At 34.1% G+C, this 128,943-nt stretch overlaps 3 protein-coding genes, 2 long non-coding RNA genes and 1 pseudogene across 30 annotated transcripts; 3 read left to right on the forward strand and 3 right to left on the reverse strand.

The window, feature by feature from the left end:
• Nucleotides 1–2,039: 2,039 nt before the first annotated feature.
• Nucleotides 2,040–6,490, forward strand: LOC114187491 (7-deoxyloganetin glucosyltransferase-like). The gene is made up of 2 exons (XM_028075752.2): nucleotides 2,040–2,600; nucleotides 5,327–6,490. Exons 1-2 carry the CDS (start codon nucleotides 2,093–2,095, stop codon nucleotides 6,265–6,267), a joined length of 1,449 nt encoding a protein of 482 aa, XP_027931553.1. The 5' UTR covers nucleotides 2,040–2,092; the 3' UTR covers nucleotides 6,268–6,490.
• Nucleotides 6,491–35,165: 28,675 nt separating this feature from the next.
• On the reverse strand, nucleotides 35,166–42,047 carry LOC114165800 (protein GAMETE EXPRESSED 3-like). 21 transcript variants are annotated; one of them, XR_014995456.1, is made up of 8 exons: nucleotides 41,527–42,047; nucleotides 40,667–40,766; nucleotides 38,823–38,942; nucleotides 38,542–38,693; nucleotides 38,016–38,151; nucleotides 36,267–36,380; nucleotides 35,705–35,740; nucleotides 35,166–35,413 (listed from the first exon to the last, which is right to left on the reverse strand). XR_014995456.1 is itself a non-coding variant. In XM_085674168.1 (7 exons), exons 4-7 carry the CDS (start codon nucleotides 38,905–38,907, stop codon nucleotides 35,406–35,408), a joined length of 243 nt encoding a protein of 80 aa, XP_085530294.1. In that variant the 5' UTR covers nucleotides 38,908–38,947; nucleotides 40,271–40,548; nucleotides 40,667–40,808; nucleotides 41,527–42,047; the 3' UTR covers nucleotides 35,166–35,405. The 21 variants fall into 21 exon arrangements, 5 of the variants coding, with proteins under 5 accessions (XP_085530294.1, XP_085530291.1, XP_085530295.1 ...); XR_014995453.1 differs by having other exon boundaries at nucleotides 38,823–38,947; XR_014995451.1 differs by having other exon boundaries at nucleotides 38,823–38,992.
• Nucleotides 42,048–55,239: 13,192 nt separating this feature from the next.
• Nucleotides 55,240–67,039, forward strand: LOC114186736 (uncharacterized). 5 transcript variants are annotated; one of them, XR_014995969.1, is made up of 9 exons: nucleotides 55,240–55,707; nucleotides 59,857–60,056; nucleotides 60,665–60,856; nucleotides 61,344–61,404; nucleotides 61,703–61,736; nucleotides 61,849–62,141; nucleotides 62,416–62,526; nucleotides 63,808–63,916; nucleotides 64,012–64,189. It is a non-coding gene; the product is annotated as an uncharacterized LOC114186736 (long non-coding RNA). The 5 variants fall into 5 exon arrangements; XR_014995968.1 differs by lacking the exon at nucleotides 55,240–55,707 and adding an exon at nucleotides 59,626–59,758; XR_014995965.1 differs by lacking the exon at nucleotides 55,240–55,707 and having other exon boundaries at nucleotides 59,647–60,056.
• Nucleotides 55,262–56,720, reverse strand: LOC146885460 (uncharacterized). The gene is made up of 2 exons (XR_014995970.1): nucleotides 56,055–56,720; nucleotides 55,262–55,914 (listed from the first exon to the last, which is right to left on the reverse strand). It is a non-coding gene; the product is annotated as an uncharacterized LOC146885460 (long non-coding RNA).
• Nucleotides 67,040–67,972: 933 nt separating the features above from the next.
• Nucleotides 67,973–73,862, reverse strand: LOC146885461 (uncharacterized; annotated as a pseudogene).
• Nucleotides 73,863–90,728: 16,866 nt separating this feature from the next.
• Nucleotides 90,729–100,222, forward strand: LOC114186683 (linoleate 13S-lipoxygenase 2-1, chloroplastic-like). Of its 2 annotated transcripts, none has more exons than XM_085674878.1 (9): nucleotides 90,729–91,141; nucleotides 95,194–95,462; nucleotides 95,555–95,795; nucleotides 97,421–97,744; nucleotides 97,992–98,077; nucleotides 98,172–98,282; nucleotides 98,341–98,669; nucleotides 98,808–99,074; nucleotides 99,220–100,222. In XM_085674878.1, the coding sequence occupies exons 1-9, from the start codon at nucleotides 90,778–90,780 to the stop codon at nucleotides 99,977–99,979; spliced, it is 2,751 nt and encodes a 916-aa protein (XP_085531004.1). In that variant the 5' UTR covers nucleotides 90,729–90,777; the 3' UTR covers nucleotides 99,980–100,222. The 2 variants fall into 2 exon arrangements, with proteins under 2 accessions (XP_085531004.1, XP_085531005.1); XM_085674879.1 differs by having other exon boundaries at nucleotides 98,356–98,669.
• The last annotated feature ends 28,721 nt before the right edge of the window (nucleotides 100,223–128,943 follow it).

Genomic DNA, 128,943 nt, shown 5'->3' on the forward strand with positions numbered 1-128,943 from the left:
CGTAAGGCATAAATATTATTTTATATAATTCAAATTTGAATTAATAAACATATGAATTATGATTGTAATAGATAAATGTTTTAAATGTATTTAAATTTATAAAGAAATACAAGTTGTAATGTAATATTATTTTATATATCCTAAAATAAATAAACTTGAAAAATTCAATTAGAGATAAAAATAGAAATAGTGCATATTAAAGGAAAAACTTTAGAAGTGAATAACAGTTTATTAAAAAAAATGGAAAAACTTTTAAATATCATAAACGTCACATGATAGTTGCTGGAATTAATAATTGAGGGAACTTTTCAAAGTACCATTCAAATAATTCACAAAAAGGAGTAATACTTAGCTATCGACATATTGTTATACACTACTAAAAAATTTATATTTTCTTTTAATTTTATTTTGATTTTTTAAATTTTTATAAATTTTGTTACAAAAAAATTTACAGAAAATTGTTGCGATTTTTTTTCAAAGTATTTTGTATTCATAGAAAATTTTATAAAAAATATTTACAAATTTTATAATTTTTAAAAAATAATTATTTATGAAGGAATTACTTAAATTAAGATTTTTAGAAAAAATAGTAGAAAAAAGTATTTTCTTGCAAATGTTTTTGACAAACTTGCAAGAAAAATACCATGTAATATGAGAATTTTTAGTAGTAATAGTTATAAATAGTTAGGAATGTTAGAAAATTGAATTATTTAAAATGAAAATTTTGTTGAATTATTATATTAATTTCATTTTGAAAATTTTGGTATGCTTTTAGATAAATAGATAAATGTCCACCACAAGAAAACTACATATTATTCAAGGGCAGAATCCATAGGTAATAACAAACATTCACGGTAAATCGTGTTTACTAATAGACTAGCAAAAAGCATCAATTTGTCAGTAAAATGGTTGTCGGTAAAATTTACCGATCGATGCAGAAACGTACCAGTATATACTGACGATCACAAATTCATCAGTAAATATTAGTTGATAACATTTATCGTTATAATAAGCAATTGAGTCTCTTTGTTTATCCTCCACTTCCTCTTCTTTTTCCTTTATTTCTTAAGTTTTTCCTCATTATCGTTGTCAAGCCATCGTCCCACCACGGTCACCTCCAAATCATTTTCGTCATTTAGGGTCTCATCCTCATCCTATTTGTCTTCCTCTTTCCTCTTCCACTTCTTCTCCTCTGCTTCCTTCTCCAACTCTGACAACTATTGTCACTCTTATCGTGTCTGTCATCCTCCACCTACAAGTCACAACGATCATCAGCATCACCAGTGCGCATTAGTGACGAGAGTCACCAGTGAGTGAGCCTTCGTATCACCACTGAGTGACCATTGTCACTAAATTTTAAAAATGAATGGATATATTCTTTTTGACCTAATTATATATTAAATTGTTTTGACGTGTCAAACGTGTTTTCCAAAAGATATTGAAGTGGTACATATTAAATGGTGTAATCAATTCAAATATTAACATAAAACACATTTGAAACGTCAAGAAATCTAACATAATTGGATTAAAATGAATATATTTACTCATTTTTAAAGTTTGAGAACTAAAATGTATCAAAGTTTTCGGACAAAAACGAATTCTAATTTCACGTCAAAGTTTAGAAACTAAAAACATATTTAACTCTAAATCAAGATATGAAATTTGTTGAAAAGATCTGTTGATAAATTTAAATATAGCGACAAATTTGTTGTCGTCAGTAATTAATCAATTTTTTGTAATAATTTAAATTATGTTAAATATTGAAAAGTATATTTCAAAATAACATAAAATATGTATAACTAATGACCTTAGTAATTATATAATTAAAAAAATTTAGAATGATTCAATTGAATTTATTTTATTTTATTAAGACAGTCCTATGATTTATTATAATTCATTTAAACATGTAAACAAGTTAATTTTGTTTCCTTAAATCAATTTTAAAGTTTAATTTAAATTTACAATAATTCAACTCAATTCAATTCATATATGTTTCCCTCCTTTATAAATAAGGAAGCTTCAAGAAGTGATCACCACAACACAACCAAGTCTCACCTTCTCTACTTCCTCATACAAGAAAAAGAGAAGAAAAATGAGCATTTCACATTCTGAAAAGCGTCATGTGGTGTGCGTGCCATTCCCAGCACAGGGCCACGTGATTCCTTTCATGCAACTAAGCAAACTTCTTCTTTGCTCTGGTTTTCACATAACCTTTGTGAACACGGAGTTCAACCACAAGCGTTTGGTTAAGTCTCTGGGAGAAGATTTTGTTAAGGGACAACCTGGTTTTCAATTTGAGACCATACCCGATGGGTTGCCCCCATCTGAGAAAGATGCAACACAAAGCATTGCAGCACTGTGTGATGCAACAAGTAAACATTGTTTTGAGCCTCTGAAAGAACTTGTGAAGAAGCTTAATAGTTCAGATGAAGTTCCCTTGGTTACCTCTATTATGTATGATGGACTAATGGGGTTTGCTGGGAAGGTGGCAAGGGAATTGAATGTTGCTGAGCAACAGTTTTGGACTGCCTCAGCTTGTGGTTTGATTGGATACTTGCAGTTTGATGAGGTTGTCAGGAGGGGCATTATTCCTTTCCAAGGTTATTCTTTCTCTCTTTCTTTCTTCTCTTAACTAACAAACTATCAAATCATTCTATCACTACAACCCTAGATCTAGATTATATACAGGACAAGATATGAACATTAATTCTTAAAAAATAAAACATTATAATTTTTGTATTTTGTTATTAATAAATAAATTTTTATTTTTAATTGTTATCAAATCATTTTTTTAAATATTTAATTAGTATGTATTCATCAAATCATATTTTAAATGAATTAATAAGAAACAAGTCTTGTTGTTGTGTATATTTTACATGTTAGTAATAGAATGATTTAATAGGTAGATAACGAGAGAAAGAATCAGCTTGGAATATAATTAATGTTCATTCTGTATATTTATATCTTAAAATGTTTTATTATTAGTATTATTATAATTAAAATATCATTACTTTTTTAGTATTTGCAATATATATATATATATATATATATATATATATATATATACTTGAATTCTAAGCAATATAAATATATAAATTAAAGCAACAATAAATAGATATACTTGTATGATCACTTTTAAATACTTAATTAGTTTACTTATTCAACAGCTCGAGCTTGTTTTAATACCAAGAACACCTTAACTTTAATTTATAGTTGTAGTTTAAGACATGTTGTATGTACTTTCTCTTCGTATGCTTTGTGTCCCATGAAACAAAAAATCTTTGTTTTTTTATGAATTTTAAAATTTTTTCAAATTGCTATTATTGTCCTTGGGAGCGTGGTACTAATTTGAATGACATACCAACATCATGTCATAAAAGTTAGAGTTGTCAAAATGGTCGTCCGGTTCGGTCTGACCCGACCTACAACGGGTTGGTCATTTGGTAGACTAATTCAACCCGACTCATTTATAAGTGAGTCGAAAAATTTTGAATCCGATCTGGTCCAACATGGGTTGGTGGATTAAACGGGTTGGTTCACTAGCCCACTTAATTAAAATAAAATATAATTTTTTTCTTAAGTCATAAATTATAATTCAGATTAAAATTTAAATAAACTTCAATACAATCTAAGTACAATCCAAAATGATGTTAAACTCCAATACAAACCAAAATTAAAAAAAAAAATTACTATCTAAGATCAAAGCATTCTTGTTACTTATCCAACTATAATATTAAAGTCTTGAATGGATAAATCCACAACATTTTAACCTCTTGAAGCATATTCTTTATCCTCATCTATTTGGAGTTGAAACTAGGTTTCCATTTGCTAACCCACTAATGTGTTTGGTTAAAAAAACAACCCAACATTGTAAAGTCCAACATAATGTATGTGACCATACACCAACCCGGCTCACCACGGATAGTGAGCTGAGTTCTTGGTGAGTCCGGTCAAAAATTGACCTTACTGACATTTGTAAACAAATTTCAACCCAAACTTGTGTTGTGCCGGATTGACCCACAAATTCTGACCTACTTTTACGGCTCTAATAAAAGTCATCAACTGAGACATCAAAATGCATACTTTGACCTTAATAAAAAATGATAAAAAAAACAATACAATAAATTTGAATAATTTTGAAGTAACAAAAATATAATATATTGAAGTTAGAAAACATCTAGCGTTGCAATTAATATCACACTTTTTCAACACTGTCCGAGTAGTTTTAAGGTTTTGTAAACTCTAAAGAGTAATGATGCAAATATATATTTTAATTTAGTCTACACTTATTATTATTATTTTTATTACATTATATAATCTGTAAATTTATTATTTTTATTCTAAGTGTATATTAAATATTAATGCATTCTTTTGTTACATGAAGATTTTTTAACTATAAAAATACCATTAGTATTGGTTCGTTCGATGAATCTCAATTTAATAAAAATGAATTTTATGTATGATTTAATCCATGCATTGGTTGATCTGGATGTTAACCACTTGTAGAGGAGAAAAAAAAAAACTATTTTATAAACAAATTAATCTGTAAAATTTATCTTCTATATCTTTTTTATACTTTTGTTTTTATCTCATGAATACGTTAATTTTAACATATATAAAATTGTATTTTATTTTACTTTTTCTTACTTTAGATACGTTACAGAAAGGTTAGTTCATATATAAAACCCTAGCCCATGAATAGATTTTATTCTTTAAATATGCATTATCCATAATTTTGTTAAACAATTCTCTTATCATGTCAAAAAATCATTTTTGTTTGTCATATGTATGTAGTCATTAGAAATAGGTTACCTCCCAACCTACTCAAACTATTTTTGTTTGACTTCTCTATTGTGATAATTTTCTCCTAGGTGTTTCAGACGAAAGTTTCACTTCTGATGGGTCCTTGGATTAATACATTTTCATCTTACATATAAAAAAACTTACACCTAATAAATTTTTACAGAAACTTATTTATTATTTTATTCTTTAATCTCTTTCCAATGTCATCAAAAGTTAACTATTTTAATCATCAAAATATTTGTAAAAATATATGGTCAAAAGTTGTGTATTTAGGAATTTGAATTCTCTTGTTGGATTTTTTTATTTATATTGTCTTTTCAAAATATCTTAATAATCATTAATTTTAAAATATATTAAAAAAATATTTAATGTAGTACTCGTAAAGATAACATCAGGAAATTTAATAGAGAATTTAAACTCATGTATTTAATATGAAAAAAATATTTTTCATAAAATAAAAACTGAATTGTAGAGTTAAATGTTTGAGTTCTTTAATGTGATAATTCTCTTTCCAATGTTTCAGACAAAAGTTTCACCACAGATGGTTCTTTGGACAAAAATCTAGACTGGATATCTGGAATGAAAAATATGAGAATAAGAGATCTTCCAAGTTTCGTGAGAACCACAACTCTTGATGAAACCAATTTTATTTGCTTTGGATTAGAGGCAAAAACATGTATGAGGTCATCTTCAATCATAATTAACACATTCCAAGAATTGGAAGACGAAGTTCTTAATGCTCTAATGGCCATTAACCCAAACATATACAACATTGGTCCACTTCAGTTGTTAGGAAGGCATTTTCCTGATAAAGATAATGGTTTCAAGACCAGTGGGTCAAATCTGTGGAAAAACGACTTAGGATGTATCAAATGGTTGGATCAATGGCAACCTTCATCAGTGATTTATGTGAATTATGGAAGTATTACTGTAATGTCAGAGGATCACCTGAAAGAATTTGCTTGGGGACTAGCAAATAGTAATCTACCATTTTTATGGATCAAAAGACCAGATCTTGTAATGGGTGAGTGTACATCTTTGCCACAAGATTTCTTAGATGAGGTGAAAGGTAGAGGATACATAACAAGTTGGTGCCCACAAGATGAAGTGCTTTCTCATCCATCAGTTGGGGTTTTTCTAACTCATTGTGGCTGGAATTCTACAGTTGAAGGTATATGTGGGGGTGTGCCTATGATTGGTTGGCCATTCTTTGCTGAACAACAAACAAATTGCAGATACATATGCACAAATTGGGGAATAGGAATGGATGTTAAAGATGATGTGAAAAGAGAGGAGGTCACAACACTTGTGAAAGAAATGATAATGGGAGAAAAGGGGAAGAAGATGAGGCAAAAGTGTGTAGAGTGGAAAAAGAAAGCAGTACAAGCCACTGCTTTGGGAGGATCATCTTATAATGATTTCTACCGGTTACTGAAGGAAGTTCATCACCATGATGCTATCTGAGTGTTTCGACATGTTGGACAATGTTTTGAAGGAAGTTGTGCGATTTGATGGAAAACGTTAATATTGGTCAATATTGCAAATAATATTCTTGAATAAGGATTTGTGTGGATTTATTTAATGATTGTTTCTGCTATTTATATTATTGTGTAATTATGTACTTTCAATTGAATGTAAGTGTTTCACTGGAAAAATAATGGTATCTTGTGTTTGGAAGATTTTATTATTCTTTTGCATTCGTCCAATGTGTTATTTTTTCATATTTAACTAAAATATGAAAAAAAAGGTTTATGCTTTGATCGGGTTTTAAAATTTGCAAACACCGTTTATACTTATTTAATTTAGTCTTCTGTTAAAAAAATTAATAAAACTTTGACTATCATATAAATATGACAATATACTTTGATATTTTAGTATATAATAGAGTAATAGAATTAATGTAAGAATTAATTAAGTATAAACTTGATTTTCTTTTATATAACTCAAATGTATACTTATTTAGATCTTTTTATCCGCCGTATATTAGAAACCTAATAAATTATTGTGTTATTATAGCTTATAATATTAAGAATTTTTGTAGAGATATTAAAGATTTTCTTCATCACATTGGTCTTAATTTTTTTTCATATTAAAAACTTCAAAACGTGATGGTGGACTCTTTTTACTGGAGGAGGTCACTTGACCGAGTTGGATAGTAGTTAAGTCTCCTACGTTTTGGTACGTTTGACTTAAGTTTATAACTGAAGGCATTTAAGATGGGATGAACTGACACTTCAATGGATATATATATGAAAATCGGATGTTTTTAAGGTAAATGGCCATCAACCAAAGATTTTCCATGAAGCACATATGGATGACAAATGCAGGGAAGCATTGACAGATCCATACATTGAAGAATAGCTGCAGCAGCTGCCACTCCTTGGTTCTATTTTAGTGTTGTTTTTACTGTTAATTTTTTTTTTCTGTTCAATATAAATTGTTTTGTTTTATTTATTTCCTGATATTCATGTCTACTAGTTTAGTTTCATATTATATATAATGAGTAGAGTGTGTGTACATGACTACTTCGTATTTTGTTGTTGTTCTGGTTTTCATAATCTCTTTCTGGACCGGTTTTAACTCATTTTCTTTAGGTTCTATTGTAAGGCTCAATTATTTTCTGCTCTTATTTTTAAGGGCTGCTTCTAATCAATTGGGTCTAAAGGTTGGCCCATAAGGTGATTAACTTGGCGAATCTGCACAACGTCTTCCATGTTTCATAGCTGAGGAAGTACGTGGCAGATCCTAATCATGTGCTGGAGCAGGATGATGTTCAGGTGCACGAGGATCTGACTATAGGAGTTGGGCCAGTGAGAATCTTGGATTCTCAAGTGAATCACCTTAGAGGAAAGGAGATCAGAACGGTGAAGGTGCTGTGGGATGAAGCAATTCAGGAAATAACATGGGAGATGGAGGATGTCATGAGGAGGTCTTACCCTCAACTTTTCACTGGTAAGTTCTCTTTTTCGAGGACGAAAAATTTTAAAGGTGGGGGTAATGTAAGATCCGCGGAATTTAATTAATTAAATAAATAAATAAATAATAAATACGAGAGGCTTGTGCATTTATGACATTAAATTCTGTTATGTATGACGTGGAAAAGTGCTAGCTCATGTGGTTAAGAGTACTTTGATTGTGTGAGAAGACTTGGGTTTGAGTCCTATGTATATCAATTGTGTGTGTATTTGTTTTTATTGTTTTAATAATATGTTGGGCCACGTTTTGTATGAGATAATGCTGGAGTTGTGTGTGTTAGCAAGAAACATAAGTTGGCTTAGTGGTTTAGATTTGATTTGGCATTGGGAAGGTCATGGAATCGAACCTGGGTGAGTCAAAATTTAACTTTTTTTGCTAAAAGATGAATTGTGGGCTGAATAGGAAAGGATGGTAAAGACCAGAAAAGGGGTAGCTAAAGGGTTGAGAAATAATCAATTAAAGGCCCTCGAATAGCAATAAAACCCAAAGTTTAATCACATTCTCGTTTTTTTTACCTTACCAAGTATTAATACGGCGGTTTTGACTGCCATATTTTGCGCGTATGGCGGGTGCGGGTACCGCCATATATCCTGCCGCCACAATGAATAATATGGCGGTCTTGGACAAAACGACGCAATGCCCGCCATTAAATGTATTGCGTAAATAATGGCAGTTTGAACCGCCGTATTTTGTGCGCAAATAATGGCAGTTAAAACCGTCTTAATTTGTTTATTTTTAAAGAATTGTCATGCGAAATACAACACCTAGAAATGCCATTATTTGTACTGTACGAATGCATTATACGACGTTTCAACTGCCATAATTTGAATGTGATTTTTTTTATATTAATTTTATGTAACCTGCTTTCCATTATTATTGAACCTATTTTCCATAAAATTAAAAACATCACAGACAACATCTTGATCAATAATACTTTCATTCATATTTCATATTTAAAAAGTTGATATTAAAACACCATCCAAAAGTTTTCACATTGAAAACAAAAGCCAAAAAAAAATCTAAAACATTATTATAATACATTTTGCTAAATTTCTATAGTTATGTTCCTATAGCTATGTGCCTAACTTGTCTATTCTGTCCCGCTTGATCTTCTTATACCAATAGGTGATGGAGCACCACTTCCAACATCGGGTACCTGGAATAAAAAAAATTATAACTTATTCAAATTCACATGTGTATTATAATAAACTTGTGTAATTTGTTAAATAAACTATTAAGTTTTACCTCATTAACTAAAGTATGTACCAAATCAGCAGCCATAGCAGCAAAATGGTCAGGAACGTCATCTCTAGAAGCAATGTAGGCAACCAATGTTTGCATTTGGTTTTTGAGAGTTGTGAGCTCATTTTCCATCTTTAGAAACTTCTCATCCGTATTTGTTGATGTTGCACTACATGAAGCAAAATTCATACCATTTAATCTTGTAGTGGATTGCTTAAATGCAAGAGTGGGACAAGCTCCATGTGACAATCCTCTAACCTGACCTGGATGCTCCTTACCAAATATGAGACCAATCGGATCATTTGGAGATATATCTGATGCAATCTCTGGGTTATTCAACATTAGCTCATCTATTTTTTCCTGCATTAAATTGGAAGTGCAAAAGACCGCCAAACAAACAAATTATGATGACTTAAAATGATAAACTAGTACACCAACAATTAGTTCAAACACAAATAGATTATATTTATCACTTATCAGCATGCATTCATCACTTTTATTTTCATGTGACAGATATTGTGATCTATTGCAGACAGTTTCATTAGTTTTTAGAGAGTGCTTCCAGTGTTCAACTTATCTTGTAGAATAATAATTGCAGAATGGAGTCTAAAGAAGCATCAAGTGTTATTTTAAATTTGATGGGTCTTGATAAAGTGCCTAACCAACATCCTGTTAGAGATAAACAAAAAGTTCTCTCTAAGAATTATCAGCAGAAAGTTGCTTCCATTGGTGTCAAAAAGAAGTGCTCATCTCATCAAGGAATGAATACTAGTGAAAAGGACAAATCTGAGGATGGTTTAGAAGTGTCAAAGCACTCAGGCGAAGTAAGCATCATAACCCATAAAAAACAAATGGGAAAGATAATCTTAGTTCTAGTAAAAATTCTCATTTGGCTAATGGGCTGTTAACAGATATGGATCATACAAAATAAAATGAACAAAAGTAGACAATAAAGGTAAGTAGATAAAGTTTATAAATACAAAAGGAAACATTGACAATGTTTAATTAATAAAGTTTGATAGGGAGTAAATCCAATAAATTACCTGGATAATTGTCTTTGACGCAATAAATGATTTTTTTTTCAATCACAATAAAATCTGCATAAAAAATAGTCAAAAAAGTTTCACTGAGTATTGTTTCTAGTTGTACACTCTAAATTAAAAGTATAAACAATATAGAAAGCAAAAGAACACAAAAAGCAAGCTACTGTTAGCACCCATGAATACCATTTTATAAGATTGACAAAGGAAAGATTTAGTAAGGCACACACATTAAAACTTATCAATATAATATTAATCATGACAATCTCAACCAAAGTTATGATTTAAATAAAGGGTTAAATATGTTTTTGGTCCCTCAAGTTTGAGCGAAATTTGGGTTTAGTCCCTCATCAAAATTTTTGACCAATTTAGTCCTTCATCTTCCAAAATACGTGTATTTAGTCCTTTTAACCAAATTTTGTTAAGTTTATCTGACATTTCAAGCGCATTTCATGATAATATTTAAATTATTTATACTGTTTGACACATTTTTGCTTCAATGTTAACTTAAATACTATCATGAAATGCGCTCGAAACGTAAGATAAACTTAACAAAATTTGGTTAAAAGGACTAAATTCACGCATTTTGAAATATGAAGGACTAAATTGGTCAAAAGTTTTGATGAGGGACTAATTCCAAATTTCGCTAAAACTTGAGGGACCAAAAACATATTAAACTCTTAAATAAATAAAGGAATGATGCATTCACACACTGTTATGTTGGTTGGTACATACTCATGAAAAAAAAAATACTAGTTGACACTAACCAACGAAGTGATGTCGAGATGAAAAGCCTAGGATTAAAGATTAAAGGTAAAATCCATTTTTTAAATCACAATTATGAGTTTCTTGTTAAATCATAATCATTTTCACACACATATATATATATATATATATATATATATATATATATATATATATATATATATATATTGTCAATCTGTTGGAAACCTACTGTTAAGGTGTTAAAGTTGGCTTTAACACTTTTTATACCTTTTAATTAATATATATTTCTGGTGCAATTTCAGACAATTATTAAAATTCAATAGGCAGCAAACTCCCAATAAACTTAATCCAGCACAGCATTGAAAGAGCCAAACAACAAACGTACAATTACACATCCTTATTATCATTTCTACGGCGATGTTAACTAAACACCAAAAACACGATTCAACAACTATGAATAGAGGCAGATCCCTGATTTCGGCTCACACAAACACTTCAGTTGAGCTCTTTAACAATTCACTCACACGAAACAGACTACGTGGTGCGATAGCACAAAAGCAATTGACAATTCAGAGTGAAAAAAACCCAGGAAAAAAATGGTAGCAACAATTCAGAATACACATTAAGAGTTGAAAGATCTCGAGAAAATGAAGCTCGAAATCGAGATTGAACGTGTGCGCGTTGAATCGAAGGTTTTGCGAATCGAACCTGCAGCTGAAGGAATGAATCAGAAACGAACAATTCAGAGTGATGACGACGGAGAGATGGTGGAGGGCGCATGAGAAACAGACTATAGCCTACGAACAATCAAAATCACAACTTTTATGTTTCCCACTAATTAACCCAATAATCAGAGCAAATAATACGAGTCGCACGTTAGTCACTAATCAAAGTGCAAACCAACCAAAAACGAAATCGTAATAGAGGGAAAGAAGTGGAAGGACCTTGTCCGTGCCGAAAATGAGGAAATGCATTGCGAATGCTCTGTGGCGACTGTTAGTGTGCTCGATTGGTTGAGGGTTTGGGCAGTGGAGAAATGGCTCGCGACGAAACCCTGTTCGACATTGTCGTCGGAGTTGCTAGAGATGTTCGACGCTTTGCTGGTTCCCAATCAGTGTGGCGAAGGAAGTCCCGATCTTCGACGACTTGGTGCGAGGAGCGGAAACAGCAAGAACAGTGTGGTGGTGCGAGGTGCGAGTAGCGGAAACAGCGAGGTGCGAGGAGTGGGAAACTGCGTGGTGATCTCCTACGGCGAGGAGGGTAGAGTCAGCGAGGATTGGGAACTGCGAGGTGCGAGAGAACGAAACAGTTATTGGGGTTGATAGAGAGGATTTTGTAGGGTTTGTCTTACATGAGTCAGTTTTATGTTTTGTGTGTGCATTTGTCCCATTAAAATTCGATTTTATGTAATAAAAAAGATAGAATTAAATGAGAAGTAAATAAAAAAAGAGTGTTATGGAGGGAAAGATGGCGCCACTGGAAAACGAAAGTGTAATGGGAGCATAATGGCGTTTTCAAATGCCATATTTTGCACACAAAATGTGGCAGTTATAGAACTGTCGTATTATGAAGCAAATTATGGCAGTTTTCTATAACCGCCATATTAAAACCGTCATATTTACTTCAATTTTTTGTAGTGTATAAAAGGCAACTTTTGAGAAGAGAATAGGGTTTGGAAAGCTGTTTTCTGAGAGGTTTTAGAGGGAGGACGAAAATTGAGAGTGAAGGGAGAATTGAGAGTGAAGTAAAGAGGGAAAAAGGAAGTGGTGGTACGGTTAGTCCTTGGTGATCAAAGGAATCCTTCAAATTCAAGCTTTAAGCGGGGAAATTTCAGGTTAGGGGAGCTAAACCCGAATCTTAGCTTTACTGCACTGTTTTTGTTGATTTGTAATGAATTGTGGCCCTAAAATTCGTGCTATACTTGAGGGAATTTGGGGTTGTGGTTTTGCGGACTGTTGCATTAGGATTGGACCTAATAGTTTGCCTATAATGGGATGGTATGTGGTGTATTCTGTGATGTTGCCAAGTTGGCTGATTGTGGACTGTTTTCGTGTTCAAATAACGTGTATGTACCTATGTAAATTGTGCTTAAAGAATTGGTGTGGTTGAGATGTGTTTTGGGTCACTGGTGCAATGGGTGTGTGCGTGAATCAGCGTCAAAACCTGCAATTCTCACTCAGGCGAGTCAGACCCGCTTAGGCGAGATATGCAAGGACGCGAACCCTCTATCTGCTCGTGGCCATCGCTCGGGCGGAGGGTTTTGGGGTTTGGGCGAGGGCTCATCTCGCTTAGGCGAGAATTCGTGTTCCATTGTGTGGTTTGATTGACTATCTCGCGCAGGCGAGATTGATTGTTGTTTTGAGTGGAAGAACGTCTCGCCCATGCGAGACAATCTCGCCTAAGCGAAATTGCGAGGGAAGGTCTGTGGTTTTGAGGGACTCGTCGCCTAGTCGAGGCACTTTTATTCTGGGCGAACGAGAGTCTCGCCCAAGCGAGAATACGTAGGCTGCAGTGGTTCTGGAGGCTTGCACAGATTGAGGGCTTAGCCATAAGAGGTGGGATGTAATGGTTAAACAAAGGCTTTAGTTTAAGCAAGCAAGGGCGAAGAGGTACGTTTAAGGAAGATGTACCTGCTGTGTTTATAAGACGAGATGAAACTTATGAGAGGTGTTCTATATGGCTTTTAAAATATCTACTTGGTGGGTTTGCTGGTGTTCCATGGGTTGTGGCCCGGAACGTATCCTTGAGTTGTGGCTCAGGATAGGGGTTAAGCACGTGGCATTCTATGGGTTGTGGTCCGGAATGACTTCCCTCGAGTTGTGACTCGGGATAGCGGATGAACACGATGAACTTTGAGTTGTGGCTCAGGTTGGCGAGTGTGCCGGTGTGAGTGTGCTGATTGTGGCCAGTACGGATGGGTCCAATGGATTGCCCTCCTCAATGGTTGCTGACGAGTTTGGTAGTCCTGGGACGTTACGGACTATGTTCGTATTTAGGAACTCCACCTGGCGTTACGGTGTGTGATCCGTAGCATGATTTTCGCACATGCTCTATCGGTTGTGGCCGATAGGTGTGGCAGCAAGGCACTTTGAGATACTTACTAGAAGATGTAGAACCCTGTTAACATGGTTGTGGCCATGTGAAAGAAATGGAACGAGGTTCCCTGATGTACTTAATATACATGGTGGTGGCCATGTGGAGGGAAGGTAACGTGACTTCCATTAGGTGCATCGGTGTACATGGTGGTGGCCATGTGATGGAAATAGAGTAAGACTCTGTGGGAAAATAAAGGATACTCAATATGGTGGGGACCATGCAGTATAAAGAAAGAATTGGTGTTGTTGTTATATTATTTGTACTGGTTAAACATGTATATGTATATTGATATATATTCTTGTATGTTTTAACTGTTAGCTCACCTTATCTGCTTGTGTTTGGCGATGATCGTGCACCGATACACGTGAGCAGGTGATGATGCAGGTGGAGCTGGTGAGGCTTAGCTACGAAGAGGGGATAGCTTGGGGATTTTATTTTATGATTTTGAATCAGTTGTAAACATTTATGTTCTTGGACTTTTTTATTTTATAATTGACGAATACTTGTCCGAATTTTCATTATCGATATATGAAATAAAGACTTAAATTTCCCGCGTTTTGGGAAATGAGGTATTATTAAATGCGACGTTAGTATTTTTTTTTTAAATAAATGATGCTGATGTGTGATTACTTATCTATTTTATTAAATTCGTAATATCCGGACGGGATGTTACAATAAATGCAAGCATCCGCTGAATCCGACTAAATTATATGTATCCGGATGAGTCGTGTCTGAGTCTTAGTGTATTGTTTGCAAGTCATAAAATGATGGGTTGACATATGTATCTTAAACTATGAAATTGTATGTAACTTCATGACAAAGTATTTTTCAGCTCTAGCTTACCCTTCTGTTGTTTATTGTATGTTCAGTGTGTGTGGTTTTCTCTTTTTTCGATGATCATCAATTTATTGATGTGAGCAGATGCGAGGAACACCCGTTGTCAACAGGGAGTTGATGGTTTCGCTATGTAGCCCACTTGGGCTGGATTCTACTATTTTGGGCTTTCTGATAGGGCTATGGCCCATGTAATATTTTTGTCCTTTAGTACCCTAATAGCTACTGTCAAGTTCTTGTATTTTGTTTAGTCCTGGCATCTTGGTGTGCCTTGGATCTCTCTAAGTATTTTTGGATATTGTAAGGAGTCGTGGTTATACTCCAGGACCCATCTCTTATATTCTCTGTGTGACATATAATTTAATTAAAGTAATTATTGAAATGAGGTGTTACATCTATTAGGCAAATTTTAATTCCCTCATTATTTCTACATTCTGACTTGTTTTTCATCTTTCTTTTGTTAATTATAATTTGTCTAAGTAGGTTTATAATAATTTCTTATAGTAGTTTAATTCAATTTTATTTTTTTTGCAGTTTTAGCTTAGTCAGTGCTAGTTTTAAGTCCAAGGTAGCTATATTTTGAGTTGTAGCTAGTTTTGGTAGTTTAAAATGTTTTCTAGTCATATTTTGCCATTAGGAACTAATTAAGATTATTAGTTTACACTTCCATAGGCTAATTTCATACATGCATATGCATTTGGGTTAGTTTAGGTGACCAATCTTAGTTTTATGTAGTATTTTTAGAAACCCTTTAAGGAGGTAGGTTTTACGTTAGTTTTAGGTCTTCTTTGGTCATTTTAATCTTGTCTAGGAGGGTTCTTTACAGGTTTACTCATGTTTTAGTACAATCCTTAGTCTAGCTTAGTTTTAGGATGTTTTTAGAGGTTTTGAGTAGTGAAAACTTTTGTTTTAGGTAGAATTCTAGTTTTGCATTGTTCTTTAGGTTTCTTTTGTGATTTTCATCTTGTTGGGTAGCTTTTAGTTCTGCTTTTACCAATATTTGCAAATTTGCAATTTTTTCTCTCTTTTGTAGCCTAAGTCTTAAGTTATATGTGGTAGTAGAAGGTTTAGTTAGAGTGAATGAACATTTCAATCATCTCTTTTACTCCAATGCATTGATTCAAAGTGGTTCTTACATGAAAAGTTTGTAGCATGAACAATTTTGACATATTTGACCATGGAGAGTATTAAGCCTAAATTCATTCTTATGTGTGCATTTATTCATGAAAGTGGCATCCTAATTTTTCCTTTGTTTCTTTGCATAACTGGTCATGGAATGTGACTTGTTGATGTGATATAGGCCATTATTTATGCAACCACTTGCAAAATAAAGCCTACCCTGTAAAATCACCATTGCACCCTAAATTTCAACCATAATTGACGTCAATTCTGACAACAACTTTTTTCCTAAAAAACCAAGTTTACACCCTATCCTAGAGATGTGAAGTGAATTAGGATGAGTTATGTAAGGTCCAGTTTTATTTTTTGCCCTAATGTTTAAGGGCTGACCATAATCTATTGGGCCTAAGGGCTGGCCCATAGGGTGCTAAGGCCCCTAAAGCTGCTAGGGTTTCCTTTTCAACCTCATTCTTGCAAAACAGAACCTAAAATGCTGCCCCTCTTCCTTTTCAGAACGCTCTGCTAGGGTTAGCCATCAACTTCCCCAAGCGAACTCAAGCTCTTCCTCTCCATGTAAGTTGCTTCTGAACTCGTAGTGGTGTTCCTCTAGCTTCATTTTTGACATTTCCTTAAGGCTCATCTCAATAATCCGTTCTGCTTTGTCCCACTATTTCCTTCCAACCACTTATCTTTGTTCCTAAAGCTGCTGCGCTCTTTTGTTCGGTGTCGAGGTTGTGTAAGGATAGTCTACTAGCTTATTTTCAGGTAAGGGAAGTTAGGGTTTTTTCTAAATCTGTCATTTTTCGTGATTGCTTGATGATATTGCATGATTTGATTAGATGACATGCTACTGTGAGTTTATAAGATGTTATTGCATTGGTTTAGTGGTATTGTTGGACTGTTGCACGAGAGAACAGTGGTGGGCATGGTTTTCTCGCCCAAGCGAGCATGTCTCGCCTAGGCGAGATCAACAGAGACTCGCCCATGTTACTTTACGCGCGTAGTCACTCAGGCGACCTACGCTGTTTTGAGCGAGCGTGCGCCTCGCTCAGGCGAAGGGGCGAATGGGGCTCGCCTGAGCGAGAGTCTCTCGCTTGAGCGAGACCCTTCAGCCTGAGCGAGGAGCTGGGCGAGAGCAGTGTGATGTTTGATCGTTTCCTTAAATATTGAATGGTTAATACTTGCTTGGATTTATGTATTGTGTTAAAAGCATGAGACCAATGATTATGCATGAGTAATGTGATTCATGATTTGTGAATGATGGGTTTGGTATGAACTTAGCATGTGATTTTAATGAGATGGTTGGTATTAAAGTGGCATGGTAATGAGATGAGTTGGAATTCTCTATTCATGGATGGAGTATGATGAATTGGTATGGGTTGATATGGAACATGAAAAGGATTGGTTATAAAGGTTGATATAATGTGTGTGTGTGTGTGTGTATATATATATATATATATATATATATATATATATATGCATGATAGGTCTTTCTTGATTGATTGAACATGATTGGTCAATGGTCAGTGCGTAAATCCTTGAGATCTCTAGGTGAGATTTTAGGGTCGTGCTTCAGTGGACGGAACGTAATTCCATGGCCCCTATTAGTGGGTGTCCATGGTGGTGCCCCATCTATATAATTTGGAAAGGATTCAAGGTAAGAATTGTATCCTGACACTCTAAGGAGTCAATTAGTCTCACTTAGAGCGGACTAAATCTTGTGGTGAAAGTAGCAGGAGGCCTGAAACTCATTAAGGGCTAACCTTGTGTGGGGTGATTCATTCATTGTAACACTTGTAAAACATAGCTCGGGGGTGAGCAGCTCGGGGATGAGCAAAGGTATCCACCACAAGTGCAAGCATCCGCTGAATCCGACCAGATTATTTGTATCTGGATGAGTCGAATCGAATGTTAATGTATTGGTTTGAAAGTCATAACATGCTTGGGTGTTGTATGTATAGTTGACTGCGAAAGTGTTTCTGATTGCATGATGAAATTATTTTGTGCTCTAGCTTACCCTACTATTTGTTATTGTATGTTCTGTGGTGTGGTCTTTTCTTTTGCAATGATTATCAACTTGTTGATGTGAGTAGAGGTGAGAACTCCCCGAAATCATCAGGGTGATTAGGGGTGGGCATGGATTGGATATTTAATGATCCAATCCACATCCATTTTATATCCAAATAATTGGATTAGATTTTTGACCCAAATCAATTTTTTTAGCAAAAGTAGTTTGGATTTTTTTAGAATCCAGATCCAAATATTTGGATCAAGATTTAAATCCAATCCAAATATTTGGATCAAGTTTAAAATCCAGAATCCATTTTTAATAAAAGAAATTTAAATTGAATTTCTTAAAACTTGTGTCATTAAGGCCCGAATGACTCGGATGAGATCGACGATCTGGACGGACCCGACAACCCAGACGATCCAGACGGGCCCGACGACTCGAACGACCCAGACGGGTCCGATGACCCGAACGGGCTCGACAACCCGAACGGGCCTGAAAACACAAACAGGCTCGACGACGCGAACAGGCCGGACGACCCGAATGGGCCCAACGACCCAGACGGGCTAGACGACCAGGACGGAAAAGTCCAAATAGTCGGGCCCAATCGGGTAGTCGGGCACGTTCAAATCGTGGGGCCGTCTGGGTCGTCAGGTACGTCAAGGTCATCAGGCCCGTTTGAGTCGTCGGGCCCATCCGGGTCGTAGGGCCCGTCCGGGACGACGAGCCCGTCTAGGTCGTAGGGCCTGTCCGGGTCGTAGGGCTTGTTCGTGTCATCGTGCCATCCGGGTCATAAGGCCCGTGTAGGTCGTCAGGCTCATCCGGGTCGCCAGGCCCGTCAGGGTCGTCCAAGTTGTCATGTCCGTCCGGATCGTCGAGCCTATTCGGGTCGTCCGGCCCGTTCTTGTCGTCGTGCCCATCCGGGTCGTAAGGCCCGTTTAGGTCATCAGACCCATCCGGGTCGTCGGGCCCGTACGGGTCTTCGGGCCCGTCCAGGTCGTCGGGCTCTTTTGGGTAGTCAGGCCCATCCAGGTTGTCAGGCCCATCTGGGTCATCGGGCCCGTCCGGGTCGTCGGGCCCGTTTGGGTTGTCGGGCCCGTTCGGGTCGTCAGGCCCATCCGGGTCGTCAGACCCATCCGGGTCGTCGGGCCCGTTCGGGTTGCCAGGTCATCCGGCCCATTCGGGTCTTCGGGCCCGTTCGGGTTGTCAGGCCTGTTCAGGTTTTTGGGCCTGCCCGACTCGTTCGGGTCTTTGGGCTGCCTAACCTGTTTTCGTCATTGGTTCTGCCTGATCCGTTCGGGTTTTCGGGTCCGCGTGACTCATCAGGTCATTGGGCCTGATCGACTCGTTCGGTTTGTCGGGCCCGCCTATCTCGTTCATATCTTTAGGCCCGCCCAACCTCTTATGGTTGTCGGGCCTGTTTGATCCGTATAGGTCGTCGAGCAAGGCCCATCCAAATCTGAATTTAGCACAGTTCATCTCAACCTTTAGTCTAACCCAACTAAAAATTTAAATTGAAAATTTGGATTGGATTTTTTGGATTATCCATATTTAAAAATCTTGATTTATAAAATGGATATCCAATCCATAAGATATATAAAATGTAAATTAGATTGGAATCCATATCCATTAAATGGATTTTAAATGGATTAGATTTTTAATAAAATGGATTATAAATGGAGTGGATTGGAGCAAAAGTGGATTGGATCAAGAAAATTAAATTTTTTGCCCACCCCTAAGGGTGATGGAGGTTCCGCTACATAGTCCGCTTGGACTGGATCTATATCTTTATGGGCTTTTTTTCTAGGCTATGGCCCATGTACTAGTTGTCTTTTAATTTCCTTTTGGGTACTGTTGAATGCTGTAACTGATTTAGTTTTGGCATCGTGGTGTGCCTAGGATATTGTAGGGGTTGTGTTTAAGACCCCAAGACTACGCTGCTGTACTATCTTTGTGTGACGCTTCCTTTAATTACGTTTATTAATTAAATGGGACGTTACAAGTTATAGGATGGTGTTGAGTTCAAGTGTGGGGATGTGTGATCTTTAAAGGTTTAGAAATGAAAACAAAAATGGTTGGACTAGGTGAGACTCAAATAAAAATCATGAAAAAAGCTAGAACAAAGTTGAAAAATAAAACAAAAAATAAAAAGAAAAAGTGTGAAACAAAAGCAAGGAAATTTGAGTAAGAGTGTTGGAATAAATATTGAATATCCAAAAAGTTCTGCACTTGAACTCAACACTTTCCACACCCATTCCTTTCACATTTCCGGATTCAAGCCTTGCTTCCCTTACATATACCTTTAGCCTAACCTCATTATGTAAAATCCTAGAAAATCATATTTTAAAAGTAATAGTGGTTTAAAAATAGTGTAAGATCTGAGAAAATTAAATAATTAATTAAATAATTATTTAATAAATGCGGGTAGTAGGAGCCTTTATGGCATTTAATGCAAATTGTTGTGATGTGGAAAAGTACTAACTTAAATGGTTAAGAGTACTTAATTGTGTGAAAGGACTTGGGTTTTAGTCCTATGTATGCCAATTGTATGTTATTTTAAATTCTTTATTATTTTAATGTTATGTTTGAATGGGATTAGTGATAATGTAATCCTAAAATTATAAGAATTATCATGAAACATGAATTTGTTGAATTGGTTATGCACTTGTGATTGAATGGTTGCGGGTTCAAACCTTGCTTAGAATGAATTAAACATTCTTTTTGCCAAATTTTCGTTTAGCATGAATGAGAAGGGTCAGAAAACCCTAGCTGTTAGAGGAAGCAACCATAAGGTCTGGAAAACCATAAAGTTAATGAAGACTAATGGTTTAGAAACCTTACCATAATGATTTTTGTTTTTTTTAATTAAAGTAATTAAAATAGAAGTGAAGAAGAGAGAAAGAGAGGAAAATAGGCTAGAAAACTGCAGAGAGTGTTGGTGAGAAGTTCTGGTTCGTGGAGAAAACAAAGAATAGGAATTGTGATGGTTCTTAGAAGCAAAGGGAAGAAGGTGTGAGAAAGAAGAACAAGGATTCAAATTGAGCAAGAATTGTCTGGGTAAGGGGAGCTATTCTTATCCATTTTGATTTGTGAATAATGTGTTTAACATTACCATGACATATTGCATGAAATTCTCTCTTTTTTACCCTGTTTTTCGTAGTTTCTATGCTTCGGTCCAGAAACCGCCTGACGATCATGAGTGTGCCGCCAGGCGATGCATCTCTTTTCTGCCCAGTTTACTGGGTTTGGCTATGAACCGTCAGGCGGCTTGGGATACCCGCCAGGCAACACACATGTACTTTGTTTGGTTGTTTTTTATGTTGTTTGTGCGGGAGTCAGTGTGATTTCTGGAATTGGTTTGTGTAAATCATTTGGGTGATTTACTACTATGAAATTTATGATGATTGCGGGTGTGGTGACACTTTAGACAAGAATCGTGCATGATAAATCATGAACATATGTTCGGGTATTGGAGAGAAGTGATTTGGAGTTGATTTCCAAAGAGTAAGGGTCAATTAAAAATTAAGAACTGAATTGGGAAGGAAGTTCAATGAAGTATATGCGAATCAATGTGTTTTGGTTCATTTAGCAATGGGTTAAATTTTGGAAAGGGGCTGAGTTACTCGTAGGTATGGAAAAATTGAGGTTTCTGCTAGGTGCTAATACACCACCTGGCGGCGCCCCATTTGTCGCCTGGCGATGACAAGATGCAAGCCTAGTTTCGCGAACTTAAGCGGTTGGCAACGAGAAAGAGCTAGGGAAACGAATTGTGATAAGAAATAAGTGAGAAACGTGAATGAGTGATACATACATACATACATATATATATATATATATATATATATATATATATATATATATTAACTAAGAAAGAGGATATTTAAGAGGTATGATGGTATGCTTATGTCAAGTGCTTAATGTAAGAATGGTAATGAAAGAAAGGGACAATATTAGTTCTAATTAAAACTTCAGGTTCTGGAAAGAATAAGTTTCTTAGGTGTACATGTGATATGTGTGATTGTCATGCAATAGTGAGTTAAGGTATAAATCACAGATTGTGAAGCATGGGGTGAAAGTTAAATGGGGTTGCTCATGTGTTACTGTTGCAATGTGATTTATGCAGATTGTGTACTCTGGAATATTGCACCATGTGTCAATTTCCTAAGTTAGATTAAGTCATTGGATACGATAGAAAGCCTGAAGAATCCTAGGTATTGAATAAGGGAAGTGACAATTATGAATAATAGGCACTTGAACAATATGAGGACTGCAAGGTATCACGAATTTAACCGTAACTGAAGAGTATGTTAATACCTTAGGAGGTATTTTTAGAGTACAGGACAATCTAATGGGTGTCATAAACCAGAAAAGTCTGTGCTACTAGTGTGGCGCCTGGCGGCCTGCTAATCCCAGCCAGGCGATAGGACCAGCGAGGGGGTCCCTGCACCGTGTGGCGCTTGGCAGCAAGGTGTGTTCCGCTAGGCGATGAACCCTAAACATGGGGTCTGTGAGAGGCCTGGCGCCTGGTGTAACATCCTGACCGGATATTACGGGTTTAAATAATAAAATAAAATAAGAAAATAAAATCACATTTATTATAAATCCATTTCCCAAAAACGCGAGAAATTTCAAATAATTTATTTCATAATAAAGATAACTCTAAGTTCAAATCTTCTCAAAATTCAATAAAATACCAAAACAGTCTCATAATAGTTCACAAATTTATTCCAAAATCATAAATGATAAAACTCTATAAAACTGTTCCCATGAGTATTCCCCGCTCCGCTGTTAAGCCTCACCAGATCCACCTACAACATCATTTGCTCCCGTATACCGCGTACACAATCATCGCCAAACACAAGTATATATATCACACAAACACACCAAAGGAATTCCTTCCTTTGATTCCATACCACATGGCCACAACCATGTTATTCGTGTTCTACGTCTTCTTGTGAGTACCTCAAGATGTCTTGCAGCCATACGTATCAGTCACAACCGACAGAGCACGTGCGGGAAACCATGCTATGGATCATACACCGTAACGCCAAGTGGAGTTCCCAAATACGAACATAGTTCATAATGTCCCAAGACTACCAAACTCGTCAGCTAATTACTAAGGATGGCAATCTATCTGGACCCATCCGTACTGGCCACACCAACACACTCACACCGACAACACTCGCCAACCCGAGCTCAACTCAAGAGTTCCTCGTGTTCATCTGCCATCTTGAGCTCAACTCGAGGGATGTCATTCTGAGCCACAACTCAAGGAATGCCACGTGCTAAACCCCTATCCCGAGCTCAAGCATAACACTATTGCTTCACGGTATCGCCTGGCGCAGCACTCTCGGCGCCAGCTAGCGTGTAAGATCCGGGAAAATTAAATAGTTATTTAATTAATTATTTAATTAGGACGGATAATGAGAATATTTAAAGCAATAAATGCGGGGAGCTATGACATGGAAAGGTACTAGCTCAAGTGGTTGAGAGTACTTTATTGTGTGTGAGGACTTGGGTTCGAGTCCTATGTGTGCCGCTTGAATGTTATTTAAATTATGTGTTTTTGTGTGATTATATATTGAACTCGTTTGGATGATGATAAACCCTTAAAATTGGGGAAGTCATCATGAAATATGTGTTGGTTGAGTGGTTATGTATTTAAATTGTTAATTGGTTGGTTGTGGGTTCAATCCTTGCTAAGAACAAAACTAATTTTCTTTTTGACAATTTTGGGTTGCATGGTATTGAAGGGACGTGGAAAAACCTAGCTGCAGATGAAGGCAGCCCAATGGGTAGGAAATCATTCAATAGTGGTTCATGAGTGGTCATTAGCTAGGACACTTAAGGCATTTTCGTTTTTAGCACTTAGCACCTTTAATTTGGGTAATAAGTGAGAGTGATAGTGAGAGAGAGGGTTAAAAGAGAGGAAAAAATAGCATTTAGGGTCGTGGTTGTCATAAGAGAAATCTGTTTTCAGAGGATTGGGGGCTGATAGAGTGAGGCAGTAATGAAATTGAAAAGGTTGGAGTGGGAAGTCAAAGCTAGAGAAGGTTTGGTGAAGGTGTAAGCACACCTATTCGAATTTGGGCCAAGAATCCAGGTAAGGGGATTTGTTTTAATGTTTTTGATTCATAAATGATGTACTGCGCTGAAATCGATTGGATTGGATGAGTTTTCGTGATGAATTGTGCTGTTGTTTGCGAATTCTGGGAAATCTGCCCAGAAACCGCCTGGCGGGCATGTATGTGCCGCCAGGCGGTGCATCGGAGTTTACTCAATTCTGGGTGTTGGTGTTTGAGTTGCCTGGCGGTGAGTCCGACCCGTCAGGCGGTGCAGGCTGTATGATACTGTTTCCGATATATTTTCGTGTTTTTCGTGGTATGTTGACGTTTTCTTTCGAATGGTATGTTGGATACATTGTTGTATGTGATGATATGCTTGGTATTAAGTGTTTATGATTATATATAGTGAGTTGGGCACGGAGAATCCCTAATAGAATGGGTAATATCATTGTTTGATGGGTGTGTAAGTATTGAGGACTAGAAAATCTGGGAACGTGTTAGCACGAAATCCTATTGTATAAGAGAACTAAATTTGCGAGTGTGGAAAAGGGTTCACGAGTGCAGAAAGTTGGGTCTGTACCCATAGACTGATGCGCCGCCCGGCGGATTCTCATTGGCCGCCAGGCGGTACCAACGTCACAAGGATGTTGGGAGAATTGGCGAGGTTGTCGGAGGAAAGAACTAGACTGCGAATGAGTTGTGAATGAAATGGACATGAAAAGATAATTAAAATAGGAAGCTAGGGATGTGGGATCTATAATCATTGGTTGTGGTAAGAATATATGGGTTGATCAATTATAAGAGTCAAGATGATTGTGACTTAATGATATTTAGGGTATGAGTGGCGTTGAAGTGCGGGGGAAGCAGGCTAAGGGAAGACTGAATTATGCGTCTTTCACTAGAGTAGGTCGCTGGGAAAGATGGATTGGGAATTTAGAGGTACAAGTAGATGAGTAAGCTGAACTACCATGAATGAATGGAGCATAGTAGTGTGATGAAGTGGTAATAACAGTTTGGTGTTAAGGAATACCAGAGTGAGAGTACAGGATTAAGTGAAAAGAGTGTTAACTAAATAGACCCTAAGAGGAGGTGATATTAAAGTTGTTGAATGTCAAATCATGACTAGGGTGACTTAGGATGTGAACCATAGTAATGGATCAAGAGTGGGGTGCCACTAATTCTTCATTTGGAGTTGAATACTAAGGGAACATGCTTAACTTTGTGTTGTTAGTGGGGTAAGTTCGTGCACACTGACCTATGTAAGAATATTATCCAGTGTGTGGTCACTGGTATAGCGCCTGGCGACACGGGAGTGTGCGCCAGGCGATAGAAACCACTACAGAGGTCCCTGCATCGTGGGGCGCCTGGCGGTAAGGAAGTGCTCCGCCAGGCGGTGTATGGAATCCAGTGGCGCTGGAAGGGCGCTGGCGCCTGGCGGTTCACGTCTCACCGCTAGGCGGTCTGAACCTGTTTCGCCAGGCAGTACTGGTTGGTGCGCCAGGCGCTTGCGTGGCAGGTTATGAGCTGTGTGTGTTGTTTTGACTGACGATGATGCTTTGCTTGGATCGGGAGATGCTGCGCCATGAGCGGGTAGGTTCATGGATGGTGTGACATGTGATGATATGAGCGGGGAGGTTCATATCAAGTTACTCTCACGTGGGGATACGAGCGGGTAGGTTCGTATGTTCCGTGCTCACGTTGAGAGATGCCACGTGCGGGGAGGTACGGGGGCTGGTGGATCACATGTGTTGGACTACGGGCGAGTAGGTCCGTAGAGCAGGACTACGAGCGGGGAGGTTCGTAGAGGCAGGACCACGAGCAGGCAGGTTCGTGTGAGCATCAGATTCCCGAGTCCAAGGCTAACAAATTGTGAGACTTGAAGACTATTAAGTCTTGGGGGTTAGGGTCTTGGCCAAGATTTATAGATAATGATTAAGATGGGTAAATGATCTATCCTGTGATTACATGTTTATCATTTTATTTTCTCAGCTCACCCTTTCTGTTTGTGTGTGGCGATGATCGTGTAATTCGTTACACGGGAGCAGATGTTGATACAGGTGGTGCTGAGGATGCTCAGATGGCGGAGTGAGGGCTAGCATGGGAGTTGTGCTAGGATTTTAGTAAATTGTAATTTATGTTTTAAATGTAATTTTTTTGGGAACTTGTAACACTTTATGAATTGGTTATGAGTTTTGGCGCGCTAACTTAATGAAATAAAATTTTCCCGCGTTGGGATTTTTTTTTTATCGAGATGACTATTTAATGAAATTATTCATTTTAATATTTATTTTTTTAGTAATATTCCCTAGGGATGTTACATAGCGCATCAGGGCTACAACAAAATTTCCACCTCTATTACTATAACAATTCCCTGTACCCATGTACTACTTTCATATACATGTAAGGGTATCCCAAACTCCAACCATGTTATTTCAGTCCCTTTCCACAAAGTTATTCCCTTCTAAAGGCTCTAAACAGTTAGGTAACATCCATGTGTTCCCCACCTCAAACCCGTACACACACACACACACACACACACACACACACACACACATATATATATATATATATATATATATTCGTTTATGGTCCAACCAGCACTTTAATATTTACATTACTTATGATAGCTCCCTGTAGTACCTCTTAACGTTCCATAAACTATTTTATACGCACATATGATCAATTCGCTTACAAAATAAACTATGAAACCAGCAATCGTGGATAACATATATCTCTTGCTAATGACGTCCAAATAAAATCTCCATCGTTCAAAGTGAAGAAATACATGTTATGGACCACCTGTCAAAATTTCACCTAAATCAGACGGTTAACGAACCGAGAAATTCAGGTTTACGAAAACTGCACAAACAAGAAAAACATGGTGGCGCCTAGCGCCCAAAAATCAGGAACCTTGCGCCTGGCGGTACAAAGCCAGCGCCGGGCGGTTCCTGTTCCGTCAAAACTACAAAAAACAACATTTTTCGTGAATCAGAGCACCTTTCGCATCTCTGGTATGGCACCTGGCGGTAACCAATGTGCCACCAGGCGGTTCCTGCTATTCCAGAAACCCCAACATTCTTCTCTACACCTGCGAACCTCAACCCATTCAACTCCAACTATTCTTGTTTTAAACCAATTAACGATCCAATAAGCTTCACTCTCTTATTTAGGTTCATGATTTATTCCTAAATTTCCCAATACATACAATTTTCATAACAATTACTACTCAACTTTATGTAATTTGGGATAACCCCAAATCATCAACTCTAAATTCATGCTCATATCAGTTCATCCAATTTGACCACCAATTCCACAAATTTCAAAGGCGTATAATTTCTAATTATTCTCAAGCCATTAGAACTTGGTTTCTCCGCGATCAGAATCCTCCCAAAACAATAAAAACATAACAATTGAGTCAATTCGACCACCGGGCAGTTCATCTAATTTGACCATCGAGCAGTTCATTAAGAAACCCAGAAACTAGGTTGCAGGCTTGTGCCGCCATGCGGTACAGGGCTTCACCGCCAGGCGGTTCCTCAAAGGAACCTAAAAAACACTAAAACTGGGATGCGTCGCCTAGTAGCTACGAGTAGCCCGCCAGGCGGTTTCTGAAAATTTTCAGAAACACGAAAATTGATCATGGTAGAGGGGAATCATACATATATTCATTAAATACATCATGCATTTAATTAAAACATGTAAAATTAGCGTAGTCCAGCTCCCCTAACCTGGTTTCCTTAGCTCATTTTTGGACTTGTTGTGAGTTCCCTATTGATCACAAATGATCTTCCTTTGACTCTATCTCAATGCAACTCCTTTCTTCCCTCAATGCTCACCTAACACTCTCAATTTTCGTATTCCTATGGCTATGCCACAATAACAATCCTTAAAACCACTTTTTTTTCTCTTAATTGGTCACTAATTGTGGTCTTAATAAGAGATAAATGGTATAAAACGAAAATACCATTAAACTTGAGTTTAATTGTCATTCATTGGCCATTCTATAATGGTTTTCCAACCCCCTTGGCTGCTAGGGTTTCCTTGCCCTTTCACCTTCATGCCAAAACTAAACTTGACAAAAATAAAGCCTAATTTGATTCACCAAGCTTCAAACCCATAACCATGCCAATGTCACATCAATGCATAACCACTCAACAAATTCATCTTTTGTGATGGTTAATATAATTCTATGATTATATTATCACTTAACATGATCAAGCATATTATAAAAAAATAATAATAATTAAATAAGACACAAATGACTTACATAGAACTTGAACCCAAGCCCTCTCACATAACAAAGTACTCTCAACCAATTGAGCTAGTATTTCTCCACATCACATCAATTAATATTAAATGCCATAAAAGCTCTCACTACCCGTATTTATTAATTACTTATTTATTTAATTAATTAAATTCCACGGGTCTTACACCTGGCGGCAAGGGTGTCCCGCCAAGTGGTCTACACGTTCATTTCGCCTAGCGGTGCTTAGGTTGCGCCAAGTGATAGTGTTGCAGTTATTTGGCTTGTGTGTGTTGTTTGTACGCATTGATGCGGACTTGGATCAGGAGATGTTCTGCCATGAGCGGGTAGGTTCATGGATGGTGGTGGACACGTGATGATATGGGCGAGGAGGTTCATATCCAATTACTCTCGTGTGGGGATACGAGCGAGGTAGGTTCGTATGTTATGTGCTCATACTTGAGAGATGTTGTGTGCGAGGAGGTACGTAGCTAGTGGATCACGTGTGTTGGACTACGGACGGGTAGGTCCATAGAGTAGGACTACGAGCGGGGAGGTTTGTAGAGGTAGGACCACGAGCGAGCAGGTTCGTGTGAGCATCATAAATCCTGAGTCCATGGCTAACTATGTTGTGTATTGTTAAGGTTGAAAAGCCTTGGGGATTAAAGTCTTGACCAAGAACTAACTTGAATGAATCAGATGGGGTTGTATTACTTTTATTATGTTATATTATATGTTATTTAATTATTTACAAGTTCACCCTTTCTGTTTGTGCTTGGCGATGATCGTGTAATTTATTACACGGGAACAGATGATGCTACAGGTGATGCTGGTCATCCATAGAGACAGAGAGAGGGCTAGTTTGGGGGCTATTGATATAGGGATTTTATGATGTTATTTCATTATGTTGGATTTTAAGAACTTGTAAATAAGATTATTATTTAGTTATGTTTACATTATGGCCCGTTGGTAAAATAAAATAATTTGAATTTTCCTGCGTTTGGGAATAATAAAAATTATGTTGTTTGGTTTTCTAAATTTTTTTATTTATTTTAATTAAGTAATTTTCATTAGGGATGTTACAATAAATGTCGTCGCACAGCGACTGGAGCTTAATACCTAGCGAAAGCAAAACCAGAGACTTGGTCAATTTAAAGACACTCAAACATGCATAATTTAGCAAAGGTTCATCTATCATGTATAAAATTACAAAAAATCAAAGGTGCACATTCAAACAAAAACCACAATGCACCATCACACAACAACCAAAAGCGAAGCCTGCTACGCACTAGGCATCGCAGGCTTTGCCTAGCGATTCCAAACTGTCGCCCGACGGTGCACCAGAAGTTCATGTGCAGAACCTCATTTTCTCCACCTGCAAAATTACCCAAACCCCAAAGACGTGACCCACCCATTCAAAAGCATAAAAACTCAACCAGTTATGCTTCCAACATCCATACATACTCAATTGGCCCCATCAAAATACATACATACATTTTTTATGCAACACATGGACACCAAAAAATATGGTCATGAAGAAAACATAAATTAAATGGCTAAGAGACAACATACAATCATGGAAACACGAAAATACAGTTCCCCTTACCTTTTTTTCCCGTTGCTCCGCCCTTGCTCACACTAAAAATGGCCTCCTAGATGCTTCTCCTTGCTCGGAACAAGCTTCCACCTTCAACTCTAATCCCAAGGCCCTTCTTAACCCTCTAAGTTCTCCTTAGGTCTCCTTTTGGTGCTCTAAAAAATCCACACGAAAACTCCCTCCCCCCTTCACTAATTCCCTCTTTAACTTTTTTTTCAGCCCTAAAATAAATTGATAAAATAATTAAAACGAAAATAATGTTAATTTCCATTCAATTGGCATTATCATGGGGTCTACCCTTAAAATTCCATAACTCCCACTCCTCTAACTCCCTTAAAGACGAGTAGGGTTCATGGATGATCCACCAACGTAGCAAAAACTAATAATGAGTAAAAAAAACTATTTAGTGCAAGCCAAGGTTCAAACTCTCATCAACACAATTACCTAGCAAGTGCACAACCAACAAGCCATTACATGTTTCATGACATTTCATACACATACACAAATATAATACCCTATTGCACGACCATGCATAATATGCAAAAACAAAATAAAAAATTAAAGTATCATACTAATGGCATCCACAAGATTCAAACACAAAACCTTTCAACCCAACCAAGTACATTCCATCAAAAACACTCCACCAACTTGGTGTTATGTTTTTCTCTCTTTTCTTTTAATTTCATGGTGGGGCCCACGAAAATCCTTTTACTCTCTCTCCGTTTGGTCACTGTGTGGATGTAGCAGGAACAATTTCGTGGGTTCTTTACGGTGCTTATTGTATGATTTCTATATATAGATTTTTTAAGATAATATTTAGAAAAACGGAAAGAAATATAACGCCAAATATTAGGTTATTAATTTTAAAATATAAATAGAATAGGAATGATAGAAAGAAAAAAAAGGGTTTTGAATGTTAGGGTTTTAAGGGAGGACGGCTGCGGCTACTAGAGATATAGATGTTTTTCCTTGTATGGTTAGAGAGGAAAGGAGGAGAACAAAACGGTAAAGCAAAGGTTGAAGAGAACCCGAGGAGAGTGAAAGAAGAGGGGAGAAACACGTATAGGAGGAACTACACCAGGTAGGGGAAGTTAATTCTTTCGTTGTTCTTATACACGTTTGTTGGTTGATGCTTGAAACTTGCATGTGATACGAAATGAGTAGGAGTGTTGATTATGTCTTTGCTTGATTATGAATTACTAACCTAGTATTGTTTCATGCAAAAGTTTCGTTTTTTTTTTGTGTGGTTTGTTTTCTCTATGTTGTGTGTAAGACCTAGGAAATTCATATAAATAATAACTAATAAAGTACAAGTAATTATGGGTTGAGAATAACCTAAGAGAATTTCTTGACAAGTCTTAGACAACAAATAGTATTAGCTCATGTGGTTGAGAGCACTTAGTTGTGTTGAGAGGACTTGGGTTTGATTCTTGTATGCGCCACTAGTGTGATATTTTAATTGTGTTTTATTTTACCAATATATTATGACTGTGGAAGCATGATTTAAGCTTGTATGTATGTGTGAATTAACATGAATCATGTGATAGTTTGTTGGTGTACATGTGTTTAATGGATAGGAAGGATGTGTGTTCGAATCTTGGCTAGATTGAATATTATTCTTATGTTTTACTATTTTGCTAAGTGGTTAAATGATCTAGAAACTGTAGAAATTCTCTAGAAACCAGAAAGGTAGCAGTTTATATGTAGTGATGGCTATTAAAATTTACATTTAAGTTAATTTCGTTTTTATCATTTTTTTTATATTTATTTTAGGCTTAATTGGTGAGAGGGAGAAGAATGAGTGAGAAAACAAAGAGTCATAGTGTGTGGCAAGTGAGTGCTGAGAATTTGCAATCCAGAGAGGGAATTAGAGTGAAGGCAAGGAGGGGAGCTTTGGGAACAAGGAAGAATTCATTTGGAATTGTTTGGAGCTAGGACACCAAGTAAGGGGAGTTACACCTAATTGATTAATGCGTGAATAATGCATGTTTTGATTGTATGATTGAATGCATGAAAGTCTTTTCTTTCGTTTTTGATGTTGAAAATCACGTTTATGAGTTTTTGCCTAGAAAACCGCCTGGCAGTGTTCTTAAACCAGCAGACGACGCGAATTGAGTTTGGACAGTTCCGCATTTTGTTGGTTCTCATGGCACTTTTGGGACTTCCCTTGAACTTATATACTTTGTGGAATGTCTAATGTTATAAATTATTGGTATGAATGTCACAATTTTGATGATATTTTGTTGAATTGAGGAGTGCGATTACATGAGGGTAACTTTGGGATGAGAATGAATGAAAATCGTGAGATTCACGTATAACTGTGTGTTATCGGGTTCACGCGATTAAATTGCACACAAATGAAATTTGAAAGCATGATTGGGGTCTTTATGTGCAATTGGGGGATTGGGGTGTAATGTTATAAAGAAGTCAATAAACTAAAAATTGGCTAAGATAGATTAGGTGAGGGTTAATTCTTATTATTTTATTGATTATATTATTTTTCTTTCTCAACTCACCTTTTTTTGTTTGTGTTTGGTGATGATCGTGTGACTTGTCACGCGGAAATAGATGTGAATCCAAATGAGAACGCTGATGCATAGTGACAGAGTGGGGCAGACGATGGGGAATTTTTCTCTAGTTTTATTTTCATGCATTTTATAAATTTTATGATTCTTTTTCTCTATTATGAACATGTAATAAAGATGGATTAGTGTGATTGAACTACAACGAGATAAGTTTTAAATTTTCCCATGCTTGGGAACTTTATATAATGTTTTAATTCCAAAAGAAATTTTATGATATATGCTTTATCTAGTAATATCCATCTAGGGTGTTACATTATGTTGAACCCTCCGACCTTCATATGCTTTGCGCAAGGTGGAGAGTAGTGTGTTGTGTGCGGAGTATGTTGTTCTGTCTAGTTTGGCCATTCGTGTAAAGCCTGGTGCATGGGTTCTACTTTTAAATGAGTTTTATTGGATTTTTGGGGTTCTAGTAGGGGAAGCCAATCTTTTATGTTATTCTCTCTTATGCATGTATGTGTTTTGTGGAGGTTATATGTGATGAAACTTAACCTTGCCTCTTTGTCTATCTATATACTTGTGTTGTTTAAAGATTAAAACTATATATAGCATGTGTGTGTTATGGAATGCTATGGTTTCTTTCTCTGTGTGATAATCTTGTGAAGAACCCTTTCGTTCTTGTGTTTTAAACATCAGACTATCTTTTCGACGCTGTATAGAAGAACCTAGGTCTGTGTTGTTTTGTTCCTGTTCTCGTTCGCAATACTGGTGGAAAGACTTGCGGGTTGTAGATATAGTTTGTTGTTTCGAGTTTCGTGATGTTGATGGTGCATGCTCGTTGTTTTGTGGTTGAATAGTTTCACATTGCTTTGTGTTGCAGTGGCGTTGTTTCAATGTTAAATGTTTTTCCTTGCTATCACTTGTTAAGGGGTGGGTGCAGTACTTTTCTTTATTTTTATATATTGAAATGCCATGATTGGGTGGTAGGTTTTCTTTTTGGTTTTAGATCATGAGCTTTCATGCATTATAGAAGACCAGGGTGTGCATGGGATGTCTGTTCATCATGTTACAGGTTCTTCTACATGTTTTGGGGTGGAGTTCTTTTGGTTTCCACTACTTTATATGCTTTTGTTTAGGTGTTTTGGGGCAGTAGAACATGGTTGACATGCGACAACCAATACTTTCAGTCAGGGGGGTTCTCTTAGTTTTGGACTTTGGAATCCATATAGAATGCATCAATGGTTTGCACATGGCAGTGCATCTGTTCCTCTTTCTCCATATGTTTGGACCTTTTCTTCTTTAGACTTGTAATAGTGACGTATATTCATGGGTTGTGGGGTAGTGCATTGTTTTCATCAAATTGCCATATATTTGATGCATTTGTGGTGTTTGATGGAACATGTCCTTCGTTGCAGTAGTTGCTCTCTTGGCAACTTTTATTTTATGCTCTTAATATATTCAAATCACTTGCATGCATGAAATTAGTGGGACCCGTGCTACACTATTAGCTTTGTTCTTGTCATTTACTAGTCAAAATTGGGTTACATGAAGTTAAAGTGGATTTTAATATTTTTCCACTTGAATGTGGGTCCCTTTTTCTATTCAATTATAAAAATTGGTTCAAATAAGATACATGATAGGTGTTCTACGGAAAATTATCTTTTGACAAATTTTTTTAACAAACTTTTGACAAAGTTTCTATAAATAGAATTAAATAGATTATTTTTTTATTTTTTAATCAAAATAAAGTAATAATTGTAATACTTTTTTACTTCAAAAGGTAATTTGTCAAAAAGTTTGTCAAATTTTTTTGTTAAACTATCATCTTCCGGTGTTCTACGTAGCATCATTGTCAATTATAAGACAATTGATCAATAAAATCATAATTATATTATATTATATCTGTGTAAATAATGTTACATGGATTTCAATAAAAGAATGGAAGTTCATCTATTATTTTATTAATTTTATCTTGGTTATGTTTATATAAAACTAAAAATAAAGTGGAATATAGTAATAGGTGGTGGCATTGAACCTTTAATTTTTGGAAGAAAAAAATAATGTGTGAATAAATAATCGTAGTATGATTTCTGGAAAAATTAGAGTTTGGTTGTGGTTACTATGTTTAAATATATTATTTGGATGTGATGTTGGGTATTATTTGATATTTTTTTTGTAGAGTTTTTTTATATATCATTATTTATTGTTAGCTTACCCCTATTTGGTTGCTTGTGCGTTTGTTGTGTCTGCGATGATCATATAACGTGTGTGTTATACGAGAGCAAATGATAATGCAAATATTTCTAGAGTCACTACAAGGAAAAATATTTTTAACGGAGGTTTATTTTTACATTACCCAGGGTTAAAACCTCTACTAAGTTCTTTACTCGGGGTTTCAATTTCCCCCGCTAAACCATCCCTGGAGAATGTGTTAGCCAGGGTTTTTACGAACCCCGGGAAGCACCAATCAATAACGGAGGTTTTTTATCCTCTTGTATTTAACATAGGTTTTAAAACCTCAGTTAAGTTTTGTGGGTTTAAAATCCCCGGTTAATTACCATGAATTTTGAAACCTCCGTAAAATATCGTGGATTTTGAAACCTCCATAAAATACTATAGGTTTTAGAACCTCCATAAAATAACATAGGTTTCAAAACCCCCATAAAATACCATGGGTTTCAAAACCCCCTAAAATACCCTGGGCTTCAAAACCTCCGTAAAATACTATAGGTTTCAAAACCTCCGTAAAGTACCACAGATTTTTAAATTATTATTATATTTTTTTACTCATTTATATTTATGTATTCACATATATTTTTTCAATCACAATTATTTACATTTATTCTATTTTTTTAATCTATATTTAATGAAATTATACATAAATAGATATAAACTCATCAAATTGACAAATTATTTATGGATAACTAAATGTATATCAAAGTATAACAAATATACGAATTCAAATTCAAATTCAAGTACCATATTAGTCAGCAAAACCTATCATGAAGTACTGCAATGGTTCTCAAAACATAAAATGATTCAATTAACTTCCACATTATATTATATTCGTCAACTATCACATATGATTTTTCTCATGTCCAGAACTTGTTGTATTAGTTGGCACACTTCCTTGATCAGAAACCTACAATATAAATGTGAATCATAATTACAAATGTAAACTCTAAAAAATAAAAGAAGTTATACAGTCTTAAACATTATCGGTGCAGGATTGAACATACACTACAAAAAAAATGGACATTTGTGACGATTAAAATTACAAATTTTAGCGGTTAAAAATCGTCACAAATAAAATTTTTAGCGGTTTAAAAAATCATAAAAAATGTGAAAGACATTTTTTTTGTATTTTGTTCAATCTAAATAATAAAGTTATTTATCTGAAGGTAGGTGAAGAACAAATAAGGAAGATATGTACCTATAGTTCGGCATTGTAATGGGGTGCCAATCTCTGCTGTGAACATTAGGATCAATCCATTAGTAGTTCATTCAAACAAGCTATTTCATATAAAAAATAAAATTCCATGAGGTAAATACTCCATGGAAATTTTAGCTATGATCAACATTCTGCAAAAAGTGTTCAATTTCTCATCTGTTGATTTTATAAGAGCAACTTTAATGAAGTGGAAAAAGTTATTTAGTACCCTTATTCAATCTCATCAACAGCATTAACAAATTTTTCATGATTGATCCATGTTCACCATATTGATGAGTTTTACGTTGGATATAATTTCATTATTCAATACTATCAAAGAAAAAAAATGATTATATAAGAGAGAGCCCTCTTAATTGAGGCAGCAAGGAAAGCAAGAACAATCTCCTCATTCATAACAAAATGACTTAGATCACTCTCAGAAACTAAGGTAGAAACATGACCCGAATGATTCAACCGCACAGAAAAATAGTTAATTTTTTGCTTGTATGGAAACTTAAATTTTAATGCCAAGTGTTATGAGGAATGAGAAGTAAAAAATATGTACCAGGATATCTTTCAGACCAGTAGATTGATCCTGTGGCAGGAACCAACATGGTGAATAATGCCCCTTTTGGTCGAATTGCTGAAACAAGAGTGTATTCATCAATTGTGTGGCTAACTGCAGTAACATGTTTTGAGTGAACCCTTTAATCACTAGTAACCCTCTATCAGTAACCTATAAACAAAATTAATTATCAAATGCTTTAATGTAAGATCAGAAGGTTATCAAGTCTTGCATTTTAATGGCCAAGTGGGGTGATGCAAACACAATTACTTCTAAAAAATCTATCAAGTTAGGACACTCTTAGATAGTAGGACCACTTATAACTCAAGTTTTTGTCTTTCCTGCTCTATTAAAATTACCTTCACATCCGTATAAACTTGCGCATGTAGAATTTATTGTATTGCGCATTGGCTTTTGCTTCTCTCTGAATGATGAAATGGATAACCTTGTCAAGAGTCCATTTAACAACCATAATTGGTTTTCTAGTTACCAATATTTCATTGCAGGTCATTGCACCAACTCTAGAAATGTGGATCCTAATAATAGAAATCCTATAATGGATACTTTCTATTTGATTACTAGATAACTGCAACTGTTACAATTAAGTCAGTTTGGCAGGAATTGGTTTCCCCTTTCATTTCTTTCTTTGCTCTTGTAGTAATACAATGTTGATCGATCAGTTTGATTGAATATTCTTAGTTTGTTTACAAAGGTTATTTAGAATAGCAAAGTACTCACTCAGTCTAAAGACAATTTTATTGAACTCCAAGATAGATGTGTAGTCACAAAAGAAATGATAAGGTATGAAGAAAATGTATTGTATGACAAGATGTAGGTATGTATAGTTGTGATTGAGACAAAGATGACATAAAACTGGTTAACACTGTAAATTGCAACATGGTTTTGTCTGCACTATGAAAAGGGGAAGAGAAACCAAAAAGGATAATGAGAAGCATACCAAAAAGGATCACCACTACAAATTTTAGACCAAAACAGACCAATTACCTGGGTATAGGTATATCAGGATCATAAAAACTACAGTATCTATCTTCAAATACCTAAATATAAGAAGCATACCATAAGAATGGTAATAATAAAGATATAATAGATCACAAAAATAATAGTCATTTTTTTAAATCTTTAACTTGAAAGCTTGTAACACTAAAAGTTTTATTTTTTTCCTTTCTTGGCTAATTCTTGATGAGAGGAGGACTAAGGCTAAGGTGTACGAATTATTTTTACTTCACCTTCGGAGGTTTAACACCAATTTCAATATTGCGGTTATTTCCCTGCATGTCAACTTGTAGGTTAATTTTACCTGTTATCCTCTTAGTGTTAAAAAGGGTAAAAAAAAAAAGAAAGTTGCAGGACTATCAAGGTGAGTTTCTTGCCCATTCAGTAGTTAAATGAGAGTGAAACATATATGCATAAAAAATTTGACAATTAATTGAGTTTGTTTAAACAAATTTCTCCATAAACATAAGAAAGAAAAAGTTTTCTCATGAACTAAAATCAACTCACATTAGCAATCTCCTCAATTTCTCTAAAAAATAATTTATAATTAATGCATAAACTAATTTTAGTAAACGTAGATATCTATTTTATATTTTCTTCTCCTTGAATGTTTGGAGAAAACATTAACTAGACCAATCTTCTAACCACTTATTTTATACTTTGCAACACAATTTAATAAATAAAAGTTAACTTGTGTCTACAATCTGAATGTGAATTCATAAGAAACAGACCAACCGCTAATAACTTCAATGTGTGCAATGGCACAACACGATCATCATGATCAATTGTCAACAACATGGTTGATGGATACTGAATAGACTGATCAGTATGTTGTTCCCATGGTCTCTTGACATTATGGAGTGGAGAGTATCTACAACAGTGGATAATAGAAACAATCATTTTCAATACACAAGTTACATATCCAAACATTAGCAAATCACAAGAGTTCATTAAGCAATCTATTTTACCACATTTTTTTATTCTATCCCATTTTACAAAAAATAATATGTAGTATTTACCTTCTCTTCAAGGGTATAAAATACAGATAAGAATTGAAAATCCTCAACTTCAACAAACCAGGAAGAAACTATATATATATATATATATATATATATATATATATATATATATATATATATATATATATGATGCTTGAAATATTGGGAGTTAAAAACACACCAACAAAGAAAATAGGAATCCCCCAACAGAACTATTAATAATAAGAGAACTGTGGAAAAATGCACAGGTTTATGCTCTATACCTATCAAGACAACTTCAACTTCAGGACCAAAGAATAATATGTTGTACATATATATATATATATATATATATATATATATATATATATATATATATATATATATATATATATATATATATATATATTATATTTATAGAGTTCCTTATTCTTCCCTGTTATATTCATCAATGATAAGCGATCAAATGACAAAGGCAGTAATTAAAAATGTGAAAAAATATTCTAAAGAACTAATTTTCATAAATTTCAACAATTATTTTTCCATTAGGTGTTATCAACTTTACCAAGTGATCTAGTGTCCGTAGTCGTCAGCCACCACAAAGAAAAAAAAAAGAAAATGCTCTTTGACTCCACACGTGGGAAGGTCATATCAGTGCTTTATCTCTTTGGCACATCATAAATTTCTGCACTGTAAACCCATTATCATTCTGCAATGCTTGTTAGGTGGGTGATGCTGCAAGATATTTTAAATTTGTCCCAGGTGGCAAAACAAAATATTAAATGCACACAAAATAATAAAACTTAAAAGTCAAAAATAGGCCTAACATAACATAAACATTAATAACTCACAGAAACTAACATAACACAGTAAAAAACACTTAATTAAATGTCAGTACGTGTCACAATCCCTTGGAACTAATAAGAAAATTACTATATCAATTCGCAGAATCTCAAAATAAAAACAAAAGAAGAAGCAAAAGCAGGTTTAAAATGAAGACCCTCAACTAAAACACCATTGGATTTGAGTCCAAGAATCTCCTTGTTACTTTGCTTTGTCAAACTCCTCTCAAACCTTGCTCAAAACAGATTCAACCAATTGTTCTGTGCACAAGAAAAATATTAAAAACTAGATTTAAAGGAACTTTTTCTCTTAGGATTGTGAATGACTAAAACAAAGTGAAGCAGCATACTATGTTTAGGACATCTTTTATGGTCATCATTCCTATCTAATGAAGCCTATAAAACTTCACTAAGAAGACTGACATAATTACCTGCTCACTTAAAATTAAAAGTTGCTTTATAAGGAAGAGTTGTCCATTTGTGATGATCTTTTTGCTATTAATTTGCTTGCTTTTTGTGGCAGACAAAGGAAGCATAACAGAGAAGGTTTAGACTAATCACATTGTCAAATTTAAATACTTAGTAATCTTCTTGCTAGTAACAAAAAGGTCATTGATATACTGCAGAGAGCAAATTTTCTGCCAATTTAATATCCATCATGTATACTATCACAAGAAGTAACTCATCCACAACAAATAGCTTAGCAGGAGTATTACCAGTGTTAATACATGGCTACATAAGTGGTATTCCCAAGTACAACAAACATGAACATCAAAGGATTGAGTCCCTGCAAACAGGACCATTTCCACACATATATTTTACTGTGCTCCTATTCAATGAAACCTCAAATTTCCCTGAGCATCATTTCAATTCACCAAAGCTACCAAGGTCACAATTGACGGAGGTGGTCTACTATTCACTAACTAAAAAGTGAAGTAATTTACTGCACTATGACAAGAAAAAATCTCAGCACTAAGCACACAATGTAATGCGCTCCAATAGAATTTTAAGTATCATTATGGTGGATCATAACAAGTAAGAAGTAACATATAATCATCCATTAGAATTTTTTTTTTCAATGGAATTTCAACCAATATTAAAAAGTGGATTCAAAAGTTTTTTTTTCATTCTGAAAATATTTATGTAACACAGATGGGGTTGCTTTTACTACCTGAGTTGTTTCTCAGTGGTGTTAACAAAGTAACCATCTTGAAGGAGGTTCTTGATAATCCATGAACCAATAAAGCTTGTTCCTCTTGTTACACAAACTCTTCCTTTGCTTTATTCCATTTTCTTATGCTTTTTCTCTTCCTCTGATTACTATTTAATGTGCCATTAATGCATAAGCAATAACAATGTTTGATAACTACACTCTTAGTCTCCACCACACAGAATTTAAGAAATAAACAAAAGGTTGTCTACATCTAAATCTTGAACCTCTTGAGAAGCCTGTAACATATTTGCATCAGAAGCCCTCTAAAAGAATTTATAAAAGCAACAAAAGCATTGAAAACTTAATAAAAAACAACATAATAATTATTAAAGACAAAATATTGAAGAGAAAAACCTGTAACAGTGAAGCCCCCCATCTATATGCTCCTAGATTGATGCAGTCTTTTTGCTAAACCAAGCAGCCCCAAAGCAAGTCCATATTGTGCAGGCACACACTGTGGTGAAATCTCCAAAGCTTGTCAAAATTGTTAAACTACCTTCTCGTAGAAAGACTCAAAGTTTAACATATCATCAAAAACAGAAACAGTTGAGTAGTAATAGAACAACTTCATCAAACATTTGTTAGATACAATACACTTTAATATTTTTCAAGTATGGGTTTAGAGACAGAGTATTCTATCTTGTCTTTTGCATTTCCTAGGTGCTATAATTTGATAAATTATAAAACTAAACATAAGTACAACCATAACCACCAGAAAAAAAATGTATAGTAAGGAAATAGAAATCTACCAAATTCAAAGTCCAACCAGATAATACTAACTAAATGCTAACTATTACTTTGTATCAAAGGAAAAAATTTCACAAATGAGGAACTTTTGTTACAATGTCTATATATACTGCAAAATATCAATCTAGAGATAGTTGTAGTTGTCTAACCAATAACAGTTATAAACGATTTTAACAGAAAAAATTGACAAGTAAAAAGTACGTTTAACTATTTATAAATGAATTTGTAATTCTTCATGAAGATAAGTTCACCCTTGAGCAATGAATGATCATAGCAAGAATAATCTATAATCATATTTCTTAAACTCTAACATGAATTTATAATTCTTCATGAAGATAAGTTCATCCTTGAGCTGCTCCAAGTGCTACTTCAGCATATCACCACATTCAATCACTCAATTACTAACAAATTTCAACTTGTATAAATGACAAATTTCAAGTTAGGAGCAGAGAGGAACAATTAATTACCATAAGAATCAAAGTCGAAGGTAGGAGCACCGTTGTTGGGTTTGGGATGCTTGTCGTCAAGTAGAATTTGCTCCACGTGTTGCCAAGACTGATTTCATTGTCGATGAAGGAGGTAAAGGCGGCGGAAGAACAATCGACGTCGTCATTGCCGTTTGATGAAAGCGTTGGCGGCAAGATGAATGTCGATTTCATATTCTTCAGCGATGGCAGAGTCACCAAATTCCTTCACATGCTCATGGTAGACATACTTCTCGTGATCGGTGAACGCGACTTTGAAGTCGAAGGTCTCGTTCCAATCAAACCCTAGCTCGACGAAGGCATTTTTTCGTAACTGTCCTCGCGCGACGAGTCGAGGATCGACTCCACTACGCTGGCCGAGTACACGAATCATGTGGCGAGGAGGTCACCGAGCTTCGGATCCTCAAAGTTGATCTCCCAACAGTCCTAAAGACATAGGACTCAAAGTTGATCATTGTACTTGTAGCCACTGGAGGAGATGGAAAAAATTTGGTTAAATTATCCTGTCAAATTTCAAATGCTAACTTCCTGTAAATATAAATTTATAAAAAATGTTTCTACGAAAAGATACAAAATTGCTGCGAATTTAAATTTTGTATGAAAAACTTTATAAAATAAATAAATTTTTCAATAACTTTTATATCAAAATTCGACACAAATAAATTTAGTGAAATTTGTAAGAAATTTGAAATTTTTATAATATTTTCCTGCGAAATTTTAAAATTATTTAATATGTTATTTGCTGATATAAATTTGTAACAAAATTCGTAATAAATATAAAAAAAATTGTGAAATTTGCTAGAAATCAAAATTGGTAAGAAAAAATCATATAATAAGTAAATTCTTGGAAAATTTTGCAAGAAAATTTTATGAATTTTTTTCACAACAAATCTTGCAAATAAATCATAAATTTTTAGTAGTGTACAGAAGAGAAAACCTTTACAAAAGTTACAACCAAAACAATTAAATTTAAAATAATATAAAAAAAATTTGACGATTAAAAAAATTAACAGAAAACAAAAATGTTTTTAGCGGTGTTTTTTCACCGTTACAAAATAACCGTAAATAAAAAAATAATTTTATATAACAAAATTCAAGTGAATTAATTGTGGAAGGCTTTTTTTCTTAAGAAAATAATCTACATGTATTTTTTTAATAAATAAATTTTAAAGAACATTACATATATTTTCATAGAAATAAATTGGCAAAAAATAGTATAAGTAATAATTGTATACATTTTATGGAGTGTGAACATGGAGTTTGAAAGAAACCTAGACTATTTTCTAGAGTTTTAAAACTAAATCTTTGTAATTTAGCAAAGATTTTAAAAACCTATACTACTTTTTAGAGGTTTAACACTAAACCTTTGTAATTTAAGAGAGGTTTTAAAAACCTAAACTATTTTTTAGAGGTTTAAAGTTAAACCTTTGTAATTTAACGGAGGTTTTGAAAACCTACACTATTTTATAGAGGTTTAACACTAAACCTTTGTAATTTAAGGGAGGTTTTAAAAAAACCTAAACTATTTTTTAGAGGTGTAAAGTTAAACCTTTGTAATTTAACGGGGGTTTTGAAAACCTACACTATTTTATAGAGGTTTAACACTAAATCTTTGGAATTTAACGGAGATTTTAAAAACCTCAGTTAAGTTAATCTATTACTAAGGTTATATTAACCTTTGCTAAATAACCCCCGTTAAATGCAATTTTTTTTGTAGTGAGTGGGGCTGATTGACGAGAGGATAAGGGTGAATTCAGGATTTTATTAATTTTCATTAAGTTGTTTAAATTAAATATTAGAAATGTGTAATTTCTTTTATTTGTTGTTGACATTGGAAAGGTTTTTGACAATCGATGTTTTGAATTAAAATATTTAATAAATTAAATTCTAGGATTTTACATTAGTATGTTTTGTCGGTAATTTTTTTAATTTTATAACTTTTCGTGACATCCCAAAATTTGGGGTGTTACACACAACACTTGAGTGGTATAGATATCTTAAACAGAACAAATCAACTTCAAGAAATTAATTTTGGCTTGAAATCAACCAAGCTAAATCAGCCTGCCTTTGGTAGAACTCATAACTGGGTAAAGAAAAGCATATTTTGGGAATTGCCTTATTAATGTCTAGCAGTTTCTGCATCCTAAAATGGTGACCGAATTGATTCAATTAAATAGGTTTTTAGCGTTTAAAGATAGCCTAACTTTTTAACTAGCGAATTCAACCCCCCCCCCCTCCTTCTTGGCATTTCAAAAATTTCAAAACTAACATAATTGACATATGGAAGACAGAAGAGTGGAAAAAGAAATCTATTGCTGGTAAAAACAATAGGGCATCCAAGCCAGAAGCTATAGTGCACACTAGAGGGTCAATAAGCTTTGGACAACACTTGAAAAAGATGGTATTCATTTTCTCAATTTTTAGTAATATCTATAACTCTCTAATAATACTTGTGGATATCATTAGTGCATCAATCATATACATAAACATACTTATAAATTTTGATATACATTTGGATTTTGATAGTATTGATTCTATAGAATTACATAATATTTTACAGGAGACAAAACGTAATGGGTCTGTTTATATGGTGAACTATACAACAAAGATCATAAAAGAAAAGATAGTCAATATGTCTCCAATAAATCAAAAAATTTCATGGTAAGAATACATGTTTTAAAGATAATATTTATTTAGTTATTAAATCTTATCTTACAAAGTGATTAATTTATTATATAGGAATCATATGAAAGTGCTATGGTAGAAAAGTATGGAGAAGATGTATCAAAGCATCCTAAAGTTGATTATGAAGTATGGGTGAAGGTGGATGGAAATAAGAAAGGTAGAATTCACGGTATTGGTCATAGCTTGGATCTTGCCCTTATTAGTGTGAATGGTTCATCTTCATCAGTTGTAGGTCCTTCTACAAATTCAAATTATGCACCTCCAACAAAAGAAATCACTGTAATAACTACACAAATGTCTCAAATGCAGCAATAATTACATTTACAGACAGAATCTCAAAAGCAACTACAAATAGAGTTACAAACACAAACAGAGGCACATGCACAACAGGGCAAGCTCAATTGAAAGGACATGCATGCACAATTTCAAGCTCAATTCCAAGCACAAATATAAGCACAAATGTAGGCACAAATGCAAGCACAACTGGAAATGCAAACACTTTTACAATAACAAATGCAAACACAGATGGAGTTTTTCAAGACACAAATATTTCATTCATTAAAGATATCATCACCACCATCAGTTACGATACACAATTTTAATCATGTATGTTGACAATTGTTCTATTTGTGATGCTTAAAAACTTTCATTATGTTCTTGACTTTGACTATTTTAAATATGGTAAAATTTGACATGTTTCATATAAATTGGTTAGCAAGATTTATTATAGTTTTATATAATATTGACAATTAAATCAATTTTATAAGGTACAAAAATAATATGGGCATGAAATATTTTGGCTTGTATTACAATTGGTGAAGAATTATCGAGGGTTTAGCTAGGGATTTGCTACAAACATTTTGCTAAGGATTAGTGAGGGATTTGCTAGAATTAATTTGTTGGGGATTAGTTAGGGTTTTGCTACAAGTAGTTTGCTAGGGATTTGCTACAAACATTTTGCTAGGGATTAGCTAGGGATTTCCTACACATTTTGCTAGGGATTAACTAAGGATTTGCTACAACTAATTTCCTAGGGATTAATTAGGGATTTGCTACAAACATTTTGTTAGGGATTAACTAGGAATTTGCTACAACTAGTTTGCTAAGGATTAGCTAGCATTTTGTTACAAACATTTTGCTAGGGATTAGCTAGAGATTTGCTACAACTAGTTTGTTAGGGATTAGCTAGGGATTAGCTACAAAGTAGTTCCCTAGCTACTTAGCTACCTATAATTTAGCTATGCTTAAGTATTCTCGCTATTTCCTCGCTAATCCTTTGCTGAATGGGTTTGTGAGGGATCAGTGAGGGATTAGCTAGGGATTATTCCCTCACTAATCTCCAAATTTCTAATAGTGCTTCTTTGTTTCCACCATTGTTTTTCTACATAATCTTGGATAGAGCTTGGATCAGTGACTGCACAACCAAAATTAGATGAAGATATTTCCTAATTTACATTATTTTTAAGTTTTAGTTCAATTCTACCAATTATAGACATGTTTTCAAATTACTTCTGAATGAATCTTCGTTTTCATATTTTGTATTGAATGAATCTTCTATTTCTCATTTACCTTCTTTGATAAACTGATGCACGTATGAAATTGGTTATGTGAGCTTTTTGATTCATAATTTTAATGGATTCAACTTGGAAACAAGTTGAAATCCAAATGATGCACAATCATCTAATCTTTATCAAATGTCTCTTGATTAGAATCACACATGCTCAAGCCATCAATGGAGACAAGAAGAAGCCATCATGTGGTATCAGAGCCTTGGTTTTAGTGAGTTAAGTGCTTCTTCTCCATTTTTCTTTCAATTCCATGTTGTTCATCACTTCTTCTACTTGTCTTGTTGTTTTTGTTCATTTTATTTTGAGTATTAATGTCTTTTTACTTTGGTTCATCTTCATTTGCTTCATCTTGAACCATCCTTGTGTGCTTTAGGTGTTCTATTTGGTTTCTACCGTTTACTTTTCATTTTAATAGAGTATTTGTTGTTTTTGGTTCAGTTCATTCTCTTGTTCTTGAGTTTATTTTTATTTTAAGATCCATATATTTTGTCTAGAGTCATGTTTAGTCCATATATGTTATTAATTCCTTGTTTAGCTTTTCATTTTCTTTGAATTTGTTGGTGATGTGCTGCTGAATTCTGTTTCAGATTTGAGTGCAGTTTTAATCCTTAAAAATTAACACTCTCTTCTCTCTTTGAGCCTTGGAAATGAACCTTCACATCTAGATAACCTTAGTTATCTTAATGTCCAGTGGGAATTTTCCTTGTACTTGCTTAACATCACCATAAATCACACTAAATTTCCTTTCAATTGATTGTGCTTTGGTGCTTTTTCATTTCTATTTTTGAGTTCAGATTGTTATTTATATCTTAGCAATGTCTTAGAGTCAATTTCCATTGTGTTTCATTGTGTTTCATGATCTTCTTTTGATTCCTTTAAGTTTCCTTCTCCTTTGAGCTTTTTGTTTCCATTAAAATGCAAATGATCAAGCATAATGTGGTGGTGATTTTGTTTTGTGGTGGAAACTAGCTGTTGTAAGAGCTATAGAAAGAAAGAAAAAGAGCACAAAAAAAATACAAGCAAGTGCCAAAAAGAATCAAAAGAAAAGATCAAAAGAAAGTGGTAAAAGAAGTACACTAGAATCACTACCATCACTTGAATTTGAGAGCATTATTTTGTTGCATTTTACTGCTGTTCCAGTTTCTGTCTGACTGCACACTGTTTGTATTTGATTTATCATAAAATATTGGCTGGTGCAAATCCAAATCTAATTTTTGCCTCTTTTAGCTAAGACATAGACGAAAAAGTGAAAAAAGGAATCATTGAAAAATGTTGAGAAATGAAAAAATAAAAAATAGCTGAAGCAGAGGCCTGAATTAACGTTTTTGGACTAGCAGTGAGTGAAAAATCAAATTTCAGTGTAGTTTTCTAGCTTATTTTGGTTGTTTTTCATCTATTCTAGTGCCATTCATTACGTAATTCATTTGAGTGCTTATATTGTTTCTTTACCTTATTTCTAGTTTTTCATTTCTTTGGTAATGCTTTGAGTTTGTCATGGCATGATTCACTTTTGGTTTAGCAATTATAATTTTGTGCTTTTCTTGCTTTATTTCTTGACCTCTTTTGGTTTGGTTTCTATATTTGGTGCATACTTCTTTTTGGAGGTGATCTAATTTTCCTAAGGTAGCATCCTAGGAGGTGGAGTACCTAGTCCCAAAAGAGAATCCTCTTTGGTGAGATCAAGAGGAAGTGCAAGATTGAAACACTTGTGAGGACCAAGCCAAGAAGACAAAGCCAAGAAGACCTTTTACATTTTGTGCACTTTGATTATATTCAAATTGAGTTGTAAAATTGTAATGCTTTCCTTCTTGTGTTCATGGCCTAGTTAGGTGTCTTGGGGAGTCTTAGGTACTCTATACATTAGTGAAGCGCTTTTAGTGGTGAAGTTTGAAGGTTCCAAGTGCCTTCTACTTCTACCAAAACTTAGGCCGCATATAGCTTATAATCTTTCTTGTTTTTAATTTTCTTGTTTGATAGTTTAGTGTGTGTCAACTTAGTCTTTGAATTAATTTCATTTAAGAAGTTTTGTACAAAAGTTTCAAGTTCCCTTGGCTAGGAAAGACTTAGTATGTAAGCAATCCAAGTGATTCACCTCTCTTTCCTGGAGAAGAACTAAAAGCTTTTGCTATCTTTCTTCTTTGAAATTTTCTTTTAAAGACCAAAGTATTCTAAAAAAAAATGTCTCAACCTCATTCTCAATGTATGAGTGCTTCAAATGAAGAAGAAATAATTTTGAAACAAATTGCCTTTGATTTGAGAGCACTACTACGTTGGAAGGAAGATGAAATAATTGCAAGGGAAATGGAAAAACAAGAAAGAGATAGGTTTCATCAACTTTTAGATGAAGAGAGGAGGGGAACAAGAAATATGGAAAGGTTGCATGAGAGGATGAGTAATAGGAGTCAACATTTGTACTCCCACACTCCAACACTAGTCACACACTATGAAGAAGATAGTAGACTAGTTGACAACTTCTATCAACCTCCTCCTCCTCTAAGAAGAGAAAGAAGAGAGCCTAGGGAACCAAGAGCCATTAGAATACACCTCCCTCACTTTTATGGGAAAGATGATGTTGAAGCTTATCTTGATTGGGAAATGAAGGTTGAACAACTCTTTGCTTGCCATCAAATAAGTGAGGAGAGAAAAGTACCCTTAGCTACCCTTAGCTTTCAGGGCAATGCTATGTATTGGTGGACTGCCCTCGAAAGAGATAGGAGAATCAATCAAAGTCCCGAGGTCAAATATTGGAATGACCTCAAAGGAGCCCTTAGGAGAAGACATATTACCTCCTACTATCATAGAGAGCTAATGGATAAGCTCCAAAGACTCCATCAAAATAAAATGAAAGTGGAAGAATATAGACAAAAGATGGAGTTATATATGATGAGGGCTGGGATTAGGGAGTCCGAGGATACCACCATTGCAAGGTTTCTTAGTGGCTTAAGTCTTGAGATAAGAGATAGAGTAGAATTGTTGCCCTACCAAGACTTAAATGACTTGGTTCAACTTTGCATAAAGGTAGAGCAACAAATTCTAAGAAAAAATTTTCAAAATGACTACTCTAACTCTTATACCAAGAAAGAATTCAAGAGGTAGGGTAAGCAAGTCAAAGAGGAACCCTCCAAAATTTTCAAGAAAAAGGAGAAACCAAGGGAAGGCACATCTTCACACACTCGCACTAGTGAAATCAAATGTTTCAAGTGTCTTGGTAGAGGTCATGTTGCATCTCAATGCCCCACCCAAAAGACCATGATCTTAAGGGGTGTTGACCACTATAGTAGCCAAGATGAGCAAGAAAGTGAGAATGGGACTTCTAGTGAGGAGTCTAATGATGAGTCTAAGGAAATTGTCTATCCTTGTGAAGGAGACCTTCTAATGATTAGAAGACTTCTTAGCAACCAACCCATTCAAAAAGAGCCAACACAAAGAGAGAACATCTTTCATACAAGATGTAAAATTTTAGAAAACACTTGTTCTCTCATTATTGATAGTGGTTCATTTTGCAACTGTTGTAGTACAAGGTTGGTTGATAAGTTGGCTTTGATTATCATTCCCCATCCAAAACCTTACAAACTGCATTGGCTTAATGAAAGTGGGGATTTGACAGTCCAACATCAAGTGAAGGTCAAGTTATCCATAGGGAAATATGAAGATAGTGTGCTATGTGATGTAGTACCTATGGAAGCTTGCCATGTTTTATTGGGAAGACCTTGTCAATTTGACAAGAAAACCATGCATAATGGTCTTACCAATGAAATCACCTTCACTCACAAGGATAGAAAATTTGTCATGCATCCTTTATCACCATCCCAAGTGGTAGAGGATCAAATCCAAATGAGAAAGAAGTTGGAAAAGGAGAGAAAAGAGGATAAAAAAAAAGTCCTCCCTCTCTCCCAAAAAAGTAACTAAAGATGAATCTGAGGTGGGAGAGATTGGTGTTCCTTCTCCCAAGGTCATTCAACATGAGAACATTTTGACTATAAAATCTTTGAACCAAGTTCTCAATGATGAACAACCTTCATGCCTCTTGTTATGTAAAGGAACACTCACATGCACTGCCACATTTCTTGAATTTAAGAGTCTACCTCCTAAAATTGAAAATCTTATGAAAGAGTTTGAGGATATATCCCCTAAGGAAGGGCCAATTGGGCTTCCTCCTTTTAGAGGAATTGAGCATCAAATAGATTTAGTGCCTGGGGCAAGTCTTCCAAATAGACCAGCCTATAGGACAAATCCTCAAGAAAAAAAGGAGATAAAGTCTCAAGTGCAAAAATTGTTGGAGAAGGGTTAGGTTCAAAAGAGCCTAAGTCTTTGTGCTGTGCCTGTTTTGTTAGTGCCTTAAAAGGATGGAAAGTGGAGAATGTGTTGTGATTGTAGGGCTATAAATAACATCACCATCAAATATAGGCATCCAATCCCTAGGCTTGATGACATGTTTGATGAGTTGCATGGGTCCCTCATGTTTTCTAAAATTGATCTAAAGAGTGGTTATCACCAAATAAGAATCAAAGAAGGTGATGAGTGGAAAATCGCTTTTAAAACCAAATTTGGACTATATGAGTTGTTGGTGATGCCCTTTGGGCTTACTAATGCACCTAGCACATTCATGAGGCTAATGAATCACGTTCTTAGAGAGTGCATAGGAAAGTTTGTGGTTGTCTACTTTGATGACATTTTGATTTATAGCAAGTGCTTGCATGAGCACATAGACCATCTGAGGTTTGTCCTTACCATCCTTAAGGTAAATAGTTTGTTTGCAAATAAAGAGAAATGCACTTTTTGTGTAGATAGTGTTATTTTCTTAGGTTTTGTAGTAAATAAAAATAGGTTCCATGTTGACCCTACAAAAATAAAGGCCATCCAAGAATGACCTACTCCTAAAAATGTTGGAGAGGTTAGGAGCTTCCATGGTTTGGCAAGCTTTTATAAGAGGTTTGTTCCTAACTTCTCTACTTTGGCTTCACCCCTCAATGAACTTGTCAAGAAAGATGTATCTTTTAATTGGGGTGAAAAACAAGAGTCTGCTTTTCAGCAACTCAAGGAAAAGCTCACCAATGCACCCATTCTAGCTTTACCAAACTTTTCAAAAACCTTTGAGCTAGAGTGTGATGCATCCGGTGTAGGAATAGGTGTTGTGTTATTGCAAGGAGGGCACCCAATTGCTTATTTCAGTGAAAAACTTCATGGTGCCTCCCTCAACTATCCCACCTATGATAAGGAATTGTATGCCTTAGTTAGGGCCCTTCAAACTTGGGAATACTACCTTGTGTCCAAAGAGTTTGTCATTCATAGTGACCATGAGTCGCTAAAATATTTGAAGGGCCAACATAAGCTAAATAAAAGACATGCTAAGTGGATGGAATTCTTGGAACAATTTCCTTATGTGATAAAGTACAAAAAGGGCAAAAAATGTGGTGGCTGATGCCTTGTCTAGAAGGCACACCTTGTTTTCAAAATTGGGAACCCAAATTCTTGGATTTGATCACATTCCAGAAATGTATAATCAAGATTCTGAGTTTTCCTCTACTTATGTTGAATGCATGGAAAGACCTCAAGGAGGTTTCTATGTGAATGAGGGGTATTTGTTTAAAGAAGGAAAATTTTGTATTCCCCAAGGTTCACAAAGAAAACTCCATGTTCAAGAAACACATGAAGGGGGATTAATGAGTCATTTTGGGGTAGAAAAAATCCTAGGTCTTTTAAAAGAGAAATTCTTTTGGCCCCATATGAGGAAGGATGTCTAAAGGCATTGTAATAGATGTATTTCATGCTTACAATCTAAGTCTAAAACAATGCCTCATGGATTATACACCCCCTTTCCTATTGCTTCAGCCCCTTGGGAAGATATAAGTATGGAATTTGTCTTAGGACTCCCAAGAACACAAAGGGGTTTTGATTCCATTTTTGTGGTGGTAGATCGTTTTAGCAAAATGACACACTTTATACCCTGCCACAAAGTGGATGATGCTAGCAACATTGCTAGGCTTTTCTTTAGAGATGTGGTCAAGCTTCATGGTATACCCCGCACCATAGTTTCTGATAGAGACACCAAGTTCCTTAGCCACTTTTGGAAAACACTTTGGTCAAGGTTATGAACTAAGCTTAATTTCTCTACTTCATGTCACCCACAAACTGATGGGCAAACTGAAGTTGTTAATAGGTCTATGTCTACTATGTTAAGGGCAATTTTGAAAGGGAACCACAAATCTTGGGATGAATGCCTTCCCCATATTGAGTTTGCCTACAATATAGTAGTTCATAGGACTATTAAAATCTCTCCATTTGAAGTTGTTTATGGCTTTAATCCTCTCACTCCCATGGACTTTCTACCACTTCCTACATCTTTTGATTTTATTCATAAAGAAGGGGTGGTAAAATCTGATTTTGTTAAAACAATGCATGAAAAGATTAAAAGCCAAATCCAGTAACAAATAGAGAGGTATGCTAAGTACAACAATAAGGGAAAGAGGGAGATGATTTTTTGAAGAAGGGGATTGGGTGTGGCTACACCTTAGAAAAGATAGATTTCCTAAGCAAAGGAAGTCTAAACTTAGTCCTCGAGGCGATGGTCCCTTTAAAGTGCTGAAAAGAGTAAATGATAATGCGTATAGGCTAGAGTTGTTTGAAGGCTATGATGTGCATGCCACCTTTAATGTTGCTGACTTAATACCTTTTACAGGTGGTACAGATGATGAGGAAGAGACTAAAGATTTGAGGACAAATCCTTCTCAAGAGGGAGAGGATGATGAGATGCCTCGAGCCAAGGAACCTACAACAAGAGCCATGGCTAGGAGAATACAAGAGGAATGGGCCTTAAATGCGCATGCAAGGCCCAAGATGAACTTCACATGGGCCAAGGAAGATGTGAAGACCTAGCCTAGGACATTTTGCTTGTAAATACTAGATTAGGATTTTATTTTGGGCTTTGTATTTTGGGCCCAGTAGAATAGGGTTTTCTTTGGGCCATATATTGGGCCTTAGAGAAAATTGGGCTTTAGAAGTAATTTTGGACCAAAAAGGGGAATTAGGCCAAATGGGCCAAGAGTAGTGTGTCTACTCTAGAAAAGCCTAGAAGCTTCTCAAACTTGCTCTCCAAGGATGAGAGTTAGCTTCCCATGGCAAGACAAGTGTGACTTGCTTAGGTGGCAAGTCACACCTCCCACATGCTCCTTTTTGGCTCCAAAATTTAACTTTCTAGACTCCTTTTTCCCTCCACTTTTTGGAGACTCCTTGGTCTCATTTTAGCCTATAAATAGAAGGCTTAGGAGATGTATTTTTTAGCTTGAAATTGAGTAATGAATTGCTGTCCAAATTTGTGCACAAATCTCTTTTGAGCTCACCTTAAAGTAAACTCTTCTCTAGTTTACTCTAGTTTTCTTCCTTAGGAGTTGGCCTCACCTCTCTTATGAATCCTTTCACCTACACCAAACCAAACACCTTAAGCTTCTTTCCTTCATGCTTCCGCATCCAACACCATCCATGGAGTCTCCATTCTTCATGCAAGCTTCAATAGAGACAAGAAGAAGCCATCATTCAATTTCACGTTCGCGCATGTGTTTGTTAATTTTGCTAGCTAGGGTTCGTAAATTGGGATTCTACGTTCTACTTAATCATTTTGTGTAATTTCTATTTCTATGTTCAATAGATATCATTTCAAACCATTTCAGATCATTACATCTTAGTTTGCTTTGTTCTATAGTGATTCACGACATTGTCATGCCTTTTGCATTCGCACATATTCATACTCCTTCATTTAGGTTCTAAATTCATGCATATCATTCTTTAATCTTAGTTTCAGTAGCTTCATTCAATTTAATCCACGCATTAGGATCAAGTCACATGTTTGGATTGTGTGTAGGATATTCACATTGTATAGTTCACATACCTAGTTCATCTTGGCATTTTGACAAACACCTTACATGCATGTTAGTTTCCTTAGTCATTTCATCAAACACCTTGAATACATTCACTCTTATACCAATTTCAGTTAGTTTTAGCATTTGTTTTAGTATATTTTAGTAGATTTCCTCCAATTCATAAAGCTTGTTCAAGAATCATTTAAAGTTCAATTGCCTATCCTAGGATTGATCCTCGGTTAATCACTACACTACATTAGTTAGTGAGGAAATCAAGTTTGACTAAATCTTTACACAACTATAGGTTTATCAGAGTTACTTGTATAATCTCCCACATTTCACGCGCACTGGTGCAGACAAATATCCTATAAAACTCATCAAAGGTTAAAGTATATGAAATTATGTTTCTTTCCTTCACATCATATTAGGCTCTTTTGCTTTCATATGTAGTCCACTAAGCAAAGGGTTTATTTTCCTAAACATCATTAATAGTTATCGTATGAATAAAAGGACCATTTAAAACACCATCCCAAATACCATGATCAACAGATTCTAGAATAATTTGCATTCTTATTTTTCAAAAGAGATAGTTTTCACTAGAAAAAAGTGGATGTCTGTTGACGGAAGCACCCCCAACAAAAGTTTAGTTTTGTCCAACCATTTTCAAAAAAATTGTATTACTATCAAAGCAAGCTCTAATACCAATTGTTAGAACCGCGCAGCGAAATGATTAACAAGTGGACAAAAACTAAGAGGGAGGGTGAATTGGGCTCATAATAAAAATTGTACTTTTAAATCTTTTCCTTTCTAATATCAAAGTTCAATTAAAATTATTTCTTGTATTTTAATAATCACAATAAAATAGAGTATGGAAGAGAAAATTACATAAGGTATTTTATACTGGTTTAGATAAAAAGAACCTACGTGCAATTGTTAATCTCTCAAAAGAGGGATTAACTCAACCACTAAAAATAAACATATTACAAATATGAATAAGAATATTTTAAGATAGAAAACACATCTCTTGAAGCCACAACACCTCTTTTGAAATCCACAAGGGATGAACACCTTCTTTGAGTCCCACAAAGGATGAAGACTCTCTTGAATCACAAAAGAGATGAAGAAACACCTTCCTTGAAATCCACAAGGAATGAACACCTCCTTTGAATCATGGAAAATATGGATGGCTTCATGTCAACACCCAATTTCGTCCGGGTAAGAAATATTTTTTTGACTTTCATAATAATTAAGAGAAGAGAAAAATAGAAAAAAAAAGTGAATATTTAAGTGAGTATAAACATATATTTCTTTTTTACTTTTTATCTTTTTTTCTTTAATATTTTCTTGCTTTATTTTATTTTATTTTTATTTATTTATTTATCTTGTTTTATTTTTATTTTATTTTTACTTTATTTTATCTTATCCTTTTGTATTTTATCTTTTTTTTTATTATTATTATTTTCATTTTTTTTAATTGTGTCATCTTATTTTTTTCTCTTAAAAAAAAGAAAAACATATAAAAATGTATATAAGAAAATTAAAAAAAAAATGAAATGAGAGCCAATTGATTTGGCCGGTGGTTCTTTCCTTGTTCGTTGTTTCTCTCTATTTTGAGGGTCTTGGAAAAAAGGAGGAAATGTTGGGGTGGCTGTATCACTGCTGCAGCCGTGACAGTCGTAGCTGCAGACCTTAGCAACAGTGGTAGGGTGGCTAGAAGATAACTTGCGTCGTACCTTTCCATCATCAAGAAAAAAATTCAAACAGAAGGGGCATAAAAGGGAAACTAGCATGACAATAGGGGGCAGAGAGCCGTTGAAGAGGAGACGCAACTTACTGGCACGAGAGGATTTCACCGTTTCAAAAATGCAGCTGATAACACACCATAACGAGGGGAAAAAAAGAGGGGGAGAGCATAAGGAGATAACATAAGAGAGTTGGCAAAAGCAGCGAACTCGCGAAGGTGAAGAGAAAAAAAGGTGGAAACAACTCGGGCAAGGGGACAACAGACTGGAACGAGCAAACCCAAGATCACCCATCAAAAGAGCTTCTGAGAGGTAAGCATTGAGCCTTCAATACTTGAGTGAGCATGATGTAGGTGTGCTAGGGTAGATATGTTTCGTTCTAATCCCTGAATGCCATGAACAAAAATGAGTTTGTGTTTGCTGCATTTTTGTCGGTCGGACCGTGATTCAAAATGTATTTGAAATGTATCACACGTTCTTATTTTGGTAGTCTTCGTTCTTTCCCTCATCACCTTCCATCTGCAAGAAATTGTCAAACCAGAACCCAAACACACTTCACGAACAGTTATATTTTACAAAACAATCTTCATTGACAATAACACCAAACCAGTTTCCATGATCATCATACAATACTCACATACGCAAGCAAAAACACATACCAAATTTTGTTCCTCAAAATCAACATTATTTCATCATATTCCATTTGCCCCCCAAACAATTGGACCACCTCTGCATCTTGATGGGCCACCACTCTGGGCTTGATCCTCCTCTCCACCATAACTGCCCACACGTAACTACCATTTTCGTTCTCGGTTTTCTCCACCCCACCTACCACGAACCAACCAATCTTACACGGTCACCAACAAGTATCACCTTCAATCCACCCTTCTACCTACACCATCCTCCATTGTTAGCCACTACTCCAACGTTTTCACAGCACACCAAACATTCGCACCTTTCACGCGGGAGGAAGAAAAGGTATCTTGGCCACAGGTTCCAATGGTTTTCGTGCAACAGTGACGAGAGAGAAGGTCTCGATCACGAGCGTTGCATTTGCGACAACACCGGTCGTCCGGAGATGAACGGCGACGGCTCCGGTGTGGAACGGAGGTGGTGGCAGCAACGTTGGTTGGTCGTCAGAGCCGCGAGAATGAAGTCGTCGAGCGGCCGAGGAGGGTGTTGACGTCTCTGGCGTCGATGGGTGTCGTCGGCGAGCTAGCGGCCCGGTGTCGTGGTGGTGTGGTGAAGCAGAGACAGAGGCGAATGGTGACAGGGGTTGCAGTTGTGGTGGTGTTGAGAAGAAGAGGCTGCCATGTGAGGGAAGAAGCCTTAGCTTTGTTAGGGTTTTCTGAAAAAAAAAAGGGGCTGCAGGCCTTGAACCCTCCGTTACCACACGTACCCCTTTTTTTACCTCATCCACCCCCCATATGCTCCTTCTTTCTTTTCTTCGTGTACACCCCATTTTTAATCCCTGCACACCCCTTTATTTACTGCACGCACCCTACCTGTTACTTAATACACCTTCCACATGTGATACTCATGCACCCCATATCTTTGTCTATTGTTTTTGGGCTTCTTGTCGTATTTACTTTGTGCACCCCAATAATCACTCATGTACCTCATTTTTGTTTTCCACTTTCATCCTTCTTAATTAAATTGTTTTTTTTTTTTTATTATTATTTATTTGTTTTCGTTTTTTTATTTTTATTTTTCTTTTTATTCCTAGGAAACCAAATATTTGAAAATTATTAAAAATTACAAAAAAAAAATAGAAAAAATCTAAAAAATGAAAAGTATTCTCTTTCACTTTGTTGTGTCTGTCCGGTTGCTCACACCGCGTGACACTCATGTTTCAAAAATATTAAAAATAATTTTCTTTCTCTTCTAGTGTTTGTCTAATCGTTCGCGTCGTGTGACACACATTTTCAAATAATCTAAAAAACACAAAAAAATACAAAAATCTCAAAAATACAAAATATCAACATTTTCCAACAAGTATCTTTTTAAGAACTACGTGATCCTTGATTCTCCCCTGTGAGATACGTAGGAGCAAGGCCAATCCTTGTCAGGTTCACCTCCAAAAAATCAAATCATTTTCTCAATTGTTTTCCAAATCGTTTCTCCTAAAGAACTACGTAACCCTAATTTCGCATTTTTAACGAGAATACGTAGGACCAAGGTCAATCCTTGTCGGGCCCAAAAAATTAAAAAAATATTTTTGTTTCTTTTTAGTATTTTTGTCTTATTATTTTTGGGGAAAATAACATTTTAAAAAATCATATCGACTGAGATAATCGATTATCTTCAAAGATAATCATTTATTCCAGTGAGTTTTGCAAAAATTGAAACTCTCTCAATATTTTGCTGCTTGGGTTATGCCTTTTGACTCCTGACCTACAATACTTTAACAACTAAACTCTTAAGTCTTCAATGTATCTATTGAATCCAAACATTCTTTGAGTCTTCAACATTTTTCTATGCATCATCATTAAGTCTTCCATACTTCTTCATAAGTCGTCATCATCATTATCAAAATTCCTTATTGAAGCAAGATGTTCATTTTCCTCTTTTTGTCAATAGAGAAGACATCTAGTGAAGTTGTTCCCACTTTGGGGTTAAATGGGTTCCAAAAGGAAAAAAATTGTGTGCAAAATATGAGTCATGCTTAAAACATGATCACAAGACACACTAGTAGACCACAAACATCAAAAACAACATTACGAAAATATAACTAAATTAGAAATTAGGAAACAATAAATGGACTTTAAAGTACGTAAAGGCTTGAAACATAAAATGCAATCAAAACTTAAACAAGAAAAATTCATAAACTTACAAATGGATTTGGAACTTAATCATTGTATTTCACTCAAAATCAAAAAAAAAAATTCACGAGACCAAGAGAGTTCTACAAATTAAAACCATGTAAAGAATCTCACTCAACATAGCCCCGACCACTTTGTTCTCGTTGTTGAATCAAGTGAAGCTACTTAACATACTAGAGGAGACTCAATCCTGTGGGTTGCTTTGTGCTTGTCGGAATGTGAAAAACCTCCTTATAAAATGACTCTCTCTCTCTCCCTATCTCTCAAAACATCACTTGAATCCTTGAATCCCCTTTAAAAAAACTAACTCTCACCCTTAAAAAACGCTAAAGAAAAACTCAGAAATGCAAAAATGACCTAACATTTTCCTTCTCTTCCTAAATCTAGAATCGCAAACATGTAACCCCATTTGTTGCGCCCTTGATTTGGTTTGATCCTCTCCTTCATTCGTCCATCATGCCACGTCTCAATCTCGTCATCTCGATCTTCAGATCTTCTCTATCCATCACGAATCAATATCAGTCTCCCTCGGATAAGAATCTCGCACATCAGGCTTCCCTTCGAGATGGAGCACTCCTCGTTCATGATTCCTGTGGTCCGCATAAAAATGGATCAACCTTCTTTTAATGAAACATGCATTGGGGAAAATGGTGTCAAAGCTTTCCATTGACCAACCAAGGACTCATCTGTAATAAAAAATAATTGGAGTCAATAGCCAAAAAACGCAATTCAACTAAAAGGAAGAGCTTACTGGCAAACTGATTTATTATAAAATTTTAAAAAGAATAAAACTAACTTCAACAAAAGTTTACTAAAAGAACCTTTTTTTATCACATTTTTATGAAAACTCTATTTTTCTAAACAAAAATTAGTTAATTAAAGACAAACACGTATTTTTAAACTAAAATGATATTTTTAGAAAAGAAAAACATAGAAAAGTAGATGTTATCATCCCACCTTGGGCATTTGTTACGTTTTTTGATATTTTAATTGTGTGGTAGATATTATCATGCATATAATGTAGAAATAGGATATAATTTGGTAATTCATTTGGTATGGTTGTTGGTCTTGAAGTGTGGAGTGTGGGTTCAATGTCCATGTACAGTAGAATAGGAAAGGTGTAGGTACAGTTTGAAAGGTGCATTTAGCAAGATAAACTAAAAGGTGCGTAACGAATGTAGCATTGAATCTGAATATGTTCTCAAGTAAGTTAAAGTTACTTATAACGAGATTTATGAAAGTTTATTAGGTTAGTAATTGAAATTAAAATGATTTTATTTTCTAGTGTCCGAATTATTTTACTGAGAGGAATAAACACTGTCACTACAAAAATTTTGAATTTGATTTTTTAGGAGAGGTTAGTATAACCCCAAGCAATTTATATGCATAGTAGAGGTTTTTTAAACCCCTTCTAAGTGTCAGAAGTTTTTTAAATGAATCCCCGGAAATTTCATTTCTTTATAACTTTTCATAATTCCTCTTTTCTCGTACTTTTCAGAAGTTCAGTACATTCTGTTCTCGTGTTTGCGTGACCTAAGAGAGTGCATTTTCTTCTCTTCTTCTTTGCATCATCCCTCATTTTTGGTCTTTTAACCTCCCATCTTTTATATTTTTCACATTTGAGAGTTTATGTTTCTAGAGAGCCATCCTTGGATTTCGCACAGAGGAAGAAAATCGAAGAGGAGAGTAGAGGGTGTGGCGACTTCGTCTGAGTCGGAAGGGCTTCCCATAGTGGCCGGTGTTGCCGGCGACGACTTCGTCTGAGCAAGGAAGGTGTGACCACAGGCGAGGAGGGCTGGTGCTTCACGGGAGCGAGTGCTTCACTGGTTTTGCTGATTTGTAAGTTCGTAGTGATACGAAAAGCTTTAACTCCAGCTTCTTCAGCTATCAACCTTGTATGAATTATGATTGATTGTATGAATCAATCATAAATTACTCACTGCATAACTCATAATCTACTTTAGTTAACCTTGTATATACCGATTCAAATCTTGTTGTCAATGAAAATAGATTGTTATTCAATGATTTGTAAGTTTATCTATAAACGTTTTCTAAATCTTACATCTCTTGCAGTGAACATGGTTAAATTGTTATATACATGTAAATATACTATAATTAAGAAATTTCCTTACAGTTTTAATATATAAAATAAAACAATGAAGATGCATGTGTGAGTGTGAAGGGGAAAATGTGAGAAGAGAAAAATATGCACTACATAGTAGTCACAATTTCGGTTATTTTTTTAGCATATTCTTGAGGTAAGCCTACTTGCTTTGGGTAGAAAATGTAGAGTACAAGTCAAGGGAGAGTAATTTACTACCACAAAATTTCAATTAGTTGAGACACTTTACATTCTGAGGAACTTCTATTGTTTTCTTTCTTAATGTGTATAGTAACAAGAATTTGGTTTGCCTTGTAACTTGTTGCCATTTTCTGGAATATTGTAGGTATTCAAACATCCAGTGATGCAAACACTTTGCCATCTCTGCTAAAATACCTGAATTCACCAACAAGAACAAAACAGTGGTCCTCCAACATTCTGTAAAATTTGAAAAGGAGATTGAGTGTGGTGGAGGGTACATCAAGTTTCTCTATGGATTTGTTAATCAAAAGAAGTTTGGTGGGGATACACCTTATATGTATGTTCCTTATTCCATGTTTTCTAAATTTTTTTTATTCTTGGTTTATGTCAAATGAACGAATAGTAAATCTGCAACCTAAATAAGTTAACTTAATGATGCCTAGCTCATTACACAATCATACAAGCTGTTGAGATATAAAACATGTTTGCTAATGAGTGGACCTTTTTACATAGAAGACTCAACATCAGTATTTCATACTTTAATATTTTGATAATATTCTGTTTTTGTTTATTTTTATACTTAAAACTTTTTGCTATAGTTTTCAAAATATAGCATTGTTGAAGCTAGATTGACAGTGATATCAATCTAGTAGCCCTGTAAGTGCTGAAATATAAGTTTGGCCTGTATTTTAAATCTTCTAGGAAGTTGCTATTAAAAGAATTACAGCTACAAAAACTAAAGAATTTATGCCAGAGATAAAAGTTTTGTGCAAGGTTCATCATGCTACATTAACGAGGCTCATCTTGATGCATAATTGCTGCAGAATTATAATCCTGGAGTCAATTTCAGCAAAGAGAGTGGAATTGTTTTCATTCCAAGAAGAGGTATGCTCTTCTCTTACATCATGTTAGTAATGTATTTTGACATTGAAAACATTTAGATACAATTGTATACTTATACTGATGTTTTCCAATGTTTTGGAGTTTTATTTTGGTAAACTTTTATTGTTAACCTTCTGATGTAAATTACAAGACAAAAATTCAACAACTCTGATCAAATTATCTTTCTTTTGGTATTATCAGCATGTTGGGGGTAAAAATAATCACTTTGTTCTTGTTCAAAGCATTTTGGATAACCTTTTATGCATTTGCTTGACGTTTTAATTTTGTTTAAACTTGCCAGATCAATTTGGAGAGTATGTTCCCTTGCACCCTAGGTGGGTAACTTAGGTTGTCTCACCTTTCATGCTGAATTATGCACATACAGTTGAATATTGCTGCATGTTTGATTCTATCTTTTTAACTTTAATTTTCTTTTCCATCTTGCAGAAACACAGGTTTGGCTCTCAAACTTTATGGGGAGTTGGTTATAAGAAGATTATTTTCAGCTTAATGTTCACATAAATAGAGAACACAAAGAAAAAGTCAGTGTCTCAAAACTTAAATTCGCTTTTGTATATAAGCAGGTCTAGCTAAGGGTGATGTTGCTGGAATATCCATAGCAGGAATATGCAGTCTTCTATTATTAGTAATCTGCATATATGTTAAATTCTTTAAGAAGATGGAAGGAGAGAAACCTAAATTGCCAACAAAAAATTCTATGGCGTTTTCAACTCAAGATGGTACGGTTAAATTTTTGTATTCATACAACACATACCTTTCAAACAATTCACATAACACATATTCTTAGTAATGGGGGAATGTTAGTACTATACCCCTTATTTTTATTGACACATTCTTCTCTTAATCTTGCATCCCTTGTAAAAAAAATGCCTGCTATTTATCAACCTTTTCAGAGTTTACATGTAATCAACTCTGCATATTCCTAGAATTTTATATGTACTAGCTTAATGGCAATGATACTACTTATGATTTTTCTTCCTCTTCCGACTACAGCCTCTGAAAGTGCAGAATATGAAACTTCAGGATCCAGTGGGACTACTGTTGTTGGCATTACAAGAATTATGGTGGCAAAATCAATGGAGTTTGCAAACTAATCACCCAAGGGTAATCGAGCTTTACCCTAATCACCCATATATCGGAGAGATTGTGTAATGTGCCAAAATAATAATAAATGTACCAAAAAGTTTCAAACCAAGAAAATAATTGGAGTTTGCAAACTAGGACAATTATCATCTTTAGCCAGTAATGGGAGAGAAAATCTTAAATGGCTTCCAACACACTGTTTTATTCCTTTAATTTATTAACATTATCAACTTTTTTATTATCGTGTTATAATGATGCAAGATCATGCATCAACATCACTATCTTTTTTATTTTGGGCCATTCAGAATCAATTAGTTAAACTTTTATAAGGAAAAGAGCATTGTGTTTTACGATAATCATTCTCCCCTTTAGGCCTACAAGAATCAAGGTTATTTATCTTCTTTATTTTACCTTGGAATAACTTCTTTCAAATGATGCTTCTCTTATGCCATTTGTCATAATCCAATTCTTTTCTCCAAACATTATGAACAAAACTATTTATGCAAATCATCATATCAATGAAATATTTCTCCAAAGGACAAAAGTCTTCATCATTTCTTTGTGTGAGATTGAGGAGGTTGGTCACTTCTTTCCCGTATTGGTGATGATAACTTGGAGGAAGATGAATTTCTATTGGGGAGGTTATAACCCAAAGTGCTAGGCATCTCTATTACCTTATCTTGCTCTCTCATGTCCATTAAAGAAGGCCAAGATCTAAACTTAATCTCATTCCCCTCTATTTTTTTTTCTTATTTAAATAATTTAATCTAATCTAAGCTCTTCAAATGATCATAGAGTAGCAGCACCAGCACGGGGAAAGTGTAAACAAAGTAGTAAAAGTGCAATTTTTGTGAAAAAGAAATTTCTTAAAGACAGAGAGAGATGAAAAAATAAACTGATACACTGTTGGAAATTGAAGGAAGCTAGACGAGGCTATCAACTAGGGTCCTAGGGAGTGTGAGGTAAATAAGAAGAGTAGGAAACTTAATTGCACCAGCAAAACCTTAGGAAGAGAGAGAGAGAAAGAATCTGGAAAAGAAATTAAAAACTATATAAAATATAACAGGTTTTGACATAAAAACAATTGTGAGAGGGCATAGAAAAAGGTAATGTTTGGTAGCATTCATGAAGCAGTATAAAAATGAGCTAAAAAAAGAAACAGTGGGATTGTTTTGCACTCACGGAGAGTGATGACTACATTGCATTTTATTAGTATATATATATTAATATTAGTATATATACATCTATGTATCTATATATATAGTAGTTTGTGTCTGAGCTTGTGATATTGTCGTGCTTTAGGAGCCTCGCGAACCCAACATATCATGCATGACCTTAGGAGTGCACAAATATGTTCTATTTTTTGCTCGATTGCTTCTTGGCAAAGAGGTCAAGAGTAAAAAAAAGAAAGGTGTGTTTGTTGAAAGCAACTCGTGATTATTCTTCGTTGAAGTAAGTGTTATAAAGAATTGTTCTTAAACAATCTATCTTTACATATGTTTGCAGAAAAAGTTATGAACTTTGTTGAGCCACAAGGTATTTGGTCAAGGAAATGTTTGTAATATCAAGTACCGCATTAGAAGGATGTTATTTAATTTTTCATTATGTTTATTTTTCTTATTTAAAACAAATAACATTGTAATGACTTGTTAATTTTAACTTTTACACTTTGTCATATTGTAAACTTTGTTCATTGTCCCTTTTATAAATGTTATATGCATAAATTATAATTACCAAAAATTAAAATCTTTTCCTTTTATAATTTTTTTTATTTCAAGATTTATGTATTATTAAAAAATATAAAACAAACAAACAGACAATATTGGAGTTTTTAAATTGTAGGCATTAGCGGATGTTTTGAAAACCCCTGGCAGTAGCAGGGATTTTAGAAACCCCTGGCAGTAGTGGGGGTTTTAGAAACCCCTGGCAGTAGCGGGGGTTTTGATAACCTCTAGCAGTAGCGAAGGTTTTGTAAACCCTTGGCAGTAGCAGGGGTTTCGGAAACCCCAAGCAGTAATAGGGGTTTCGAAAACCCTAAGCAAGTTGTGTTTTTCCAGGGGTTGCTAAAAACCCCCGTAATCTAATAGCGACGCTGGTTCTTCCAGGAAAATTGCAAACCCCTGGTAAACCCATTAGTGGGGGTTAAAACCTCCGGAAATGTCAAATATAACCCCTACTAATTTTTTTTTTTGTAGTGTGTAGGTAGATGAATAGTGAGAAGAGGAATTTAAAAGGAGTAATAGTGTTGGGCAGAAAGTTATTTACAATACTTTTAGGATACACCGAATACAGGAGCATATAAGCTGAATTGAGATAGAGGAAGAACGGTTTAAAAGAATATCTGAATATTAGAAAATCTAGACAAGGGGAGTTAATTAAATTTTTTTTATAACAAATTTTTTTAATAGTTTTTATTTGGATTACATTATGCAGTTGTGTTTTATTTGGATAAATTTAAAAGGGGTTGTTAAGAATTCAAGTATGAGTCTAAGTCATATATTGGTTAGAAATGATAAAGTAGAGCACTATTTAAGAATCAAGACCCATGAACTCATTGTCTTAAGGTTTTGGATTGAGAGTGGTGTCAATGTCTTATATAGCTAGACTCAGGTCTCATTGGTGTTGTGTCTCCTCAATAAAACCCTCACTGTAAACAAGTGATAGAGCCAACGACGGTACAAGAAGGATACTCGAAAGCTTATGCGGGAGAGGAACTCACCCTTAAGGAGGAGTTTGTTAAGAATCCAAGTATGAGTCTAAGTCTCACATTGCCTAATATTTTTTATTTAGATTATTATGAGGTTGTGTTTTATTTGGATAAATTTAAACAGGTTTTAGCATTTGTTGGATGGTGTTTTTATTTATGTGGGTGTTTTATTGGGACAATGTTATAGATATAAAATATTTATATATAAGTTGTATATAGATTTGGATATTTTACGATTTTCATTATATTGATAATAATCTTAATTATGGATTTGGTATTATCACTAGTGCAAAAATGGAATATTAGATCAGGCATATTAGATTGGTTGTACAGGAATCGATCTAACAATTAACGCGGTGTCAATTTTGAAAATAACTTCATTTACATTAGATCGGTTGTGTGGGGAACCGATCTAACATGTATACATTAGATCGGTTTAGGGGAGAACCGATCTAACGTTCTTTTTTTTTTTAAATTAAAAAAAGGTGACACTTTTAAATATTAGATCAGTTAGAATTATAACCGATGTAATGTTTTCTGCACAAACCCGCGAAACCCTTTCCTCTCTCTCGCGCTTCACTATGCATGCGCTTCCACTGTTCATCTTCTCCGTTTTTCTCCATTGTGCATCATCGCGCCTCACGCACATTTGCTTTCTTCTTCGTTTGTCGCACCACGAAACCCTCTCTCTTTTACTCTACTAGCCTCCACGCCACGAACCACCACCTCCGCGCCACTAACCAACCCTCCACGCCACGAACTACTGTTGTCACCGCACCACAAGCCTCTGTTGTCGCCGCACCACGAACCGCCACTATCGCCGCACCACGAAACCCTCTCCGTTTTGCTCAACTAGCCTCAACGCCACCAACCACAACCTCTGCACCACTAACCACCACCTCCATGCCACGAACTGCCACTGTTGTTGAACCACGAGCCTCCGTTGTTGTCGCACCACGAACCAGCTCGACGACATTCTGAAAGACCACAAAGGACCTCGACGGAAATCCTTGTCTCGCATGGAAGTTGTCGCACCTTGATGTCGTCGCCGCCGTCGCACCTCCGTTGAAGCTGCTTGAACTTCTGTCAGCGCTGCTTGACGTCCTACCTCCATTTTGAAGTTGCTTGAGCTATTAGCGCCGCTGCTTTGTTTTTTCCATATTTTGCCGCCACTCTTACCTCCATTGGAGGATTACCATCACTTGCATTGATAAAGATCAATTCCTCCAAACTTCATTCATTACATTGAAATTGTTGGCTGCCTTTTTGGGATTCCAATCTTGGTGACTGCGTTAAATTGGTTCTTGGAATTTTAGTGCACATAAAATTGGTCAGTTCCTCAAAACAATTTACTTTGAAATTCAAAGCTTAAGAATGAATTTTTTGCTTGTGGTTGGTTTTATGAACTTAATCTTTTATCAAGTTCATTCATTTATCTATTTGCAGAAGCAGTTAAGAGTACCAGTTGAGTCACTAATTATAATAAAAGTATATCGTAATTAGAGTCACTAATGAGAGCACATGTTTGCAGAAGCAGTTAAGTCTTTATCACATCAATAATATTTATTTAAACCAATTTCTCATGTTGTGTAGTAATGGATCGAAGTTGGATGAATGCAATTCGAATCAGTGATGTCTATGAGAATGGCGTTGAAGAGTTCTTAAAATTTGCTGAACAACACGGGACTGCCTTGAATAGAAAATATTTTTGTCCCTGTAATAATTATATTATATATAATTGTGCATGACTTTCGGTTTATTTTTATTATTAGGCATTGGTATTTTAATTGGGACAAAGATAAAATAACGTGTGTAATTTTGGGTGTGTGGTTTTATCATTAGAATGTTTTATTGAATATGATTAATATGGTTTTGTAGGTTTGTTTCTTTTATGTATTGATATTTTAATTGGATAAAGTTGAAATTAGTTTTGGACATTTAGAGATTATTTTTATGCATCGATGTTTTAAGTAGTTAAAGTTAGAAAGATTGTTATTTTTTATATTTCCGTAATTGTGGTTATGTGGTTGGTATAATGATTTGAATCCAACCGGAAGAAGAAAAAAAGTGACATGATTTTTAATGAAGTCTCATTCTCATAATTTCAATTCTAAAAAAAGAATAAATACTTTTAATAAGGTGACGGTAAATATTTGTTTATACGGGAGTAGCTGACTTTGGTTGGAGTGGGTTTTTATTTTCTTCAATTTTTGTATTGTCAATACATTTTAATATGTTTCGCCAACAAAAAAGCTTTTATATATATATATATATATATATATATATATATATATATATATATATATATATATATATATAATTCAACCTCACAAAATCGATTTGTAGAATGAGGTTTGCATCACATCTCTTTTCTTTTCTTTTTACCCGTGCAACGCACGGGTTTTTTTAAATGTAATATTTTTGGTAATATCAAGTGGTTTTGTGATGTTTAATAACCTATATGATTATAATATAATGTCTTTAAAAATATAACAATAAAAGAAGACTAAATTACATACCTATAATGTCTTTTTTGTTAATCAACTTCATAACTTCCTTTTGTACACAACTTTTATTACTTCTTAATTCAGCCTTTGTTTTAGCATGATATTCCTTGTAAGCCTTGGACTTTAGGCAATAGATCCTGCATTGCACAACAGAACATAAATAATTTCATCTATATTTATAAAAACTTTCAAATTAAAACCAAATTATAAATTACATACCTATAATGTCTTCTTTGTCAAAGAGTTTCAAAATTTATTTGTACACAACGTTTTTAGTTGTGTTTGTGACATTTCCATCTTCATCCAATATAAGTATTTTCAATCCTCTCTTGGTTTTCACTCTAGAAATAGCAACATATAGTTGGCCATGTGTGAATACAAGTTGTGGAAGATAAAGGCCCACTCTAGAAAGTGTTTGTCCTTGACTTTTGTTAATCGTCATTGCAAAGCATAAGGAAATCGGGAACTGTCTTCTTTGAAATTTGAAAGGCAATCCTGAATTAGATGGCACTAAATCCATTCTTGGTATAAAGATCCTGTCACCAATGTTTTTTCCAGTAATTACAGTTGCAGAGATTACATTTTTTCCCAAATGGTTGACTTGCAATCTTGTGCCATTACAAAGACCTTTCGCTTGATCAATATTTCTCAAGAGCATAATTGGCACACCTGTTTTCAGCTTGAGTTTATGATTTGGTATCCCTGAACATTTGATATCATTTAAAAATTCAGATGTAAACCATTCAGATTGAACTTCATCTTATTCATCAGATTGGCAAGGTGTATCTGAACTTAAATAAGTCACTTCTTCACCACCTAATAAAGACAACATGAAATCATTTACTTGCTCTACAGAATCATTAGTTGGGCACAAGATTGCTCCATCATCAAAATAATTAGGCTTTATCATGTTAACCACAAATTGAGGATAGACAAATTCAACCAATGACAATAAAGGTAAATCTGTATTTATAATCAGCAGCTCTTTTGGAATTTCAACCACGCACTCACCATTCTCATTTACATCCATTTTTTCATCTCCAATCTTCAATATCCAATCAGCAAATTCTTTGATATCATTGGCTGTTTGATTGTTTGTTGTAGTACTTAATCTCATGTTCTTGGACAGTTTTAGCACTTTACAACAATTCCATAACTCTGAGTAGTTGATTGCTGATTTGATGATATCAAACCTAGATCCTTTCTTGATAATGGGTAGAATTTGTCTGAAGTCACCTCCCAAGACAACTGCTTTGCCACCAAATGGTTTGTCATTATTGGCATCATCAACTTTTTGCATAATATCTCTTAGTGTTCTATCAAATGCCTCAAAGCACATTCTATTCATCATTGGTGCTTCATCCCAGATAATTAAATTGGTTGCCATCAGAAGTTTAGCACAGAGACTACCTTGCGCTATGTTGCAAGTTGATTCATCATTAATTAACAGTGGGATGCAAAAGGTAGAGTGTGCTGTTTTTCCACCAGGAAGTAGTAAAGAAGCAATTCCATTTGATGCTACGTTCAAAACAATCATGCCCTTACTTCTTAGAGCAGCTGACAATGTCTTCCACATAAAAGTTTCCCTGCACCACCATAGCCATATAAAAAGAAGAATCCTCCCTTCTTTGAAACAACTGCTGTCATGATATCCTGATATACATGAATTTGTTCATCATTGAGTGCTTTAAACAAAATGTCATGTTCTTTTGCCATCTCTTCTTTATTGTATTGTAGCTCATCAATAATAAATCTATTATTGAATGTATGTACATCTGAAATATCAAGTTGAGGTAATGAAGGATAATCTTTCAAACATCTACCATTTGACATTAGCATTTCTTGTATTTGAATGAGACATATTTTTTGTAATTCAACAGTCTCAATTTCAAGACCTGCATGAACAAAATAATGCAATTAAAAGTTATATTTATATTGAATTAAATAAATCACAATATAAATTACCTGGTAAGTTCATCTCCTTTCTTTTTTGGTACAAAATTCCATCACATAAGATACTCCATGTAGAATTCCAAACTATATCTGGTTTAGAAATTGTATTCATGGACAACAAAGTAACAAATAATCTTTTAAGTTGATACCCAGAAGCAAATTCACTTACTTCTTTTATTGCATCAATATATTCTTTATCGTTAACCAAATCCCAAAACATAACAAGCATCTTGGTATGTTTCATAAAGTTTCCCATCAATGGTCTTAATGCTTTCATAATCAATACAACCTTTTTGAATGGTGAGTAATATCCTCAAATAATAAAGTTCTCCAGAGCCCAGAGGAATATAAATAAGTCTACCAATGCTGTTGCCATTCTTCCTTGGTTTCCATTCTTTTTCTTTAGCAAACCACACAAATTTGCTTGGAAATTCAGAATAAGTCAATTCTTTTCCTTGTGTATAAACTTTGTTAGCCTCAAACCAAGCTAGAAACATTGTGTTAGCATTTTCGTATCTGTTGAAGATCACATTAATATCATCATCATCTTTAAACAAAGTTGATTGTTGGCCAGGAAGATGGAATGTCAATCTCTGAACAAGAGGTCATCTGTGATGGATGTCAAAAGCAAATATTCGCCAAGCGACTTCACATGGTGATAGATACCTACAATCATAATACCTCTTGATCTCATCAATAATGGTTTCTTTGTCACATTGTGCAGAGTTGTTGCTTATTTTAAGAGTAGCTCTGTCAGGACCCTTGTTGACATATTTGAACAAATATTTTATTGAATTGGTCTTGTTGCAATACTTTTTATTGACGTGAGCTTGATACCTCATTAGAAGTCGTGGATTGTAAGGAACAACACTTCTATTGTTCAGCTTAATTCCATTCTTCTCAACAAATCTATCATTATCAAGTCTTCTATAGCATGGATATCCATCTTCATCAATAGAAGTTGAAGATGTGAATTTTTTAGGATAAAATTTGGAACATCGTCCTTCCTTCATGCATGGTGAATTATATCTCGCAGGTCTGCATGGTCCATGAATCATGTAACTTGCTACCACTTTTTCCAATTTGGGATACAAATCCGCATTGGGCAATTTAGCTGATATTACTTTATCAATATCAGTTGATTTTTTCAATTTGCTTTCTCCATCCAACCATAAAAGTATATGTGCATGAGGTAAACCTCTCTTTTGGAATTCTACTGTGTACATTCTTGCATATATAACAAAACAAATAAAATAGTTTTAAAAAACTAATTTAATAAATATTGATATAATCTATAATACTTCCTATAGAACATACCTGCAATGGTTTTCCCAAAAAAGTCATTTTTTTTAAATCTGTCATCATTTCATCCAGTTTCATTTTGAAGACTCTACATACAATATTAGGTCTATCTGAAGGTGATAACCCTTTTGGTAAAACAAAGTCTCTTATTTCGCTCCAATTGACATTGCATGTTATAGTAATGAACAAATCAGGATATCCAAATTTTTTACAAATTGCCATAACATCTTGACAATTGTTGAACATGTATCTTGTACCACCAGTGAATGAAGCAAGTAGTACAATACGTCTTCCAATTAAAGAAGGATCTGTCTCTCCTCTATTAACAGCCTCTTGTAATCCATTAAGAATATCACAACGAATTAACTTTTGATTAGCTCTAATGAAAGACAATCGTTGTGCTTCCACCATTGTATAGCAATCAACCAAAAATTGTTGGAATAATCGGCATGCATTCACAATATTTCCAGGTTCTATAGATCTTTGTTGTATTCTAAATGAAATAAATTCTCGCAACGAAATTCTAATTCTCACCCTGGATTTACTTCTTGAATGACATTCTCTTATTGGAATATCTTTTTGATAACCATCTTTTCCATATGGAAACATGAGAGGATATTGCAGTGGAATGAAAGCTGTGTGAGTTTCATGCAGTCTTGTTAATTCACCAGAACATTTTTTGACAATTATATCTCTGCCTACATCCATATTGCCAAAATCACCAACTATTAGAGCAACTATTTCATCACATGAAGATGTGTTGTAGACTCTAGGGTCTTTGTTTCTGCCTCTAAATAATCTTAGTGTGAAATCTGATTCCATATGTTGCAGTGACAATTCTCTTACTCCTCTAAAAGATTTCACAAGAACATTGTGAGTGTCAATCATTTGAATCAAATCAGCAACCAATGATTGATCTATATCAGATTCCTTGTTGTTAGATTTAAAACATAATAAAGAAAAGAAATGTGAACAAATGTATTTAAATATTTCATTTAAGCAAATTACTTGATCTGTTAACTAACCTGAAATGCTTCAGTTTGTTATTGATTTCATTTTCGGTATCATATATGTAAAGTTGTGCAAACTTTGGCTTTGATCCATGTTCTGGCAATAAACTTTCAATACGATGGTAATTCTGACCATTAAGAATAAATTGTGGTGGAGCAGAACCATTGTTCATTGAAGTATCTATATTACCACCAATTGAAGTAAATGAAAACATGTTATTGTATACTCTTATATTCTGTAAAAATAATTTGCTTCTAGGATCTACACCATTTAACAAACCTTCAAGCAGATTAGGTGGTTTTTTTAATAGTGGAATTTGCACTTTTCCCTTTTGACAACATAATGAGAATTGAACTTCCTTTGATGTGTTACTTTTTTCTGCTCTTTCTTCATACCACAGTTGAGCTTTACAGTATTGGCATTTCAAGCAAGGCTCTCCAATATTGAGTAGTTCTGAACTTCAGCATAAAGCATTAGCCTGAAATGCATATTTTATCTCTGAATTTCTGTACAATTGTGTGTCACATTACCTTGTAACTCCCCTTTGCAATACAATTCGTTTGTAATTGTAGTACTTGTACTATCTCCTACAATATTAGTAAAATGAGAAGTAAGTAATCATTTAAAAAAGCAATTTATTGACATAAATAAGTTAGCAATTCAATATCTTAATTACCTTCATTTGTTATTGTTGGTGAATCATCATTTGTTGTGTCTGAACAATGTTGTTCTGTTGTTGTTTCATCATCAAGATTGAATCTGTTCTGAAGTGATTGTATGACTTCAAAAGGATATTTGACAACTTTATTGTTAGAGACAGAATATGAATCATTTACAACTTGAGATGTGCCACCTATGGAAAAGAATTATTAAAACAATTATGTTACATTCATTGGCATTTTGAGTATGAACATTTGTATATATGAATAAGAACCTACTTACCTGCACTGCAATTGTAATTATTTTGTCCATAATTTCTCTGAATGTTATTGCTAACAACTGAAATCATTAAAAAAAATTAATAGAATTTTAGAAATCGTCATCTTCATCCAATTACAATAAAGCTGAATGTAGAAATTTACCGCAAGGAGTATTGTATGTTATAGTAGAAGCTGCGGATTGTGAAGTCATTAAGTTTATTTTGATTGGATCTTCAACTAAAGCAATGGAAGAATTTGATATATTGTTTTCAGGCACTGCATTGAAATAAAGATTTGTTTATAATTTATTTAAATGATATTGCATTAATAATATTGAAAATCAAAAAAGATAACTTACCAACTGTTGTCTGAAATATTGAATTAATATTTTGAAGGTTGTTCTTGTTGTTTTGCAGATCTGAAAAATTATTATTATCGTAGCATTGAATGTCCAACAATAAACAACCATACTTCAGTCATTCATGTAAGAACAATGTGTAAAGAAATAGGTAAAAAGAAGAATACTTACTAAGATTCAACTCTTGTAATGGCTTCCTTTGGATAGTGTTCTGGAATAAGTTTTCAGATTGAGTTCTTTTATCTGTCATTAACACAACAAAGATATTTGATTATCAATCTATGTTGTCAAGTTCAAATCCAAATAAAGATTTCCAAATATAATTATAATAACAAAACCTGATATTTTGATACTTTGAGAAGAATGGTTGGCAATTTTTGATTTTTTCCTTGCATTCTCTTCTTTGTAATCTGCAAAGAAGATATAAACATAGAAATGCAGAATTTGTAAATAAATGTTTGATGAACAAATTTTATAGTAAAATGATTGAAGGTATATGTTAGAAACTTACATGAATGTTGATTACTTATTGCATTCAACCTTTGTTGTAGCACCAACTTCCTTCTCAAACTTGCATTTTTACAATCGTTTTCCTCCATTTCAGCAAAAAACATATGGAATACTTCGAAAGATGTCAATAGAATAAGCAAAAACAAAGATAAGTTGACTCAATGGATGAAAAAGTGTTCTCTGTTTTATTACTATATTGGTGAATGATTTTCTTAAACTTTTTTTTAGAGATTGTACCTCTAATCACCATTTTGGAAAGAAAAATATTTGTAATTGTGATAGTAAGCATTTGTAAGACTACAAAAAGCTTTTAGCAGTAGACAAAGATTAAAAATAGAAAGAGCATGCAGTGCTGAGTGGTAATAGATCAGAATCATTCATATATATAGTACTTCTTTCATAGTTGATTTGTTCTTGGAGGTAACCAAACATTTGCTTTTTATGTAGGTGCTACAACACGTCTTTTTTATGCAGTACTATATATAGTACAACAAAGAGTACATTTTCATAGCAAGTATCTGCAATTTTTATTTCATTATGTCTGGAAATTATAACATAGAATCAGCGTCTGCACATAGTAAACCAACATACATCCATACATGTATGTTTACTTATAACATATTTCATTATGTTTAATTATAACATATTTCATTATTTTACATTCAATTATAATCTGTCTCAATTAAACTAGATGAATTAAAGTTTTAGAATAAATCCCAACTCAATGAAATAAAGGAAATGGTTAATTTTTTGGTGCAAAATTATCAAGGAGAGTTGCCTCGTGATTTTACTATGCATCATGCACCAACGGTAATATTTAAATCTTGATTAAATTAATATATGTTTGAAATTATCATTTGGAAAGTTATTAATTATCATTATTTTTTATATGTTAGGTATCTGATCAAGGAAGTGTTCCTAATGAAGAAACAAATGATCAACATCCAACACCGCATTAAACGATATTATTCGTTTACTTTTAAAATTTTTCACCAAATATGCTTCTAGGAAACTTTTGGTTAATTATGCTAATAGGGAAAAACTCTAATTTGCTTTTACATTTTGGCTCATTGTAGGGAGCTAGTGCTCTTGCTTATTATGTCACTATCATTCAAATGTTACATCTCCAACACTTATTATATTAAGAGCATTATGACTGCTAGTCCACTAGTGCTACCATATGAATATATATTTGTATTGATTGCTTATTTTGAAGTAACCTTGGAGTTTTTGCTTTTTATTTAATGAGATGTGTTACGAAAATTAATGCTTTTATATAAATTTAGCCTCTAAGAGTATTCAATTTATCTATATTAGGGTACGGTCATACGAAATGGTCAAGTTACTTTTCTTTTTGTTTTAGTTGTATTGTCAAATGTCATCCTCCAAAATAATAATGAAAACCAAAATATTAAGCATAAAATAGGAAATTTCATAGAATAAGGTTCCTCTCATACTCGAAAGAATTAACTAAACAAATCAATTATCACGAAAGTACCACTTTAGCATTTTAGCAATGCCATAATAATATAAACACTAATTTTTTGGTATTAACGGGGGTTTTCGAGGAATTAACGGGGGTTTTGGAACCTCAAACATTAACGGGTTTTTCAAAACCCCAAGCATTAACAGGGTTTTCAAAACCCCAAGCATTAACGAGGGCTTTTGGAATTTAGGCATTAACGAGAGTTTGTGGAACCCAAGCATTAATGGGGATTTTCGAAACCCCATGCATTAACGGGATTTTTGGAACTCGGGGTATTAACGGGGTTTTTGAAACCCTCAATAAGTTGTGCTAGTTCTAGGGGTTGTTAAATCAGAGGAATTGGAAACCCCTGATAAAACCATTAGGGGGTCAAAACTCCTAGAAACGCCAAATATAAACCCCACTAAAAATAATTATTTATGTAGTGGTAGTAGATTTGGAATTTGAAATTTAATGATGACAATTAAGGATGGTTACGATGCAGGGACGAAGTTATCTATCTCATGTGTGACTTCAGAGAAAAAAAAATGCATCTTCATCTTTATATCTAAATTCAATATGTATCAAATTTTTGCTTCATCTATATTCTCACTAAATAACGGGTATATACCCATACTCATACCCGTACCCACTTTCTTACGGTTTTATTATCAAATTATCAATTAATTACTTTTTTTAAAGAATAAATAATTACGGTAAAAGAAACATAATATTATCAAATATTCAATGTTAGAAGGAAGTAGAGTTATTTTGTAAGCCCCATTTTTCAGTCTTATGCGTGTTGGGCCTGGCCTCTTCGTAGGCCCAAGACCAGCCCTTCCAAGGGACCCAATACCCTTGCTAGCCCTTAAACCTTTGTTGCATGTCCCATTTGCAGAAACCAGCCTTCTGTTCCTCATACGTTCTCCAGCTAGAGCTCCACTAGGGCACACTGTCTTCTCCTATTTCCAAGCTGACCAAAAACATCTCGTACCTTCTGGTAAGTCGAACTTTAGAGCTTTAGTCTGTTTCTTCACCCCTTTTCACGTTTTGAGCATGTCGGTCAGTTAGGGTTCCATTTATTTACCCACTTCGTCTTGGTTTGCACGATTTCATCTCATTACTCGAGTTCCTGGAGCTGTGATATCCCTTAGTTAAGGTCTTTTCCTTTCTGTACCCAAAACAAAGGTAAGGGAAGCTAGTTTTTGCCTCTTTCTATCGTTTAAAATATTTTCTCCTGTTGTTTTTGGGTTGTTGAATACTTTTGGAATGATGAATGAGGTTTTTGGTGATATGAGACTGTCTTGGTTGCTTTTGGGTATGTTCATTTGTGTGTGTGTTCCTGCTGCATGCGTGAAACAGTGGTGAGTGCTGTCAATCTCGCCTAAGCGAGCTCGTCTCGCCTAGGCGAGAGTGTCTAAGACTTGCCCAGGTTCTACTCGAGCAACTCGCCCAGGCGGAGGATTCTTGCTTTGAGCGACCTACTGTCTCACTCAGGCGAGAGTGACTCGCCCAAGCGAGTTCTCGAAGAAGAACCTGATGTGCTCTGCTCGCGTCCTCGTCCAGGCGAAGGATTTGATTTTGGGCGAAGGGTGATCTCGCCCAGGCGAGCTGGTTTCGCCCAAGCGAGATGCTCGCAGAGTGCCACTGTTCCAGGTCTCGCCTAGGCGAGAAGGCCTAGCTTAAGTGAGACAGTCGCTACAGCTTAGGCGAGGGCTTCTAGCCCAGGCGAGAATAGTGTAGTTATATGTTTTTGGATTCTTGTTTACCTTGGGTGTGGCTATTTATCTCGAACATGCAAGATTATGGTGTGATTTCATGAGTTGTATGAGTTGTATGCACTGAAATCTGTGTGTTAGCACGAGTAATATATGAAATTTTGTTTGGTTTGTTGAGAATGTGCATGAGAAATGAATGTTGGGATAACAAGTGGTGGTTATGAGATACGAAACATGAGATTGGTGTGAAATAGGCGTAATTCCATGAGCCTCGTGGGGAGACTTTATGGTGGCGTGTAGTGTGTATATTGAGATATGGATTCAAGTAAGGACCGCATCCCGAAACTCTAAAGGGTTAGTGAGTCTCATGTAGAGCAAACTGACCCAAGTGGTGAGAGTAGCGGGAGGCCCTAGTCTATGGCAGGATAATGGCCTTAGACGCTTAAAGGCTAACCTTGTGTGTGGTAGGGTGAAACCCATTGTCAATGGCTCTGTAGAGCAGTAGAGGCCACCACAAGTGCAAGCGTCCAGTGAATCCGATCCTAATATATTTATCCGGATAATTGAGTCATAGTGTCCTGCTTGTTTGCTATAACATGATGCCCTGTGCTTGTTGTGTTGCATGTTAAGGAATGTTTAAGTACTTGTTCGTTGTATCATGATAAGATTAAATTGCACTAGCTTACCCTTGCATTTCTGTTTATGTTCCTGTTGTGTTTTTCTCTTTTGCGATGATCACCCTTGGTGGGAGCAGATGGCGGAAACTCTAGGAGTAGGCCCGGTGGTAGCAGTGGTGCAGCTTAGGGGAATCTGTTGTGTGACTCTCAGGAGCAGTCTATGGCCCTAGTGCCCCTTGTAATCCCTAGCTCTAGGAACTTGTCTTTTGCATGACTGTTAATTTTCTCTTATGTTGTTTATGGCATAGTGGTATGCCCAAATTTGTTTTCACAGTACACTTCTGGATGACTGTAACAGTTACCTTTCCTACGTTGTATGTTCATCTGAGTGCTTCTCGTTGTTATAACTGTGTGATACTTTATTTAGTAGTGTAATCTACTAAAAATGGGATGTCACATATTTCATCAATATCAAATATTTAGGAAGAAATTATAATTGTATACATTTCAAATTAGAATACCAAATAAAATTTCATGAGAAGCAAAAAATTTATTAAATTTTCAAACGTTAATGAAACGTAGTTGATAAAATCTAAAAATATTTTTTAAAAAAATATAAGGAAAAAAAATATTCAAATTAAAGAATATTTTAAATGTTTGTTTACTTCAATTGTTTAAATACTAATGAAATGTCTTTTTTTATATACTAATAAAAGTTATAATACATTGATCAAAATAATAGAATTTTAACATACATCTTTCATCTTTTGAACTTCAATATGTTATATCATGATAAAAATATTCATGACAAGTGGCTGATCTTGACCAAAATTTTTGGGGGAGCCAAAATAATATACGGTCATTAATTCAACAAAAATAAATACATGATTTTATAACTATAAAATAGTTATACATATCTAAAAAATTATTCATCATTTTTTATATTTTTGAACTCATCAATAATTGAATCATAACTAAATTTTTTAGCTATTTTATTTTCAATGTACATAACCATATTATTTGCAAAATATTATCTTCCATTTTATTAGTATGCAAAGATTCATTCAAAAGTCTTTACAAGCTTTCATTTCATCGATATGTGATGAGAGACCATATTGTTCTGTTTTCATCTTACCGATAGTTTCTCTTTCATTAGTTTTAAAAAATGAATTTATTCTTTTATTTTACATTAATATACCTATTTTAAAAAGAAGATTTAGACTATAACAAATAATTTATCATAATCTAATAAAAAATTTAGAGACATAATTACTAAACAAACTATAATAATCAAGTCACAATTAAAAATTAGCTATGAAAAACCACATAATACATCACTTCTTATTATATATTCATAAAAAATGAATATACAAAAAGGTCATGAAATAAGAAATAGTGATAAATATTAAATAAACATTTCACTATCATATGAGATAAGATAGTTACTTCTTTTTTATTAAAGAATAAAAGAGAAACTATGAAAAATGAAGACAAGTCCAACTTTTTTTCCATTAACAAAAGAAAACATGTAAGCATGAAAGATGAGTATAACATGTGAGAAACTCAAGAATATAATGAGAAAGAGAAAAAATTTTAATAATTTTTTCTTTATTATATTTGATATTATGTTTTATTATTTATTAACATTAAATGTTGTTTTTTATGAAAGATATAAAAAATAATTTATTTAATTTTTATTCATTTTCAATATATTACTACCTATTTTAAAAAAAAATACATATAATTTAAATAAAAAAACATAAAATTTTAAAAAACATTCAAAAAGTTTGAGGGGGCCTTGGCCCCCTCCCACCCCTTAAATGTTCCATCATTGATGACAAATACATTAAATTATTATATTATAGTTAATAAAAATTATTTATACAATTTTAGTGATAAAATTACACGTATGATAATGATTAGAAAATAAAAATATTTAAATAAAAGATATCAAAATGGTATTGTACATGATATCAGGCCCATTCATATTAATTATTTTCTGCCTGCCCTAAATTAAAGGGGCTGCCCTTGTAAGTGGGCCTAAGGGTTGGCCCAGTATATAAAATCTTACTACGTTGCCCTAAGTCCCACTTTCCACTCTTTTCACAGAACCTTGAGTTGCAGCCGTCAATGTGACGCCCCGACTACTATACTAAATAATTATTATTTGATAAAAAGATATGGAATCAATTTTTTTTTTTTTACGATTATCCTTGAGAGAACATTAATAATAACATAACTTCATATTCATATATGTAGTTTGCATCTATGTAATTGTTACAAAAATATATATTTGTTAATATTAAGAGTCCTACATCAGAATAGAAGATTTTCTATATTTTTAACATCTCCTAAAGATATTAATAGAAATTATCCATGAGTCAATCTTCAGAGGATCCACCAATAATATCCCGAACAACTCTCACTGAGCAGGTTCCTCTTCTGCTCATGCAACAGGTACATATGAAAGAAAAATATGAAAGGAGTGAGGTCTTTATAAGCCTTAAATATCAATCTTAATAAACTCAACAAACAATGCAGACACCGGGGGCCTAGATTTGGACCTACAACCACAAAACTTAATCTTGTTTTACCAGACATATGGATCCATATTTCACTTCTGATGATCCAATCTGAACATCAAAAGTTACTTTGGGAAGTGATTAGGTAGTTGAGTATTTCTCATAAAACATTGGTACAATCATAATTATTTCTTTCTCGAGAATATTAGCCATTCATCGGCTCACAAAAGAGATATATACTCACTACCTAACCTTGGCGATGCCGAGCAGGTATCGGATAGTCCCAAGTTTGGCCTATGAATATCCTAGTCCAGGGCGCTATTCTGAACTATCCAGATATTCACCTACTTGGTAAAACTTCCTTAGACCCCACCATGGTCCCTGCCTTTCATCCCGCAGTGTACCAAACTGTGACTTCCCAAATACAAACACTTTGACACTGGTTTAATCTTAACTTATTGAAACCAGACTTAACTCTTACTTAACTGACATACTCTTGGATATTTTCAAAGGTCATTAAATGTGATGACTATCAATTCATGTCATTGTATAAACAATATACAAAGAATATAAAACAACGATAAAATGGATATGCAATTTTCTTCTATCCAAGCTCACTAAATAAAATAATATTTGCTTTCACTTCACATTTATTTTTATTTTTAATTATAAAATAATGATAAAATAAGAATCAAAGCAAGAACTTTAAGTAAATAATTAGATAAGGATTAGAACATTATAATTAAATATAAAAATATAAATTAAACGGGACCAGTGCATAACTTGAGATATATTAATTGAAATAAATAAACAGGACCAGTGCATAACTGGAGATAAAAATAAAATAAATAAATAGGACCAGTGCGTAACTGGAGGTAAATAAAATAAAATAAATAAATAGGACCAGTGCGTAACTGGAGGTAAATAAAATAAAATAAATAAATAAATAGGACCAGTGCGTAACTGGAGGCAAATAAAATAAAGTAAATAAATAGGACCAGTGCGTAACTGGAGGTAAATAAAATAAAATAAATAAATAGGACCAGTGCGTAACTGGAGGTAAATAAAATAAAATAAATAAATAGGACTAGTGCGTAACTGGAGATAAATAAAATAAAATAAATAAATAGGACCAGTGCGTAACTGGAGGTAAATAAAATAAAGTAAATAAATAGGACCAGTGCGTAACTGGAGATAAATAAAATAAAATAAATAAATAGATAGGACCAGTGCGTAACTGGAGGTAAATAAAATAAAATAAATAAATAGGACCAGTGCGTAACTGGAGGTAAATAAAATAAAATAAATAAATAGGACCAGTGCGTAACTGGAGGTAAATAAAATAAAATAAATAAATAGGACCAGCGCGTTACTAAAGATTAAATAAAATAAATAAACAGGATCAATACATATTTGGAGATTAAATAAAATAAATAAATAAACAGGATCAGTATATAATTGGAGATTAAATAAAATAAATATAAGAGGATAATAAATGAAAATAAGTTAAATGAAAGTAAATAGAATAATATATGAGTCAAAATAAATAAAAGATTAATATAAAACCCATGAGCTTATCAAGATTAATATATAAGAGCTTAACCTCACTCCCCCCTTACCTTATTGATTGAAGGGCACAATAATATTTGAAGAGGACTAGGATCTCTTTGAATCTTTGCTCTAAACTTTCTTACCCTATTTTTCTCTTTCCCTCTCTACTTTCTCTTTCTCTTTCTCTTTCTTCTTTCTCTTTCTCTCTCTTCTTTCTCTCTCTCCTTCCTTTCTCTTTCTCTTTTTCTTTCTCCTTCTTTCTCCTTTCTCTTTCACTTTCCCGTAACTTCATTTCATATGTGTATATATATATAAGCCAAGCCACCATGCATGTGCTAAAGTCATCATTAGTGTCATTAATTAAGAGATAATGTTTATCTCTTCTTATCCTTTTTTTTTTCTTCTTTCTTATCTTTTCTCATGTTCTTCTTATCTTCTTCTTCTTCTTCTTTTTTTCTCCTTATCTACTTATCTCTTTTGAAGTTTTTTTTTTTTTTTTAATACACACACCTATTTAATAATATTTTAATTAATATATTTTTACCTAATATATTTTTTTAAATATATATATTTTTTATTAGTTTTGTTTTTTTTTTCTTGTTGTTATTTTCAATAAGTAAAAACATGATAAAATATATTTTTTACTTTTTAAACTACATTATAATAATATATGAAACATTAGTAAAACATAAGATTTTCTAGTTGCTTTATTTAAATAAATAATACAATTTATTAAAAAAAAAAGGATGTTACAGTCAACCCCTCTGCTAGGGTTCTGCCTCCGCTGTTACGTTGAGCTAGGAAGTTCCGTTACTCCATGTAAGTGACCTTCGAGTTCATGCTAGTTCCCTTTTTATAACCTTTTCGTAATCTGTTGTAAGAGCCTTGGTTAACCCCATTTGTCTGGTTCTGTTCCACTCTCACCTCAGCCCTGTAGTTCATCCTTGGAGCTGTCGTACTCGTGGTCGTACAGTCGGGGTCTTTGCTAGACTTTTCCAGGTATGGGGAAGTTAGAGTCTGAGTCCTGATTGTTTTATGGCTAGGTTGGATTTTATTAGATGTTGTATGCACTATATGATTGTGTTGAATGTGTGAACTACCATGTACTATCCTTTTGGGTGCGAACAGGTGACTGTTACAGGAGAACAGTGGCGAGACCTGTTAATCTCGCCCAAGCGAGCCAGTCTCGCCTAGGCGAGATGAACAGGGAGCTCGCCCAGGACTTTTGCGCGAAAGGTCACCCAGGCGACCAGCTCGGCTTTTTGAGCGAGTGAGCATCTCGCCCAGGCGAGAGGGGTCTCGCCTAAGCGAGATCCCGCGGGTGCTCCTGCTGTCTTTTTCGAGCCCTCGCCTAGGCGAAGGGGGCTCGCCTGGGCGAGATTGCCTCGCCTGAGCGAGACCCTCCAGCCTGAGCGAGGTGCTAGGAGAGACAGTGCAGTGTGAGATTGTTTTCTTGGCTTTGTATGGATAATGCTTGCTTGGTTTTGAGTATTGTGCTAAAGGTTTGATATGAATGAGCATGATTGAGTGATGCAAGTCATGAGTCATGAATAATGGGTTGGCATGAGTTTCGCATGAGATTGTAATGAAATGGTTGGTATGAAAGAGGCATGATAACAATATGATTTGGAAATCCTTGGTACATGGATGGTTTATGATGAGATGAAATGAGTTGGGCCTGAAACATGAAAGGCATTGGCTTTAAAGGTTGGTACAAATAACGTATACATGCATGGTGAATATTATTTGGCTACGTGATTATGTTTGTATGTGTCAGTGCATAATTCCTTGGGGTCTCTAGGTGAGACTTTCGGGGTCGCGCTTCAGTGGTTGGGACGTAATTCCATGGCCCCTGTTAGTGGGTGTCCATGGTGGTGCCCCATCTGTATAACTAGGTAAGGATTCAAGGTAAGGTTGCATCCTGACGATCTAAGGAGTCAGTTAGTCTCACCTAGAGCGGACTGACTCCCGTGGTGAGAGTAGTAGGAGGCCTGAAACTCATTAAGGACTAACCTTGTGGTGAGGAAAATTGATTCATTGTAACACTTGTGACATATAGCTCAGGGGTGAGCAGCTCGGGGGTGAGCAGAGGTATCCACCACAAGTGCGAGCATCCGCTGAATCCGACCAAGTTATACGTATCCGGATGAGTCGAGTCGAGTCGTAGTGTATTGATTGGAAGTCATAACATGCTTAGTTGTTGTATGGACATTGAATGATGGAAATATATTTGATTGTATGATGAGAATATTGTTGGCTTTAGCTTACCCTGTTTATTGTATGGTTGTATTGTATGTGGCTGTTCTTTCTTGCGATGATCATCAATTGGATTGATGGGAGCAGATGGGCGAGATTCTCGTGGTCAGCAAGGAAATGGTGATTTCGCTGCTTAGCCATTTGGGCTGGATTTATCTTCTTCATGATTTCTTTAGGGCTATGGCCCATGTATCGCTTTAGGCATTGCTACTCTACTCTCTTTGTTAGACTTGTATTTGGTTTCCCATTGGCAATCATGGTGTGCCCAGGTTGTAGGGGTTGTGTTAAGGACCCCGGACTACTCCATATTACTATTTTGTGTGATGTGTCTTTTAATTTCGCTTAATAATTAAATGGGACGTTACACATGATAAAAATAAACAGTATATAAAAATATTAAAAAAATGATCAAATGTGTGTCTTAGAAACAATTTGAGATATCATTTTGAAATAGCATAAAGGAAAACAAAAGTATAATTAAGAGTATGATAAAATGAAACATACCTTAGAGATTTAAAAAAACTTTTCAAATATCAACTTAATCGATGGTTGAAAGATAAAGAAAATTGTTTTGGCGAAACAAAAGAGCTTTTCAAATGAAAATAATAATGATAATAATAGAATAAAGAAGATAAATATTTTATATTACCTAGTAAATGAAATATTTATGCTATTGAACACTTAAATTGAAAGCGTTAAACATTCTGATATGAAAAGAAAATATACAATAAATAAAAATATTAAAAAATAGTAGAAATATTCAAATGTGAGACAAAAAATATTTGATTGATATACATTATTTGAACATAATTGCAAAAAGGTTAATTTTGTATAATAGTATTTTTGTAAAGCTAAATTATGAAAATAAAAGAAATATTTATAAAATTTGGAAATTTATTTACTGTAAAATAAGAGTGCATTATTGACTACGTGATAAATTTACATATATTTATTTCGAATAGTGAATGTGTATGGTGACTTAGCAAAAGGTGAGGCACTTTGAGCTTGAGTGTTGACTTTATTCGTAAGATTCTCTAGGAAATCAGTGAGAAGAATAACTTTGCGTTGTTGTACTAAAGGTGGATTCATCGCGGAGGCTCTTAAGGGTGGTGGGAAGCGACACTTGTTTACATTGCACGTAAGGCTTTAGAGGAGTAGGGGAAGTGGACCCTATCTGTAAGGCTTGTGAGAAGCAGGAGGGGAGGACTTTGCTCGTAAAGCTCTTGGGAAGCAGGGAAGTGGAACCATGTCCGTAAGGCTTGTGAGAAGCATGAAGGGTGATTGCTCAGTGATAAACAGTTGTTGGTAAGCTATGTGTGAGAATTACAGTGGAACTATTGTCCTTAATGCTAAGTTCATTGGTGGAATATTATTTGCATTGATGATGATGCTATGAATTGTTGTGTTAAATAGTAATTTTTGTGAGTGGTTGGGTGAGACAACCAGTAGGTTGCATGACATTTAGAGATATTTTGATCATGTATCGTTGGGTGAGTGGTTCTATTGCATTATTGATGTATGTTTGTGATTATAATGTTTGTTTTCTTCTATTAGCTCATTCTTGCATTGTTTGTGTTTTCAATAGGTGATCGTATTTTTATAGCGGAGTAGATGATTGTACAAATGTCAATGAAGTTTCCTTGATGAGGTGTTATATCCAATTTGATTGTCTATGCAACATTAGTTCCTTCTTATTTTAAAATACCTTGTTTTAGTTCAAAATAACCATCAGATAGATCAAATTGGATAGTCCTAGCCAATTATACTGGTTTCACAAACAATAATACCAAAACAACCCAAAAACAACCGTGTAAGCAATAAAATCACAATTAAATTCAATCAGTAAACTCAATTCACCATTTTTAAAAGAAGAACCATTCAATTATTATAAATAAACTATCTTCCCTTACCTAGATCGATGCTCCTAGACTTAAAAGGTGTTACCCACAGACTCTACCTCATATATGTTGCTCTACCGGCATATAGAAAACTCCGATCAACAATTAGAACACACCCTAACGATTTCAAAGATTCATCTTAAGCATTTAAATACCACATGCAAGCCCATGCAGCATATTTCTTTAAAGACCATAAACAAGGACAAAAGATGGCGTATTTCTATCTTCAAACAGAGAAAGGATGAAGTCATAAATTTAAAGAGAATGTGGAGAAATGGTTTAAAAGTAGTTTTAGAGAGATGGTGGTTCTTTTAAAATGAAACTCAATTAATAAAAAATTATATCTATAGTCTAACTTTTAGTAATAAAATAGTCTAGTATAATCTTTTAAGATCACTATTACTCTTAGTTATTTCTAGATCCCTACAAAACAACATAACAAAAAGTAAATAAATAAATAAATTATATATCATAAATTCAATTTAAAAATATAAAAATTTTAAACAAAAAATGTTCTTACAAATCTAAAATATACTCTTCCAAGACTTGACAAGAAGCTCTTGCTTACACTCTTCAACCTCCAATTTGTTATGTTCCATGTTTGCTCCTAGGTGGTTCAAGATGTGTCTAGGATTCAATGTTGTCAACGTCCAAAACTTGTAGAAGACAATCTCATGATCAAGTCAGGTATTTGCGTCAAACAATAATAAATGTAATATTGAATACGTAATAGTTACCTTGTGAACAGTATTATTTATAGTAAATTCATGAGTTTTTACTTAGTTGAGCCTAGTCTGCTTTAATGGTTTACCTTTCTTAAGTCATTTATAATCTACCTTGTGTCCTAGTCTCCTCATCAAATTACGCTCGATCATCATTAGATCTAGTCGATATGTCCTCTCGATAGATATAGCATCATATTTTGTTGTCCCAAGTGATTTGAAAAAATTTAAGAAAAAATACCAAAAATAAAATATCCAAAAATTTAAAAAGCTTAAAATTTAATTAGCTAAAAAGTAACAACTAAGTATTATTTAGTTTATTGGTACCAAACTGTATTTCCAACCTGTAATATTAATAAGGAAAAGTACAAAGTAGAACTCAAATAATTACAATTTAATGTCTATAATAACAAGTAGATGAGCTACATTACAACTAGATTTACTATCTCAACAATTTATTAACTTAATTAATTCCATACACTTCCTTTCGACCCTACACACCATCTCCCCAACCAGATCCCTTCCATGGATCCTGCCCAGGATTTTCAGACATCTAACTAACCGTGAACGATGATATATATATCACTGTTCAAAACATGTGTCATAGTTTCCTCTCTTGAAAATTAAAATTTGTATTAACTTCGTCCCGAAATGTTTGGTGATTCAATAAATAATTTTTTCGTAATGAAGAGTTATATTGTTGCAGAGGATTGGGATCACACGAAAAGGTTTTATCTTTACTTGTCGACGATTAATGGGAAGTTCTGTCTCTTTGTGGCATAACAGTAATTAACGTACTTTTATCAGCACAACCCTAATTAATGTGTGTAGGTCCCACTTTTTTATTGGTGAATGTGGATTAACATCTTGTCTACGTATTCCGGTAGTTCAACAACTCCAAATGCACCTTGAAAAAAATAGTAATGTGTCTACGTATTGCTATCTTTCGTTTAACTTCAAAAGTAAGTCAGGAACTTTTGCCTTTCCTTTCTTGTTTTTAAATTTTTATAGAAGATAACGATGATTTCTAATGTAATGATATTATATAAAGTTTAATTATGATACTTTTTCCAATATTTTTTCTAACTATAAGACTTAACTTTTTTCAATATAACTCTAAAAATATTCCAATGATAAATAATATTAAAAGTATTAAATATTTTTTCATAAGTAAAAATTGAAATTAGTTTTTCTTCAAAATTTTAATTAAATTTTGTTAAGTTTATTTAATCTTTTAAATGAATTTTATGATAATATTTGAGTTATTTACACAGTTTTACAGATTTTCGCTTTAACGTTATCTACAAAATTATCATAAAACATGTTTAAAACGTTACATAAACTTAACAAAATTTTGTTAAAAGAACTAAATTCATGCGATTTTAAAGTTTGAGTACTAAATTGGACTAAAATTTTGTAAAGAAACTAATTTTAATTTTTACTAAAAATTAAAAGTAAAAAAACATATTTAACCATATTAAATATAACTGATTAATAAATTTAGGATAAATGTTAATATTATTTTAAAATTTATATCGAGAGGTAATAGAAAACCCTAAAAACTGACGTGTGTTATTAAAATTGTCTTTACTTGTGTATTGTTTTAAACGTGAGTTACTAATAAATGTGTGAATTGGTTGTTTTTTGATAGAAAGTAGAGAATTAAATCAGTGGACGTCATGCGAACGTGATGTGTAAGTAACATCTTTTGAAAAAACAATGTGTCCACATAGATGCACAATTTGATTATGTCAAAATAATACGTTCCAGAATGTTAAATTGTCACCGCGTGACTTTCCATATACAGTACAACACGAGTAGGTCCTACTGCAAGTGTTTGCAAGTAAACTACCAATTAAAAGATAACAAGAAAAAGAGTTTATTTTAACGACAATCTATTTTTCTACGTAAAAACACTATTGAAAAAAGAAGTTAACGCAAGCAATCTTATGAAAAAGAATAAAAAATAAAATAACAAATACTCTATAAACTAAAAACTTGGGTTAAATTATTTTTTTTATCCCTCTATTTCTCATGAAATTTCAGTTTGGTCCTTAAGTTTTTAGTTGTCTCAATTTGGTCCTCATTTTCTTAAAAATGACTCAATTTGGTCCGTTAACTTTGATCAGACAGTGTTAAAGTTAACACCACATGTCAATTTCTGGTTTTTTTAAATTTTTTTAATTTTTTTAAATTTTTTTTTTAATTTTTGACACATGTCACTTTATAGTTGTGTCACATGTCAAAGTGACATAATTTGGTCCCTATATTTGTTTTTACTTTTAATTTAAACCCAATTTTTGTAAAAATGAAGTAATATTGTCTTTCCTTAAATTGACACTAAATTTTACTGTTTTATAAATTGTATGGTGATATTCTTACTAAAATTAACGTTTTTATTAAATATTTCTATAAATATTTTAAATTAACTTTAAATTCTACACAAAACATTAGACTTTGGTGTTGTTTTGAACTTGAAATTTAGTTTCTAAACTTATGTGTGACAAGTTATTTGATTTTTAATCTTTACTAAATTTGTATAATATGATACATTTGATGCCTTTATATGTGATGACAAAATTGTTAATTTTTGAAATTAAGTTTGGGGTTTAACTTTGTTTAATAATAAAACTAAAAAAAAGTTTATTTAAAGATATTTCTACAAATATTTATTAAAAACGTCAATTTTATTAAGAATATCATCATAAGTTGTATACAAATAATAAATTGAGTATCAATATAAGGAGGGACAATATTGCTTCATTTTTATAAAAAAATGGGACTAAATTGAAATTAAAAACAAATATAGGAACCAAATTGAGTCACTTTGACAAGTGACACAATTGTGAAATGACACGTGTCAAAAATAAATAAAAAAATCCAAAAAATTCAGAAATTGACACGTGACGTTGCCTTTAACACCGTCTGGTCAAAGTTAACGGTGAGGACCAAATTGAGTCACTTTGACATGTGACACAACTGTGAAATGACACGTGTCAAAAATAAAAAAAATAAAAAAAAAATCTAAAAAATCCAGAAATTGACACGTGGCGTTGCATTTAACACCGTCTGGTCAAAGTTAACGGTGAGGAACAAATTGAGTCACTTTGACACGTGACACAATTGTGAAATGACACGTGTCAAAAATAAAAAAATAAAAAAAATTCAAAAAATTTAAAAAATCCAGAAATTGACACGTGGTGTTGCCTTTAACACCGTCTGGTCAAAGTTAACGGTGAGGAACAAATTGAGTCATTTTTAAGAAAATGAGGACCAAATTGAGACAAAGAAAAACTTGAGGACTAACTGAAATTTTATGACAAATAGAGGAAACAAAAGAGTAATTTAACCAAAAATTTAAGCACGAGTCAAAAATAAAAATATAAAACAAGTTATATAAATTGACTTATGTTATAGTTTATACCGAAGAAAATTTCAAATTTTTTCTTTAAAATATTTATAAAAAAGCTTCCTTCCAAAACTTCAACAAATTTTCCTCAAGCAACCTGCATAGCCGCCCCTAGTTGGGAAAATTTCAAACAAATAGTCTGAGATGTGAATCCTTTACCAGTCAAGATCAATGTCTCTCATAATAAATCTAAAATGTGTTAAAAATAAAAATAACACCAATTTATTTAAATAAGTTCGTATTAAACATCATTATAAACTTTGACATATTAACTATTATGATATTTCAAAATTTATAAAAAAATTGATTTAAAGAACTTGGTTGTCAATGTTCGAATATAAAACCAATTTATAATATACTTACTAAGTTAATAAAAACATATTTATTAAAAATAAAGTGAAATATATCAGAAAAAATGAGAGAATAACTATTGATAAATAGAAAAAAAGAGAAGAGCATAGATAGACGATTTTATAAAAAAGTTTATAAAAATAACGGTTAATTTTCAAAAATATAATAAATAATTATATTTTAAAAGGTAAAATTGATATTTTGAAATATGGACACAAAAAAGGGAATCCTCTTTATATGTTGTTATGGATAAAACATTTTTTATGATTTTTTATCTTGTAAGCATTTTTGTAAAATTAAATTAATTGAAAGTTTATAATCAAAATCTATGTTTATAAATGGTTGTATAAACTTATAAGGATTCGTTATTTGAAAAATCAATAAACTTTCACAATTTAAGCCACGTGGATCATTTGCTCCGATATAAAGAACCCCAAACCAAACCCTAGACAATAGTTCTAAACCCAAAACTTAGGTTGGAAAATAAGATTAACCATGTTGACCTTGAGAAATTCACATGTGCACCGAATAAGTATCCTCAATAGTTCATCTTTCCCTTTATATATACATGGGGAAGATACTCAGAATAATAGGAATAGAAATTGGTGGTTCTTGAAGCAGCGCAAACTCTCTTTTCCTACACAGAGAAAGGTTCATAGGTGCAAGAAAGTTGTAATGGCAAGCAGTTCCAGAAACAGCAACACCATCACTGCTTCTCAAACTGTGAAGGCCCTTGTCACTGTGAAGCAAAGAAGTGGTGGACTTCTTGGGAATCTCGTTAATGGAGGTCTTGATGGGATCAAGGACTTGGTTGGAAAAACACTTGTTTTGGAGCTTGTCAGCGATGACCTCGATCCAAGTAAGTTCTGTTTCTTAACATCTATATTTTCTCACATCTTTTCTTCCTTTTCTTTCATAATGTATTATGCAGATTACTTTAAATTTATACAACTTTGGTCTTAGGTTTCATGACAAAATTATCCATATACATTTGCATATTGTTTTTTATATCTATTTATGTATTATTATAAGACCTATAGTCAATTATTGTATATAAAACATTTACCAAACTATATATAGTAAATCCTTCTCTCGTAAATTCCACACAGTAAAATAAAATTAAAATGTTGAGAATAAATTTGAAGAAAATTTCTAATTACCATTTATCTATTGTCGTGAATGTAGTCACCATCACAATTGTATTTTTGCCAATTGTAATGTGCCACTTGTCCAAATGATAGATAATGTGGGGTTCTTGTTTCCCTTACTGGATATCACCTTATCCAGAGGAAAGAAAAGTCAAATTCTTCTATTAAAATGCAATTATAAAATAAATATATAATTTAATATTTGGATTTTATGCTGTAAAAATTATTATAATGATTTTAAATCATGTTATAGACGAAATATATTTTAACTTATTATAACAGTTTAAACTAAATTAAATAGTATCTTTCTTCTTTCTTATATTACATATATTCAAATTTAAATTAACAAATGTACATGACTTACACTAAATGACTTGTTACTATATTCCTGGACAACATTGTATCTTTTTATTTTTAAAAATTTAAATGTTTACATTTTAAATTTTAAAATCTAATTCAGATGTTCACATAAAAAGATATTTTTCAACTACTGAGGAAATATTAATTATTTGCCAGCAAAGGTTTGAAGATATTATTGAATGAATTTATTCCATTCGTACATAAATATACAGTTCTAAACACGATCTGAATGGATTTCAATACGCTGGCTCCAAATTAATTGGAGTACGGTTTGATATAAATTGAGAAAATGAAAAAGAAAATGTTTCTTCCACATCAAGAGTAAATTTTAAGTAATATAGGAATAATGGTTGAGTTAGTCGTAAGAAAATCTATAACTATACATGAAAGGATTTCTTTTTTGTGTCCACATTTCATAATTCCAACTTTACTTTTTACAATTTAATTATTTATTAAATTTTAAAAAATTAATGGTTACTTTTACAAATATTTATAAAACTATTTACTTATCTCCTTCTTCTTTCTTCTCTTACTATTCATCAATAGTTATTTTTCTCATATTTTCTCCATACATTTCTCTTTATTTTTTATAAATATATTTTTATTTTGTTTATTAACTTAATAACATTACAATATCATCAATTATTAATATAATTTAAAAAATGCGTACACACAGACGCTATCGCGCCTATGTTTACGCTAGTAATTCCATAAAAATTATATATTAAAAGTTAAATATATTTTTAATCTTTGCTAAGTTAAGATTTTTTTTATTTCCCTAAAATTATATGATTCTTTTTTATTCATAATATTGTAAATTATATGAAAATATTAATTTAATTTTAGGTTGGAAAAACTGTTAAATAGTTACTCTAAATAACACGTTATAATATTAACATGTATCATCTTAAAAACATTTAAAATGTGTACAAAATGTTATGGATTTAGAGATTTTGTTTTTGGTATATACATTTTATATTTTTATTTTATGCTTACTTATATTGTAAAAGTAAAAAAATGTATAACATTATATAAAAATATACATTTAATATTTTTTTATTTTTCTCTTAATTATAATTTAAAATTAAAAATAAATTATCTGAATACAGTAAATATTTGCTTAAATCCGCACTCATTTAAGTCTGCATTTCGCGTAAATTCGCATTTGGAAAGGAAAAATTCTCGGATCAATAATTTTATGACTTTAATTTTAGAAAAGTTCACGTAAAGTCATGTGACAATTATTTTCAATTCATTCACATGTGATTGTCGATTGACTATTGTGTAAGATGCGACGAAGGGCGAAGAACACACACCATTAGCATGATTTAACTAATCTGACGATAAATAAGGGGAATCTTTCAACTCACTAACATATCTCTTATATATAATATCTCTCATATTTTCACAATCCCTACAAATTTCTGACATTCATAATATTTGATATTGTAATCATATGACATCTAATATTCCATATTGTAATATGACTCATAAAACTTTATAAGTCTACATCCCAATAAAGTCTGTATCAAATTTTCAAAATCAAAATGCGGACTTAAACGAATGTTTACTATACTTAGAGAGTACTTTAGAGTTTACTAATTTTGTTATGTAATTATTAATTTATTATTTATATTATTATAATTATTGTTTTTTTTATTATTTTTCTTAAAATATGTGTCTACATGTAGAAATTAGAAAAATAGAATGAATATTAGAAATTAAAAATATAAATTTAACTAAATCTACATGTTGGTTTAATGTGTAAGGTAAGATGTGTTTTGTTTCCTTTTAAAATTTCAAATATATTAAAAACATCTATCAAAATTCCATTGTATTATTTTCGTCCCTTATACATAAATTTTAGGTCTTTTTTATTGATAACGATATAAATAAAAGAAAACTTTTATATTCACCATAAGAAAATTCATAAACAACAATGAAGTTTAGTGACAAAAAATATGTGCAGATATTAATTCTTTTTGTACTGAAAATCTCGATACGTTATGCTAGTGACTAATTTAAAAAACAATTTATAATAGAAACTATTTTAGTTACCAATTTAAAGATTAATTATAATTTTTTATTCATAATAGACACTATTTTACTTGACAATAATTTTTAGTTTATAATTTTACTGTCTAAATTGGTCACTGTAGTTATTAATTATTGGTTAAAATACTCTCTTGGTTCATGTTTTTGTTGAAAAATCTCAAATAGGTCCTGAGATTTTTTTTAGTCTCAATTAGGTCAATATTTTTGAAAATGTGTAACAATTAGGTCCATTCCATCAGTATAGAGTTAACAATGTTAAGGATGTGCCACGTGTCAGCTCCATATTTTTTTTAATTTTTTTTTGAAAATTATTCATGCCACGTGTCACGTCAGTATTGCGCCACGTGTCAAGTCAGTAAGGTGACACGTGTCAAATCATTGTCTGAATCTCAATTTGGTCCATATATTTGTTATTTTTATTACATTTCAGTCCATTTTTTTAAAATTTTTTAAATATATTTATTTTAACTTTTTACAAAATTGTTTTAAAATTTTATATTTAAATTTATAAAATTTTTATTTTTAAACCAACTCTAACATTTGTATATAAATTATTTAAAACAATTTTGTAACAAGTTAAAATAAATATTTTAAAATTTTAAAACAAAATATAAAATAAACTTAATATATTATTAGAATGTTTAATAAAAATATCATTATAAAATTTATATAAAAATTAAATTTGATCTCAATTTGGAAAGGATGAAATTGAAAATTAAAAAAAAGGACTGAAATATAATTAAAATAACAAATATATGGATCAAATTGAGATTCAAACAATGACTTGACATGTGTCACCTTACTGACTTGACACGTGGCATAATATTGATGTGACACGTGGCATGAATAATTTTCAAAAAAAAATTAAAAAATTCAAAAAAATGAGAAGCTGACACATGGCATATCCTTAACACCGTTAACACCATAGTAACGGAATGGGCCTAATTGTTACACATTTTAAAAAATATGGACCTAATTGAGATTAAAAAAAATCTTAGGACATATTTGAGATTTTTCAACAAAAACATGGACCAAGGGAGTATTTTAACCTTAATTATTTTTTATCACTAAAATTAATCATTATTTAGAAAAAAAATTAGTGATACATATCAATTAAAAGTGATTCTTATTAGATACATAATTGAAATCGTCATTTTCTTAAGTTATTTATTATTATTAACGAGTTAGAAAATAATTTGAAATTTTAAGATGTAATGTTGAAATTTTAGAGAAATGAAAATAATATGTTTAAGAAAATGAATATATTTTATACATGAATTAATTAAAATTTAGAATCCATGTGTGATATATTTGTTAATGTGGTTATTAAACTTTTGAATAAATGAAGAAACGAAGAGGGAGAGAAAGACAAGAGAGAGTAATGTGCATAAGAGCGGGTCAACAGATGATGAGGTAGAATATGAAGTGACAATAGAGTTACCAGCAAGTTTTGGGAATGTGGGTGCGGTTTTGGTACAGAATCAGGACCACAATGAGCTCTTCCTGAAGACCATAGCTCTTCATGGCCTCCCTAGTGGTCCTGTGCACTTTGCCTGCGATTCATGGATTCAACCAAACACTCAATCTTCTCAAAAGAGAGTCTTCTTCGCTAACAAGGTCCTACTTACTAAAACCTTTTAATATATATATATATATATATATTTCATTTTTAAGTAATGCTCATATATATATTTGAATGCATGGAACAGTTGTACTTGCCATCAGAAACACCAAGTGGATTGAGAAAGTTGAGGGAAGAGGAATTGGTGGCAATAAGAGGAAATGGAGAAGGGGAACGCAAAAGCAGTGATAGAATTTACGACTATGATGTTTACAATGATTTGGGAGATCCTGACACCGACATTGACCTCAAAAGGCCTGTTCTCGGTGGCTCCCACCAATATCCATACCCAAGACGCTGTCGCACAGGTCGAAACCCATCAAAAGCAGGTTCTTTACTAATTTCTCTGTCACTTTTTTATTTTTTTTTCTTTTCTTTTTATAACAAAAATAGATTATGTAGTTAATTAAGTTTTAAATGGGTTATAAACTTAAATGTTTTTTAATGAGTTTATTAAACAGGCTTAGTTTATTAAGTACTCAAACAAATTATATTTTCCAATTATGTTATTTTTAACTACAATATTAATAACAAAAAAATTTAATAAACTTTATCTTCATAAAAGATTTAAAATTTAATTAAATAATATTTTTTATTATTATCTCTCCATTAAAAAAAAATATTATCGTTTTTTTTGTAAGATATTGACCACGTTACCCTCCACCAAATGAATCATTATGTCTTCCTTGCTACTTTACCAAATACAATATATCACTTTTACATTTATTGTCTCTATGTATAGTTGTTTGAATACCTGCTAAAAAAACATGGTGTGAGAAGTGACAAGAAAACATAATATTCTGGATAGACAAAGTTTTTTTTTTTTAATCCATAAAAGGAATGAATAAAATATAAATATAAGAACATTTGGGTGATTTATTCCATAAAAATGAATAATACAATTGAATAAAAGAGTTTGATAGACTAAATCTATATTCGCCAGTTCCATATCTTACTAAAATTTCATATGTGAATTTCTTTCGACTCTCACGATTAGATATTTTTCTTTATATAGAGTCTAATATTACCAAGATAATCTCATTACGATTTTTGTTATTAATATATTTCATACATCACGACACAATAATATTTCTACCCTATTTTAACATAAAATTTTATAGTTCAACGAAGTGTAAGCTATTCTAGGTAGAGAGTACTATGACTAAATTTTTTAAAAAATTGGTCCGAAGGAAATCTTTTCTTGCTCAATGAATTATGCACATGCCTTGCTCTCAAATTTCCGATATTTCATTTTTGCTCGGCCGCTTTTTTAGTCGCTCAAGAACATACCTTCTTGTACTATTTTTGACAAGCTCATCCAATGAGTGTTACTTCATCTAGGAACTCTTCGAAATACAAATTTTGTATTTTTGCTTTGCGAGCCTCATGCTCATCCCACGAATCTGCATAATTTTGCAATTTTGCAGTTGTGAGAAATGTACTCCTAACCAATTTATTTAAGCATTCCTTCCACCCACTTATGAGGTAAAAACACACATATTATAATAGTACACCACCAAAATCACAACTAATGAGAGTCACTATAAATGCGAAAAGAACTTAGAATATATGAACATATTTCACTTCTTCAAATTATCACTGGTTGACAATTTGTTATAAATCACACATTTTTCTTCCTAAAATGTTAACTGTATTCCGCCATTTCTTATAACTCTGGCTATATACATATTTTCTCCCAATTACTTTTTTTTTTCCCTTTTTTCTTTGTCTACAATATATAAATTTTAATTAACTAGAAAATAACTTGTTTAAAGAAGAGAGTTGCAGGTTTTCTCTCCTCTGAAAATTTGTTTCCATTGCTGCAATACTGCTTAACTTTTTAAGGACTATTACTAACTGTTACTTTCCCTTTCTTGACATATTTTCATCGTGTATAAGTTTGTAACAGATTTTCCTCTAATTTTATTTTTGGTTTTTGATTGTTCTTACATAGATCCATTGTCTGAAAAGAAAGGATTAAACTTCTATGTTCCTCGCGATGAGGTGTTTTCTGACATAAAACAAACACAGTTCACAACAACTACAATATCCTCAGGAATAAGTTTAGTTTTGGAGTCCTTAGATGCAATTCTGTCTGACCAAGATCTTGGATTTGTGAGCTTCGAAGACATAGACACGCTCTATAAAGAGGGATTCCACTTGCCACAGCTTCAAGCCAATGGATTGAATGTGCTTCAAAGGGCAATTCCGAAGTTACTCAGTGTTGTCAATGATCAACAGAACCTTCTACGTTTTGATACCCCAGAAGCATTTAAGAGTAAGTTCACTTGAATTTCATAACAAGAAACAAAGCTTGTCACATCATTACGTGCTTTAAAATTATTTTTCTGCAATATACTACATCGATTTGATATTCCAGATGGTGAATTTAATATGACACAATGTACTTATAATCTTTAGTGGGAAATCATGTTAGCTAAGTTTCCAACACAATTCAACATGTAAAAGATAAAGAAACAATTGGGTTTTCTACATTTATATGATTGTGTGCTTGGAAATTGCAGGGGATAGATTCTTTTGGTTATCAGATGAACAATTTGCCAGGGAAACTTTGGCAGGAGTCAACCCATATAGCATCCAAGTGGTCAAGGCAAGAGTAGCACAAAATATTTGGTTTTTGCTTCTGGTATCATACACACTGAAATGTTCTTCAATAATTTGTTCTCATTTTATTCATTCTGCAGGAGTGGCCCTTGAAAAGTAAATTAGATCCCCAAATCTATGGGTCACCAGAATCAGCAATCACTAGCGAAGTCATTGAGCCACAAATAATTAGTTATTGCACAATTGAAGAGGTACCAAAGCATTGACTTTACTAAATTAGACTGTGTTATGATTAAAAGTAATACTTAGTTTGGATACAAGCAGGCTATTGAACAGAAGAAGTTGTTTATGTTAGACTACCATGATTTGTTCTTACCATATGTAAGAAAAGTAAGAGAGATTAAGGGAACAACATTATATGGATCACGGACTCTATTCTTCCTCACTGAACAAGGAACATTGAAACCATTAGCTATTGAGCTCACAAGACCAGCTATGGAAGGCAAGCCACAATGGAAGCAGGTCTTCAAACCAGCTTCTCATTCCTCTTCTTATCCAACCAATCTCTGGCTTTGGAGGCTGGCCAAAGCTCATGTTCTTGCCCATGATTCAGGTTATCATGAACTTGTAAGCCATTGGTGAGTGCAGTTATGTTATGTTATTCTCTTTTGCCATTCATAATATAATGACACAACGATCAAACAAATTAGTTGTTTGGTATGGGAAGTTTGAAGGGTCTCTCTAACTTTGTATGCAAAAATTGTTCAATTTCGTAGGTTAAGAACTCATTGTGCTGTAGAACCCTTCATCATTGCAACGCATAGGCAACTTAGCACCATGCATCCAATCTATAGATTACTGCATCCACACATGAGATATACCATGGAGATCAATTCCCTCGCTCGTGAGGTGCTTATCAGTGCAAATGGGGTCATTGAAACTTCTTTCACTCCAAGAAAATATTCTATGGAAATAAGCTCTGTGGCATATGATCAACTTTGGCAATTTGATTTGCAAGCACTTCCCAACGATCTTATTTCCAGGTAAAGTTCATAGAAAATGCTATTCATTTCAGAGCCAACTTTCTTCATTTATAGAACAAAGTATTAGTTTCAATATGTTTACGTCATTTTGCAAAACCACATTATTCACCTATTGATGTTAATTGTTTCTTTTATTATCTGTCAGAGGAATGGCTGTGGCTGATCCAAACGCACCACATGGCTTGAAGCTAACAATTGAAGACTACCCTTTTGCCAATGATGGTCTTCTTATATGGGATGCCATAAAAGAATGGGTAACTGAGTATGTTAACCATTACTATCCAAGCCCAAGCACAGTGGAGTCTGATGAAGAGCTCCAAGCATGGTGGACAGAAATTCGAACAGTGGGTCATGGAGACAAAGCCAAAGAACCATGGTGGCCAAATCTCAAAACACCAAAAGACCTTACTGAGATCATTACAACTATAGCATGGGTAGCTTCTGCGCATCATGCTGCTGTTAACTTTGCCCAATATGCTTATGGAGGCTATTTCCCTAACCGACCTACAATAGCTAGAAAGAACATTCCTACAGAAGACCCTTCTAAGGAAGAGTTGGAAAAACTTATAAACAACCCTGAGAAAACCTTTCTGGAATGTTTACCATCACAAATTCAATCAACCTTGGTGATGGTGGTTTTGAATTTGTTATCAGACCATTCTCCAGATGAAGAGTATATTGGACAATACGTGGAGCAATCATGGGCTGAGGATCCAACTATAAAGTCGGCCTTTGAAAGGTTTAGTACGAAGTTGAAGGAGATTGAAGGTATCATAGACTCAAGAAATGCAGATACTAATCTGAAGAACAGGAATGGTGCTGGGGTGGTGCCATATGAGCTAATGAAGCCATTCTCAGGGCCTGGAGTTACTGGAAAGGGAGTTCCATATAGCATATCAATTTGAAGATTGTGCTTCTTAGATATATACATAATTTCCTATACTAGCTTTCTTCTTTCACAAATAACAACTTAATAAGCATTTGGGTGTTTGAACTCCTGTACAAAGCACAACTTTATACTTGGAGCAGCTGTATTACATATATACATAGGTTAATAATCATCTAAACTTTTTATCTAAAATAATATAATGTCATAATTTTGTGTTATTTGGAATCTATAATAAAATATTCACTCTGGTTTTTCATGTCCTACATTTTGCATAATTAAGAAATTGTTTGTTAGATACTTTGTCAATTTCTTCTTCTTTTAGAATAATTCTTGAAAGGTTATTATGAAATAAGGGTGCTCATGGATTCATCAAGCCCGAACTAAATTTTGATTTTTTAAATTCAATTTAAAATTTTCAATTAGATTAAATCAAATGAGATAAATTAAATATACATAACTATTATGTCTATCAAACATGGACTGAACTGATTCGACCTGACTTAGATCCAAGTTGACTCATGTCGACCTTGGTCTGGTTCACTTGGCTTGACTAAGGTTTGGATCATCTCACCTCAATATCGACCAGAGATGACTTGAGTTTCTTGTTCCATACTTAGATTTCACTAGGTTTCTTCCCTTGCGTAGCTTCTTGTTTTCACTACTTTGATTCGAGAATTGTGATATATTGAACATGAAATAGTAATGGTTCTGTTTTGAATTAAAAGTGCTGCTAGAAAATAGATAAAAAAAAGTAGAACATAAAACATTGTAAGAGAACAAAAGAAAATAGCAAAAAGAGTTATTCAAAAATAGCAAAAGAAATTGAAAAGAAAACGTGCACTAGAATCACTATTATTATTCATTTGTTGTTGTTTATGTGCTTTGAATTTTGAAATTTTTGAATCTCGAAAACAACACATATATGTTTCGGTTTGTGGCCCATTGAGGGACTTTATGTAAGACCCGGGAAAATTAAATAGTTATTTAATTAATTATTTAATTAGGACGGGTAATGAGAATATTTAAAGCAATAAATGTGGAGAACTATGATGTGGAAAAGTACTAGCTCAAGTGGTTGAGAGTACTTTGGTTGTGTGTGAGGACTTGGGTTCGAGTCTTATGTGTGTCATTTGGATGCTATTAAATTATGCATTTTTAGGTAATTATGTATTGAATGCGTGGTGTTATGATAAACTCTTAGAATTGTGGGAATTATCATGAAATATGAATTGGTTGAATGGTTTGGCCTTGGTGTGGTATGTGCAGGAGTGTGGGTTCAAACGTTAGTGAGAACTAAATAATTCCTTTTTGCCAAATTTTTCTTGTGCATGAATGTGGAAGGGTTAGAAACTTAGCAGCCAAGGGAGAGGTAACCTAAGGGCTGGAAAACAGCATTTGGTTAGCCTTTGTATCATTTGGTTAAAATTTTTATTTTCCCGAGAATTGGGACTGATAAAGTAAGGTAGTGAGGCTGAAAACGCAAAGGTTGGAGTGGAAAGCAAGGGCTAGGGAGGTTTGGTGAAGGGATAAGCACACCTACTCGAATTTAGCAAGGAATCCAGGTTAGGGGAGTTGCTTGTTGTGTTTTATTTCGTGTTTGATTGGTTATGTGTCGTTTTGTAAGAATGCATGAGTTTCCCTTTCTCTCGGACGCTGTTCCACGAAAAATTCTGGGAATTTGCCCAGAAACCGCCTAGCGGGCATGCAGGTGCCGCCAGGCGGCACATCAGTTTGACCTAAATTTGTTGTTTCTGCTATGAACTGCCTGGCGGTGGGATTGAGCCGCCAGGTGATGTACGCTGTATTGACACTGTTTGATTGAACTGTGTTGTATGTTGTTTTGTGTTGATTGCAATTAATGGCTATAGTTGCGAGGTTGTAAAAGACCCTGATGTTTCTGGTATTGGCACGCGTTAAATTGTCATTGGTGTAGGAATCGTGGGATAAAGGAGGGAATTCGCTGATTATTGAATTGGGTATGTAATGCTGTGTCTTGAAATCTAATGGGATGTGATGAGTGATATGAGGGAGAGCGGGTGTAATAAAATTATGCGAAACTGATGATCATTGTTAGAAGCAAAAGCGGAAATCAGATTCTGGAATTTTGGTGTTGAGCGCATGTGCAGAAATCTGGGTATGATACCCATGATCTGATGCACCGCCTGGCGGTGGATGATTGGCCGCCAGGCGACAGTGTCCTATAAGAGTGGTGTGAGAAATCTGGAGTGTGTTGGGTGGAAAATAAAACATGAGAGAAGTATAAAGGAAATGTAGGGTAGGTTGATGATCGAATAGGGGAAAATGTGAGCAAGGGTGAGGATTAGGAAATGTTAGGTATTGGAATGTTAGTCAAGGATGAAGGGAAGATGGAAGAAGGCAAAAAGAGGGAAGGAGCATATGATTTGGGTATGAGAGAAGTAAGGGACTAGGGAGTTGACAAGAGCATGCGGTATATTTAGGGGTGTGATGAAAGGTAATTGTAATGCTAGCAGTTTCCTAGGATGGATGAAGTGGTAATTTTATGTCTAAGATCTTGTTAAATTAAAGAGGACTTAAGTGAGTGGATTGATAGGGGTAAAAGCACATGTATTTGGTTACATATGATTAGTTGTAAATTAACCTATGCGAGGGCTTGATATTGGGGTTCTCCTGTGAACTTTGTGAGTGAGTTAAATGGTAGATTGGATTAACGGGGTGTCATAAACCAGAAAAGTACTGTTCTGGTATGGTGCCTAGCGGTACACTGATACCCGCCAGGCGATGGATTTAACAGGAGAGTGCACTATACTGAGGTGCACCTGGCGGCACGTCGAGCTCCGCCAGGCGGTGACGAGGAAATAGTGGGTCTGGGAGGACGCTGGCGCCTGGCGGTGAGTGCATACCTCCAGGCGGTCTGGAACTGTTTTGCCTGGCGGCGTGTGGGCCGGGCCAGGCGGAAATACTGTTGTTCTTTGCTTTTCTGGTGTGTTGTTTTAACTGACAATGATGCTTTGCTTGGATCGGGAGATGCTGTGCCATGAGCGGGTAGGTTCATGGATGGTGTTTGACATGTGATGGTATGAACGGGGAGGTTCATATCCAGTTACTCTCACGTGGGGATACGAGCGAGGTAGGTTCGTATGTTTCGTGCTCACGTTGAGAGATGCCACGTGCGGGGAGGTACGGGGGCTGGTGGATCACATGTGTTGGACTACAGGCGGGCAGGTCCGTAGAGTAGGACTACAAGCGGGGAGGTTCGTAGAGTAGGACTACGAGCGGGGAGGTTCGTAGAGGCAAGACCACGAGCTGGCAGGTTCGTGTGAGCATCAGATTCCCGAGTCTAAGGCTAACCAATTGTATGATTTGAAGACTGATAAGTCTTGGGGTTAAGGTCTTGGCCAAGAATTATATATAATGAATAAAATGGGTATATGATTTATCTCGTGTTTTATATACATGTTATTTTATATTCTCAGCTCACCCTTTCTGTTTGTGTGTGGCGATGATCGTGTAATTCGTTACACGAGAGCAGATGTTGATACAGGTGGTGCTGAGGATGTTCAGATGGCGGAGTGAGGGCTAGCCTGGGATTAGAGCTAGGATTTTTCTCTTACATGTATTATTTTAAGTTTTATTATGAACACGAATAATGGGAACTTGTAACCATTGACTAATTATGATATAAATTTTGGCGCGTGTTTTCATGAAATTGAATATTCCCGCGTTGGGATTTTTATCGAGACGACTGTTAATATAATTAATTTCTTTTAATATTTATTTTTAAGTAATTTTCCCTAGGGATGTTACACTTTATGCACCAATAGTCACGACCTTAAGGAGACAAGAAGCAACCGTTTTTGCCTTAGTTTTTTGCTTGTCAATTCTTTGGATATGTTTGAGTATCTCACGGTTTTATTCTCCTTGAGTTTAGCATCCTTAATTTTGTGCTTTTCTTGCTTTATTTTCTTGGCCTCTTTTTGATTTTGTTATCATATTTGGTGAAGTTTTCTTTTTGGAGGTGATCTAAGTTCTTAAGGTAGCATCCTAGGAAGTGGAGTACCTAGCCTTAAAGGAGACTCCTCTTTGGTGAAATCAACAAGAGGAAGTGCAAGAATGATAGACCTTGTGAGGAACAAAACCGAAAGCTAAAACGAGAAAGTGTCATGAAGCAATTTACATTTGTGCACTTTGATTATATTTCAATTTGAGTTGTAAAATGGTATTGCTTTTTCTTTGTTTTTCACGGCCTAATTGGGTTTCTTGAGGGAGTCTTTGGTATCAATCTCATCTCCTAATTAGAACCTCTTTTTACTATAGTAAAATGTTCTTCTTTGTCAATTTCTTCTTTGTTTAGAATAATTCTTGTGAGGTTTTTATGAAATAAGGGTGCTCACGGATTATTCCCAGACTAAACTAAATTTGAATTTTTTGAATCCAAATTAAATTTGTCAATTAGATTAAATGAAATGAGATCAATCTAATATAAATGTCTAATACGTCTAATAGACATGGACCAAGCTTATTTGACCTGACTTAGACCCAAGTTGACTTATGTCGACCTAGGTCTAGTTGACTTGGCTCAACTAAGGTTCAGGCTATCTTATCTCAATATCTGTCAGAGCTGACTTGAGTCAACATCAACTGTAACTAACTTGCCTTGACCTAAGCCAATACTGACCTGTCTCAATCTTTGACCTAAGCTGACTCGTCTTGACCTCCAATCCTAACTAAATTGTCTCGATCTATGGCCTAAGTTGATTAGGCTCAACCTCTGGCTTTAGATGAATTGGCTTGAGCTTCGGTCCAGGCCATATTGCGTTTTTAGTAATCGTATTGCGTTTTTAGTTTTAGTATAACATTTAAATTCTATATGCTATTTGGCATTCTGGTTTCACAATAGAATAATGTTGTCACATTTCCAGTGGTTGATATAGGTTCTGAATTTTGGTTTTCTCTTTTTGTTGCATTAATTTATAGTATTATTCATCTTTCCCTATCTTTCCTAGATTGAGCATAACATATAGTTCTTTTGATATGAAGTGAATTGCATCTGAATATAAGTGGAACTGATTTGTTGTTGTAACTTGAATATCAAAATTTGTCATGGGGTTGGATAGGGTAGATTTTCACACACGTCTTTCATTATTGCATTTGTTCCGCATTTTAACTTCATTCCACTGCATGCTAAATAAACTTAGGATATGTTTTACCATTGCTGAAACAAGTTTTGTATGTGCTAGAATAGTTCATTTCTCGTTTTCACTACATTGGCTCACACCCAATATCATAGCTTCATGCCATCTGCATTTTGCACTCATATTTGTAAGTTGTTCATGTTGTCACAATCTAAAATCTTTATTGGCATATAATTTATGGTTTGTATAACATCACATTCACATTCTAGTTTGGGTGCAACACATTCTGCCACTAAGGTTTGAGGCATTTTTTATAGGTTTGATTTTGCATTGCATAATTTTGGAGCATTATTCAGTTTTGCTTTCAATTTCTTTACTTGGATATAATATTCAACTTTGCCTCACATCTACGTTCAAAGCATTTTATTCAATATGTTGTCATGGCTACGTTTGAAAGTGATTTCCAATCCTGAATGGATGTCACATGGTTTGAGCTCATTTTGTATTGTATCCCATTATTCTATAAGTGTTGAAACTTTATATCCACATTCCATTCTCAAATTTGTCCAGCTTAGGTTCTCTTGCATGTCTTTTATTTCTTGCATTGTTCTTTGAACTTTAAGTTCATATCTCATTTTAATAGGTCATAGTATACTTTTCACTTGCATTTAAACTTTAAAGTTTGCACTATTAATATCATTTTGCATCATTCACATTATTTCCCATTTACATCCCATGCATTTAGTTTCATTTAAATAATTAGATACTTTCTTAATATTATTTTAATTCCCCCTTTTTTGTATTGTTTATTTTCTCTCGAGCAAGATTAAATTACACAAGTTAGACTTAATAGGCATCATTCCCTTGGATTTGATACCCAAGGTTTCCCTACATTGTATTAGGGGGACTTTGGAATTGTTTGCTAAATTCTAGTGTGACAAAAGAAGTTTAACAAAGGCCTAAAAAGGTGCATCCAGTGGTAATTTTCAAAATTTAACTAGCTTTTAGGCCTTAATTTTAAAGAACCGAAGCATATAGTAACATTCTGCCTTGATTCTGTGGGAACCGAGGACATTACTCGATTAAAGTAATTTGAAAAACGTGGTAATTTTGTAAATTTAACGAACTTATAGGCACCAGGTCTATAAAAACTTAAACATAAAAGCCTTTATACTTCAGTTTCAAAGCAATTGAAACCTAAACGTCTACTTTCCTATTAAAAAAATTCAAAATAACAAGAATTTTGAATTTTTTTAGAGTTATTAGGCTTCGGTTCTTTAGGAACTGAAGCAGAAAGCTCTTTATGCTTTGGTTTTTTGGACAACCAAAGCATAAAAGTTCCCTTAAATTTCAAAATTGCCACAACGCGCTTATATGCTTCATTTCCGCTAGAACCAAGGCATATAAGGTGATTTTGAATCCCAAATCTACATTAATGGATGTGCATATGGTGAATGTGGTATGGTGTTTTGAGTGTTCTCAAGAGAGTTTAGGCCAACTCAAGAGGAAGGTGACTAGAGGAAACCAAAAAGGGATGCTCAAGCTATGACTTTGGAGAGAAGTAAATGACTCAATATTTTGGTAGCATTTCATTACTAATCTCAAAGTGGTTTTTACATGGGGAGGGAACCTCTATTTATAACCAAGAAAACCCTATAGGTGTCTCACAAAGAGGAGAGCAAAACTCCAATGTACTTTAGCTTAAAGGCCAAAATAGAATCATGTGCTGAGGAGACTTGCCAAGTGGCAAAATCATGCTTCTCATGCACCAAAGGGGCAAAAGACCAACATGTCCTAACCCTTGGAATGCAAGTTAGGCATATAACACTGGTTGAATATAACTCAACCCTAAAGGCACCCCCTTTAGCCCATCATCATAAGCTTAAGTAAAAGGCCAAAAAACACCCTACACTACTTGACCATTACACAAGGCCTAAAGAAAATCCTACACTACTTGACCATTACACAAGGCCCAAAAGAAACCTATACTTTACTAATTACAATCACTACACTACAAGAAAAATAGGAATTATCGACGAATAATTTTTGACAGATTATGATCCATCGGTAAATTACCATTATTGATAGATTTACTGACGGATTCCCTCGATGACATTACTGACGGATATATCCGTCGGTAATGTCAAGGAAAAATTGTCAGCCATGGACCGACGAAATAATATGTCGGTAATGTCCATATTAAATTAGTCCATTATTTACCGACGAAAGTTGACACCTTACCGATGGATAAAATGCTTTTGTAAATAAATAACTAATATCAAAATCACATTTCACTTTCTTCCTCCCCCAATTTCACTTTCCCTTAAAATGCGAAAACACTACAAGCATCAATCTAACTACGCCAACCACCCTCCCCCAATTTCACCTTGCTACTACAGTGACGTTGCCGCTGCCATTCATTATGTCATCACCCATCCTCTTGTTCGTGGGTTGAGGGAACATAGTGGTTTGTGTAGGTCTTCCCAATCGGTGCATTCTTTGATAATCTCACTGTGGTTGTGGTAAGTCTCACTATCCATGGTCACTCTGGTTCTGTTATTGTTCATCCTTCCACTTTGTTTCTCACTATGGTTCTTTGATTGGTAGGTTGGATTGTGTTTCCGAGTCCTGTGGAAGCTGCATTGGTGTTGGGCTTTTTCCAGAGACTGCAAGCATTACTAGGTGTGAGTATTTTCCCCCTTCTCTCTCAAAACCCAGTTCATTGATTGCTTATGTTTTTGCTTGGATTAAATTGATCGATGCGTTTGTTGGAATTGTCCATGGTTCGAAGAATGTAAGGCATTCTGCAAAGTTTTAAGGCTTCAATTGTAAGGAATCTACCCACGAATTATTGTTCTAGACTAATGGTGGGTTTCCATGGTTCAAAGAATGTCCAATCTATGAAGCATATAACAAAGTTTGTAACTAGAATGTGATACCTTCTATGTCACTCTCTAACTTTTGCAATACTCGAGCAATGTGTCCAATCTATTTCACTCCAATTCAGACTTTAGGCCTTAAATTCTTGCATCGTATTAGCTTAAAACAAATTGCTCATGGCCAGCTCCTATTTTAGTGGCATTCTGCATATGTAAACTTTATTCAGCACCACTACACTAAACCACCACTGAAGATTGATCTAGTTGGAAGTATAAAAAAAGACTTCAATTCTCCCTTTCAGATTTTGAATGTTAATACATGTGAAGTCATTGCATATTTTTTCATCTATTTAAAACTTTATTGACATTGGTTTGTCCAATTGAATGTTGATTCTACTGAATTAGTGTAGTTAATGACATTAAAATTTTAGAGGGGCCTTAAACAAATTTTCTAAAGTATCCAACTTATCTTACAAAGCTACATATTATCCTTTTTGATTCAGGATTATCTCATTTCATCAGCTCTAATTTGGAAGGATCCAGCAAAGTCAGCGTTGTTACTTGGCCGTACAAGGTACCCACCACTCTTCCCGAACATTTTTCAAACGTTTTACTCTTTCCTCTACTTTGTTTGCTTGAGTTGTTGTTGCTGCATCTTTAGCTTGTAGTCTAGCTAATGACTTCTTGCATGAATCGTAGGCAGCAACTAATATATGTATCCTATATTAGCTCCCATTCATACAAACAAATATAATCTATTTTCTAAAGTGTGCATAATTTGGCAGAAGACTGCTGTTTAGATGTTAGAAGCAACATGAAAACTGCATAATACCAGTTTTCTGCTTCAAACATGTTGTCATGTGCCACCTTTGAACTCTTTCTTGTGCTATGAAAGTTTCTTCTCCCTGCTGCTAGAACATGCCACATCTTATTTAATTCACCTACTTATAACTTAGTATTATATATATATATATATATATATATATATATATATATATATATATATATATATATATAGTTCTGAGTAGAGTAAGATAACATATTAGGGACTATGACAGCCCATGAATAAACTTGTCTTCCTCACCAAATGATTGTAATAGAAATCATACAAACTTAGCATTCTGCAAAGTATAATTAGTTGAAATTCATTTCAGATAAATGAGTTTAGGAACTTTAGTGGCCTTGAGGAAATCTGAAATGTCTTCTCTTGAAGTCACAAGCCCAATGACTATGGCACCCACTATATCTGGAATAATACAAGTAATACCCTATAATAATGATGAAAGTGAATATATAAACATTTATAATGGCCTTGGCCTTGTAGGAACTAAGGTTGATTGGAATTCTTCTTGTAATTAGAGGAACTATAATGACTAAAATTTTACACGTAGGCTACCTAAAAAACAAACTCATTATCTAAGCAAAGTCTAATTGATAAAAGAATGTTGAAAACTGGGATAACCACTTCAATTAAAAAGAAGTGCAAAATTTCACCTAATCAAACCTAGAATGCATTTCATAATAAGCTAAAAATAAAGTTGTAATAAACTAATGAAAGAAAATATGAACAAAGTATCTAAATAAGTGTAAAAAGGTAAGAGAAGATGCAGGAAAATTAATGGTACTATAAACAAGTACTCAAATTAATATGCAAATGATGATGAAATGCTATAATATCTACCATGAACCTATAGAACTCTGAAGAGACATGAATGGAAGAGGTTTTAGACCTCAATTCTACCTAAAATGTCTACTTAATAAAAAATAGAAAATTGTTAGGTGAAATGCAGTGTTATAGCTCCAATTTCTCAAAATCATGTGTTGAACCAAACTTGGCAGCACATGCAAGAAAACTGGGACAAATTTACAGCATAAGAAATTTGGTGCAGATTTTGTGTTCTGAATAAATGTCATGCTTCCATCATGGTTTAACCATTTTAAGATGTAAAGTATGATGCAAATTGAATGTAAACACAAGTAATTGTATTAAATATTAAGGAAGTCGAAAATACCTAATTATATAAAAACATATGAATCTAAAAACTAGTTAATGATTCAAAACTTCCAAAATGCATGAAATGGAGGCATAAATGATTCAAGCAGATCTTATACACTAAAACAACATACTAAATTGCAAAGAATCATACAAATTCATAGAAAAGCAAAATCAAAGATGAAAACAAATTTAAGAACTAAAACCGAGAAAAAGTAACTATATTATCTAACTTTTGAGAATTTGGGAATTATGAGTTCTAATATGAAATCTAACATAGAGCATGTATAAAGTCATGATAATACATAAAAAATAGTGAGAAAGAATTGAAACTAGAATTAAAACTAAAAATCATCACTTGTCTTTGTTTTTTTTTTGGCCTTTTTCCATTTATGAGCTTTTAAGTCATAAATTATGAGTTCTAACCCAAAGTCATCTCCCAACGAACACGAAATTTATTTTTAATAAATTAGTTCTTATAAAAACTACACAAAATGGTTAATCAAATAAAATAGTATTTGAAAGAAAGAAATAAAAAATGGAAAAAGATAAAATAAGATAAAAATAATAAAAAAGAAATAGATTGATTCCACTACTTTTTTAAAATAGATTCATTATTGGTTATCTAAAGATTATTGCTCAATTAATTATTGTTGTAGATTTTCAAATTAATCAATGTAAATTCTCAATTAATTTGTTGGCGTTCTCACTATTAACCAAAGTAAATTCTTAATCAAAAGCAAGAACTTTGTAAATTAATTATAGTAAATTTAACCAAAGTACATTCTGAATTAAATATTACTATCCTTAATCATGTCCATTCTTTTACCTCTAAAATCAAGCAAAAAGCTAATTAACCAAAGTACATTTTTGATTAATTCTAGTTAAAGTTTTCACCTCTAATCAAAGTACATTCTTAATCATTGGCAAAAACTCATTCAATCACATGAAAGTTTCTAAATTTAATCATAGTACATTCTCAATTAAAATTAAAATACCTTAAGTTCATATGATTGATATGCATATAGATTAAAACACCTCACTAATTAACTATAATGTAAAAACCATTACTTTTCACGTGATTCAAAGATAAAAGACACAGATGAATTAAAACCTCAACAATAATGAAAAGAATAGAGAAATTATTTCATTCTAACCTCAGAATCCATAATGAAATTACAATGGAATCAATCCAAGAAGCTTAACCCTCCATGGGATGAAAAAGTAAAATAAAATAAAAGAAGAAAGTAGGGATGGAGGATGAAATTAGGAAATGTATAATGCATAATATTCATCCCATTGTTTTTTTCATGCCACCTTGCATAGTACATACCATACATAAACCCACATGAATGTGTATAGGTAGTTTCCAAATTTGTAGCATCTTGCATTTGATGTCACTTTGCATAACACATAACATGCATCAACACTACATCTTGAAAAAAGTTTCACTATAATAAATTCAAAATTAATTGTTTCCCTTTTTTTTGTTAATAAATTCATAGAATCTTGTGAAAAGTGAAAAAAAATAAGAAGAGCAAATAAATTATTCTTTGGTCAAATCAGTTACTTGAATAAATAGTTTTTTTTTTGTATGAAAAGTGGCATGCTTTTGAAACATTCCTCTAACGTGCGTACATGGAATTGCTCAAATTCATTTCCTTTCCCATCCCATTTTCCATCACCTTGCCCTCATAAATCTTTCTTTTGTATTCCATGGAGATCATCATAAAGGGGGCATGTGCCTTAGAATGAATTTAAATTGAAGTGAGTCTTTGAACACAGAAAAAAAAGAAGAAAAAAAAAATGAAGAAAAGTCTGCTAGACTGAAAACCCAAGAAGGCGGTCTAGGAAAAAATTAAGACAAAAAAAAATAGAAATAATACAAAAAAATGTAAGGGCAAACAAGGGACAACCTCTAATGTGATTGATTTTTTTCCCATTTGGATTAAAGCTTTTGAAATTAAAACAATCATGAGTTGAAATGATGTGTGACCATGTTTCTTTATCAAGAAAAAATTATCTTCCTTCATTACCCATTTTGAGCCTATACAAAATCAAAATTTCTTTCTAATTACCCTAAACAAGGGTCACCTTCCCACTGAAGTTAACATAATGTTTGCATCTATTTCATTTGACTTGTAATTCACCAATAAAAATAATAAAAAAGTTTGGAAAGACAAAAAAAAAATTGGTTATGCAAAAAGAAAAAGAAAAAGAGAAACAAGAGTAAGAAGGTGAAAAAAAAAGTGGTGAACAAAGGTAGTCAGATGAATTTTAGGTGCAACGTTAGATAAAGAACCTTGTTTTAAATAACCTTTATACAATTTATTTTGAGCCTTCATTATCCATTTTTTCATATCCTTTAGCCTTGCCACAATACAAACCTAATAAAGTCCACACAAATCAATGATTAGTTGTTGTTTTTCGAAAACTTTAATTTAGAGGAAAATATTTTGTCATGTTGAGAGATTTGTCCAAAACAAATAAGATTGAAAAAGTGTTCAAAGATTTGCTTTCAAACACTAGGGCAATTTATTTTTGGTTGACATGTTTCCATAGAGATCAAAATTAGCACGAGTAGTCAAGTTAAATCAAGGCTATGTCCTCTCATTCTTTCATTCTTCATGAGTTTCTTATCATATTTTCTTCTTTGAGCCTAATCTTTGATCTACCTTTCTCCTACCATTATTCATTATTCTCACTTTGAAACTAAATTGGGGGAGATGATTCACTTGTTGTTCATACATTATAATCAGTAATCTTGAATTTGGGCAATTATTGACTTTGATTATCCGACTTAAATCGGGGCAACTAGTGTGAAGTCTCCCATCATTTTCAACAATCTCATGCTATCAACAACTAGGGGCAAGCGAAAACACATTTTGCACCCTAAGACCAAACCATATCCTCAAATTAGGGCAAATTTTGAAGTCTCCATCTCTTTTTTATCAATAATTGGGACAAGCCCAAACACACCTCATGTCCTGAAGTTAACTCTTAACTATCAAATTGGGGCAACTCCTTAGTCAATTACCTTATCTAATCCCTTCCAAGAGATTTGGCAATTTCATGTATGTCAATAAACTGATTAGACCAAAGAATATTTTTCAAGGAAAAAATCAAAACAGAGGGATTCCATAAATCTAAAAGTAACAACAAATTAGGGATCAATTGAAATAAGTTTGATACAATGTAAAAGGTGAAAAATACACAAGGGTATGCTTCATGCATAGATTCATATCTAATCATACATACATCATTCACTTTTGTGAAAAAAAAAACAAACAAAGGAACTTTCATCATGCATTCATACATCAATTCATACATCAAAGTTTTAAATTTTGTTCATGTAAAAAAAAATCATAACATGTGCATCATAAACTAATATTGTTAGTGTTCAAAAAGAAAATCCACAAGTCATGCGAACATTATCATTCACCATGCATGCTCGAAATAAACATAACATCATTATCGCACATTATAATCAATTTTAAAAGAAAATCATACATAGCATGTGTCAACATTTTTATGCACATATAATGTAAATGTTAAAAAGAAAAGTCATAATAGGCATCAATATACTCATGCATTCATAAAAATCAAATTCATACAAGGTGTTAGCATCTGCATGCATTCATACACATGACATCAATTATCAAACAAAAAAAATCCAAACATGTGTTTCTATGTGAGTCAAGGTTTTCACACCTTGCCAAGGTTCCCACACCTTGTTTCTATGTAAGTCAAGGTTCCCACACCTTGTTTCTATGTGAGTCAAGGTTTCCACACCTTGCCAAGGTTCCCACACCATGTTTCTATATAAGTCAAGGTTCACACACCTTGTTTCTATGTAAGTCAAGGTTCCCACACCTTCCCAAGGTTCCTACACCTTGTTTCTATGTGAGTCAAGGTTCCCACACCTTGCCAAGGTTTCTACACCTTGTTTCTATATGAGTCAAGGTTTCCACACCTTGCCAAGGTTCCTACACCTTGTTTCTATATGAGTTAAGGTTTTCACACCTTACTAAGGTTCCCACACCTTGTTTCTATGTGAGTCAAGGTTTCCACACCTTGCAAAGGCTCCCACACCTTGTTTCTATGTGAGTCAAGGTTTCCACACCTTGCCAAGGTTCCCACACCTTGTTTCTATGTAAGTCAAGGTTCCCACACCTTGCCAAGGTTCCTACACCTTGTTTCTATATGAGTCAAGGTTCCCACACCTTGCTAAGGTTTCTACACCTTGTTTCTATATGAGTCAAGGTTTCCACACCTTTCCAAGGTTCCCACACTTTGTTTCTATATGAGTCTAGGTTTCCACACCTTGCCAAGGTTCCTACACCTTGTTTCTATATAAGTCAAGGTTTCCACACCTTGCCAAGGTTCCTACACCTTGTTTCTATGTGAGCGAAGGTTCCCACACCTTGCCAAGGTTCCCACACGTTGTTTCTATATGAGTCTAGGTTTCCACACCTTGCCAAGGTTCGTACACCTTGTTTCTATATAAGTCAAGGTTTCAACACCTTTCCAAGGTTCCTACACCTTGTTTCTATGCGAGTCAAGGTTCCCACACCTTGCCAAGGTTCCTACACCTTGTTTCTATATGAGTCAAGGTTCCCACACCTTGCCAAGGTTCCTACACCTTGTTTCTATATGAGTCAAGGTTTCCACACCTTGCCAAGGTTCCCACACCTTGTTTTTATGTGAGTCTAGGTTTCCACCCCTTGCCAAGGTTCCTCCACCTTGTTTATATATAAGTCAAGGTTTCCACACCTTGCGAAGGTTCCCACACCTTGTTTCTATGTAAGTCAAGGTTTCCACAACTTGTCGAGGTTCCCACACCTTGTAGTTGTGTTAGTCAAGGTTTCTACACCTTGCCAAGGTTCCCACACCTTGTAGTTACATTAGTCAAGGTTTCTACACCTTGCCAAGGTTTCTACACCTTGTTTCTAAGTCAGCCAAGGTTTCCACACATTGGCAATGTTTCTACATTTTTTTCTATGCTAGTCAAAGTTTTCGCACATTGCCATCGTTGTTTATACACATTTTTATTTCCCAAACCAATTCATTTGATTTATCTATTTTGCTTCATGTATATAACATGGGGCAACTTTTTGGGTTTCATATTATTTGTCCATCTAGAGATTCAAGTATACACTTATCACATGATTTGTCAAGAACAAATATGATTCTTATTCATTCATGCATTCACAAAATTAATTCGACTTTCACATATTAGAACCCTCTTCACAGAATGATTACAAACTTTCATTTCAATATCGGCCCTCTGCGAGGCAATGTTCGAGCCCAGGTTTTCTTTTGATATATTGGCCCTCTGCGAGGCAATGGTTGAGTTCAGGTTTTTTGTTGGTATCTCGGCCCTCTACGAGGCAATGGTCGAGTGTAGGTTTTCTGTGGGCCATTGTCGAGCTCTTTTTTTTCATTTTTGAAACCCGAACGAAATTATTGTTTTTATCTTTACTTATCTCTTACTGTGATAATATGAAAATTTCACTTTCATATTATCTAGTCAAATCTAAGTAAAGATGGGCAGCTGCAACACCCAATTTCGTCCGACTAAATGCATTTGTTTGGTAAAAAAAATAATAATAATAAAAATAATATAATATAATAATAATAATAAATTAAAAAATATGTTTTGATTGATGGTAGGTTTTTTTAACTAATTTTACCATGGGAAAAAAGAAAAAAAAAGGAAAAAAGAAAACACCAAGAGAAGGAGAATCTAATTTATTTTTAATTATCACACTCCTTTCACGAGCCCAAATGTTTTACATATTTTCACCCCTACTGTTTGCTATTTACACTCTCCACATGACATGTCAGAAAAAGAACGTTTCATAATTTTTGTTTTCAGAGAAGGGTATAATATTAGGAGCAATATTTTTTTATAATAATTTGAATAAATATCTTGCATTTACACTTATGTGTCTTTTTGCGTTGTCAATCTAAAAAGGTATTATTTTAATTAGAAGCAAATATTTCCGATAATAATGCTTTTAGAGAATGGTACGACTTTAATATTTAGAAGAAAATATTCCTGGTAATAATTAGAATCAATTATATGAATAATATGTTATGATTTGATCACGATCTTGCCAAGGTTCCCACACGTTGTGTCTATGTGAGTCAAGGTTTCCACACCTTGCCAAGGTTCCCACACCTTATTTCTATGTAAGTCAAGGTTCCCACACCTTGTTTCTGTGTGAGTCAAGGTTTCCACACCTTGCCAAGGTTCCCACACCTTGTTTCTGTGTGAGTCAAGGTTTCCACACCTTGCCAAGGTTCCCATACCTTATTTCTATGTAAGTCAAGGTTCCCACACCTTGTTTCTATGTAAGTCAAGGTTCCCACACCTTGCCAAGGTTCCTACACCTTGTTTCTATGTGAGTCAAGGTTCCCACACCTTGCCAAGGTTTCTACACCTTGTTTCTATATGAGTCAAGGTTTCCACACCTTGCCAAGGTTCCCACACGTTGTTTCTATATGAGTCAAGGTTTCCACACCTTGCCAAGGTTCCTACACCTTGTTTCTATATGAATTAAGGTTTTCACACCTTACTAAGGTTCCCACACCTTGTTTCTATGAGAGTCAAGGTTTCCACACCTTGCCAAGGTTCCCACACCTTATTTTTATATGAGTCAAGGTTTCCACACCTTGCCAAGGTTCCCACACCTTGTTTCTATGTAAGTCAAGGTTCCCACACCTTGTCAAGGTTCCTACACCTTGTTTCTATGTGAGTCAAGATTATTTTTAACAATAAAAATTATAAAATATAAAATTATAAAATTATTTTTAATATCATGTCAAATCTCGAATTTGCTTGGTAACTAAATCTTTTATCATGTAGAATTTCGGGTTCTCTTGATATTAATATATATATATATATATAAATCTAAAATTTAAAAAAAAATAATATCAAGTAACAAATATTTGTACAAAGAACTATGTTATCCCTGATTTTCCAAATGAAAATACGTAGCAGTGAGGTACAATCGTCGTCAGGCCCAAAAAATAAAAAAATAATTTTGTTTTAATCTTTAATATTTTGTATGTGTTTTTTTTATTTTTTTATTTTGTTTGATTTTTTTGGGAATAACAAATATTTTAAACATCAAATTCTACTTTGTACACTTAATTAAAGAGGGAACCGTCTTTAGACGGACGTTGTGGGGTGCTAATACCTTCCCCACACGTAACGACTCCCGAATCCAAATTTGGTTTCGAAGACCATTCTTTTAAGGTTTTTCTATAGTTTTCCATAATAAACTATGGTGACGTCTCCTCTATCTTTTTTAAATTATTTTTGCCGTCCCTCCGCGATCTCGATTGCGACAGGTTTCCATTTATTTTTAGTTTATCATCTTGTGTTTTGTCTTAAGTCATGTTTAAGTGCTTTCTTTCATCTCCCTTTTCGTTTCATTTGCTACAGAGCAATGAACATCAAAGTGATGCTTGTGGATGTGTAAGACATGTTCTCACTATTTTAGATCCATTTCACTGATTGGATTCTTGCTTTTATGTTTTCTAGATGTTCTTCTATGATTCATGCTTGATTCTAGATCATAATCAAGTTCATTCTACGTGAATTTCATAGAACATCTTCTCAATTTTCGTGAGCAACTATGCTCTAGTCTTTGTTTTCAGTTTTCACTACACGCACACCTACTGTTTGTGATTTATCCTTAACACATGGTTCGACCAAAATTTTTTCTAATTTTTGCCTCTTAAAGATAAGAGATAGACGAAAATAACAAAAAAAAAAAAGAATCACTAAACAATGTTGAGTACAAAAAATATGAAAAATCTGTGAATTTGAGGCATCAATCAGCGTTTTCTAGACTACCAGTTTCTCGAAAATTCATTTTTAGTGCTGTTTTGTGTGCGTTTTGCTGTGTTTTAATTGCTCTTTGTTGATATAATTCTTGGCTTAGGTGTGTGCTCTATATTGCCTTGAGTTGCCTTAATTTCAAGTGGATTCTTCCCTTCATTTGACACTCTTGCAATGAGTACTATAAGCTTCATGTTTGAACACTTCTTTTTTTCAGATTTTCTCTTCAATTCTAGTGTATTTCTAGGTTCCTTTTGCTTGTTCTAGCCTTTCATTCTTACTTTAATTTCTTGCTTGTCATTCCTTCATTACTCTTTCAGTCATGTTACATGTTCATTCACTTTGGTTTAACAGTTCTAATTAGCTTTTCTTGCTTTATTCTTTGCTTTTTTTCAAGTGCATTGACTCTCGAGTTTGGGATTTGATTCGGTGTTTGGTATGAATTTTAGCTTGGTTGCTATTCTAGTGGTAGCATCTTAGGTGGTGGATATGAAGTAAACTTTTAGCTTTGTGCTTTCATTATAATTTCTTCCTCTTCCTTACCTTTGAGAGTTTTGATCCCACAATCTTTGAGAGTGTGTGTGCTAACCATTTTATTTTTGCATAGTTTTCTTGTTGTTCTATTCCCCGTTTTGCAGTTTTTAGGCGTTGTTTTAATGATCTTTGAATGTCCAAATAATTGTGTGTGGTGCCTCCAAGTTGCCACAATTGGTGCTATAAGTTTAACTAAGGTCTTAAACCTTCCATCAAGCTCTCGGACATTAGTGTTTTGGTAGCACCATTCAACCTTTATTTTGCTTTGTTTCCATTGTAGTTTTGTGCTTTATTTTCTTTTCAACTTTTGGTCACTCATTTGGTTCAAATTGAAGTATCTTTGTGTGCAAAATGTTTCGGTAAAATGGCCTAAAAAATTGTGAGTTTCTAAACTTGTTTTTGGCCATTCTTTTGGCATTCATTGTGCTTGCGGGATACTTCATTTTAGCACCTACTTTATATTCTAAATTTTAGTGTTTTTTTCATTGTAATTGTGGCCTACTTAGGTGTCTTGGGGAACCACAAAGTGTTCAATCTCATCTCCTAAGTAGAACCTTTCTGACCTATAGTCAATCATTTTTAGTGGTAAGAGTGTTGAAAGTTCTAAGTGCTTTCTCACCTTGCCTTAGGCCGCATAGTTTATATTCATGTTTTCACGTTGCATAGTGGCTTGATTTGTGAGACCAAAGTCTCTAAAATTTTGCCAATAAGGGGTCCGTTTGTAGTGTTAAATTTTCTTTGTTTTGTTTGTTTACGTGCTTTGTTTCAAGTGATTCTATCTACTTATTACTTGAACATTTGTGTGAACTTTGAGTACTTTTGCAAGTGTAACCTTGGCAAGGATTAGCCTTTGTACTTAAGAAGTCCGTGAGACTCACCTCGCTTACCTGGAGGTACACTTGTGCTAGTCCTCTTCTTTCACCATTTTATCCAAGTGCATACGTTCATTCAATCACCATGGGTACATATTCTCCAAATAGTCCTAGTTTGCATAAGCATGGTAGTCATTACTTGCATCATACATTTCATAGTGACATTCCATTCTTTGGGGAGGATATAGGTCCAATATCATTCATAGACTGGATGTGGGATACAGAGAAGTTGGTGCAACCATTATTTAATAGATATAGTCAGTCTGATATTCTTAGGCATGTTATTTCTGGGTTTGTAGGACGTGCATATGAGTGGTGGAAAAAGAGACAACTTAGAGTGGAAAAGAGAAGAAAATCATGCATTAATACATTTTATGAATTGAAAGCATGAATGTCGAAACATTTTGTTCCCTCTTCATTTAGGATTACTAGAGAGCAGCAATCTAGGCTAGAAAACTTCATTGATATAGGAGATGCATTCAATAAAAATCTAAAGAAGTTTTCTCGTCAAGAAAGAGATTTCAAAGATAAACTTGACTTGCTCTTGAGTAAAAAAAGAGAAAAAGAAAAGCTTGAAAAGCTTCGATCATTTGAAATGCAAAAGGCATTTGAAAAGAAAAGAGCATTTGAAATGCAAAAGGCATTTGAAAAGCAACGAGAAATTGAAAAGTAAAGAGCAATTAAAAAGCAAAGAAAGCACGTGAAAAAAGATAGAAGAGCGCAGGAGAAAGGAGAAAAATTTAAGAAAGAATTAAGGGAAGAAGAGGAACGAAATATAGAGGAGAAGTTAAGCATAGAGAAGGAGGAAAAAGAGAGAGTAAGTGATGAAGGATTGACCCCACCCAAGGATGGAGGCACATGCTTAAGAAGACTAAGCATGTTTAGAAAGGAAGTTCACTAATCCTTCATCCCTTTCATTTGTGTTTGTTATTTTTGATTCCCTAAGTTGACTTAGTTGAATCAACTTTAGTTGACTTGTTGACCTTTGACTAGGTTTGACTTGTTGACTATAGTTGACTTGACTTAAGCCAACATGCTAATCTATGTTTATTTGCTTTGTAGGTTAATTAGGAGTAAGAAAGCAATGCTAGGTGGCGCATGGTGATTGGGGAGCATAAATGATGTGGATGAGAGAGTAAAGCAAAGGCATAAAGCATAAAGTAAAAGGCATAAAACAAGTGTACCTATGTACCTTTGGTCTCCTTTGTTTTTAGCACACTTTGGCCACATTTTGGAGACATATGAGACACATTCTTTGTCTCCTTTTGTGCTAGAACGAAATTAGCCTTGCACACACCATAGTTAGCTCTTTTGTCTCTCATTTTTTGTAACCTTATTTGACCTAGTTTCTAGAAGCTAGGGTTAGGTTTTTGTAGAGACATCCTTAAGTATCTTTTATTTGCTTAGAGGCCCCTAAACTCTTCTATATAAGGGGTGCTCCTAGACATGTAAAAGGGTTGAAGATTTTGAAGTAAAAACACTCTTGTGTCTCAACCATTTGTGAGAGTTTCCTCCCTAGGGAGTGAATACTTTTAAGCCTTATCTTGCATAGCAAGTGGCGGCACACATCCACTCATCTTCAAGGTTGTCATGGCTTCTAGCCTAGCCTTGTAGTGGCGTGCTTCTCACATTTTTACCATTTCTTTCCTTTTCATTTTATGTTTTCTTCTTTCTTTAATTGTTCTTGGTTTTCTATGGTTTATTTGCTTTTCATTTCCTTTTCATTTTGAATCAATCCATCATCTTCTTCTCTTAAAGCTTTGAGCAAGGAACCTTCACATCTAGATAGCTTGCTATCTTAATGTCCAGTGGGGATTTCACTTAGCTTTCTTAATCAAGTCACACCATATTCAATAATGTTAAAAAAGAACAAGATAATCCTTCATCATTTGGTATCTAGAGCTTTGGTTGTCCTTGAATATGGTGTTTTCATGTTCTAACCTTGTCTTGTGTAGCTATCTTTGAATGGTCCACATAAAAACAGTGTTGGCAGCAACGTGTGCGTTTTTGAAAAAAATACTGCAGCTAGCTCAGTGGTCCAAAAGTAACGTTCTTTATATCAAACGAAAGATCTGTGAGTCTAGTTTCCAACAAAAAAATAATTAACGAGTTTGGACTTTTGTGGAGAGAGTTAAGATGAAATGAGTGAGCAAAGGTCAGAGCTGCCGAGAATACGAAAAACAATGTTTTTAGGTTATGTTGTGGCAATTTTGGCTTCGGTTTTGTGACTCTTTTGCTCCTAAATGTGGTTGGATAACATGTCTTTTGATGCTTAGTCTTTGAGCCTCAAATCCATGAGTTTAAATGCATGATAGCTACATGTTTGTGTCTTTGTGTATGTCATGTTGAGTCTTTAAATGTGTCTAACTTTTGTTTGAGTCTCTTGTCATATGCTTCTTTGAATTTTATTGTTCTTGTTTCTAAGTTTTTGAACTATTGCATGAGATCTATGCCTTGTGTTGTTGTATGCTCCTTGAAATTGATTTTGACCTAATTTTAAGGAACTAAGTGTTCAAGACACCCTAAAACATCCTTCTCATCATTTTAAGTACCTAGTTTTGAAAAGAAAAAGTGTTTTCAAGACCAAAAACAGTTTGGCTGAAAGCTTTTACAATGCTTGGTGAATACATTTGGCAATTTTTACTAGGTGTTATGCTACCAAATTTTATACTTGGATTTTGGATGATATTGGCAAATTAGTTCCATGTTTTGACATGGTTATGATCTTTCATGGTGTATGCATGATTTGAGGTATAATCTTGGCTTGTTCAAATGCTTTCCATAGAGTCCTTAAAAGTGCTTTTCATTGTTTTAGTCTTGTTAAAAGTTTTGTCTTAACCTTTTCTTCTTTAGAGTTTAGCTTTCCTTGTTTTTGTGCTTTTCTTGCTTGTCACTAGGTGTTCTTTGTTTTGTCTTAGTAGTTTTCTTTTCTTGAAACTCTTGGGATGTTGTGACCGAATCACTTGTATTGCATTTGAAAGGTTTTGAACAAGTTTTGAAAAGTGTTTGCTTCACTCCTTTGGTGGATTTTGAGTGCTAGCCTTGCCTTGTTACTTTGGGAGAGTGATCTAAACACTTGGGTTATATTTTGGGTTGGATTTGGTCTCGGTTTTCATGTTGTCTAACCTCTAATCCATTTATTTTGTCTCAGATTTGAGTGTTTTTGTTGTAGGAATCATGGCAAGTCCATCAAATGCACCTACACCAAACAAAAACAATACATTGATGAGATTGCTTCGGGATTTGGAGTTGTCTAGGAAGGAGGCCTTTGAACAATTGAGAAAAGATAAGGAGCAAAGTGACCTAAGAATCCAAGAGCACATTCAAAGGCTTGAAGCTAGGGAGAAAGAAAGAGATCCTAGGAAAAGAGGGCATTCTAGGCGCAACCCATCACAAGAGAAGCAAACTCCAAAGATTCCTAAGTTCTATGGTGGAAGTGATCCCAAAATCTTCCTTGATTGGGAAGCTAAAGTTGATCAAATTTTCATTGAAAATCATGTAAAGGATCAAGCACAAGTTGATCTAGTAGTTTTAGGATTTTTGGAGTATGCTAATACTTGGAGGCAAAAAGTTTGTAAGAATTATGACCAAAATAATGTTTAATGACTATTGCAAATATATTTTTTATCCTGGTGGAACCTAACTTTAGTTGCTGTGAGCCTTAAACAACCCTCTTGATCATGAGGACAAATCATCTTCAAGAGCGAGGGGATGATGTGATCCCAACAAGGCTTATAGCTTGGGCCAACGCCTAGGCCCAAATCATGCTCAAGGCCCAATCCATGGCCCACATGCATCTCAAGCTCAAAGCCCACCAAGAGGTCCAATAACAAGGAGCATTCTAAAGAAGATCCAAATGGGCTTGCCTCAATATTGACAAACTTTTCATGAGCTTCAATTACTCTTTTCATGGGCCAAAGAAGATGTGAAGATATGAAGAGATTGCATGATTGAGCATTAGAATAGCCTTTTAAATTGGGTCCATTGTTTAGGTCTTGCTTTCATAAATAGTAGGCTAAATAAACTTGTTCCTTAAATTTTAATAGGGCTAATCCTTACCACATGAAAGGAGTAGCTTCTAGCTTGCAAAGAGTGTCATGTCACTTGTCACACATCCAACCCATCATGCGCATACAAGTGCCAAGAAAGAGACTTCTTCTCTAAGCTTGCATCTCATTTCAAATTTAATTTAATGTGCATGTGCATTAGTGACCTTCACTTCTATAAAAGAGAGTCCTCACCAGTGCAGTAAGGGCTTTCTGCCCCGGTTATTTTCCACATTTTGCCTCGGGTCTGGAACCGAGGCATATTGGGGCGAGGCTAAAAGGTACCCCTTTGGGCCTTGGTTATCACCCGAAGCCATATACCCAGTTTTATGCCTCGGTTGTTTCAAAACCGGTGCCATATACCTAGTTTTCTGCCTCGGGTCAGATATGACCGAAGCCATAAGTTAATTTTTTTTTTAATTAAAATTTTCGCAGACTTTTTGGCCTCGGTTATGGTAAGAACCGAGGCCATATGTGAATTTTTTGCCTCGGTCTTGGTAGCAACCGAGGCATATTCTACTACTTTTTTTTAAATAAATTTTCTATTTTATATTGATTCCCACATTTAAACCTGCATATATTTTTCACACAGCAGCGCAACCATAACAGAATATTTTCTCAAACATCCATAATCCAAAAACATTTAAAAGATAATTGAAATGTACACAATCGAAATACATATATCCTAATCAATACTATTGTACATTTGAATTATGAATTTTGCACATGCTATCCTACCAAACTTTATGGACTTCGCGAGAATTGGCAAAGGACTCTTGAATGTCTGCAAAATAAGACATTAACTTAGTATATAGAAAGACAACTTTAGTATACCAAACTTTAGAATATTGCAAAGTAAATGTTTTAATTCAAAAATATATTATCGTTTCCCAATTAGTTGTAATACGAGCACGCGCAATTGTTGTCATTCATTGCATTATATAATAACCGCACTCATATGAGCCAGTTTGTCTATTACACTACATTATATCAACAACATTAAAATCAATTAATGAAGAAAATCAAATCAAACAATTATAAATATATGGATAGAAATATCAAACCTGGAGGGAACACCATGCAAGACATTTTGCCTTAGCCGTTGATCTCCCTGACAACATGTTATGTCCAATAATTGAACTATGATAAAGGGAATAAGTTAAGATACTTTTATATAACATGTCATTTTCATAAGATTGAGATTAGGTTTCTTACAAATCTATCACTTGTCTAAGATGGTTGGGGGGAGGGCGGTGCAAAGAGCAAAACCACACAACAAGGTTCTCCCTTAGGGAAACCACAAGTAATTGCCAATGATGTCTGAGAAGAAAATAAATTTATTGTTATGCATTAAAATGATAGATTATATTCATAAGTTAACAAAAATGACTTACCCAGCAATATAAGGGACAAAATAAATTTCTTTTCCGCATTGAAAGTATCCAGTCACATATGATTGGATGTCATCAAACTTGTTGCCTTCATGAGTGAGTTGGGGGTCTACAAACCCATATACATCATTCAGTCCCATAGTTTCAGTGACACCAAACAAATACCTAAACATAAAATTGATTTGATATAAGTAAATAGATAAATATATCATATAACTATATATAATGATTGAAAGACTTACATCATCCATAACTGAATAATGGTAATATTCAGTTCCTCTTGTCCCCGTGCAAGCTCCAAGACATCTTGGGAATGCAAGTAAAGTGGGATGTCAAGATCTTTCCCAAAAATGTTAGCATCCCAAGGAACCTGCATCGGGTTATCAGCTATGATTTCTACAAGTTGGAGCAATGCACCAAGAGGATTGTCCAAAGAGAGAAGAATCTTCTTTGATTGAGGTTTTTCCTATATTGATGCAATTTCAGTTAAAATGGAATATAATTTAAGTTTGAACATAATAAACATGTAAACTTAAAAATGTAGTATATTTGTGGGTTTAAGTATACACCGGGGAGTCAGTAACAACCAAATCTCTAGGTCAGGCGAGGAAACACTGGAATGCCTGTGCCACAGTATACACCTCATCTGTGGGCACAAGAACTAAAGCAAACGACATGAGAACCTCCTCTACCGTGACCTTAACCTCATCCTCTGATAACTCCATGCCATGAAGAACTGTGGTTGCCTCAAATACTTTTCCACGAGCCACTAGTGTCTTCTTTGTACCATCCCAAATATATAGCTGACATGGATGAGTGTCATCCATGTCATCCCCGGGTGGAGCTGAACAATTCCCCTTTTCGCTTCTACCTGTTAGAGTCAATGATTTATTAATGTTATTCAATTACTTTATTAAATATCATTTATTCAATTCATAACTTATAGAAAACAAATTTACCCGTGGAAGGCACAAATGGGTCTAGTTCTGGCGGAGGATCCACTGGCGAATGAATGCCATAATGCTCAAATTGGCGCATAAGTTCTTCTCTCACTTGCGTCGTGATCATTTCCTTCATTCTTTGTTCATAATCAGCACCATGACTGCATGAAGACTGACGAGAGGAGGAACCAAAAAATTGGCGTGTGCCGACTCCTAATCCAGCACCATGCACACGTCCAGGGTGCTCAGGTCGTCCAATTGCAGCATCAAGTATGTCATGACGACCTTCTGGAATGAATCCTCCTTGGGAGGTCTGCTCAACCAACGAATCCTACAATGTAACAAAAAAAATTATAAAAAAAATACAATATAAAACATGAACGAGCTATTTGGATAAGAATTGTATCTTACAATTTTCTCAGAGATTTCTCGTGCAGATTCAGAAGTGTAGTTGCCCGATGAACGTAAACGGGCTAACTTCCACTTTTGATGACGTGATGGTGGTGAAGGAGGCTCAGTATCTTCACCCTCAAAAGGTGGGGGCCTAAATTTTTTCTTTTTTGTCAATATCTTCTCTTCAAGTTTTCTATACCCACCATGAGATAATATGTGGGGGTTTTTATTTTGAGCACTTATGCTTTGAGCCTTTTTTCTCTTTACCTGTAACATATGAAACCCACTTTATGAATTAGTTAAAATTTTGCATAATTATCAATTGTGCTATTGATGATTTCAAATAAACATACCTGCCATCCCTCAGATGTCCGAAGCTCAAGAAACTGACGCCATGTGTCTTCATCAATCCAAGTGTATTTCAACATGGATTTTCATTCTTTTTATGTCCAAAGACATACCTAAACGTCAATTTGGTCTTAAAACCACGAAATTTCTCAGCCACCGATGACAAACATTTTTGTTTAAGCGTCGCTACATTTGGAATATCAAATGTTAGCTGCAATATAGAAAATGTCATCAACAATATTTATCATATTATCAACAAAATCAAAGTATAATGTTAATAACATTAATATTAGTTACCAATATATCTTGCCATATCATTTCTCGATCAGCTTCAGTGACATGATCAAAAGATGGCATAAGGATTGATATTCTCTCTCGTGCCAACATTCCTAAATAGCTTTTGAAGACGTCCCTAGAACGACCACTAGGCTCACCAGTGTCGATGTTAATATCAACATGTGTTTTTTGACCTTTAGCTCTTCTAATTAAGAGCTCTCTCAACCTAGTGGCTCCTCTGGTGGGTCTCTTAGCAAGTGCTTCATCCTTTGATGAAGTATAATGTTCAGCCATGTATCTGTGAAATGAAAACATAAAAAACCATTAATAAGCAACATATAAAATAATATATAAAACATTATTTAACAAAACACCTAAATTTTAACAAGAACATGAAATTCGTACATAAAGTTATTGATTGGTCATATGTATATTCCTTCATCATGATCTTCTCGAATTGCATGTACATCATCAAGTAGATGGATTTCATCAACGATTGTCGTTCTTCTGAATGGGTGGGCGACAGCAATATTAAGATCACTCATATTCTTTTCATTAGGATCAATCTATTTTTTCCATGAAGAGCGACAAACCAATGTTCAGTTGCAGGATCTTTAACATAGAAAACCTGAGATGCTTGTTGTGCCCTGATAAATGGCTCGTCTCGATAACCCACCTTTCGAAAATCCTCTAGAGTCATTCCTGATTCATCTATTTTGACACCACTCTTATTGTCAATCTACTTACATTTGAACAGTGGAATAGTAAACATGGTATAATCAACCTCCCATATCTCTTGTATTACACCATAATATGTCATTGATCCTACTATGGGATTTTGATCTTTAGATGTAGAAAATTGTAGCAACTCAGCTTCAAGACTGACTCCACTATTTTGTACTGTGCTTTTATCATCAAGAGACTTTGTATAGAATGTGCAATTATTGATTTCATAACCTGTACAATAGATGACATCAAATTTCAACCCATTTGCTAACCACATCAAAGTCTTAGAGCATTGCAAATCTTTCAAAACCTCATATTTAAACCAAGGCATGAATGTTCTATTATACTCCATCAAATGTCATTTCTCTGATTGTCTTGGATTGTTCTCTTTCACAATGACTTTGTGTGCAGATAAGTAAGGCATTACCTCATTTGTGTTGTTCAATATATATAGGTGTGCTTGCATCAACTCTTCGCGATTTTTGGTAACCACACTCACACCTCGGATGTTGTTACTTATAGAACACCTGTTCAACCATGATCTGTGAGGAACTCCTATTGGTTTTGCTTTTGCCATGTAATCTGAACAAAACTCGACACTTTCTTTAGCAATATATCTTTCAATCATTGAAGCTTCTAGACAATATTGATTTTTCACATACCCTTTCAAAATCTTCGTGTAACGTTCAATGGGATACATCCATCTTAAGTATACTGGTCCACAAAACTTGATTTCTCTCACCACATGAACAAGTAAATGTACCATGATGTCAAAAAAGGATGGAGGGAAAAACATCTCTAGCTGACACAAGATGATAACAATTTCGGCTTGAAGTTCATCTAACTTTAAAGGATCAATGACTTTGCTACAAATTGAAGAGAAGAATGCACACAAACGTGTTATAGTTTGTCTAACATTTTTGGGTAAAATTCCACGAATAGCTATAGGTAACAATTGTTACATTAAGATGTGGCAATCGTGAGACTTTAGGCCAACAAGCTTCAAGTCTTGCATGGACACTAAACTCTGAATATTTGAAGAGTATTCTTGAGGTACCTTGACACTCTTTAAACATAAGCAAAAACATATCTTCTCTTGTCTGGACATAGTGTAACATGCAGGGGGCAAATAAATGCGCCTACCAACCTCCCTTGGGGCCAAGTTTTCTCAGATCTTCATTTCAACCAAATCCAAACGAGCATTTACTTCATCTTTTGTCTTTCTCTGAATGTTGAGTAGTGTACCAATCAAGCTATCACACACATTCTTCTCTACATGCATGACATCTATGCAATGCCTAACTTCTAACTTCGACGAATATGGAAGGTCAAAGAATATTGATTTTTTCTTCCAAGGGCTCGATGCAGATGACTTCTTTGGACGTTTTACCAAATACATGATGTACTTTATTAACTTTTTCATGAATTAGAATGCCAGTTAATGGAGTTGGTGCTTTGTCATTCTCTTGATGTCCATTGAATGCTTTCTTTAACCTTCGATAAGGATGATTAGCTTGTAAAAACCTTCGATGGTGCATATACACGGTCTTCCTTCCGTTTTTCAATTGATGAGATGCAATGTTTTCTTCACATATAGGACATGCTTTATGACCCT

The sequence above is a fragment of the Vigna unguiculata genome, chromosome 6 (assembly GCF_037176805.1).
Source record: "Vigna unguiculata cultivar grain cowpea cultivar isolate G323 ecotype 2 chromosome 6, ASM3717680v1, whole genome shotgun sequence".
NCBI lineage: Eukaryota > Viridiplantae > Streptophyta > Magnoliopsida > Fabales > Fabaceae > Vigna > Vigna unguiculata.

Bases quoted from the DNA above. Each gene is read 5' to 3' on its own strand.
- LOC114187491 (XM_028075752.2), top strand. From the start codon at position 2,093: ATGAGCATTTCACATTCTGAAAAGCGTCATGTGGTGTGCGTGCCATTC. The intron at 2,601-5,326 runs GTTATTCTTTCT...CCAATGTTTCAG, and splicing joins GGGCATTATTCCTTTCCAAG to ACAAAAGTTTCACCACAGAT.
- LOC114186683 (XM_085674878.1), top strand. From the start codon at position 90,778: ATGTTGACCTTGAGAAATTCACATGTGCACCGAATAAGTATCCTCAAT. The intron at 91,142-95,193 runs GTAAGTTCTGTT...GAATAAATGAAG, and splicing joins CAGCGATGACCTCGATCCAA to AAACGAAGAGGGAGAGAAAG. The intron at 95,463-95,554 runs GTCCTACTTACT...TGCATGGAACAG, and splicing joins GAGTCTTCTTCGCTAACAAG to TTGTACTTGCCATCAGAAAC.
- LOC114165800 (XM_085674169.1), bottom strand. From the start codon at position 38,907: ATGACCTTCCCACGTGTGGAGTCAAAGAGCATTTTCTTTTTTTTTTCT. The intron at 36,381-38,822 runs GTAAAGTTGATA...ATGTTACTGCAG, and splicing joins TACGGACACTAGATCACTTG to TTAGCCACACAATTGATGAA. The intron at 35,741-36,266 runs GTACATATTTTT...TAATGTTCACAG, and splicing joins CTGGTCTGAAAGATATCCTG to CAGAGATTGGCACCCCATTA.